The sequence below is a fragment of the Hippopotamus amphibius genome, chromosome 15, assembly GCF_030028045.1.
Source record: "Hippopotamus amphibius kiboko isolate mHipAmp2 chromosome 15, mHipAmp2.hap2, whole genome shotgun sequence".
Taxonomy (NCBI): domain Eukaryota; kingdom Metazoa; phylum Chordata; class Mammalia; order Artiodactyla; family Hippopotamidae; genus Hippopotamus; species Hippopotamus amphibius.
In genome coordinates this window covers 26,874,140-27,017,526 of record NC_080200.1, presented here as the reverse complement: position 1 = coordinate 27,017,526, position 143,387 = coordinate 26,874,140, and the positions used below count along the sequence as shown (strand labels likewise).

At 43.7% G+C, this 143,387-nt stretch overlaps 2 protein-coding genes across 19 annotated transcripts; one reads left to right on the top strand and one right to left on the bottom strand.

Annotated features, from left to right (window-relative positions):
* Positions 1-31,849: 31,849 nt before the first annotated feature.
* On the bottom strand, positions 31,850-39,191 carry JMJD4 (jumonji domain containing 4). 7 transcript variants are annotated; one of them, XM_057708580.1, is made up of 7 exons: positions 39,075-39,191; positions 38,450-38,963; positions 38,030-38,222; positions 35,487-35,612; positions 34,870-35,137; positions 34,138-34,284; positions 31,850-33,706 (listed from the first exon to the last, which is right to left on the bottom strand). In XM_057708580.1, exons 2-7 carry the CDS (start codon positions 38,712-38,714, stop codon positions 33,404-33,406), a joined length of 1,302 nt encoding a protein of 433 aa, XP_057564563.1. In that variant the 5' UTR covers positions 38,715-38,963; positions 39,075-39,191; the 3' UTR covers positions 31,850-33,403. The 7 variants fall into 7 exon arrangements, with proteins under 7 accessions (XP_057564563.1, XP_057564566.1, XP_057564565.1 ...); XM_057708583.1 differs by having other exon boundaries at positions 34,924-35,137; XM_057708582.1 differs by having other exon boundaries at positions 34,870-35,101.
* Positions 39,192-39,210: 19 nt separating this feature from the next.
* Positions 39,211-141,437, top strand: SNAP47 (synaptosome associated protein 47). Of its 12 annotated transcripts, none has more exons than XR_009049152.1 (6): positions 39,217-39,346; positions 50,632-51,176; positions 88,393-88,883; positions 97,246-97,370; positions 119,895-120,017; positions 121,803-121,940. XR_009049152.1 is itself a non-coding variant. In XM_057708593.1 (5 exons), the coding sequence occupies exons 2-5, from the start codon at positions 50,677-50,679 to the stop codon at positions 121,947-121,949; spliced, it is 1,263 nt and encodes a 420-aa protein (XP_057564576.1). In that variant the 5' UTR covers positions 39,211-39,346; positions 50,632-50,676; the 3' UTR covers positions 121,950-125,635. The 12 variants fall into 12 exon arrangements, 6 of the variants coding, with proteins under 6 accessions (XP_057564576.1, XP_057564570.1, XP_057564572.1 ...); XR_009049153.1 differs by lacking the exon at positions 121,803-121,940 and adding an exon at positions 119,232-119,629 and having other exon boundaries at positions 119,895-120,015; XR_009049154.1 differs by lacking the exons at positions 119,895-120,017; positions 121,803-121,940 and adding exons at positions 119,232-119,629; positions 119,770-119,885.
* The last annotated feature ends 1,950 nt before the right edge of the window (positions 141,438-143,387 follow it).

The following is a 143,387-nucleotide window of genomic DNA, read 5'->3' as shown; positions in this document are numbered from 1 at the left end:
GAGAAAACATATTTTTCTTACAGAGTGGTAAGATTAAGGTTTATACAGATTGTACTTTCATGGTTTGGAATATGTTCATAGGATTTGGAGTAGCTAGGGCCACGTTTGAGACACCTGAAAACCAACATTGTGAAATGTGGCATTGAAAGTAGCAAGACACTCTGAGATCATAGGCAGAATAAGAGTGAAATCCTTGCCAACCTCATGCCAAGGCATGCTTAACCTGTAGTAAGAGTATTTGTTTTACAAGATAGATGCAAAAACTTTTAGGGCACAATGCTTTTTCAGGATATAGAACATACACCAAGTGAGTGGAGTGGGTAGTGATTTATTTCACAGCTGTGTATCACTACTGTTTCCAAGCTACTGTGAGTCTTTCCACAAAACAGTTTACTACCCAAGAATGTAATCAATGGCCTTTTCAAGCTACAAATCAAGAAGAATCTCCCAAGCAACCAGAAGCCTTTTGGATCAGGCTACCAGCAGAGTTTTCCCAACAGTGTTCTTTCCATCAAGGAGAGCTCTACCTTGTATGTGACAGAGACAGGTGTATTCCCAGAACTTGTAAATCTAGCAACTGTAATTGCTAAGGGAGGCGCTCTCAATCACGTGTGGAATGCCATTGGAAGGGCAAGCGTTTCAGGCAGCATACTTATACATGATTCTAACAGAAGGAATGTAGCCAGTTGTTCCGTACCATAAGAAAGAAATTTTACGTGCTCTGCTCTTTCACTGAGCTGAAGATATATGTGAATTGTAATGTGGAAATTATATTGTTTAGGAGATCTGTAATACTGGTCTTTGGAGAGGGATTTTGAAGCTGTTGTCAGGTCTGTGTGTAAAAGCCAGTCGGTGTGAAGGCTTATCCCAAATTTTAAAAAGACTGTTTTCCACAGAGATAATAATGTAGGTGAATTACAGAGTGGAAGGATGAATGTTTATACAGGTTGTTACCCAGCATTTGGAGTAGCCAGGTAATGTTTGAGAGACCTACATCGCAACCTTTTGAAAAGTGGCTTCTGGTGGTCCCAGGCAGAATGAGAGTGAAATCCTTGCAGACTTCATGCCTAGGCTGGTTTCACCTGTAGTAAAAGCATTTGTTTTCACAAGATAGAGGCAAGAATTTTTAGGGACAGTGGTCTTTTGGTGTATGGAAGGTAACCCAAGTGACTGAAGAAGGTAGTGTTTTATTTCACAGAGTTACAATGAATGTTTTTTACAGACTATTTTGAGTCTTCCTCAAAACAGGTTTACTACCTGAGAATACAAGCAATGGCGTCCTCAACCTGCATCCAGTGAAGAGTTTACCATAGTAACTGTAATAATTTTTTTCGAGATGTACTTTAAAGCTGTGCTGAGCTCTGAGTGTAAAATGAGTAAGTGTCCAGTAGGGAAAGTCCTGTTTCTCACAGAGATAATATATGTATCATACAGCGTAGAAGGAGCTGCTAGAGGCTCCGTGTTCAGAGGCAAAATGAGAGTGAAATTCTTCCAGACTTCATATAAGGGCTTGTTTCCTCCACAGTAAAAGTATGTATTTTTCACAAGTTGGATGAAAGAATTTTTAAGCACAGTGTTCCTTCATTGTTTGTAACTGACCCCAAATGACTGAAGCAGGTAGTGTTTTATTTCATGGATAAGAACGTAGTGTGTTCTTTTATTGAGTGGAAGTTATATTTGTTTATGACACATGAAGTATATTGTTAAGAGATCTGTAATACGTCTCTTTGGAGAGCTACTTTAAAGCTGCTCTTAGCTCTCTGTGTAAACCCCAATAGGTGTGAAATCCTTTCACACTGTGGAATTGGCCAGATTTCCATAAGAAAATGTGCTTGTCATACACATATGATGACTAAGTTTTATACAGATTTCCCTTTCAGTGTATGGAATTTTTACCCATGATTTGGAGTAGCTAGTTTCAGAGACTGACAAACCAACTTTCTATGTAGTTGCATGGAGACCTGAGAGAAGTTCTGTGTTCAGAGGCAAAATGAGAGTGAAATTCTTGCGGACTACCTGCCGAGGCTTCTTTCTCCCTTCAAAAATGCTATGTGATTTTCACAAGATGGACTCAGGAATTTTTGGCACACTGTTCTTATACTGTATGGAACTTATTGCAAGTGACTGAAGACAGTGGTGATTTAATTCTCAGGCCACTTTTAGTCTTTCCTCAAAAAAGGTTACTAACTGAGAATATAATCATCAGCCTTGTCAACCCACATACAATGAAGAGTCTCCCATCACAACCAGAACCCCACTTTGTACCAGGCTACCCTACCCGTACAAAGTTTCTCCAACAGTGTTGTTTCCATGAAGGAAAATTATACCTTGTATGTGATATAGGCAGAGATGTGTTCCCTGAACTTGTGAAATAGCAACTGTAATTGCTAAGTGAGGCTGAGTTCAACTAAGTCAATGCAATTGGAAGGTCAGGCCTTTCAGATGGCATAAACATGATTCTCACAGAAGGGATGTAGCCAATTGTTTCTACCTTAAGAACAAACTTCTATGCACTGCATTCTTGGAGTAGAAGATGTATTTGAACTGTGATGCATGAATTACATTGTTTAAGATATATAATATAGGTCTTTCAAGGGGTAATTTAAAGCTGCACTCAGCTCTGTGTGTTTATGCCAATAGTTGTGAAGGCCTTTCCCATGTAAGGAAAAGGACTGTTTCCCATAGAGAAGATATATGTTTCCTACAGTGCAGAAGGATGAAGTTTTATACAGATTGATCTTTCAGTGTATGGAACATGTACCCAGAATTTGGAGTGAAATGTTTGAGAGACCTCAAACCACTCCTATGAAAAGTGGCATCAAAAACTGAGAGAAGCTCAGGGTTCAGAGGTGAAATGAGAGTGAAGACCTTGCAGACTGCATGCCAAAGCTTGTTTCCCTCATTGTAAAAATGTGTTTTTCATAAGAGAGATGAAAGAACTTTTAGGCACAGTGTTGTTTCAGTGTTTGCACCTTACCCCAAATGACTGAAGCTGGTAGTGTTTTATTTCACAGCTGTCTTTCACACTACAGTTTTACAGGCTACTTTGAGTCTTTCCTCACAACAGGTTACTGAGAATGTAATCAAGGGCCTTGTTAACCCAAATACAATGAAGAGTGTCCCACAACCAGAAGCATTTTGTACCAGGCTACCAATACAAAGTTTCTCCAACAGTGTTCCTTCTGTAAAGGAAAGTTATAACTTGTATTTGATAGAGGCCGAGAAGTGTTCCCTAAACTTGTAAATCTAGCAATTGTAATTGCTAAGTGAGGTTGAGCTCAACTAAGTGTGCTCAATGAGATTGGAAGGTAAAGCCTTTCTTCAGAAGGCATAGTTAAACATGATTCTCACAGAGGGATTGTAGCCAACCGTTTTTTTACCATAAGAAGAAATTCTATGCACTCCATTCTTTCATTGAGTGGAGTATACATGTGAATTGTCACACATGAAGTATATTGTTTAAGAGAGCTGTAATACTGGTCTTTGGAGAGGCACATAAAGCTGTGGCAACTGGCGTGAAGGTCTTTCACACTGTGGAACAGGCCTGAATTCTATATAGAAAATATACGTATCATACAGAATAGAAGGACAAAGTTTTATACAGATTGTTCTCTCAGTGTTTAGAACTTGTTCCCAGGATTTGGAGTAGCTAGTTAAATGTTTGAGAGACCTGTAAACCAACCCTTTGAAAACTGACATCAAAAGCTGTGAGATGCTACATGTTAAGAGGTCAAATGAGAGTGAGACTATATGCCAAGGCCTGTTTCCCCCATAGTGAAAGTATGTGTTTTTCACAAGATAGAGGAAAGAACTCTTAGGCCCAGTGTTCTTTCAGTGTTAGAAACTGACCCCAAGTGACTGAAGCAGGTAGTGTCTTATTTCACAGCAGTCTAACACTGTTGTTTTACAGGCAATTTGAGCCTTTTCTCAAAACAGGTTACTGGACTTCCTAGGTGGTGCAGTGGTTAAGAATCCGCCTGCCAATGCTGGGGAAACGGGTTCCATCCATGCTCCAGGAAGATCCCACATGCCGTGGAGCAACTAAGCCCATGCTCTACAACTACTGAGCCTGCGCTTTAGAGCCCATGAGCCACAACTATTGAACATGTGTGCCACAACTACTGAAGCCCATGTGCCTAGAACCTGTGCTCTGCAACAAGAGAAGCCACAGCAATGAGGAGCCCGCACACCACAACGAAGAATAGCCCCTGCTCACTGCAACTAGAGAAAGCCCATGTGCAGCAATGAAGACCCAACACAGCCATTAAATAAATAAATAAATAAATAAAATAAAACGAAAAAAACAGGTTACTAACTGAGAATAGAATCAACAGCCTTGTCAACATGTATATAGTGAAGAGCCTCGCATCACAATCAGAAGAACTTTATTCCTAGCTACTGGTACAGAATTTCTCCAACAGTGTTCTTTTCACGAAGGAACGTTATGCCTTGTATGCGATAGAGGCAGAAATGTGTTTCCTAAACTTGTAAATCTATCTAACTTTATTTGCTAAATCCTGTTGACCTCAACTAAGTGTGCTCTATGTGATTGGAAGGAAAAGGCTTTCAGAAGGTAGAATTAAAAGTGATTCTCACTGAAGGAATGTAGCTAATTGTTTCTTACCTAGCATTCTTTTATTGAGTGGAGGATGTTTTTGAAGTGTGACACATAAATTATATTGTTTAAGAGATCTATAATACTGCTCTTTCGAGATGTACTGTAAAGTTTTGCTCAGCTCTAGGTGTATACGCCAATAGGTGTAATAACCTACAGTGGAAGAGAATGTAAAAAAGGAATGTGTGTGTGTTTTTGTGTGTGTGTGTGTGTGTGTGTGTATAACTGAATCCCTTTCTGTATACCTGAAACTAACATGATATTGTAAATCAACTATATATCAATAAATATTAAGATAATAATAAAAATAAAAGGTTTAAAAGAGAGTCAATACTTGTCCTTCTCAAACTATTAAAAAATTGAAAAGGAAGGAACATTTCCAAACTCATTCTATGAGGCCAGCATTGCCCTGATATCAAAACCAAAAACACTTCAAAAAAAGAAAATTACAGGTGAAACATAAATACAGAAATCCTCAACAAAAGATTAATGAACTGAATTCAACAATACTTTAAAAGGATCATACATCATGATTAAGTGGGATTTATTTCAGGGATGCAAGGAAGGTGCAATATCCTCAGATCAATCAATGTGATACACCATATTAACACTCTGAAGGATAAAAACCATATCATCATCTGAATAGAAGCAGAAAAAAAGCTTTTTGATAACATTCAACATTCATTTATGGTAAAATCTATCAACAAAATGGGTACAGAGGGAACATAATAAGTGCCATTTATGACAAACCCAAGGCTAACATTATACTCAATAGTGAAAATCTGAAATCTTTTCTTGTAATGTCAGGAACAAGACAAGGATGTCCACTCTTGCCACTCCTATTTTTTAAAATTAATTAATTAATTAATTTATTGGCTGCATTGGGTCTTCATTGCTGCACATGGGCTTTCTCTAGTTGCGGCAAGTGGGGGCTACTCTTTGTTGTAGTGTGCAGGCTCCTCGTTGCTGTGGCTTCTCTTGTTGTGGAGCACAGGCTCTAGGTGCGTGGGCTTCAGTAGTTGTGGCACACATGCTCAATAGTTGTGGCTCATGGGCTCTAAAGCGCAGGCTCAATAGTTGTGGTGCATGGGCTTAGTTGCTCCATGGCATGTGGGATCTTCCTGGAGCAGGGATCGAACTCATGTCCCTTGCACTGGTAGGCGGATTCTTAACCACTGCACCACCAGGGAATTCCCTTGCACTCCTATTTAACATAGTACTGGGAGACCTAGCCACAGCAATTAGACAAGAAAAAGAAATAAAAGGCATCCAAATTGGAAGGGAAGAACTAAAACTGTCACTGTTTGCAAATGCATAGGAAAAGAATAAAATGCATAGGAATAAATTTAACCAAGGAGGTGGAAGAACTGTTCTCTGAAAACTGTAAGACACTGAAGAAAACTGAAGATGATACAAATAAATGCGAAGATATCCATGCTCATGGATTGGAAGAAATAACATTATGAAAATGTCCATACTATCCAAAGCAATCTACAGATTTAATGCATTTCCTATCAAAATATCCATGACAGGACTTCCCAGGTGGTGCAGTGGTTAAGAATCTGCCTGCCAATGCAGGGGCCATGGGTATGATCCCTGCTTCAGGAATATACCACACGCCACAGAGCAACTAAGACTGTGTGCCACAACTACTGAAGCTCACATGCCTAAAGCCCATGTTCCACAACTAGAGAAGCCATCAGAATGAAGAGCCCACTCACCACAATGAGGAGTAGCCCCCAGTCGCCGCAACTAGAGAAAGCCTGTGTGCAGCAATGAGGACCCAATGCAGCCAATAAATAAATAAGTAAGTTGATTTAAAAAATCCATGACATTTTCCTCAGAACTAGAGAAAACAATCTGAAAATTTGTACATAAATACAAAAGACACCAGATAGCCAAAGAGATCTTGAGAAAAAAATAACAATGCTCCCTGGCTTCAAACTATACTACAAAGCTAAGTAATCAAAACAGTATGGTATTGGCACAAAAAAACCAGAAACACAGATAATGAATCAAAATAGAGAATCTGGAAATAAACCCATGCATATACAGTCAATTAATCTATGACAAAGGAGGCAAATATATACAATGGCAAAAAGACAGCCTCTTCAATAAATGGTGTTGGGAAAATTGGACAGCTTTCTCACACCACACACAAAAATAAACCCAAAATGAACTGAAGATGTCAATGTATGACCTGAAACTAGAAGGAAAAAACATAGGCAATAACCTCTTCAACATTGGTCTTAGCAATATTTTTTGGATGTGTCTCCTCAGGCTAGGACAACAGAAGTTAAAAAACAAGTGGGACCAAATATAACTAAAAAGGTTTTATGCAGTGAAGAAAACCATCAACCATATGAAAAATCAACCTACTGAATGGGAGAAGATATATGCAAATGATATGTCAGGTAAGGAATTAACATCCAAAATATATAAAGAACTCATACAACTCAATATAAAAAATATCTGATTAAAAAACGGGAAGGCCAGGAAGGAGGGAGGGGGACCGAGAAGCTGTGCCAGGCAAGCCAGAGGGGTGCTTCGTGCTCCCATGCCCTCCTTCTGGGAGTGAGGATGCAGACTCTGAAACTGGAACTGCTGGGCTGAGGTGGAGGCAGGGGAGTTGCAATGCATGTGGCTCACCCTACTGGATAGATGACGGCATGGACACCCCACAAGCCAGCTATTTCAGGCTCTTCCACTGCTGCATTGGCAACAGCTTCTCCTGGGAGCTGACCTGCAGGGGCAGCTTCAAGGACATCTCCATGCTGCCCTTGGGTGCCTTCAAAGCCTTCTCCTTCTTCATTGTCCTCTCCATGATGCTCATCATCACCTGCATCATTTGCTTTACCTTCTTCTTCTGCAACATGGCTATGGTGTACAAGATCTGTGCCTGGATGCAGCTCACCTTTGATGCATCGGGAATATACCACAAGATGCAATAATTTCCGCAGAGAACCAGCTGAACACCAGCAAATGACCTTGGACACCAGAAAGGACTGCAAAGATCCTGACATAACTGGGTAGGACAGAGGGAGAAAAAAAAGGACAAAGAGGTGGAGAAGAAAGGAAAGGGATGGGTCTAACACTCTGGTGCGGGGGGATCTGAAACAGAGGGGAGATTGCCGACTTCAGGGAAACATCCCTTATCTGATGGGGAAACCCTGTCTCCAATGGGGAATTTCTCTGAGTCAGAAGGGAGGCATTTGGGACTGTTCAAAGAGGGGGAAGCAGCTGAGCTGTGGCAGATGGGAAAGAGTGAAAAATGGAGGGTCTGCACCACGGCTCAGCATGTCCAGACTGAGACATCAGTTCACAGCTGAACAGGGGGTCTGAGAGCTGGAACGTGGGAACCAGAGAACTGGTTCTGGGTGAGAAACATTATTGGCAGTGAGGAGATGGACTGAGAGGACAGGAGGGGAGAAATTCGCAGTGGAGAGTGCCCTCCATGGAAAGCTGGGCAGCCATGGCGGCGGCTCAATACTGCTGACTCACAAGCAAGGGTGAGGAGCCATGGGTGTAGCTTCTCTCTTGGTGCCTGTGATAGACAAAGGAAAGAACCCTCTGGGCCTGGCTAATGCACTCAGGGATAACAAGGACTCCCGGACAGGGCTGGCCTAGTGTGCCTTCAGCTGAGAGCCAAAAGTCCGCAGAGTGGCCCAGCTCTGGAGACATTCTGTTTACACCTGAGCCACCAGCATCCCTCTGCAACAGGAACCACCATGGCTGACTGAGCCACCATGATCCAGGCAGGGCGCTCTGGTGGAGTCATAGCAGTGGGGAGGAACTGCAGTTGAAGTCGCTCACTAGGCCTAAGCCAACTGAATCACCATGTCCCAGGCAGGGCACCACTGCTCACTCACCCCCAGGGGAAGGAGCCACTATTGTACCCACTCTCTCCCCACACACTGGCGCTTACAGATGAACAATAAAGGAAACTCTGCTGGTGGCAGAGTAACACAAAAACCCAAGGTGGGGGTGGAGTCAAGATGGTGGAATGGGAAGATGTGGAGATCACATCTCCCCACAAATAGAACAGTTGGCGGAGGCCGGCAGGGTTCCTGAGGCAGACCGCAGGAACCCCGGAGCAATGAGGTAGGGCCTGGGGGAAGTCAGGGAGCAGGGAAGGGGAAGCTGGACAGGACCAGCATCCCTGGGGGGTGGCTGGGTAAGGGGGTAGGTTCCCGCCTGGAGGGACCATTAGGGGGTGGGGAGATCTGGGAAACCGCAACTGGGTTTCTCCCACCCAGGAGTCCTGGAGGCCTGCTGAGCTCCCTGGCTTGGGGGCCTGCTGGGCTCCCCAGCAGGGTCCTCTACCCTCCAGGGCCCCCTCCAAGCTGTCTGGGTCCTGGGGGTGTGGGAAGGAGGGAGGAGGGGTGAGGAGGTGGAGAGGTGGACAGGAGGGGGTGGGGGCTTTGAGATTGGGGGACGGGGAGGTGAGAGGGTGTTTCGCCTGCCCTCATGGCCAGGGAGCCCAACTGGGCTCCCGGGCCTGGTCCTTCACTCTCTGGGCCCCCTCCAGCTGCTTTGGACCTAGGAGAGTCAGGGGCTGGGAGATCTGGGGAAGTGCCGCAGGTGTTACCCTAGCCCAGTTGGTCCTGGGAAGCCTGTTGGGTGTCAGAGGTCTGGTCTCCTGTCTTTCAGTGCCCCCTGCAGCTGTGAGGGTCCTAGGGGAATAGGAGAGAGGGGGTGAGAAAGAAGAGAACCCTAGGGGGAGGGACCCTCTGAGAGTGGAGGACTAGGGGAGATGTCTAGCATTTCTCCCACCAAATCAGGCCCAGGGAGCCCACTGGGTACTTTGACCCACTGGGTACTTTGCTCCAAGGACCAGAGGCATTCCTGGGCCCCTCTGCCTCATTGGGCTTAAGCCCCATTCTCAATAGATGCAGAAAAAGCTTTTGACAAAATTCAACATCCATTTATGATAAAAGCTCTCCAGAAAATGGGCATAGAAGGAAATTACCTCAACATAATAAAAGCCATATATGAGAAACCAAAAGCCAACATCGTTCTAAATGTTGAAAAACTGAAAGCATTCCCTCTAAGGACAGGAAGAAGATAGGGGTATCCACTCTCACCATTATTATTCAACACAGTTTTGGAAGTTTTAGCCACAGCAAACAGAGAAGAAAATGAAATTAAAGGAATCCAAATTGGAAAAGAAGTAAAATTGTCACTCTGCAGATGACATGATATTATACATAGAAAACCCTAAAGACTCTACCAGAAAACTGCTAGCACTAATTGATGAATTTAGTAAAGTAGCAGGATACAAAATTAATGCACAGAAATCTCTTGCATTCCTATACACTAACAATGAAAGAACAGAAAGAGAAATTAAGGAAACACTCCCATTTACCATTGCAACAAAAAGAATAAAATACCTAGGAATAAACCTGTCTAGGGAGGCAAAAGGCCTGTATGCAGAAAACTATAAGACACTGTTGAAAGAAATCAAAGACGAAACAAACAGATGGAGAGACATACCATGTTCTTGGATTGGAAGAATCAACATTGTGAAAATGACTATCCTACCCAAAGCAATTTACAGATTCAACGCAATCCCTATCAAATTACCAATGGCAATTTTCACAGAACTAGAACAAGAAATCTTACGATTTGTGTGGAAACACAAAAGACCCCGAATAGCCAAAGCAATCTTGAGAAGGAAAGACAGAGTTGGTGGAATTAGGCTTCCTGACTTCAAACTATGCTACAAGGCCACAGTGATCAAGACAGTATGGCACTGGTGCAAAAATAGAAAGGAAGATCAATGGAACAGAATAGAGAACTCAGAGGTAAACCCAAGCATATATGGGCACCTTATCTTTGACAAAGGATGCAAGAATATACAATGGACAAAAGACAGCCTCTTCCATAAGTGGTGCTGGGAAAATTGGACAGCAACATGTAAAAGAATGAAATTAGAACACTTTCTAACACCATACACAATAAACTCAAAATGGATTAAAGACCAAAATGTAAGGCCAGACACTATAAATCTCCTAGAGGAAAACATAAGCAGAACACTCTATGACATCCATCAAAGCAAGATCCTTTTTGACCCACCTCCTAGAATCATGGAAATAAAATCGAGAATAAACAAATGGGACCTAATGAAACTTAAAAGCTTTTGCACAGTGAAAGGAACCATAAACAAGACAAGAAGACAACCCTCAGAATGGGAGAAAATACTTGCCAACAAAGCAACGGACAAAGGATTAATCTCCAAAATATACAAGCATCTCATGCAGCTTAACACCAAAAAAGCAAATAACCCTATCCACAAATGGCCGGAAGACCTAAATAGACATTTGTCCAAAGAAGACATACAGATGGCCAACAAACACATGAAAAGATGCTCAACATCACTAATCATTAGAGACATGCAAGTCAAAGCCACAATGAAGTATCATCTCACACTGGTCAGAATGGCCATCATCAACAAATCTAGAAACAATAAATGTTGGAAGGAGCATGGAGAAAGGGAACTCTCCTGCACAGTTGGTGGGAATGTAAGTTGGTACAGCCACTATGGAAAACAGTTTGGAGGTTCCTTAAAAAACAAAAATAGAACTACCATATGAGCCAGTAATCCCACTCCTGGGCATATACCCAGAGAAAACCATAAACCAAAAAGACACATGTACCATAATGTTCATTGCAGCACTATTTCCAATAGCCAGGACATGGGAGCAACCTAAATGCCCATCAACAGATGAATATATAAAGAAGATGTGGTACATATATACAATGGAATATTACTCAGCCATAAAAAGGAATGAAATGGAACTATATGTAATGAGGTGGATGGACCTAGAGTCTGTCATACAGAGTGAAGTAAGCCAGAAAGAGAAAAACAAATACTGTATGCTAACTCATATATACAGAATCTACAAAAAAAAAAAATGGTACTGATGGACCCAGTGACAGGGCAAGAATAAGGATGAAGATTCAGAAAATAGACTGGAGGACACGGGGTTGGTGGGCGGGGGGTGATGGGGAAGCTGGGACGATGTGAGAGAGTAGCAGAGACATATATACACTACCAAATGTAAAATAGATAGCTAATGGGAAGTTGCTGTATAACAAAGGGAGATCAACAAGATGATCAGTGATGCCTTAGAGGGCCAGGACAGGGAGAGTGGGAGGGAGTCTCAGGAGGGAGGGAATATGGAGATATATGTATAAATACAGCTGATTCACTTTGGTGTAACTCAAAAGCTGGTACAAGAGTGTAAAGCAATTATATTCCAATAAAGAGCTTAAAAAAGAAAAACAAAAAAATGGGAAGATGACCTGAATAGGCATATTTTCAAAGAAGACATACAGATGACCAACAGGCACATGAAAAGATGATCAACATTTTACTGAATGTCGTTTGGTTCTGCTCACCCAACATGCAGCAAAGCCACTCTACTGACACTGAGTTTTGGTGATGGAAGGTATGGCTTTAGTTGTTAGGTGCCAAGCAAGAGTTCAGGTCTTTTAGCATGAGCTGCCCATTCTCCTTGCTTGGTTCCCTGCAATAAATGCTTTACTTTTCTTAACCACAACCCAGTGTCATAAGATTGACTTTGTTGTGTACCAGGCAAGTGGACCCAAGTCTGTGTTCAGTAACAAACATCACTACTCATTAGGGACATGCAAATCAAAACACTGAGATAGCACCTCATACCTGGTAGAATGGCTATTGTCAAAATGACTAGAAATAACAAGTGTTGAAGTGGATGTGGAGAAAAGACACCGTAGTATACTGTGATGGGAGTGTAAATTGGTACAGCACCATGGAAAACTTTATGGCTGTTCCTCAAAAAATTAAAAATAGAACTACCATACAATCTAGCAATTACCCTCCTGGGTATTTATTTGAAGAAAATGAAAACACTAATTCAAAAAGATATATGCATCCCAATGTTTATAACAGTACAGTAGTCAAGATGTGGAAGCAATCTAAATGTTTCATCTATAGATAAATGGATAAAGAAAATGTGGTATGTATACCCAATGGAATATTACCCAGCCTTAAAAAAGAATGAAATCTTGCCATTTGTGACAATATGGATGAATCTGGAGGGCATAATGCTTAGTGAAATGAATAAAAATACTGTATATTTTCACTTATATGTGGGATTTTAAAAAACCAAAGCAAATGAACAAACATAACAAAAGAGAAAATTACTCAGATGCAGATAACAAACTACTGGTTGCCAGAGAGGAGAGAGGTAGGGGAAGAGGTAAAATAGGTGAAAGGAATTAAGAGGTACAAACTGCAAGTTATAAAATAAGTCAGCGGGATGTAATATACAGCACAGGGAATATAGTCAATATTTTATAATAACTTTGAGTGTTTCATAATCTATAAAAATATTGAATGTTTTACACCTGAAACTAATATAGTATTTTAAGTGAACTACACTTCAGTTTTAAAAAATTGAGTGAAATGGTAAGACATTTGTAATAAAGATGTTTCTAACAACCTGCTTGCAAGATGCATTCAGTAGAGTATTCTTTCAGTGAATGCAAATGATTCCTGTTCACTAAGGCCTGTAGTGACATGATTGAATCTTGTAATAAAGGTGTTTCTAACAAGCTACTTTGCATTATGCATTTAGTACAGAGTTCTTTCAGTGAAAGAAAGTGAACCCCACTCTATAATGATTGTAAAGGATTGTTTCAAAAATTGAAATAAAGATTTTTCTATAGACGTATTTGCAGGTGTGTTAACCATAGTACTCTTTCAGTGTATGCAAATGAAATCTTTTCTTTAATTCATGTACTATAGTGTTACCAAGACTTGTCACAAATAGTTTCTAACAAGTTAATTGCAAGATGTGATCGATACAGTGTTCTTTCCATGATTGGGAGTGACAGTCATTCTGTAATGCATATACTGAACTGTTTATAATACTTGCGGTAAAGATGGTTATAACTGGCCACCTGCAAGCTGCACCACAAGCACAATGTTTTTTTCAGTGCATGGAGGTGATACTCATTCTATAATGCATGCAGTGATTGTTTAAGAGACATAGAAAAGTGTTCCTTAAAAGGCACTTGCAAGCTATGTTCAGCACAGTATTCTTTCACTGAATAAATTTATATTCTTCCATAATGCATGTAGTGTAAATAAAGAGTTTCTAACAAGCTGCTTGCAAGATGCATTTGGTATGGTGCTATTTCAGTGAGGGAAAGTGATACCTAAAAAGCCTAAACTATGATCAGCTAATCCATGACAAAGGAGGCAAGGATATACATTGGAGAAAAGACAGCCTCTTCAATAAGAAGTGCTGGGAAAACCGGACAGCTACATATAAAAGAATGAAATTAGAACACTCCCTAACACCATACACAAAAATAAGCTCAAAATGGATTAAAGAGTTAAATGTAAGGCCAGACACTATAAAACTCTCAGAGGAAAACTTAGGAAGAACACTCTTTGACTTAAATCACAGCAAGATCTTTTTTGACCACCTCGTAGAGTAATGGAAATAAAGACAAAAATAAATAAGTGGGACCTAATGAAACTTAAAAGCTTTTGCATAGCAAAGGAAATTGTAAGCAAGATGAAAAGACAACCCTCAGAATGGGAGAAAATATTTGCAAATGAATCAACAGACAAAGGATTAATCTCCAAAATATATAAACAGTTCATGCAGCTCAGTGTCAAAAAAACAACCCAATCAAAAAATGGGCAGAAGACCCAAATAGGCATTTCTCCAAAGAAGACATACAGATGGTCAACAAACACATGCTGTTCAACATCATTAATTACTAGAGAAATGCAAATCAAAACTACAATGACATATCACCTCACATCCATTGGAATGGACATCATCAGAAAATCTACAGGGGTGTGGAGTAAAGGGAACCCTCTCGCACTGTTGGTGGGAATGTAAATTGATACAGTCACTATGGAGAATGGTATGGATGTTCCTTTGAAAACTAAAAATAGACTTACCATATGACCCAGCAATTCCACTACTGGGCATATATGCAGTGAAAACCATAATTCAAAAAGACACATGCACCCCAATGTTCACTGCAGCACTATTTACAATAACCAGGACATGGAAGCAACTTAAATGTCCATCAACAGATGAATGGATAAAGAAGATGTGGTACACATATACAATGGAATATTACTTGGCCATAAAAAGGAATGAGTAAAAGGCATTTCTAACAGCAAGATATGTTCAGCAGTGTTCTTCAGTGAATGAAATTGATACCCCATCTGTAATGCATGTTGTAATATGTATAAGAGACTTGTAAGAAATTATTTTCTAAAATGCCACTTACAAGCTGAATTCTGCACCTTGTTCTATCAGTGAATAAGACTGATAACCATTCTGGATGGACCTAGAGTTCTGTCATACAGAGCTAATTAAGCCAGAAAGAGAAAAACAAATACTGTATGCTAACTCATATATATGAAATCTATAAAAATGGTACTGATGAACTCAGTGACAGGGCAAGAATAAAGATGCAGATGTAGAGAATGGACTTGAGGACGCAGTGGGGGGGGGGGCACGGAGAGGAAGCTGGGACGGACGAAGTGAGAGAGTAGCATTGATATATATCACTACCAAATGTAAAATAGATAGCTAGTGGGAAGCTGCTCTATAACACAGGGAGATCAACTTGATGATGGATGATGACTTAGAGGGCTGCGAGAGGGAGGGTGGGAGGGAGTCATGGGAGGGAGGGGATATGGGGCTATATATATAAATACAGCTGATTCACTTTGCTGTACAGCAAAAACTGGCACAACAGTGTAAAGCAATTATATTCCAATAAAGAGCTTAAAAAAAAAAAGACTGATAACCATTCTGTAATAAATGCAGTAAAGGTTTTTAAGAGATTTGCCTCAGGCATAGGCTGTTTGGTTAACCAGCTCTTTGTCCTGGGCACTTGGACTTGTCCTCAGCATTGGACTGCTAGGTAAACCAGTTGTCCATCTGAAGCTTCCTGATCACCAAATTATTTGCCTTTAGTACTAGCCTGCTTGGTTGGCCAGCTGTTCTTCCAGGGCATACCGAAGTTGAACGTGGGCTCCAGGCTGCTAGATGAACAGTAGTTCTTCCCAAGTATTCCAGACTTAGAGTTGACCAGCTGTCTGTCCCTGGTGTCATGGACTTGGCCTCAGATGCTATGCTTTTGAGTTGACCAACTGTCCATCCAAGCCTTGGCCTCAGTTGTAGGGCCACCAGTTCAACCAGACGTCCATCTTGGGCATCCCTGACCTGGCCTCAGTTGCCAGGCTGCCATGTTGACCAGCGTTCCATTTGGTATGTCCTGGATTTGGCCTTAGAGAGTGCTACTGGATTGACCAACTGTCTATCCCTAGCATCCTGGACTTGATCCTTGGAACCAGGTTGTTGAGTAGACCACTTGTCCATCTTGGGCATCCTGGACTTGACCTCCAGTGTTGGGCTGCAAGGTCAACCACCCTTCTCAGGGTGTCCTGGACTTGGCCTCCAGATTCAGGCTAATGAGTTGACCAGCTGTTTATCTGAGGCATCATAAGCTTGGCCTCAGAAGCCAGGAAGTCAGGCCAACCAGCTATCCATCTTCGGTGTCCTGGAATTGGCCTCCTGTGTCAAGCTCCAATGTCAAATACCTATCTTTCCCAGACCTCCCAGGCATCCAACACTTGGTCTTGAGTTCTGCACTTTTGGACCAACCAGCTGTCCATCCTGGAATCCTGGACTTGATCTTAGGTGCATGTTTCCAGGTTGACCAGCTGTCCTTCTGGTGCATCCTAGACTTGGCCTCATGCACTAGGCTGCTGGATTGACCACCTGTCCATCTTGGATGTTCCAAGCTTGGTTTCAAGTGTTGGACTTCTAAGTCAACCAGTTGTCCATCCCAAGTGTCCTGGTCTTGGCCATGGGAGCCGGGTTTGCAGGTCAACCAACTCTTTGTCTGATGTGTTCTAATTTGGCCTCATGCACTGGATTTCTGGGTTAATGAGCCATCCTTCATCTCTGTCCCAGAATTGGCCTTCCTTAATGCCAAGCTGCTGGGTTGACCAGCTATCCATCCTGTTTCCTGGTCTTTGCCTCAGGAACCATGCTTCTGGGTTAACCAGTTGTTTGTCCCAGGTGTCAAAATCCTGACTTCAGGCATCATGCTTTCAAGTCAATCAGCTTTTTGTTCAGGGATCCCACATCTGGTCTCAATGCTGGGATGCTGGGTTGACCTACTGTCAATCTTAAGTGTCCTGGGCATCCCAGACTTGGCCTCAGGTGCCAGGATACTGGTACAACCTTTGGACACCAAGCTGTTGGGTAGTTCAGCTTTTATCAGGCATCCTGGACTTGCTCTCAGGTGCCAGGTCTGAGGTTGCCCAGCTTGGGCATTCCATAGTTGACCTCACCACCAGGCTACCAGGTAAACCAGCTGTCTGTCCCAGGCTTTCTGGCTGTCTTGGACTTGGTCTATAGTGCCAGGCAGCTAAGCTATCCAGTTCCGTGTCTCAGGAATTCCTGGCCTGGCCTTTGGTGACAAGCTTCGGTTGACCAGCTATTTGTTTCATGCATCTTGGGCATCCCAAACTTTGCCTCAAGCACCAGGTTGCCAGGCCAATGAGCTGTCCATTCTGGTGGTCCCAGGCTTGGCGTCCACTTTCAGGCTGCTAGGATGGACAGCTGTCCATCCTGGGCATACAGGAAAACTCTGAGTGGGCCTCAGATGCCGGGGTGCCAGCATGACCAGCTATCTTTCCTGGGCCTCCCGGACTTGGCCTCTGGCATTGAGCTACTGGGTCAACAAGTAGACAATCCCGGGTATCCTGAATGTCCCAGACTTGGCACCAGGTCAGGCTGCTGGGTTGACCAGCTGTCCTTTCAGGATGTCCTGGATTGTTTGAGAGTCCCAGACTTGGCCTTGAAAGTTGACATGTCAGGTTGACCATCTGTGCATCCCATAGCATTCCAGACTTGGCCTGACACTGGTCTGCCAAGTTGACCAGCTGCCCATAGGGCATCACAGAATTGGACTCCTTCATTGAGCTGCCAAGTTGACTAATAGTCTGAGGTGCCCTGGACTAGGCCTCTGGTGCTGTTCTATGGAGCTGACCAATGGCGATTTCTGTGCCATAGGGAACTTGGTCTCAGACACCCAGCTACCAGATCAACCAGTTGTTTGTCCCAAGCATCACACATATGGTTTGCATTGTTGGGCTGCTGGGTCAGCCAGGCAGCTATTTGGGATGTGCCAGACATGGCCTCAGATGTTGAGTTGCCATGTCCACCTTGGGCATACTAGATTTGGCTTCAGGTGCTGGTGTGCAGAGTTGACCTGCTGTCCATCCTGGGTGTCCTCAGCATCCTGAACTTGGCCACAAGTCCAGGGCTGCTGAGACAACCAGCTATCCATTTGAAGTATCCCAGACTTGTCCCCCAGTATTAGGCTGCCAGGTTGACAAGCTGTCCTTCCTGGGCACCCTACTGTCCTGGATTTGGTTGGGTTCAGGTGCCAACTGCAGAGTCAAGCAGATGTCCATTCCTGGCAGTTTTGACGGGCTTCTGGCATCAGGTGATTGCATAGACCAACTGTCCATATCAGGTGCCCTAGTTGTCCTGGATTTAGTCTCATGGGATGCCAGGTCCACCAGTTGTCAGTCCAAGATGTCCCAGACTTGACCTCCAGAAGTGTTGCTAGTTCAACCAGCTGTCCATCCTTGGTGTCCCTGTTATCCAGGACATGGCTTCCAATGTCAGGCTATCAGGATACCAGCTGTCCATCCCAGGGTGTTACAGACTTTGCCTTGGTCATCAAGATGCCAGTTCCAACAATTGTGCATCCCATGGTATCTTGAACTTGGCCTCAGGCATGAGCTGCCTGGTTAATGAGGTTTTTATCTCAGGCTTTGTGGAACTGGCATATGGCATTGGGCTTTTAGGTTGACCAGCTGTCCATCCTGGGCATCCTGAAATTGGCCATGAGGATAGTGTTGCTGCCTCTACCAGCTGTCTGTACTTGACATCCCAGGTGCCTTGGACTTGTTCTCAGGTGCAAAGCTTCTGGATCCACCAGCTTGTCTATACTGGTGGCCTGGTATTGGCCTCCAGCATTTGGCTGCCTCTTCATCTGAGGGGTCTCAAAGTTGGACTTCAGCTCCAGGCTACCTGGTCAACCAGCAGTGTGTTTCATGTATCCCAAATTTGACCTCTAGCTTTGGGCTGTGTGGCTGACCTGCTATAAACCCCAAGGGTTCCAGACTTGCCTGAGGGTGCCAGTCTGAACTGCTATCCATCCTAGGCATTCTGGACTGGACCTCTTGCATAAGGCTGCAAGGTTGATCATCTATCCATTCCAGGCATCCGAAGAGTCCTGGAATTGGCTTTTAACTTCAAGCTGCCAGGTTGAACAGCTGTTCATCTTCGAACATCTCAGACATTGGTTGACAGCTGTGTATCCTGTGGCATCTTGGACTTGGCTTCAGCTGCTGAGCTGTTGGGTTGACCAGCTTTTGACCCTGATATCTTGAATTTACCCTTCAGCATCTGGCAGCTAGGTTGAATACCTGTCTATCCCAAGATTCCTAAGTTTCCTGGACTTGGCCTCCAGGGTTAGGCTGTCATGTCAACCAGGTGTTGTTTGAAGGATCCCATACTTGATCTCAGGCACCAATCTGCAGGATTGACCAACTGTCCATCCCTTGAGTGCTAGGTGTCCTGGATTTGGCTTAAGCACCAAGTTCCTTGGTTGACCAACTGACTATCCAGGGCATCTCAGACTTGCCTTCAGGCATTGGGCTTCCTAGTTGACCAGCTCTCTGTTCCAGGAGTCCTGAACATCCTGAATATGGCCACTAGTGCTGCAGCTGCAAAGTCAACAATCTGTCTGTTCCAGGCATCCTGGGTGTCCTGGATTTGGTCCCAGATGCTGGGCTGTGCTTCCTGGGCATCCCCAACTTGGTCTTTTCCTTTAAGCTGCTGGGTCAACCATCTGCCCCATTGTGCCCTAGGCATCCCAGACTTTGCCTTTAGTGCCAGACTGCCAGGTCAACCAGATGTCCAATCTGGGCAGCCCTAAATGGCCTCAAATGTTGGGCTGCCATGTCAACCTACTTTCTTATGGGGTATCCTGGTCATGGCCTCCAGTGTTGGGTTACCAGTTAGACCAGTTGTTCACACTGGGTATTGTGAGTGTTCCAACATTGGTCTTGGCTGCCAGGCTGCTTGGTCAACAAGCTGTCTGTCCTTTCTGATCCAAAAGTGGCCTCAGGCACTGATGTGTTGAATTGATCAGCTGTCTATCCCAGGCTTCTTGGGTTTCCTGAACTTGAACTCGGATGCCAGGATGTTGGGTTGACAAGCTTCTGTTCCAAGCACACCAGACTTGATCTCATCTACTGGGATGCCGGGTTGACAAGCTCTCTGTTTTTGGTGTCCCAGACTTGGCTTTCAGCATCAGGCTGCCAGCTTGGCTGTCTATCCCATGCATCCTTGGGCCTCACAAGTTAACCAGCTGTGCCACCCATAGTGCCCTAAATTTGGCCTCCAGTTTTGGGTTGCTTGTTCAACCAGCTGTGCGTCCTATAGCATCTCTGACTTGGCTTCAGGCATCAGGCTTCCAGGTTGACCAGCTGTCCATCCCAGGATTCCTAGACTCATCCGTTGAAGCTGGGCTTCTGAGTCAACCAGATGTTAGTCTGTGGTGTCCCAATTGTCCAAGACTTTGCCTCAGTTGCTGGGATTCCAGGTTGGCCACTTATCTGTCTTGGTATGTCATGAACTTGGCCTTGTCCACCAGGTTTGGGGGTTTACCAGATGTTAATCTGTGGCATCGCAGACTTGGCTTTGGGTGGCAGAGTGTTGACTAGCTATCTCTCCAGAACATCTAAGAATTGGCTACCAGCATTAAGCTACTGAATCCATCAACTGTCCATCTCAAGCATTTCAGTCTTTTTGTATTTGTTCTCCAGTGTCAGATTGCTGTGTCAACTAACTGTGTCCTAGGCATTCTGGTTGTCTCTGACTTGGCCATGAACACTGGGCTGTCTGGTCAAACAGCTATCTGTCCAGGACATCCTGGACTTGGTCTGTCATTGGGCTGCCAGGTCAACCAACTGTCCATTTGGGGGTTCCTGAACTTAGCCTTTGGCATCAGTTTACCAGGTCAACCAACTGTCTGTCCCCAGATGACTTGGCACTGGGCTGTCAGGTTGACCAACTGTCCCTCTAGGGACCCTAGACTTGACCTCCAGCATTGGTCTGCCAGGTCATCCACCTGTCTGACCCAGGGTATCATGGACTTGGCCTCATAACCAGGCTTCTGGGTCTACCAGCTGTTAATTTGTGGCATCCCAGACATGGCCTTGGGCAATGGCCTGCTGGGTCAAACAGATGTCTATCCAGGGTGGCCCAGTCTTCATCTTGGGTGCTAGGCTGCTGGGGTGAACAGCTGTTCATCTCGGGCATCCTTGACTTGGCCTTTAGCATCAAACTTGTGGGTTGAAAGTCTGTCCACCTCAGGTGTTCCCTGCATCACTGACTGACCTCAAACACTGAGCTGCCAAGTCAACCTGCTGTCCATTTGTGAGGTCCTAGCTTTGGCTTAGGGTGCTGACCTACTAGGTTGACTAACTGTCCATTATGGAAGTCCCATATTTGATCTCCATGTTTGAATTGCTGAGTCAACCAACTATTAGTCCAAGGTTTTCTGGACTAGGCCTCAGGCACTGAGCTTCTGGGTTGACCAGCTGTCTGTCTGGGGTGGCTAGGAGTTGGCTTTGGTTGCTAGACTGCCTGATCAAGCAGCTGTCCATCTCAGGTATCCCAGATGTCCCAAATTTGGTCTTAGGCTCCAGGTTGCAGAGTCAACCAGCTGCCCTTTGCAGACATCCCAGATTTTGCCTTGAGAGCTGCATTGCCAGGGTGACCAAATGTTCATCCCAGAAGAGCAAGACTTCACCTCAGGGGTGTTTGCCAAATCAACCAGCTGTTCATTTCGGGCATCCCAAACTTGACCCCTGGCATGAGGTTGTTAATGAAGATGTCCATCCTGGGCACCTCAGACTGGGCTGCCAAGTGGATATTCATTCTGTGTGCTCTGAAATTGGCCCTGGCACCAGGCTACTGAATGGTCCAGTTATTCATCCCTGGTGTCCTGAGTGTTCTGACTTGGCCTTGAGTTCCAAACTTCTAGATCAACAAAGTGTCCATTTCAGACTTCCCAGATTGGTCTCTGGTGGTGCAAGGCTGGCAGGTCCACCAGCTCTTTGACCTGGGCATCCCAAACTTGGCCTCAGGTGCTGGTCTGCCAGGTAACTAGCTATCCTGTTTAGGCATCCTGGATTTGGCCTTAAGTGTCAAGTTTCTGGATCAATCACTTGTCAAACCCAGGCATCTCATGTATCCCAGATTTGGCCTTGGGTGCTAGACTGTCAAGTAAACCAGCTGACAATCCTAGGAATCCTAGACTTGGCATAAGGCACTGGGCTGCTGGGTTGACCAGTGGTTTGTCCTGGGCATCCCCTATTTTGCATCAGGTGATAAGCATCCAGATGAACCAGCTGCCAGGCACCCTGAACTTGTCTTAGGTAACAGGCTGCTGACTGACTCAAACAGCTGTCTGTCCCAGACATTCCAGATATCTTGAACTTGGCCTCAGGCATGGGGCTGCCCAGTCAACCAGATATGCATCCTGGTCATTCAAAACTTTCCTTGGATGCCTGACTATTGGGTAGGCCATCTCCTGTCCCAGGAGTCATGAATTGGCCTAAGGCACTGAGACACTAGATAGACCAGCTATTCATTCTGATCTTGGACTTGTCCTCAGGCACTGGGCACTGGGTTAGCCAGTTGCCTTTTCTTAGCATCCCTGTTTTGGCATTCACACCAGACTGGTGGGCAACAGTCATCCTGAAATTGGCCTCATATGACAGTTTGCTGGTTCAACCAGCTGCTCATCCAGGGGATCCCAAAACTGACCTCAGGTGCCAGGTTGCCAGGTTGAATACCTGACCATTTGGGCATCCTGAATTTGGCCTTAGGCACCAGGATACTGGGTTGCCTAGCCATCAGTCTTGGGCATGCCAAGTTAGAGCACTGACCACCAGTAGAGTGAACTGTACCCACTATACTCAACAGAGCAATGGCAGCAGGGATGGCGCACCCAGGGTAATTCTGGGTAACCCCCTGCCTCTCACCAAACATGTATCTCTTATTATTAGAATCCATATCCACAAAACTGTGAGCTGCTCAAACATGGGGAGGGGGCTCTGAATCCTTCCATTTACTCACTCAGCTATTGTGCCCTGAACACTCTTGCTCTGTGCAGAGTCCACATAAGGCCCTGGGTGCCATTCTCCCGGGTGGTCCCTGCCCTCCAGGAGCTCACATTCTGGAGGGCAGATCAGCAAAAACAAGAAAACAAATGCATGTGAAAGAAAAGAGCAAGTGCTGTAGTGAAAATAAAGCAGGAGGGAGGGAAGGAAGGATGAGGGCAAGGGATGGAGGGAGGAGGGAGAGACTGAGAGAGAGAGAAGGAACACAGGAGAGCGAACAAGATGGAAACTACAGACATCTTGTAACTGGATGTGGAAGTGACATCCCACCACGTTTGCAGTATTTGCAGTTAGTTAGAAGCAAGTTGTCAGGTCCAGTCCCTACTCAGGACGAGGCCATGTTTGTCTAGGGAGAGAGGAGAGGGGGTCAGAGGGGGTCTTTCCCAAAGGAGAGGTCATGTGACCTGAGAGTTGGGACTGGAGGTTGGTCAGCTGCACTTGGGGAGTGCTCGCCCAGGTCCCACCCTCATGACTGCTCTCACCTGAAGGTGGCTGGGCCTAGCACAACAAGTTTGGTGGTCTCAGAGGCTGGGGCTGCAAAGGTGGGGGCACAGTTCATACTTCTGTCCCAATTGCCTGGAAGGTGGTATTTAGGTGATTCTCCTCTCAAAATCCTTGCTTCCTGTTGCACCTGCTGGAAGCTGACAGGATCTGTGGGGGACTCAAGGGATCCCAACCCCTGAATGAAACAGGGGGCAGGGAGTGGGCTCTGAAAGAGGGCAGACCATTCCAGCTGAGCTGGTGGCCTTTGTGGAGGCAAGTTGGGAGTCAGGTCCTGATTCAGCACGTAGATAGTAACCCTCCAGGCCCCACCTTGGGCTCTCCTCTAGGGTAATTTTCTAGGCTGGGGAGGGATATGTGAGGCGGGGAAGGGGAAGTGAACATCTGTTTCAGTTTCCTCCTTCAGGAGGAGGGCTTTCTCCTCCTCAATGGAAGGGCTGGACCTCCCAGTATGGACTGTTTGGGGTAAGGAGTATATGGGTGCTGCTTCAGAGATCTTTGTTTGGGGGTTTCTCTGACTCTGCTGCCCTTCTGCCTTCCCCTAGTGTCTTTTCCTCAATCCTGGGCAACAGTCTGGACTGGTGGACTTCCGGAGGATTTCTGTCAGTTTCCATACTTTTCTTTCCAAGATGCTGATGGGCTATGCACAGCTCAACATGCATGGTTTGGACCTGGAACACCACTCAGTTGGAGCCCTGGAGGCCACTGAGGCAGAGCCAGAGGGCCAGGGGTACTGGGAGTGGCTGCTGTCATGATGGATTGGGCTGGACCACACAGACAGGAACAGAAAGTAGCCTTAGCCCATTCATCTGGTGGCCTTCAGTCTGGTAACTCTTCCTGGGATGTGAGTCTTTGGCTTGGGCTTCTCTTAAAGGCAATGGGGTGTTTTGTGTCTTTGGAATGTCACATAGAACAGTAGTCATATTGGTGAACAGCACCAGGGCAGCTCTAATATGGCTCTAGAGCTAGTGTCAGTTGCATGGCCAGCAGTAGCACCAACTCAAGTACCATCACCAGAGGTAAATCCCCCCTCTGGATCTAGCTCCAGTGCCACTTCCAGATTTAGACAGTATCTATTCCAAAGTTACAGCCAACTCTAGCAGCAGCTCCACAGGTAGAACCAGCTCCAGCACAAATTTTGCCACCAATTCTAGAACTAGAGCTAGCTCCAGCACCAGTTCTGGGTTTGCATCGGCATCAGCTCTAGCACCAGCTTTAGAGTTAGAGGCAATCCCAGAGCTATCTAGCTCCAGAGTTACAGCCATCTCTGGAGCTGGCACCAGCACTAGCTCTAGCACAAGCTCAGTACAAATTCTAAAGCTAAAGCCAGCTTCAGCACCAGCTCCAGTGCTAAAGCCAGCTCCATAAAAAGAGCCAAAGGCAGCTCCAATAACAACTTCAATGCCAGATTTGAATCCAGCCCCAGAACCAGCTCTAGCACCAGTTCTAGCACTAACACTGGATCTAGAACCATCACCCTTGCTAGAGCTAGAGGGAGGCCAAGCTAGAGAGTTAGAGCCAGTGCCAGGTCCAGAACTATCAACAGAACCAATTTCAACATCAGCTCTTGTATCCTCTCCTGTGTTAGAGCTAGCTCTGGCACCACTTCCAGTGCTAGTTCCAGAGGCAAGACCAACACCATACCCTGAGATACGGCCACTTCCATCATCAGCTCTGGCACTAACTCCAGAGATAGAGACCAGTATATCTTCAACTCCTACATCAGCTCCAGTGATCACTCTAGTGCCAGCTTTAGATCTAGAATCATCTCCAAAAGTGATTCCAGAAATAGAATCAGCACCAAATTCTGAGTAACAACCAGTTCCAGCACCAACTCTAGCACTAACTCAAGAGCTAGAGCCCACACCAGTGCCAACTTTGCACCAGCTCCAGAACTAGAGTTGGCTCTGCCATGAGCTACAGAGTTAGAGCCAGTGTCAGTTCCAGAACTGGAACCAGCTTGAGCACCAACGCTAGCACAAGCACCAGAGCTAGGATTAGCTCCAGCACCACCTCTACAAACAACTCTGGAGCTAGAGGCAGCTCTATCACTAATTCCCATGCCAGCTTTAGTGCTAGCTTTGGAGCTAGTACAAGTTCCACCACCAGCTCTAGCACCAGCTCCAGAACTAGAGCTACTGCAAGCTATACCTCTGGAGCCAATTCAATGGGCAGAGTTATAGTGAACTCTAGAGCTAAAGTCATCTCAGATTCCTGTACCAGTTCCATAGCCAGAGCTCCATCATCAGATCTAGCAGGAACTCCAGAGCTCCAGCTAGCTTCAGCACCAGCCACAGCTAGAACCTGCTTCAGCACCTTCTTCTGAGCTAGAACTAACTTCAGCACCAGTTCTTGCATCAGATCCAGAGGTAGAGCCAGATCCGCTTCAGCTCCAGTTCTAGGATCAGAGTCAGTGCATTATCTGAGCTAGAGTTAGTGCTAGCATCTCTAGCACCAGCTGTATAACTACAGTTTATACCACCACCAGCTCCAGAGCTAAAAGTAGTTCCATCACCACCTCTAGCACCAACAATGATAAGCCAGTTTCAGCAACAGTTCTATTACCAACTACAAAGATAGAGGCACCTCTATCATCAACCTCTGTGCCAGCTCTACAGCTAGAACCAGCTCCAAAACTAATTTCGGAGTTAGAGTCAGTATCAGGTCCAAAGCTAGAGTCAGTGCCAGGTTTAGAGAAGAGCCAACACTAGCACCAACTCCACAGCTAAAACCAGTACAGGGGCAGTTTTAGCTCCAGTATCAGTTAGAAATAGCTCAAGCACCACCAACCACCAACAATCACTACCACCAACTCCAGAGAGAGAGGCACCAATTGCCATGCCAGCTCTGGTATCAGTTCTAGCGCCAGCTCCAATGCCAGGTCCACACGCAGAGAAAAGCTCTAGCATCAGCCCTAGAGCTAGAACTAGCTCACCTCCAGTGCCAGCTTTTGAGCTACAGCCAGTGCCAGCTTCATAAGCAGAGCCTTCCTTCCTCTCATTTTTATTTTGGTAGCTTTTTAAAAATATACTTCATGGTTACATGTATTTTGTTACAAAATATAAAATTTATCTTTTAAAACATTTTAAATTGTTCAATCCAGTGGCATTAAGTACATTCACAATGTTGTACAACCATTAGTACTATCTAGTCTCAGAACATTTCATCACTCCAAACAAAAACCCTATACCTATTAAGTAGTCACCATTCATTCCTCCATTTCCCCTAGGCCCTAGCAACCAATAATCTCCTTTCTGTCTCTATAGTTTTACCTATTCTGGAATTTTTTTCATATAAGTGGAATTATACAGTGTGTGGCCTCTGTGTTTGAGCTCTTTCACTGAGAATGTTTTCAAGGTTCATGTGCACTATAGCATGTATCAATACCTCACTGCTTTTTATAGCTGAGTAATATTCCATTGTATGTATATACATTTAAAATATCCATTCATGTCTTCAATTCTTTTGGTTATGCGTAGAATTGCTTGGTCAAATTGCAAGTCTATGTTTAACTTTCTGAGGAACTGTCAGACTTCTTCATAGAGGCTGCACCATTGTACCTCTTTCCCCACTCCAGCAATGTATGAGGCTTCCAACCTCACAGTTATTTTTTTAAAGTTGTAGTCATCTTGGTAGGTATGAGATCATATCTCATTGTGATTTTGACTTGCATTTCCCTGATATCTAATGAAGTTGATCATCTTTTCATGTGTTTATTGGCCATTTGTGTCTCTTTGAGGAGAAAGGTTTATTCAGGTCCTTTGCCCATTTTTAAAATTGGGTTGTTTGTGTTTTTTGTTGTTGAGCTGTAAGAGCTTTTAATGTATTCTGGAGATAAGACCCTTATCAGATTTACTGTTTGCAAATATTTTTCTGCCATTCTTTGGGTTGTCTTTTCACTTCTTGAGGGTATTGATGCAGTCCAATTTTGATGAAGTCCGATTTGTTTTACATTTTGTTGTTAGTGCTTTTGTTGTCATGTTTAAGAAACCATGGCTAAATCCAAGGACATAAAGATTGGCCTCTATGTTTTTTGTTTTTTCTTTCCCCTAAGAGTTTTGGAATTTTAGCTCTTGGATCCATTTTTTTAAAAGAACTTTTATTGAGATACAGTTAACATACAATAAACTGCATATATTTAGAGTGTACAATTTGGTAAGCTCTTGGATCCATTTTGAGTCAATTTTTGCATGTGGTGTGAGATAAGGTTCCAACTCCACTCTTTTGCATGTGGATTTCCAGTTTTCCCAACACTATTTGTAGGAAGACTGTTTTAGTGCCTTTGTTGAAAAATTCATTGGCCACACATGTATGGGTTTAATGCTTAAATAATTTATATTCCATTGATCCTGCAGCTTGACTTAATTTGTTTGCTAGCTCTAACAGCTGTGTGTATGTATGAATTCTCTAGGATTTTCTACATATAAACTTTTGTCATCTGTAGGTAGTTTTACCTCCTACTTTCCAATTTGGATGCTTTTTGCTTTGTTTGCCTAATTGCTCTGGCCAGAACTTCCAATGAAGTGAATGTTGAATAGAAGTGGTAAAGGTGGATGTCTTTGTCTTGTTTCTGATCTTAGGAAGAAAGTTTCAGTCTTTCAAAACTGAACATGATGCTAGTTGTGGGGTTTTATACATGTCCTTGATCAAGCTGAGGATGTTTCCTTTTATTTCTACTTATTGACTTCTCCTATTCTGAAAGGGTGTTGGCTTTTCTCAAATGCTTTTTCTGCATCAGTTGAGATGATCATGTGGATTTTTTCTCCTTTCATTCTACTAATGTGGTGTATAGATTGCATTTCATATAGTGAGCAGTACTTCAGCCCCTGGGATAAATCCCACTTGACCATGATGCATAATCTTATAATATACTGCTGGATTCTGTTTGCTAGTATTTATCAAAGATTTTTGCATCTATATTCATGGGGGATATTGGTCTCTAGTTTTCTTGTGAGGTCTTTGTCTAGCTTTGGTATTAGGTTTATGTTGCCCTCACAGAAATTATGTGTTCCGTCCTCTTTTACTCGTTGGAAGAGTTTAAGAACTGCTGTTAGTTTTCCTTTAAATGTTTGATAGGAGTCACCTATTTTGTAATTTGTTTGCTTATAGAATTTTCCCATTTCATCTACAGTATGCTATTTGTAAGTGTATAATTGTTCAGTCTCTTATAAACGCTTTTATTTCCGTGGGGTTGGTACTGTTGTCTAAACTTTGTTTCCGACTTTAGTTACTTGAATCTTCTCTACTTTTTTGTTAGACAATCTAGCTAAAGGTTTGCCTATTTATTCAGAGAAACAACTTTTAGTTTGTTGATTTTCTCTATTGCTATGTTGTTTTTTTTAAAAAGAACTTTTATTGAGATACAGTTAAAAGACAATATGTTGTTGTCTATTATATTTATCTCTGCTCTAATATTTATTTTTTAGGTTTACTTTGCTCTTTTTCTGGTTCACAAAAGGCATCTTCTGAGTCCTGGCAATAGCCAGCCTCAGGATCACCCTCTCCAGGGTGAGCTAAAAACTTACAGACTGGAATAGCCCAGGCCAGCCAGGCACTGTGCTCCCAACCTGACAAGCCCAGGCCACCTCCAGACCTGTTTCACCACGGAACCTCTCTTCTGACTGGGCATGATGCCTAACAGTTGACAGGCTGACCTGGACTCCCGTGGACCTTCTGACTATCTTAGGTGCCTTCTGCTTTCTGGGAACCAGAAGGCTAGTTAACTTTAGCTAAGCAGCACTGCCAATGGGCACAGTGCTCTGCCTGCTGCCAGATATCGCCCTCTGTACACTTCTCCCACCCTTCACGGGTACCAGTCATTGCCATCTGTGCCCATAGACATCTCAGAGCATGCACTCACTGGGTCTGACAATGGCAGTTCTCTCCTCACGTCTGACAGCACCTGCACATGACCTTCCCAGGGGTCCTGGCCCTGCCTCCCACCACTTTCTCAGACTAGATGGAATCTCAGAGATTCCATCATCCAGACTAACTAAGAGTGAGAGTCTAACCAACACCCTTCCCCCAGCAGAGATCCCACTTCACATACCTTGCTCATCACCAGGTGAGGGGCAGCAGAGTACCACTGATGGTCTGGTGCCACTGCAAATGCCAGGCACCAAGAACTATATGAGACCACAAGAGATGGGGTCAGTGGGAAGGGAAGATTTCAGAGGAGGTGAGAGGGTGATCGATTTTTTTGTATAAAAAGGTAAAAAAAGAAACAGTTTAATATTGTTGTAAATAGCAAAAGCTGCATTGGAATATTATATTAAAATCCCATTTCTACTATAGCCTGGGAGTTTGGTTTTGTTCTTTCATTTCTTGTGTTTAAAAAGAGATAGACACTCTCACTCTTCATTCAATGTCTTGCAGGGCCATCAGTTTATTGTATGTGGGAGAAGTGAGAAGGGCCAGCTACCCTTCTCTGAAGGACGTGCCCAAGTCCATCTTTCACAGAGACATTTGTTTCAGTATCATTAAACTGGACAAGGAGCTGAGAAAGCCCCTCAGAACTCAGGGGATTTGGAGGTTGAAGGTACTTTCACAGGCATAGCAATAACCATTGAAATTTGGGAATCTTTAAAAGTAACTCTTGCTAGGACCATTTCCTGCCCCAGGACAATGGCTGCTTTTCTACACTATAGAGAGAGAGCTTTCCGCTTCCCTTGCTGAGGTATTTTTTGACCACCAATTGGGAACTTGTAGATTAAACTCTGGAATTCTATAAGCCCTAAGTGGGGAAAATGGTAAGGAGAAAGCCAGAGGAAGATTATTAGCAAACAGACTGAGGGCAGGCAGATTTTTCATCACCCCTCCCTGCCAAGGTCAGCACTTTACCTAAATATGAATTCTTTTCTGAACTCAGAATTCCTTTTCCTGCTTATTTCTTATCCAGGGGAAAGATTTGTGATGCAGAGTTTAGGCCTATAGCTGGATGTCATTCTATAAGCATCCCTGCCGCCTGTGTACAAGGATTTCCAGCATCCCTGCAATGCCCTGAATAATTGTTTTAACCCAGAAATGCTCTAGATGGCCCCCAGTCCCCATCAGGTACACCAGGGTCACTCTTCTCTGGCTGGGGCCTGATAAATGTACTTTGGTTATGTCAAGGGGACATAAACCTTTCACGTGGGAAGGGCTAAAAGATGCAGCCTGATAGGCAGAGGAGGAGGTGTACCACCAGGACCAACAACCCATGGGCAGCACAGACACAGCTCTACCAATTAAACACTAGAGTCCTTCCAATTTCGGTGGGAAGCACACACTGCCCTGCACTCACCTAAGTGCCCTCCTGGGGTTCCTCCCAGGACTGGAAGCTAAAGGGCTAATGCCAGGCACGGGAGGAAGCCCCTTGGACCCTACACAGCCTTCAGCCTGCACCCTGTCACCTATTTTCAATAACATCCTCTGAATATACAGCCTACAAAGGCAAGAGACAGATGAAATGTGGGGCAATTCCGAGTTACCCTTTCCTCCCTGTTGGCTCTGTCACTCAGACACATAGCAGGGCTCACCTCTGCCAGGCCCTAAGGTATCTGTGCAACTGACTGTTGAACGCAAGTGGGAGTGCAAGAAGCAGACAGGGAATAAAGCAAAATGGAGCAAATGATTGTTGAACTACTCATAGTGATTGTAAAGGAGTTGATTATTGATGTCTTAGTGGGATTTGCATGGCAGAATTAATGTGCAAGGAAAGTGATAAATTGACAGAAATGTGCAGAGTAGTTGTTCTGCAGTGAGTGCACAAGCACTGACTGTTAAATGGCTGTATAGGAGGGGAAGCTGGAAGAATAGTGAAGAGTAGTTGATAACCTGGCCCCAGTGTGTTCAGAGGGACTCTTGCAGTGTGTGTAACAAGACTGTTGAATAACACACAGTGGGTGTGTGAGGATAGAAAACGTGATGGCGAGCACGGGAGGAGCAACTGTTGAATGCTGCAGGAGTGTGCTAGAGTGAAAGTGGGATGCACACGCGTGCTTGTTGAACTGCACGTAGCGAGTGTGTAAACAGTGACTGAATGGCAAACAGGTGTGCAGAGTGTGAAGTCAACTGGAAATGACAATCACCGGCTTTTGGATTACACAGTGAGTGTGCAAGGAGATAGTGGTGACTGTCAGAGCGGGCATGTAAGAAGTGGGCACTGGATGAAGCAGAGTGATCAGTGCATATGCAGGCAGTGATTACAATGGTCCACTTCACGTGCCAGTGTGGTCAGGTCACAGTGCACAGTTTGGCTAAATGCCAGTGTCTGCAGATGTAGAGAACAAACATATAGACACCAAGTGGGGAAGTGGGGAGGGTTGGGGGGAGGGAATGAATTGGGAGATTGGGATACCAAACTGTACACTCTAAATATATGCTGTTTATTGTCTGTTAACTGTATCTCAATAAAAGTTCTTAAAAAATAAAAATAAATTTTTTTAAAAAGTAAAAAAAAAAAAAAAAAAAAAAAAAAAAGCCAGTGTCTGGATGTTGCTGTGAAGGCATTTTTAAAATGTGATAACATTTAACTCAACAGACGTTAAGCAGATTACCCTCCACAATGTGGGTGGGCCTCATCGAATCAGTTGAAGATCTTAAGAACAAAGATCAAAGGTTTCCCAAAGAAGCACTTGCCTCTAGACTGCAGCACAGAAACCCTGCCCGAGTTTCCAGCCTTCAGACTTGAGACTGCAATGTCAACTCGTCCCTGGGTCTCTGGCCTGCCCTGCAGACCTCATACTCACCAGCCCTTAACACCTCTCTTACTATCAATACATATATTCTGTTGGTGCCATTTCTCTGGAGAATCCTGAAACTGTGACTACTGGGTGTAATATAGATGTGCAAGAAGAGGAAGCTGGATGGTGCAGACAAGTGTGAAGAGTCTTCAATGACAACACTGTGGACAGGGCAGAATGAGTGCACAGAGTGTCTGAATCAGTTTGCAAAGTGACTTTAGATGGTGAATAGTGGGCATTCAATGAGTTGAAGTTGGATGGTGTGGTACAGGTGTGTGAGGTGTGGAAGAGGCCCAGGGTCCAGCTGGCATTTTGGGCCCCACCTGGCCTGCAGGGAGACCTTGGGCAAGGCCCTCTCCCTCACTGGGTACGCAGCTGCTAGGGTGGGCTTAGAGTCTCTGAAGGAGAAAGGTGGTGCTGTAGCAAGCAGGAGGGGAATAAACTCACTGGTGCTTTGCCTTGCCCTACTGCCAGCAGGGCCCAAGTGGCACCTGAATGATGTACTTATGACACCTGGGGGGCCTGCATGAAGGACAGCACATGAGGCCTGGAGCCCTGACCAACAGGTATCTCTGGCTCAGGATCCTGCTGGGGAGGAGGGGGCACAGGCCAGTGGAGGGAAGGAGTGCTCCATTTAAACAGTGGTTCTAGGATGGGATAGACACAGGCCTTGGGTCTTGGGGCTGCCTTGGGCTCCAGTGTCTCCACCCTACACTGAGGGTCTTGCTCTAGTGGGAGATGTGGGGACTCATGCAGGGATGTGGTGCTAGGGCAGAGGGGGCCCTGCCTGACAGGCCAGCTGCCCTGCACTGCTGAGGATGGGAGGCCTGTCAGCTGGGGTGCTGGCTTTTGCTGAGGGAAGGCTGGGGGTGGGGAGAAGAAAACCTAGCCACATGCCACCACCACTCCTGAGTCCCTCCTTGCCATGGGTCGAAATGACCAACACCTCCCTCTGCACCCCCTCACCAGATCCAGTTCCTAATCCTGGCTGGGCTTCATGAGGACAAGGAGCCTGGATGCTCTCAACAGGCATCAGGGCCCCAGGGATACCAAGAGCCAGCCAGGACATATCAGACCCCTAAAAGCAGGCATCTTGCCTGGGACGCCAAGGTGACAGTTCAACAGGGAGGTGACATGTCCCAGGCCACACAGGAGGACAGAGCTTTATTTCCAGAAGGGACCCTGGAGCAGGATGACTGCCTTCTACACTCGTGCCTCTGGAGTTGCCCAAGGATGCGTTGCACCCGATCTTCACAGCATGCACTAAAGGGATGTGGTGGCGGCCACAGCCTCCTCCAGCTTCTGCAGGAGCTCCTCTGGCCGCGGTGAAAATGCACTGGTGTCCACTCTCTGGAAGTCAGGGTGGGCCACCACGGACTCCAGCACCTCAGCTATGCGGCCAACATCAAAAGCGGCCTGCTGGGGGCCCAGCCCGGTGTCCTTGCCGCCCTCCACCTTGCCAGGGCCCATCCCCTTGGCCAGGAGGAGAAGCCTCCTTTCAGCAATGATCTTGAGGAAGTGATAAAATTCCTTGAAATTAATCCCGGAGCAGGACCTCATGATGACCTGGGCCAGAAAGGAATAGCCAGTGAGCTGCTGCTCACTCCCAGCTCTGGGCAAGTTCTGCAGACCCTGCAGCCTAGGCGACAAACGCCCCTGGTCCAGTTCTTGGGGATGGAGATACCTGGGAGACAGTCAGTGATCAAATGGGTCTGAGTCCTGCAGCCTGGAAGCCCCAGACCCTCACTCACATAGGTAGGTCTTGTTGCCACCAGGTCAAGACTACATTCTGACCTGAGAGAACACATCCTCCCTTAAGACTGCAGCCTGTCCTGGGGGCTTTTCCACACCCTCCCTCCACTGAGGCCCTGGCCCAGGTGAGCACACTCTTGTCCCTGACGGTGGTCCGGGCCCAGGTGAGCCCCCTACCAAGCCCCCCACTGTAGCCTTGGTGAGCCTCACCCTGTGCCCCCTCCTGCTCAGACCAGTTGTCCCACCTGGCAGTGATGGTGCCAGTCAGGCATGGTGTCCCTCCACTCAATGACCTCCTGCTGCACGGCGCAGAGCTCCTGCTGCAGGAAGTGCCACATGTTGGCCAGGTTACAGCCGTTGACCCAGTTGTGGTTGATGGAGATGGTGTCCTCCTGGAAGGGTCAGGGTGCAGGTGTCCCCCTGAGCCCACAGGGGGCACTGTCCCCTCCCCCTGTCCTGAGGTCCTTTCAGCCTTCCTCAGCTGGGAAGAGCTCCCCGAGGCTGGGACCATCTGAATCCACGGTTAACTAAGAGTGGGGCTCCCCAAGGGCTGGGACAACCCCATGCTGGGTGGACCCCTTCCCACTGTTGTCCAGGGAAGCAACGTGGCAGGGAGGGAAAGAGGCTGGGGGCCCTAGCAGTGCTGCGTGCAGGAACCAACCACATGCAGCACCAGCCTTGCCCACGGTCTGCCCCATCCCACACCCAGGCTCTCCCGAGGGACAGCCTGCCCACTCAGTGGGATCAGGCGGGATGGGCTCGCCCTCCCTCTGCAGGAACGCATTTAAGAAGGTGCTGAGGGTGAGGAGAGCCACTGGGCAGGCCAAAGGGCACAGCTGAATGGGGGTAAGAGTCAGCCCAATGCACCCCTGTGGCCTGTTTCCCTGACCCGTCTGGGCCATAGTACATGGGGTGGGGTGGGGTGGGGTGGGGTGGGGTGGGGTGGGGAGGGCCCACCCGGGGAGGGCCCACCCTACCAGGTTGTGGACTTGGTGGTGCCACCCACTGGGCACAAACACCATCTCGCCTGCCTCCTGTGTGACCTCCAGTGGTGGGCTACAGCGATCTTGCATGGCGTGAAGGCGGCTATCCAGGAGTGTGGGGGAAGTCACGTCGTAGGGCAGGCTACCGTGGCAATCCCGGAGGGCTTCTTCTTGTCCCGGTGGGAAGAAGAACCACTTTTTCCTCCCGCAGATGTTGACGGACCAGCTGAAGGAGCGGAAAATGTCGGCATGGAACGGTGACCTGTGCAAGAGCTCCTGTTGGTGCCGTGCGGCTTGGATGTGGCCTTTGCTTCTTCTGAACAGGCTGGCCTGGCTCAGAGGCTTCAGTGGTACCCAGCTCTCACACCTGACCTGTGAGCCAGGTGGGAGAGCCACACCTCCCCCACCCCCGAACATCACATAGGCGGTGCATGAGCTCTTTCCACAGAGCAAAGTGGGTAAGTGGGCTTAGAAGTGCCAGACCTGGCAGCCGACTCCATGACCTGGCTAACAGGAAACTCTGAGAGCCGACGCACCAGCAGGAAGGTTCAGGAGGGTGACCAGGGACAGGGGTGTAGGATGGTGGGGAGTGGGAGCAGACAGGCAGTTACCAGGTGCCGGTGGGCCCCATGTAAATGAAGCGGTAGTCATCCACATCTAGGGCATCCCAGTACTCGTTGAGCCAGTCAGACGAGAAGTATACGGGTAAGGTGAACACGCCCTCTGCCGAGGAGTCCCTTTAGAAAGTGGCATGAAGCTGCAGCAGAAGTTGCTATGAGCCAACCTCCCGGCACCCAGGTCCTAAGCGCATGAAATATCATGAGAGTTTTGCAATTAAGTGAATGACCCCAACCTGCCTTCCAGAGTCAGCATCAACTGCCAGGAGTGGGGCCACCTCAGACCACCCAGCCATAGTCCGGCCACCAGGTGACCACAGCCCCAAGTGACCCTAGCTGATCCCTGCCCAACCGACTGAACCAGAGTTGTAAGCAGATGAAATGGCTTTGGGGGTGTTGTGACACAGCCTAGACAACTTGTACAGGCGGTGACCTAGGTGTTCCAGGCCCCTCCCACACCCGCTCCAGGATTTCAGCCTCTGGCTGAGCTGGGGTTCTAAATGCACCCTCTGCATCATGCTGGTTTCCCAAATTTGGGGGCCTCCTACTTTTTCACCCACACCAGTGACCTTGACTCTGCAGAGCAGATTGAAAGCCACAGGCCCAGGCACGAGGGACACCCCAGGTACACCGAGGTCCTTTTCACCTCATCTCTCAACCCCTCATTCCCCTGGGCCCATCCCCACAACCCAGCCAATGGGTTCCCAAACAGAGGAGCATTCTGAACCTGCCTGAGGGAGAGTTGCAGCTCTACAACAACACCGTCACACAATACACTCGGTCAGAGGCCATGATGGGGAGGGCCTTAGTAGTACCAAACCACCAGTAGCTCCCCCAAACACCATGCAGGTGCCTCTGCTGCCATGCCTTTGTATACTGACACACGCCTGTTTGTTCTTCAAAACCCTGCTCAGGACAGGGGTGGGGGGGGGAAGGGGAGGCTGGGACACAGTGAAATAGGAGCACTGACTATATATACTACCAAGTGTAAAATAGCTAGTGGGAAGCTGCTGTACAGCACAGGGAGATCAGCTCCATGCCTTGTGATGACCTAGAGGGGTGGATAGGGAGGGTGGGAGGGAGGCTCAAGAAGGAGGGGATATACGGATATACGTATAAATACAGCTGATTCACCTTGCTGTACAGTAGAAACCAGCACAACATTGTAAAGCAATTATACTCCAATAAAGATGTATTTAAAAAAAACTCACAAAAAACCCTGCTCAGATATCACTTCCCCTGTAGCTACCCTTGCCTGCCTGATCCAGGCCTTCCTCTGCTCTTTTTATTTTTGGGTTGCCAAGGAAAATGCAAGACACTCTGTCAAGACTGAATTTCAAATACACAGTGAATAAGTTTCCAGGATAAGTATGCCCCTTGTAATACCTGGGACATACTTATACTCAAAAGCTACTCGTTGCTTATCTGAAGCACAAAATCACAGTGCATGTGAGTCTGAGTCTGAGTCCATCTGTGCTGCTGGAATATGAGTCCTTGAAGTCTAGGACTAGAGTCTGGTCGCATCTTAGCCCCTGTCTGCTGGGCCAGCTCTCTCTGGCAAGCAAGAAGCTGTGTGGCAGGTGGTACCAAGGGCAAGCTTTGAGTAGGATGCTGGTGCCCTTCACATACTCTTGGATTGCTCTTGGGAATCACAAGGGCCTGAAATTTTTTTTTTTTTTTTGAGTCTTAGTTCCTGCATCAGCAAAAAAAGAATTTGATTGTTCACTCATTCATTAAACGAGCACCTCCTCTGTGCCAGGGTCTGGTGCCAGATGGTGGGGGTCTGACTAGGACCCCCTCTCTGCTTGTGAAGAGCACACCCCTGGCAGGGGAAATGGCTACAAAACCTGAGGACCACCTCAGAGAGTGGGACCACCTCAGAGAGTGGGAACACCAGCAGAAGGGGTGGGGCTGCCCACAAGAGCAAGATATTTCTCAGAGTAGCATCCTCTGAGCTCCCCAGGTGGAAGAAGTGTGTGATGGGTGGGGACAGACCTCGGAAGGCCTCCTTAAACAGTTGGCAGTGCTTGTTAGCAATGGAGATTTTAAATGGGCAGGACACAGTTCTGCTGGAAAGCTCATTTGGACTTTAGTGAGCCTAGCAGAAGGGTGCAGGACTTGCGGTGGGGCAGCGAGTCTGGAGACTGGCAGCAGCCAAGGTGGGTGATAACAGGCCTGACTTGGAGAAGCAGTAGAGGGGAAGCTGGTCCCACGGGCGTCTGAAAGGTCAGGCAAAGGCTGGGTGCTGCCAGTTAGATGGTGGTGAAGCTGACAAGGATGATTCTGGACAAATGTGACAAAGAAGAGGTGGGTAACCGTAGCCCATCTACGCCTCTGCCAGGCTCACATTCCTCACAGCTGCCAAGCCTGTGCAGGCACGGTGAGATGGCCACGACTGGAGAGAATGACACTTCTAACCAGGCTGAAGAAAGCGGGTTAGATTCCTAACTGGGGAAAAGAAGAGTTCCTCTGTGTGCAGCCAGAGTTCATTCAGAACTGAAAAGCAATGCTGTGGCCAGTACTCCTGGCCCCTTTACCTGCACAGATGCCAGTCTTTGAGATAGAGACAGCCCCGTGAAGAGGAGTAGTTTCCCTGAATGTACTCTTTCCAGTAGCTGATGTAGTCTCTGAGGGGCATGTGCTCTTTGGGGTTGGAGTTGTATTCCCGGACCCCGCAGTTTGCAACCGGTACAACCACGTCTCCTGAAAAGAAAGCGTCAGGCACAAGACCTTCCTGAAAGTCCTCCAGCCTGTGCATCCTTCCTGACCCTGTCCGCCCTCCAACTCATTGGTACACCGTCTCCAAGTGAGTTCTTCTGGGGAGTCATTCACGCCCTGCCTCCCTCAAGCCCTGCGCGGCTCTCCTCCTGCGCACCCTCACAGCCTGACCTAAGCGTCTAGCCCTGTGTTTGCACTCCATGCTGTTCCTGCCCGGGGCCCTCGCGCTCAGTCCTTACCATAGTTCTGAAGCAGATAATCGAAGTTGGGCTTCCCGTCGGGTGTCACCCACAGCTTCCTGCTGCCCCAGCCCTCGGTGAAGGCGCTGGAGAAAACACAGGGTATGTTGGGGAGCAGGTAGCCCTTGAAGAAGTCTGCGTAGGAAAAGCAGTCCGGCTTCTCAATGAAGTCCACGCAGTCCAGTTTCGGGCAGACCCCGCTGGGGAGACGCCCCTCGAGGCCTCGGAAGTGGCTCTCGGCGAACAGGCGCGTCTCCCTGTCCATCCCGAGCTAGGTTCGGCGCCCGCGGGGTGCGCGGGGTGGGAGTCTGCCCGGGGAATCTATAGCGGTGCTGAAGCAGGGCGGGGCTGGGGGAGGGGGTCGGAGGAGCTGCCGGGGACAAGGGGGCCTGCGGAGCGGGCAGAGGGGCTGCTGGGGACGGTGGAGGCAGCGGCGAGGTCTCCCGGCGGCGAAGCGGCGCAACGCGGAGGTCCAGAAACCGGCTGCCGAATTCCCACTCTTCAGCTCTTTAAACTGGGAGGTAAAAAAGGAAGTATTTGCTGAAACTACTTCCGGAGTACACGCTCTGAGCACCCGCGGTTTACAGCCCCGCCCCGGCCAGAGAGAAACCTGCGAGATACAGACACTCATAGCCCGTGGTCGTCCCGGAGCAGTGGAGCGGAACCAAGAGCCGGCGGTCTGAGTTCCTGCCGGAGCCTGAAATGCGGCGAGCCAGGCCTTAGGCGCATGCTGATTGCGTGCTGCGGCCCCTCTCCCGGCGCAGGCACAGGCGCAGGCGCAGGCGCAGGAGCGGCCCACAGCGCCTTCGACCCAGCTCCCGGTACCCCCGGCTTCAGAGATTATCGAACGGTGCGGGTCCCGAGTCTCGTTGTCTTCACGCCTCCGCCGCGACTCAGGTAAGCGGTATCTCCAGTCTGCAGCTGGGTCTCTGCCCTTCCGGCCCAGTTCCTCCTAACGCTACTGCCGAGGTGAGGATCCCTCCACTTTTCAGTGCTCCAAGGACTGCGAAAGGTGCTGGGGTGGGGGCTGGGCTAATAAAGAGGCACAAGGGCCAAGGCGGGGGGGTGGGTGGGTCCTGAGGGATGCTGGGGAACTGGAAGGGATGGAGAGGCCCTGGAGAGGATGCTGGGGATTAGGGGGATGGTGGAGGCTTAGCGGGTATGTTGGGGACGTGGAAGAAATGCTGTAACTTGACGGTGATGGTGGGACCTGGTGGGGATGCAGGGAGACTTGGGGGGATGCTGAGGGCCCAAGGCGATGCTGGACACCTGGAGGGAATGCTGTGGACCAGGAGAGGATGGTGGGACCTGGAGAGGATGGGGGGGACTTGGAGGCATGCTGGGGAATAGGGCAATGGTGGGGGCCTGGAGGGGATGCTGTGGACCAGGAGAGGATGGTGGAACCTGGAGGGGATGGGGGGGACTTGGAGGCATGCTGGGGGACTAGGGCAATGGTGGGGACCTGGAGGGGATGCTGGGGGAATAAGGAGGGTCTGAAGTGAAGTAGTGGGGGGTCAAGGATGGGGATACTAGGCTGTGCACACCAGCAGACCTGAAGTGGGGGACATCAGAGGGGGAACTTGGGTGGGGGTGACACATGTCTCAGCCTGTTGGAGAAATAGATGTCCTTCCGACATAAACCTACCCACATCAACATGGAAAGGAAGAAAATAGTTTCATTACTGTATGAGCAGATTACATGCATGTGAGGCATCTGCAAGAGAGTACAGAGCTGGGCAGAACTTCATGCATTTCACACAAGGAAGCAGAAGAAAGAACTGTTAAGACCTCTCACATCTCCTTGAGGGAAGACTAGATGTACCTGTGTTGTCTGCGCCTGATGAGAGACTCCTGCCTCAGTTCTGGAGGTCCGTGTTTACCACTCTGAGTCAGCAGGTGGTGACTGTGCCCTGTAAAATCTGAATGCTGAGTTTCATTCCTGACCAAAGGAAACATTGAAAGGGTGGGGAAGGGGCAACTGCTTCCCCTTTATTAAACAGTGAAGGTGTAATCTTGTTTATTTATCCTTATAGGTGGCATAAGGGAGATTCTGGGGATATTGGGGCTCTGAGCTTTGGAGAGGGGCTTGAGGGGGGACTGTTTTTAAGGGGTATGAAGCTTATGCAGGAGAACAGTGAGGACCAGAAGTGGGGAAAAGCAGAATAGGGGAGGACTAGGAAGAAAGTGAGTTAGGGAGTCTGAAGTCCAGGTAGAGGAGGGATCTAAAGTGGGAGCTGAGAACATGGGCAAGATGGGACAGGTGGTGGAGAGTTTGTGGCAAGCAGAGCAGTGTGAAGGGTTGTGTGATTCTCTGAATGCTGTGCTCCCTTCCCACTGTGTCTCATTGTACCTCATGTGGTCAAGCTGTGGAATTGTTAATTGGGCCAGTGTTGGACAGAGAGTTAGAATGCACTGGGAAGTTAAAATGGAGAAAAAGAAGTCACCCTTAATTTCATCCAGAGATGAGCTTTTTTTGTTGTTTCTTGGTATAGAGTTATCCTTCCAGGCATACACTCATTCATGCATTTTTTTTCTCTATGTTCCTCCCTGTACACACACACTTAGACACACACACTCATTCAGACACACAAACACAGACAGTCTCTCTTTCTGTTTTATATGTATGTAAGTTTAAATATGTAAGCTTTTGCTGCTTTTAACTTTTTTGAAAAGATTAACAGTTGTCAATTTCTTGCCGCATATTGAGCGGGTGCTCCTTAATTATTCAATTTTAGTTGTGTTGAGTGAAGATCTTGGAAGACAAATAGAAAAAGTGTGGGAAGCAGAATATTCATAATAGTCTAACGATTTAGGACATATGGCTCAAAGTTCGCCTCATAGGGGAAACATGAACCATTTCATGTTTCCCAGACATGGCCTGGGAAGAATCCCAGGATTCCAGCTTATGAGACTAAGTTTCATAAGAAAGGGGATGCTTTAGGGCAGCAGATCCACATGCTCCCCAGGATTGTTGGGGCCAGTGAACCAGTAACTCAGGGTAGGGGAGAAGGGCTTCTTTCTTGAGCATTTGCCCTGGGCCAGGCATTTTGTCCTGTATGACCCCTAGTTCACACGATGACTCTCTGGTGTTGGCAGTATTACCACCACTGTACACGTGAGGCTCCAACATAACTAGTGAGAACAGGATTGGGACCGGAACACAAGTCTGTGTCCCTCGAAGGCCCCTAGACAGCAGCCCTGGCATCACCTGGGAACTGGTAGGAAATGCACATTCCTGGGCCCCACTCAGACCTGAATCAGAATCTGGGAGCAGAGCACTGCTCTAATAAGCCTTGTCACATCCCAGTGACACACCTCATAGAGGGCCAGAAAGAAAAATGGCAGGAGGGGAGTTTTAAAAGTTAGCATTTTGTAGGAAATGCAGTGGGAATAATATAAAATCCTAGTTCTCTGCTCTGAGAGGTTAGAAAGATGGTGTGTACCATGTGAATAGGCTATGTTATTGCAATGAAACACCCCCAAACCTCCCAGGTTGAAAGTGGGAGCCTCTGAGGAGCAGGAGGTGAAGGTAATGGAAAAGACTGGCCGCTGGTGCCTGGAGACACTGCTCTCACTGTTCTGATTCTAAGCCTTCTTGTGGTCAGGAGTTATTGGAAGGTGTGTAAAATGTTGGTTGGTCTGTTACTTTGGAAATTAACTAAAAATAGGATGTTTACTTGATACTGAGTCTACTCCAGGGCACAGGTCTGATGAAAGTACTAAAAGAGATCCATTATACTAATTGCAGTGTGTTAATAAGTTCAGTCCCTGTGACCACTCATTTCTTCCCCGGGAGCATCACCATGCGGATTAGTCTCAGACACTCTTGAGGTACCTTGCCATGACCTCCCCTCCCTAGTTCAGCTCTGTCCACAGGGTCAGCAGCCATGATGTGTTTTCACTGGGAGATGTGGGTTCCAGGCTACAGCAGGCAAGGCCCAAATAAGGACTCCAGTAACTTAGCATAGAGTGGAGACCTAGTTCAGCATATAGAAGGAAAAAAACTGTCCACAGTGGACACAGTTGATGTTTTCACATCATGTGATTTGTGGTTCACTCAACACATATTTAATGGGTTCCTGTGATGCGCCAGCATTGAGCACAGGGCACCCTCCTTGCAATGTTTGCCTTCTCCAGTGTTTTGACTGAGTTGGTCAACATGTAAGCACATTCACAGGCTCTTTGGAATTATGGTGAGTGCTGTGGTTGGTGAAGGAGTGAGGGTACCACTGGAGCAGAGACCTGGAGAGTGAGCTAGAGTTGGCCATTCAGAGCCTCAGGAGCAGCAGATGGGGAGCCCTGAGACAGAAGCAGAGCAGCGAAGAGAGTGGGTGCAGACTGGGCTGTGAGGCTTTAGTTAGTAAAGCCTGTAAGACGTGGGTGGTGACTTTGGATTTTACTCGAAGTACATGGGGAAGGGTTTCAACAGAAGAATGACCTTTTCTAATTTTGTTTTATGACTGTCACATTGGCTACTGGATAGAGAATGGGTGGTGGGGGCAGAGTGAGCCAAAGAGGCCAGTTGGGAAGTTGTCCAGGAGAATAATGACAATACTGTGTAGTGGTGTGGCTGTGGGGATGAGGGGTGCAAAGGGCAGATGTGAAATACAGCTGCCAAGACTTGCTGATGGATTGAGAGGGATGAGGAAGAAGGGATCCAGGAGAACTCACCTGGCAGTGCCTTCACTGAAATGCAGGAGCAGATGGAAGGGCTTGCTGAGTTGGAAATGCCTGTCAGATGGTCAGGTGGAGATGCCCAGGCAATACTCAGGTCTCAGAGAGTCTGGGCTGGAGAGGAAGGTTTGGCAGGCCACAGCCGCAAGGTGATATTTAATGCCATAAAACTGTGTTAACTCACTTAGGAAGAGAGTATTGATAAGAGGACCAAGGTTGTGACCTGGTCATTCCAGCATACAGTAGTCAGGTGGAAGAGGAAGAACCAGCAGAGGAGACTGAAAGCAGGCCCCAAGGGGTGGGAGACCACAGGAGCATGGTATCCAGGAAACCAAGACATGATGTCTCTCAGGAGATGGGCAGGTGTGTTGGGCAGAGGTTGGAATAGATGTAGGCATTGGACTTGGCCACCTGAAGGCCTAGACAGAGAAGTGTCAGTGAGTGGTGGGGACAGGAGCCTGTCTGGAGGGGGAGATTCCTGGCTGGTGGCTGGGAGGCAAGCACAGGGAGGCATTTAGAGTCTCTTGGAGGAGCAGTAAGTGGAGAGGACTGTGGGGATGTGGGGAGGGTGTTTGTTTTAAGATGGTCTTAGAGCGTATGTGTAAACTGATGAGATGATCTAGGACAGGTTGGTAAACTATGGCCCATAGGCCAAGTCTGGCTGCCACCTCTTTCATAAATGAAGTTTTTTTTTTTTTTTTTTAAATAAATTTATTTATTTATTTTATTGGCTGTGTTGGGTCTTTTTTGCTGTGCGTGGGCTTTCTTTTTAGTTATGGTGAGTGGGGGTTCCTCTTCGTTGTGGTGTGCGGGCTCCTCATTGCCTTGGCTTCTCTTGTTGTGGAGCACGGGCTCTAGGCATGTGGGCTTCAGTAGTTGCAGCACATGGGCTCAGTAGTTGTGGTTCATGGGCTCTAAAGCACAGGCTCAATAGTTGTGGCGCATGGGCTTAGCTGCTCTGTGGCATGTGGGATCTTCCTGGAGCAGGGATCGAACCCGTGTCCCCTGCATTGGCAGGCGGATTCTTAACCACTGCGCCACCTAGGAAGCCCCATACATGAAGTTTTATTGGAACAGCCACACCCCTTTGTTTCTGTATTGTCTCTGGATGCTTCTACTCTACAACAGCAGAATAGTTTAACAGAGACCATGTGCTCATAAAGCCTAAAATATTTACTACCTGGCCCTTAGGGGGAGTAAAGCATGCCCTCTCCTAGGGCATGGTGGGACAGAGAAGTTGTTGCTGGAGAGGGAGGAGGTTGGGATCAAGAGGACTAGAACCTGGTCTTTGAGGGAACAGGGACACTGCTTCCCAAAACCTTTCCTCTGCATGGAGACCAGAGGAAAGGCAGGGCACCCAGGGACAGGTGTGGTACCTGCGTCCTCAGCTGAGGGAAAGAGGGTATGGGTGGGGTCATTCTAATGCACATGGGAATGTTGTTCTCACTTTGGCCCTTCTACTTAATCCCCATTTATTTTGGTCTGCTGGGAAAGCTGCTATAGAAACCTGTGGTAGGAAAAGTTGTGGCCACAGGTTTCTCGTTTTGCTTTTTCCTTGGTATTTGTCAAGCCTGAGTACTTTCCTCGTATTTCTTGTGTACAGTACGATAATGAGAAGTGTTTTCATTCTTAAATTTTCTTTCCTCTTACTTTTCACTCTTTTTGAATTTTAGAATAATTTAGAGCTAATATTGTCCTTGGGTCTTTTAGCAATTTTAATGGTTAAACAGAGGCCCAGAAGATGAAATAACTTTTCCTCAGTCATAAAATTTGTGGCAGAGCTGGAGTTGGAACTACAGCATGGTTCCTTGGATGCTGCAATGCCAGACTCAGTAATTCTTTAGGGAATTTGTGCATAATCTCACCCAGTGCTCAAGGAATACCTCCCAGAGTACATGCTCAGGAATGACAGGTCGGGTCAGGCAATTGTTAATATAAATTCAATTTTCATGCTAAATCAAACTCTTGAAGTGTGGGGAATAGTAGTGAACAAGATATGCCCCCTCCTCGACCCTCTTGGGGGCTGTTGATGGCAGGCAGGGGGTTGCCAGGTGGCAGGAGACTCTTTTCAGCCAGGAGGACCAGAGTCCAGCCGGTTTCAGGGGCTGACCAGAGCTGTGAGCACGTTGCAGTGACTGAGGCCGCAGGCACCTTGCCCCTGATGTTTGTCTTGGACTTGGAAACACTGAAAACCATGGTTGATGGGGTTAGTCGTCCCCTGATTCTGAGAGTGAAAACCTTTTCTATTCTTCACATCCGAATGATGGCCGAGTGGCCTCATGGCAGGACAGTGCTAGCAGGTTGTGCAGGGGGCTCGCCAGGGCCCTCAGCTCATGGGGGACTGTAGGTATGTCAGTCATAATAGGGTGAAGGTCTGCATGTCCCTTGCTTCTCTGTCCTGTGAGAAGCCCCAGTCAGGCGATACTCTGTAGTCTGTTTTATGTCTGTTTCAGTGCTCGGGTGAGCGTTCTTCTCACTGGGAAGAAAGGTCTGATGAAGACACTTTGGCTTTATAGTTCCTTTTGTCCAGTGTGAACCGTTGTTAAAGAGGAAGGGCACCCTCCCAGCTGCTCTGCGCCACCCAGTGAGCTTCCACACAGTTCCACTGTGTGCCGAGGGGACCTGTGTAGAGAGCTAAGCGATAAAGCCCCTGAAGAAGATGACACCAGTCTTCTGTACAGAAGGTCAGAAGTTTTAAACAGCTGAGGAGATCTTCGTTAGCTTTCCAGTGACAGAGGAGCATGGGTTTCCTGGATCCTTTACAGAGCCCTGCTGAGTTGGGAGTGTGAGGTTGTTTGTTTGCTCAGTGTGTTTTTAGTGTTGAGATTCCTCTTGGTCTGGCATGCATCATCGTGTTGCCTGAGAAAGTGGATTCTTGGGTTCATGTCTCCTTGGGGAAGGTTCTGACCCCATAAGCCTCAGGGCTCCTCTGTGACCCAGGATGGTCATGGCGACCGAAGCACAAGAAGGTGGCACCAGACCTGAGAGTGGAAAGTCTCTGCTGTTTCCTGCTCCCAACCTGCTACATTTTTCAAGTAGGAGGCTTGTCTTCCTTATAGTCTTAATCTGCAGCAGTCTCTTCTAGAATGTTCTTTACCACTTCCTGTTTTTGCAATTCAGTGCAGTATCTGCAGTCTTATTGTTGCTTTTCTTTAACTGTTTGTGTTCTGTCTCCTTACCTCTGTACCCCTCTGGTCCCTGCACTGTATTGTATCTCCTTGAATATGTAGATCCCAAGGCTATTACTTTCTCAGCATTGACACTCAGCGAAAACACGTGAAGATGCTATTACTCCTGAAAGAGTATTAGCCAAGCTATCAGTAGACGTTTAGAGCTTCTGCCATGATAGAGCTGTGCTCATTCATCTGTTGAATGAAGTGAGTTGGAGATGATCTCTGCAGTCCCTCCAGCCTGACAGCTTTATATTTATTACTTCCAAGTGCCATGTCTTATTTTATAGTGATGACAGAATTCTCATACTTAATGTGGCAGCTTTCTCTTAGGCTTGTCCTAATTTCAGGTGTTAGCAGTTAGCAGAGCTGGTATGCTAGGCTGATTTGTAGTACTGCGTAACAGGGGTTGACTGGCATGTGTGTATATCTGAGAAGTTTGGGCCAGCCCTTGCTATTGTGATTAAGAGAAGTTCTAGAACATACTTGGGAAGTACTTCCATCTGATTAACATAGGAGTTAAATTTATTTCTCTTATAATGGAATCTAGGTGTTTTGGCACCTTAATTTTGTGTATACTAGGCACATTCTTCTTTCTTTTCTTCTCTTTCACTGTCATGTTTGTTTTTGTGGCCAGATGCTGTCTATAGCCAGCTCTGATCAGATGGTGAAAACTAGTGAGACCAAATGACATTCTGGATATGGTGATGTTTTAGCAGTCATTTAAGAAATGAAATCAAGAGTAGACTCTTCACATTCCTAATAGATGAGCTGAGTTAGTTCTGTAGATACTTTGTAGTATTCATAATAATTGAAATAACACCTATAGCGTATATTAGGTGCCAAGTACTCTTCTAAGCACCTTTCACATATCAGTTCAGTTAAGCCTTACAGCTGCAGTGTGCAGTAGGTACAATTATTATCCCCATTTACAGATCAGGAAGTGGAGGCAGAGGGGCTGAATAGCTAGGGGTCACACACAGATGAATGGGAACACCTGCCATTATCTGTATGAAAGGTTTGTGGTGCAGTCTTCCAGCTGTGCTGCTACCTAAGGCAATGATTTCAGATTTTTTAAAATTGTAATACCTAGTTGAAATTTAGGTTTGGTTTATCTTTCATGTGTACATTTATTATTAATTTTTATAAAATTTCATATTATTAGTAAATGTTTAGTAAATCCTTCATTGGAATATTAATGCAGAAAAATGAACAAATCATAACAACAGAAAATGCACAAATCTTGAATTATCACAAAATTAACACACCCAGGGCAAGAAATAGGACATTACCAGCACCACAGAGTTAAGGCCTCCCCTCTCCCCAGTTGTAATCACCATTCTGACTTTTGTTTCTGAACTCTTCATGTACTTTTTTTTTTTAAGTTGGTTTGGTTTTTATTTATGGAAAGCTGTTTTATTTCTTTTTTTTAATTAATTAATTGGCTGTGTTGGGTCTTCATTGCTGTGTGCGGGCTTCCTCTAGTTGTGGTGAGCAGGGGCTACTCTTCGTTGTGGTGTGCGGGCTTCTCATTGGCTTCTCTTGTTGCAGAGCACGGGCTCTAGGTGTGCGGGCTTCAGTAGTTGTGGCATGTGGGCTCTGTGGTTGTGGCTTGCAGGCTCTAGAGCGCAGGCTCAGTAGTTGTGGTGCACAGGCTTAGTTGCTCCGTGGTGTGTGGGATCTTCCTGGACCAGGAGTCGAACCCGTGTCCCCTGCATTGGCAGGTGGATTCTTAACCACTGTGCCAGCAGGGAAGCCCCTCGTGTACTTATTTTTAAAATGAATTAAAGTTTGGGGAAAGTTTTAATTCCCTTAAGTCACATAGAAGTATCCCAGGGTGTTATGAATTGATAGAGCTGATTCATGGAGTTTGCTTCTTAAATATTTGGTTTAATAGAGATTCTGGTATGAAGAACCCATACCCAAAGTACAGTGATCTTTGTGGTGCACCTCACTGTAGGGAATCCTGAGGGGTCTGAGGCTTTATTGAGGGTTAAAGAGTGAATCCGCTGTAGTTTGTAGATGTGGCAGAAGACAGGAGGCCCTTGGTCAGAGAGAAAGGGCCTGTTATGCATGGCACAGCAGGACTCGTGTGTGCATCTGTTCCTCTCGCCCCCCAGGTTCTGAGAGCCCAGGTGGACGCTGCGCATACTCTGGGTTTGTGTCACAGCTTATGAGGGGACTGCTAGCAAACCTGCCTAACACTTGCCTCCAAGGGGATACTAACCTCTTATCCTGGTCAGGAAACAGATCATCTCTTAACCAGGAGGGAGACTCTTGTCCGCAAAGATAGTCTGGGACAGTTTTTGTGACGTAAAATTTTATGTCAGTTTTTTGACATAAAATGTGGAGAAACACTGTGAAGAATTGCCTCTCAGTAATGTCCATACCTTTTATGGACAGTATTTAACTAAGCAGTAGGATGAGGCCAGCCTGAACATTGACTTCAGCTGCCTTGAGGGCCACAGCTGGACAGATACCATAAACCGAGGGTCTCTTCCATTCATTCAGTCACAAGTATTTCCTGAGTTAGGATTATGAATAACTTATGGTCATTGTGCTTTGAGAACTTGCAGTCAAATAACAAGTGGTCATCCTACCATTGAACAGGTACAGTAAGTGTGCATACGTCCCATACAGCCTCACAGAGGAGAGAGAGGGTGGGAGAAGCCAAGGGCTGGGTGGGTCCTCCCTTACTCTGGAAAGAAGATTGCAGTGGCAGTGGGGGGTGTTTTGGAGTACCAAAGGCAGGAGACCAATTAGACTGCCGCTATAGTCCAATTAAGACTTCCTAACATTCCTTACCATGCCTACAACTCTTTGAGCTTTGGGGTTTTGTTTGCAGTAACTCACTTCATATTTGATGATACATTGCCTAATCTCAAATCCCTTTGTTTCTCTGTAATTAGGAATCTCAATTCAATCCAGATTCTTCAGGTACAGGTACTGCCTCTTTTGCTGTCCAGGCTTGTGTTGCTTGATGTGGTGTCTAGTACTGTAATTACATTGAAGAGTCTGAGTTTAGAATATAACTCAGTGCGGAAGTTTGTAGAATTCCAGTGGACTCTAAGCTCCATGAGCCAAGGACTATGTCATTGTTGTTTGTTTTGTACTTGCAGCCCAGCATGGCATGGTGGGGGCTTAAAACTTGTTAACCAAATGCAGAGAATCCCTGTACCCATTCTGTGAAAGTCCACTTTTCAATATTTTTAGAGATAATATTATTTCTTCTCCTATTTTTATAAGTGAAATCATGTCATAATTAAACTTGTGTGCGTGCGCGCAAGAGAGAAGGAGGAAAGCAGGGCAGGAAGAAGGGAAGGAAGGAAGGAAAGAAGGAAGGGAAAGGAAGGAAGAAATGCCATATTACAGGTGGACCTCTTATGGGAAGAGCATTGGATTAGGCATTACCAGGCCTAGTTCTAGCCATGCTAATGTCATGAACTTGTGGTTTGACCTTGTACAAAGTCCTCATACTTTCTTGACCTTATGTTCTTTATCTATACAGTGAGAGGGTTGAACTAAGTGTTCTACAAGGGTTATTTCAAATCTGTCACTCATGACTTTTTAAAATGCATTGATAGGGAATTCCCTGGCAGTCCAGTGGTTAGGACTCCACACTCACTGCTGAGGGCCTGGGTTCAGTCCCTGGTTGGGGAACTAAGATCCCACAAGCCGTGCGGGGCATCCAAAAGAAGAAAAAAAAATTGCATTGCTAAATGCAAATGGTAGATATGAATAATATACCTTTGTTATGTATAACTATATAAAACTATATGTAAAATATGTACATATAATTATATGATTATGTAGAACTCTATACAATTAGTTGGGATTACAAGAATGGAAAAGTTTGTAGGATTATTTTCTCTATGAAACTAAGTAAATTTATAAAAATTTCAAAAGGAGAACATTAGTTTAGAAACTTGTAGAGTGTGTAGTTGATAGAGGTCATCACAGCTGAAATGGTGTTCTTGTCAAGAATCCTTGGGTGGTCATTTCCAGTGATTTTCTTCCTTTGGTCACATCCAGCTGTGGACCCTGGTCCTAATGGGGTTGCTCTGGTGGGTGCAGAACCCCTGGGGACCTTGATGCTTTGGGTCAAGCACAAGTCTGGCCCCAGTCCTTACCTCTCTACTAAGTAGGGCAAGGTCTTCATCCTGCCTATCACACGTGGTGTGAGAGTCCTTGCTAGGCGAGGACTTGGCATGTGCTGGAGTCTCCAGTGTGCGCAGAATCCAGACCATCCCCTTGCTGTTGGTGTCCTAGTGTTTCTAGTCCAAGTGTGATGTCCTGTTTTAGCCTCAACCACCCACTAATTTGTCTCCTCTTCTTCAGAGGCAGAGTGACCTTGGCCGTGGTACAAATCGACCTAGGAACCAGATGAGCAGAGACATCTGCGTCAACACCTGGCCATGCTCCTATTATTTAGAACTTGAAAAGCGATGGGTCCCTGGACAACTTTCATTAACTTCTCTCTCACTAAAATTTATGACTGATAAAACTAGAGAAATTCTTGTCAGCTTTCCCCTTTCTAGTATAACTGAGATCAAGAAAGAGGCTTCTAACTTTATCTTCAGTTCTCTTACCATCCTGGAAAAGGACCACAACAAGCACTGGTTCAGTTCCTTGCAGCCTAGTCGCAATGTCGTTTTCAGCATCATCGAGCATTTTTGGAGAGAGTTGCTGTTGTCCCAGTCAGGAGCTGCTGTTGAGGCATCATCCTCCCCCATGACCAAGGGGAAGGAGCTGACTGGTCTGATGGCCTGTGCCCAGAAGCGTCTGGAAGGCACAGCCAAAGTCCTCCACCATCAGGGCGAGCAGCTTGACAGTATCTCAAGAGGCCTGGAAAAGATGGAATCTGACCTGGATGTGGCTGACAGGTAAACACACACTGTAATCCTAACCTGACCTTTGAATGGCTGTGGTGTGGTATCTTTTTCTGTCGTGCTGTATTTATCACACATTCAGCCTTCTGAAAACACAAGCTGTGCCCCTGTTGTGGACAGTTGCCCTGCTGTGGGCATATAGATAATGAGGGCACAGGATGTGTCAAGTCCAGTTTTAAGTGTTTAGTGAGGATTACCTCAATTAGTCACCAGGCTGGCCAGGAAGAGCCTGTTGTTGTTCATTTTACCTATGAGGAAACTGAGGCTGAGAGGCCAGGTCATTTGTTCAAGGTCATGTACACTAAGTTTGTTAGTGTAGTTTATCTTTTTTTCCATAGCTGTATAGCAGCAAGGTTCGAGCTAAGTGTCTTGGCTTCAGAAGCTGCCATCTTAGCCACTGCACCAGCCACTCTCAAACCTTCAGTCTTGGGGACCATCCCACCCCATCTTAAAAGTTGAGGACCCAAAGAGCTTTTGTTTATGTGGGTTATGTATACCATATTTTTTTTAAACTAAGAAATTAAATAATCATTCATTTAAAAAGCACAGTGGTAAACCCATGACCTAGTAACATAAATAACATTTCTTTTTTTGACTGATATCTTGTTCATTTAGTTTTTTTTTTTTTAAGAACTTTTATGGAGATAGTTAACAGACAATAAACTGCATATATTTAGAGTGTACAATTTGGTATCCCAATCTCCCAGTTCATTCTCCCCCAACCCTCCCCGCTTTCCCCACTTGGTGTCCATATGTTTGTCCTCTACATCTGTGTCTCTATTTCTGCCTTGCAAACGGGTTGATTTGTACCATTTTTCTATAGTCCACATATATGTGTTAATATATGATATTTGTTTTTCTCTTTCTGACTCACTTCACTCTGTGTGAGTCTCTAGGTCTATCCATGTCTCTACAAATGTCCCAGTTTCATTGCTTTTTACAGCTGAGTAATATTCCATTGTATATATATACCACATCTTTTTTAATGAAAAATAACTTTTATAAAGCAAAACATTAGTGAGAAGAGCGGCACTATTTGAGATTTTTGTACCTCTCTTTAAAATAGAGCTTAGTAGAAAACAGCTGGATTCTCATGCCTGCTTCTGCAGTCAGTCTGCAGTGATATCACAAGTCACATGGTCCCTGGAAACTCCACTCTGCGCTTGTGAGAGAATGAGAGTAAAAAGCCAAATATCGTTGTGGGGTTGTGTGAGGTAATTGTGACCTCCCAGACTCCTTTGGAGGGTTTCAAAGACCACACTTTGAGAAGCGCTGCTCTGACTATAAGACGTAAAGTATGCCAGGGATCTTAGAGTCTGGTAGGAATAACCTCTCCCCCATGTCTGGAATGGTTGCTTGAGCGCTTTGGTGAGGTGGCCGCCTCTCAGTGACGGGCCCTGAGTGTGGCCCTGGCTCTCAGACCAGGGCTGCACGGCTGCTGTTTGTGAGACCCTTGCCTCCGAGTAACCCCACCCTGCAGTCACCACCTGCTGTTGTTTCTAAGCACTATGTGGTAAAGGGCATTGTGCTAGAGCTACAGGGAACAGGGCCCTGCATCTTATTCTTAAGAGGGGTGCTGATGGTGGATGAGATGTAAGATCACCAGACTTTTGTGAGTTTTCCTCATGGGAACATGGCTGGACATTTTTCTACCCTTCCTTGCAGTTTGGGGGTTATGTGACTGAGTTGTGGCAGAAGTGATGTAGGTTACTTGCAGGCCTAGTCTCTAAAAGTCCTCCTACCCAGTCTCCAGTACTGCCTTCTCCTTTACCTGCTGGAGTCCTCCAGGGCTCGAAGGCCCTAGGACAGAAACATTAGTTAGATGGGGTTTAGGACCCCAAATGACTTCCCAGAGCAGAACCCTAACCCCAGCCCTCAGTTGGACTACAGTGTGAAGAAGAAATAATCTTCTATTGGGGCTAGGCCCTTAAGATTTGGGGAGTTGTTTGTTATAGAGTCAGCCCTCGCAGACTAATGCAACAGTCCTGTAGGAAATTGAGGCACCTATTAAATATCTTCAATACATAACAGAACGTAGACACCAGAGATTTCTTTCTTTATTTTTATTTTTTTGTTAGTAAAAATTCATCTTCATAATTTTAATAGCTATTATTCCTTTCTATGGAAATACAGTAAATTATTTAACCAATTCCCAATTATGACACCAGAGATTTAGAAGAATGTTCATCTGCACTGGGCATCCAAGAAATGCACACTAAAATAATAGAAATCTAGGTTTTCATGATCAAATTAGTGACAATTAAAAGTAAGGATACACAATACCAACTGAGGATAGTGAATAAGCATTTTCATACACTACTTATTAGGAAAGACAATTGGTATAATCCTTTTGGAGAACAGTTGCGGTTTGTAAATCTTTAGACAAACGACAAAGTGATACCTACTCATATACCAACAAAGGATTAATAACCAGCTAGCTAAAGGCAAAATGAGAAAAAGACGATTCAACAGAAAAGCTAGTAAAGGCCGTTGATTGGAGTTTAGGCTAATAAGCTACTGTAACAGAGATCCAAAAATATTGTGGTTGAAATAAGCTAGAAGTTTATTTCCCTCCATATAATGGGTGTGTTACTCCAGCACATTTTCCAAGTGACTTGAAAGCTGTTGGTTTTGAGTAGGGCCTAGAGCAAGAGAAGGCTCTGAAGCAGGTCCAGAGTCCACAGAGTTGCTCTGCCACTTGGGCCACATGACCCAGTGGTGTATGATGTGTCCATGGTAGATAGGGGTGCTCTTTGGAGCCTTTTGCAGACCTCTGTAGGGAATCATAGAGCACCTTAGGATTTTTGAGCAAAGCCCTGCTATCCTCTGCAGATAACTACTTTCCTTTTGAGAAACAGCTCTTGGTCTGCTACTGGGCCTTAGTAGAGACTGAACACTTAACCACAGGCCATCAAGCTACTATATGAGCTCTGCTGCCCATCTGGAAGTGGGTGTTATCTGACCTACCAAGCCACGACGTTGGGCATACTTAGCCACACTCCATCATCAAATGGAAGTGGGATACAAAAGATTGGGCTCAAGTAGGCCCTGAGGCACAGGTTAAGATGCATGAGGAACTGGCCCAAATGCCACTGTCCCCCACTCCTGCTATACTGCCTTCTCTCTCCCAACCTGCATCTACGATGCATTCCCTACTGGGGAGTGCCCTATAATCAGTTGACTGAGGAGGAAACACTGGAGTCTGGTTCACAGAGGATTTGGGGAAAAACGTAGGCACTACCCCGAAATGGACAGTGGTGGCATGACTGCTCCTGTCTGGGACATGCTGAAGGACAATGGTGAAGGGATGTCTTCCCAGTGGGCAGAACTGCAAGCAGTGCACCTGGTTGTTCATTTGTGTTGGGAAACAATCTTGTGCATTCAGTCTTTTTACCCCTACTTGGCTTCTTAAGAATGGGCCTTGGGGCTGGAACACTTTATTACCAAGAGATAAAAAGCGCACACAGCTTATGCCAGGCTTATTACCTGGTGGGGGAATAACTTTCCCTGTTACTATCTCCACCAGTGTGCTTTTGTTCTGCTTAAGCCTGTACATCAGTGGCCCTCAAGCACATGCCCAGTTTTCAGTTTTTCAGACTCCATGGGTGTGCATGGCCCAGTTGCCCTCCATTGGCCTCTGGAGGAACCTATGCCCATTATTGGAGCTGATCTTGCTCTGTCTCTTCTCTATGTGAGTAAAACTCAGTAAGGCATTGCTCCATCCAGTGCCTTACTGCGTTGTGTTTCGTGGTGACTCCAATACCAGGGTGCTGTGGGGAGAAGTGTTTGCAGTTCTCCTTTAGGATTGGTGGCTGATGAGCAGTACTCTGGTCAGCAATATGCTTGGAAGGAGGAATGCCAGAGGCAGAATTTTTTATTGATTGGCTGTGGCCTCGTGGTTTGGCTGGAGTTTCCAGGGCTGGAAGAAACATGATTGGAAACTTCATAACGAAGAGGTCCAGGGTAGGATTATATGGATCGATCTCTCCGAATGGGCAAAGAGGTGAAGATGTGTCCCATGTGAATGCTCACCAGCATCTCCTCAGCAGAAGAGAATTATAATAACCAAATGGATAGGAAGACCCATTCTCTGGGTACCAGTCAGCCTATTTCCCCAGGCCATCCCGTTATTGCCCAATGGGCCCATGAATGAAGTGGCCATGGTGACAGGGATGGAGGTTACGCTTGGACTCAGCAACATGAACTTCCACTCACTGAGGCCAGCTTGGCTGTTGCCACTGCTTTGTGTCCAGTGTGATAGCAGCAGAGATCCCAGCACCAAGTCTCTAATGTGGCACCATTCTCCAGGGCGTTCAGCCAGCTGCTTGTTGGCTGGTTGAGTACAGTGGACTACTTCTTATTGTGAATTCTTTGTATTTGGCAAGTCACTCTTGCTGCTTTCAAACTTTTGTTTTTGTCTTTGAGTTTCAGCAATTTGATTATAATGTGCCTCTTTTTTATCCTCCTGGGAGTTTGTTGAGCTTCTTGGATGTGTCCATTCATGTCTTTCATCAGATTTGGGAAGTTTTCAGTCAGTGTTTCTTCAAATATATTTTCTGCCTCTTTCTCTTTTGTCCATCTGGAATTCTTACAGTACATGTGTTGATCTGCTTGATAGTGTCCCATAGGTCCTTCAGGTTCTGTTCATTTTTCTTCCGTTTTCCTTCTGCTCCTCAGACTGAATAATTTCAAATGTGTGACCTTCAAATTTGCTGATCCTTTATTCTCCCTGCTCAGATCTGCTGTTGACTCCCTCTAGTGAGTTTTTTGTTTCAGTTATTATACTTTCCAGCTCTAGAATTTGTTTGGTTTCTTTTCATAATTTCTGTCTTTTTATTGAGATTGTTGTTTTGTTCAGACATTATTTTTCTGATTTATTTCTTTGTCCATAATTTCCTTTAGCTCATTGAACATATTTAATACAGTTGGTATAATATCTTTGACTAATAATTCAAATGTCAGGGCTTCCTCGAAGATGATTTCTGTCAAGGTTTCTTTATTTTCTGTGAATGGGCCATATTTTCCTCTTTCTTTGTGTGTTCTGTAATTTCCTCTTTAGAACTACACATTCTGAAGATTATGTTTTGGTAACTCTGTCATGGGCTGAATGTATGTGTCCCTGAAATTCATGTGTTAAGTCCAAACCCCCAGTGTGATGATGTTAGGAGGTGGGGCCTTTGGAAGGTAATTCAGTTTAGATGAGGTAATGAGGGTGGAGCCCCCATGATGGGATTAGTGTCCTTATAGAAGAGGAAGAGGCTGGAGAGAAAGTGACAGTCTGCAAGCCAGGGAGACAGCTCTCACCAAAAACCAAATCTGTTGACACCCTAATCTTGGACTTTTTAGCTTCCAGAACTGTAAGAAATAAATGTTTGTTGCGTAAGCTGCCAGTCTGTGGCAGCCCAAGCTGACTGATAACACTCTGGAAATCTAATTCTCCTATGCCTCAGGGGTTACTAGTTTTTGCTTATTGAGGTTGGAACTGACCTTTTGTGACTTTTCCAAATTATTTTTGCAAAGCGTGTATTCCTTTTTAAGTGTGGTCACTGAAGTTCCCAAGAAGGAAAAAGTAAATGGGTCTTGTTTCTTTAAATTCCCTCCTGGCTGGGAAGCCACTTCAGCTCATGGTGGTAGAAAACTCTGTGCCAGCCTCTCAGCAGTCAGAAGCCCCAATCAGGGACTTCCCTGGTGGTGCAGTGGTTAAGACTCCACACTCCCAGTGCAGGGGGCCCGGGTTTGATCCCTGCTCAGGGAACTAGATCCCACATGCATGATGCAACTGAGTTTGCATTTGCATGCCACAACTAAGGAGCCCACATGCCACAACTAAGGCACCCACATGCCACAACTAAGACCAAGTGCAGCCAAAAACAAAAAACAAAAAAAAAGCCCTAATTAGAACTCACAACCCCAATTTTTGGAGGAAATGCCTTTATTGCCCACTCTGGCTCCAACAGGCCATACCAGGAATACTTGCTCCTGTCCCACAGCTGCCAGCTATGGATTCATGGGATGGGGGGTGGTAGCTGCTACTGCTTGAAAGAAGTGGATTGAAATTTACTGGTCTTTCCATCAAACTCCCCTGGATACTGCAAATGTTCTTGACCCAGAGTTCCAAAATAGTTGCTTCAGACAGTTCTGCCAGTGCATTCGTTTCGCTGAAGGGACAGATTCCTGCAGTTTCCTATTCCACCATCTTCCCTGCTCTCACTGACTGTATGGCTTTTATGAATAGATGTTGCCCTTCCTGTACCATTTCATTCTGGGGCAAATTTCGTAGATGTTTGCTATTTTTCTGTATTTAGCGGTTTTCAAGGTAATAACTGTTCTTTATCATCCTCAAAAGATATTCAATTATTATTTTTAATATCCTTTTGAATTCCTGGGTTTAAATTTGAGTTTCAATCCATTGCAATTAGTATCTTATTGAACTTTAAATTATTCCATCTTTGAGCATATTGTGACATTTTTAATCCAATAATTTAGCAAGGATTAATGTCTAGGATAGTAAACCTTATATTATATCATGGGTCCCTGAACAGCTCCTGTGACCATTTATTATACTTTAAATATAACTATGTTGGGTGAATGGTCTGCAGAGAAATTCCAGGTAAAGCCCACATTACAGAGCAGAAGCAAGGGGTGGCACAGAAGGTCAGTCACTGGAGAAAGTCTTGTCAGTGAGGCTGACCTCTAGAGGCTTAGTTACAGCTGCCTCTTGGGAGGGAGTTAAGAGCCCTGGTTCCCTAATGCTTATTCAACAGCCATGCCATTCTTTAATCAGATCTTTACCACTTCCTCACATTCTGTGGTAAAATTAGGACTACATAGCTAATTTTTAGAAAACAAAATTTATTTACATATATTAAAATATGTATATTAAAATTCTGGATTATACGCTTCCTACTTTTTGATATTATATATGTCAACCAAGAAAGGAGGCACAGCTAAAATAAATGGTAATGGTGTCTTAGAACCATTACCTCAGTTGTTTGTCAAGAATTGTGATTGGAAGATATAATTACAGTTTACGTTTCATTGGGTTTCTAAGCACTTTGCATAGGTTACTAGGAGATCTACTGTTAGAGTGTCCAGATTTTATCTTAGAAATGTGGACGCAGCAGTCTTGTGGTCAGCCATCTGCCTTTGCCCAGCTCAAGAGTAAAATTTAGTTCCTGCTGTATCAGCATAAGGTGGAATTCAAATCCAAAATGGAGTCTGTTCTGTTCAGTTAAGCACACAGGTTCACACACGTCTCTCTAAATGAAACGAAGACATGTTAGTAACCCAGATTTGATCGCAGTTTGCTGGAATCTGTGTGGTGAAATAATTGGTCTGATTCTGTTTTCGTTAGTCTGTGAGTAAGTAGTATTGTTTCAGTCTTTATATGCTGAAAAATGTCTTTATTTTCCGGACGCTCTGAATGATGATTTGGATTTTCCCAATTGAGCCAAATTTAGGTCAACATTTTGAAGGTGTTTTTCCGTTTTCCTCTTTGCATGTGTTATTGCTAAAGAGAATTTATTTTTCCTTTGTGGCTAATGGTTTTTTCTCCTTTTTCTAGATGTTCTGATGTTTTACTCCAATGTGTCTGTGTGGAATTTTTAGAACAGCTTTCTAATTTACATACCACAAAATTCACTCATTTTATGTGAACAATTCAGTGATTTTTAGTAAATTTACAGAGTTGGACAAACATCACTGTCGTTCAATTTTAGGACATTTCCGTCACCCATGAAAGTTGCCTCAAGCCCATTTGCTGTCACTCTGTTCTCACTCTGTATTGTATCGATTTGTCTTTTCTGGAGAGTTAATGTATGCCCGGCTTCTTTCACCTGGCATTACTATTTTTGAGATTCATTCCTGTTGTAGGATGTACTTTATTACTTTATGTTTCTGAGTAGTACTCTATTCTGTGAATCTATCACATTTTGTTTACCCACTGACCAGTTTTTTTGTTTTTTTTTGGGGGGGGTGGGGGCACGTGGCTTGTGGGATCTCAATTCCCCCACCAGGGATTGAACCTGGACCACGGCAGTGAAAGCACTGAATGCTAACCACTAGACCACCAGGGAACACCCTACCCGTCGACCAGTTTTGACTTTGTTGTTATTTTGAATAATGCTGCCGTGGGCACTCTAATACAAGTGTTTGTATAGATACGTATTTCCATTTCCCCTGGAAGGGAAGTTGCTGGGTCTCTGTTTAACATTTTGAGAAACTGAGAAATCGTTTACCAAAATAACTGCACCATTTTACATTCCTGCCAGTAATTTACAAGTGTTCCATTTTCTCCACTGCTTTACCAGTACTTGTTATTGCCTATTTTTTTTTTAGTGGATATGAACTGGTACCTCATTGTGGTATTCATTTTCATTTGCTAATGGTAATGAGCATCTTTGCATGGCTTTTTGTTCAAATGTACATATTGTTTTCACATCCTGTGACCATTTTTGTGTTTTTATTATTATTGTTATTATTATTATTATTATAGAGGTGTAAGAGTTCTTTATATATTCTGGATACAAGTGCCTTTATCAGATTAATGATTTACAAATATTTTCCCCCATTCTGTGCATTGTCATTTCATTTTCTTGATTGTGTTCTTTGAAGTATGAAAATTTTCAATTTTGATGAAGTCTAATGTCTTTTTGAATTTTTTAAATTTATTTTTAAAATTTTTAATTTTTTATAAACTTTTAAATTTATTTTATTTATTTTATTTTTGGCTGTACTGGGTCTTCATTGCTGTGCATGAGCTTTCTCTAGTTCTGGTGAGTGGGGGGCTACTCTTCATTGTGGTGAGAGGGCTTCTCATTGTGGTGGCTTCTCTTGTTGCAAAGCAAAGGCTCTAGGCATGCGGGCTTCAGTAGTTGTGGCACATGGGCTCAATAATTGTGGCTCACAGGCTCTAGAGTGCAGGCTGAGTAGTTGTGGCGCACAGGCTTAGTTGCTCCATGTCATGTGGGATCTTCCAAGCCAGGACTCGAACCCATGTCCCCTGCATTGGCAGGTGGATTCTTAACCACTGAGCCACCAGGGAAGCCTCCTGTAACTTTTTAAAAATTATTGCTTCCCTTTTGGTGTCATATCAGAGACTCTCTTGACTAATTCAAGGTTCCAAATATTTACTCTTGTGCTTTCTTCCAAGAGTTTTTATAGTTTTAGCTCTTACATTTAGGTCTGTGATTCGTTTTGAGTTCATTTTTGCAAATGGTGTGAGGAATGGATTTTTTTCACATGTTTATATACAGTTGTATCAGCAACATTTATTGAAAAAACTTGTTTCCCCATTAAATTGTCTTGTCACCCTTGTTGAAAATCAGTTGCCCATAAATGTCAAGGTTTGTTTCTGAACTCTGAATTCTATTTCATCGATTCATATCTGTAACCTTATGCCAGTACCACACCATCTTTATTTCTATAGCTTTGTAGTAAGTTTTGCAATCAAGTAATAGGAGTCCATCAACTTTGTTCTTCTTTTGCAAAGATTGTTGGGCTATTCTGCGTCCTTTGCATTTTCATGTGAATTTTAACATCATCTAGCCAATTTCTGCACAAAAGCCAGCTGAGATTTTGATAGAAATTGGGTTGTATCAGTCATTTTGGGGGAGTTTTGCCATCTTAACAATGTAGTAACTGATGTGATATAAAATTATATAAGCCTCCCTATTTTATTTTTCATGTTGTTTGTTCCCTCTGTTGTTCATTTCTGTTTTTTCCCTGCCTTCCTGTCGGTTACTTGAATATTATTTTAGAATCCCACTGTGATTATATGTTTTGAATGTACATACCTCCTTATATAGATTCTTCATTGGTCACTCTAAGTATTACATTATGCATACATAATTGTTGATATTTTACCAGTTTGAATGCTATGTACTGGGTTGGCCAAAGAGTTCATTTGGTTCATTCGTTTGGTTCGTTCATTTTGGCTACTAGATGGCTCTGGTAGCTCTTAGTTGTCTTTAACTTTGTTCAAAACAATTTTGTTAGGTTCTATTGTGACAGCTGTCACATCAGCATGCATTTAAAAAAAAACTTACCAAAATTGATGAAGTTTTGTGTAGCCATTTTAATATTGAAGATGGAAGAAAAACAACATTTTTGGCATGTTATGCTTTATTATTTCAGGAAAGGTAAAAATACAACTGAAATGCCAAAAAAAAATGTGTGCAGCATATGGAGAAGGTGTTGTGACCGACTGAATGTGTCAGAAGTGGCTTGTGGAGTTTTGTGCTGGAGATTTCTCACTGGACGATGCTCCACGGTTGGGTAGACCAGTTGAAGTTGATAGTGATCAAATAGAGACATTAAAACAATCGACGTTGTACTATGCGGGAGATAACCAACATACTCAAAATATCCCAGTCAAATGTTGAAAATCATTTGCACCAGCTAGGTTATGTTAATTGCTTTGATGTTTAGGTTCCACATAAGTCAAGTGAAGAAAACTCCTTGACTGTATTTTCACATGCGATTCTCTACTTAAACGTAATGAAAACGTTCTGTTCTTAAAACAAATTGTGACGAGTAATGAAATGTGGAATGGAAGAGATTGTGGGGTAGAATGAACCACCACCAACCACACCAAAGGCCAGTTTTCATCCAAAGAAGGTGATGTTGTCTATATGGTGGGACTGGAAGGGAGTCCTCTATTATGAGCTCTTTCTGGAAAACAAAATGATTAATTCCAAGTACTGCCCTCAATTAGACCAACTGAAAACAGCACTTGGCGAAAAGCATCCAGAATTGGTCAACAGAAAATGCATAATCTTCCATCAGGATAACACAAGACCACATGTTTCTTTGATGACCAGCCAAAAACTGTTACAGCTTGACTGTTCTGATTCATCTGCTGTATTCACCAGACATTGCACCTTTGGATTTCCATTTATTTTGACTTTTACAAAATTATCTTAATGGAACAAATTTCAATTCCCTGGAAGACTGTAAAAGACACCTGGAACAGTTCTTTGCTCAAGCAGATAAAAAGTTTTGGGAAGATGAAATTATAAAGTTGCCTGAAAAATGGCAGAAGTTAGTGGGACAAAATGGTGAATATGTAGTTCAATTAAAGTTTTTGGTGAAAATGAAAAATGTTTTTTATTTTTACTTAAAAACCGAAGAAACTTTTGGGCCAACCTGGTAGAAACCTTACCTATCTTTATGTCTCTTTACCCCACCCGATTCTTTTTTCTTTTCCTTTTCTCTCTTTCTTTCTTTCCTTTTCTTTCTTTCCTTCTTTCTTTCTTTCTCTCTCTCTCTTTCTTTCTTTCTTTCTTTCTTTCTTTCTTTCTTTCTTTCTTTCTTTCTTTCTTTCTTTCTCTCTTTCCTTCCTTCCTTCCTTCCTTTCCTTTCTTTTTCTTTCTTTCTTTCTTTCTTTTTCTTTCTTTCTTCCTTCCTTCCTTCCTTCCTTCCTTCCTTCCTTCCTTCCTTCCTTCCTTCCTTCCTTTCTTTCTTTCTTTCTTTCTTTCTTTCTTTCTTTCTTTCTTTCTTCCTCCTTCCTTCCTTCCTTCCTTTCTTCTTTCTTTCCTTCCTTCCTTCCTTCCTTCCTTCCTTTCTTTCTCTCTCTCTCTCTCTCCCCCCCCCTTCTTTCTTTCTTTCTTTCTTTTGGCTTGTTCCTGATTTTACGAACTTTTATTGAGATAGAATTGACATACAATAAACTGCATATATTTAAAGTGTACAATTTGATATTTTTTTCTTGTTAGTAATATATATATGGTAATCCTAATCTCCCAGTTTATCCCACCTCAAGCCCCACCCCACTTTTCCCCCTTAGTGTCCATATGTTTGTTCTCTACATCTGTGTCTCTATTTCTGCCTTGCAAACCCGTTGATCTGTACCATTTTTCTAGATTCCACATATATGCATTAATATATGATATTTGTTTTTCTCTTTTGGACTAAATTAACTCTGTATGACAGTCTCTAGGTCCATCCATGTCTCTCAAATATCCCAATGTCGTTCTCTTTTATTGCTGAGTAATAGTCCATTGCAATATATTTATCCATTCATCTGTTGATGGACATTTAGGTTGCTTCCATGACCTGGCTGTTGTAAATAATGGTGCAGCGAACATTTTGGTACATGTGTCTTTTTGGATTACGGTTTTCTCAGGATATATGCCCAGAAGTGGAAATTGCTGGGTCATATGGTAGTTCTATTTTTAGTTTTTTAAGGAACCTCCATACTATTTTCCATAGTGGCTGTACCAATTTGCTTTCCCACCAACAGTGCAGGGGGGTTTCCTTTTCTCCACACCCTCTCCAGCATGTATTGTTTCTAGATTTTTTGATGATGGCCATTCTGACTGGTGTGAGGTGATACCTCATTGTGGCTTTGACTTGCATGTCTCTAATGATTAGTGATGTTGAGCATCTTTTCATGTGTTTGTTAGCCATCTGCATGTGTTCTTTGGAGCAATGTCTATTTAGGTCTTCCACCCGTTTGTGGATTGGGTTATTTGTTTTTTTGGTATTCAGCTGCATGAGCTGCTTGTATATTTTGGAGATTAATCCTTTGTCCATTGCTTCACTGGTAAGTATTTTCTCCCATTCTGAGGGTTGTCTTCTTGTCTTATGGTTTTTTTTTGCTGTGCAAAAGCTTTCAAGTTTCATTAGGTCCCATTTGTTTATTTTTGTTTTTATTTCCATTACTCTACCCTACTTGATCCATATATATTACATGTTAAAATAGCATAGTCATCTTAATTTCATACATACTTTGAGAACACATCAATGTTATACTTTTTATTTCAAGCATCATACATATTTTAGTAAGCTCAAGAGAAAAGTGCAAGTCTATTTTATTTCCCTCTATTTTTACTTTTCCATTTTTCCACTCTCTGTCCTGATATTCCAGGATTCCTGGCTTTATCAGTTCTCTTGATTCAACAACTTCTTTGAAGCTTTTTTTTTCTTTTTTAAAGGCAGACCCACTGGCAACAAATTCTCTGTCATTTCCCTTCCTCTGAGAATAACTTGATTTCTTCGTTATTCCTGAAGGACAGTTTTACTGGATATAGAATTTTGAATGGACAATTCTTCTCTTTCAGCACTGGAAAAAGGTTATCCCACTTCCTTCTACCTCCATAGTTTCTGATGAAAAATCCACCGTCATTTGAATTGTTTTTCTTCTAATAGGTGAGGTTTCCTGTCTCTTGTTGCTGTCAAGGTTTTTCCCTTGTCTATTTAATGTAACTTTATGTTAATATCTTTGGTTTTATCCTGTTGGGGCCTGTTCATTTATTTGAATCTAAAGGTTTATGTATTTTTGCCAAATTTGGGAAATTGTCAGCCATTATTTCTTCAGACACTTTTTCAGCCCTGTATTCTTTTCTTCTCCTTCTGGAATGCCAATGATATAAATGTTAGATCTTTTATTTTAATCACTCAGACACTTGGGTAGGCTCTGGGGTTTTTTGTTTGTTTGTTTGTTTTTGACATTTTTCTCTCTGTCCTTCAGAGTGGGTAATTTCTATTCTTTGATCTGTAATTTTACTGATTCTTTTTTTTTTATCATACTATGCTGCAGTTTACCTCATGTGGACTTTTTTTTATATGAGTTATTGTACTTCTCAGTTCATGTGGTACTGCTTTCTCTTTTCTGAGTCTTCATGTTTTTTCATTTGTTTCTAGCATGTTCGTAATTGCTTGTTGAGGCATTTTTATGATGGCTCCTTTAAAATCCTTGTCAAGGTATTCTATCAATTTTATCTTGGTTTTTGGCATCTGTTGCTTGTATTTTTATTCAAGTTTATTTTTTTCTGGTTCTTGCTATGGTGAGTGAATTTTCTTTGCATCCTGGACATTTTGGGTATTATCTTATGGGACTCTGGACATTGTCTTCTATTTCAGCAGATTTTTCTTTGACACAGTGCCCCTGGGAGTAAGAAGCTAATTCTTCTTACTGCCATGTGGGGATAAGAGTCCAGATTCTCCACTTGGCCCTAGTTTATGGCTCAGGATGGAAAAAGACACTTGTAGTTACTGACTGGGAGTGGAATTTCAGACTTCCCTGTAGGCATCTGCTAATACCACCCTAATTGCGAGAATGAAGGCTGTCTTGTTACCATTCCCTTCTGGCCCCTACTGACCTATAAGATTTCCCTCATTACTGCTGGCTCCTCACGTGGCCTTCTCTGACGTTACTCCAGTAAGGAAGACGTTTCCCTCAATGCAGCTAGGTGAGGGTCCATTTCTAGGCTTCTCATGTGGTGTTTGCTGATGAGGTTGGGAGTGGGCTGCACTTCTTTCTGTGGAGTTTGGCTGGAGTAGAACTGTTATTGACTAAAAGTTCTCTGTCTTGGCAGCATCCCCTTTTCTATAGGGTGAGGAGAGCAGGCTTTCTTCTATTATTTTTTTGTCTGCTTATCCAGGTTTCTGGCTTCTTCAGAACTCAGTTCAGAATATAGTAAATAAAAAGAGAACTCACTTCCTCAAAGTTCCCCAAGTCCTGAGGGACCTAGTCAACCTGACTTTTTCTCTCCACTGTCCATAATCTTATGTGTGTTTCATATATAATATCCAGGGTTTTAAGCTGTACTTAGTGGAGAGAACAGGGAGAAGTGTATCTATTCTATCTTGTCCTCGAATTGGAAGGCCTGCAATTGATCTTGTCTTGTATCCAGCCAACTTTCTGAATTTGTTTATTAGTCCTAGTGGCTTCTTTGTGGATCTGTAGGATTTTCTACCTGCAGAATCTATGTCTTCTGTGAATAAAGATTGTTTTACTTTTTTTGCTTCTAATTTTGATGCCTTTTATTCCTGTTTCTTACCTAATTGAACTATCTAGAATTTGTAATACAGTGTTGAATGGAAGTAGTGAGTGCAGACATCCTTTACTTGTTACCATTGTTAGAGGAGAAAGCATTCAGTCTTTCACTATCAAGTTTGGTGTTACCTGTAGGTTTTTAATATCAAATTGAGGAAGTTCCCTTCTATTTCTGGTTCATTTAGTGTTTTTATTAAGAATAAATATTGGGTTTTATGAAATGCATTTTCACCATCTGTTGAGATGGTCATGTGGTTTTTGTCCTTGATTCTGTTAATACAGTGTAGTACATTAATTGATTTTCAGGTACTAAATATTTCAGATATTTTCATTCTTGAGATAAGTCCCACTTGGTCATGGTATATAGTCCTTTTGGTTTTGGTTTGGTAACTTTGTTGGGGATTTTGTGTCTGTAGTCATGAGGTTTATTGGTCTGTAGTTCTTTTTCTTGTGATGTGTTTGTCTAACTTTGGTTTGGGTAATACTGTCACTCATCTGTACTTTTTGGAGAAATTTGTGAAGGATTGGTATTATTTCTTCTTTAAATGTTAATGGAATTTACCAGTGACACAAGCTGGGCCTGAGCTCTTTGTGTGTGTGGAATATTTTTAATTACCAATTCATTTCTTTATTTGAATAGGTGTATTTTCCTCTTGATTCAGCTTAGTAGTTTGTGTTGTTCTAGGAATTTTTAAATTTTATCTAAATTGTCTAATGTTTTAGCATAAAGTTGCTTGTGGCTTTCTTTATAATCTTTTTCATTTATGTAAGGTCAGCATTAATGTTCTGCTTTCATTCCCGATTTTAGCAATTTTTTTTTTAGTTTGATTGATTGATTGATTTTGGCCATGCCAGGTCTTAGTTGCAGCATGTGGGATCTTTTAGTTGTGGCATGTGGCCTCTTAGTTGTGGCAAGTGAACTTTTAGTTGCAGCATGCATGTGGGATCTAATTCTGCAACCAGGGATCGAACCCAGGCCCCCTGCATTGGGAACGCGGAGTCTTAACCCACTGGACCACCAGGGAAGTCCCGATTTTAGTTATTTGTGTGTTCTTTTTTCTTGGTCAGTCCAGCTGAAAAGTTTGTCAATTTTGTAGATATTTTCAAATAATTCACTTTTGGTTTCAATGATTTTTCTTTTATATTTCTCTTTTCCATTTCATTGATTTCCTCCCCTCTTTAATTTGCTCCTCTATTTTCTTGTTTCTTAATGTGAAAGCTTATGTTTTTGATTTCAGATCTTCTTTTGTAGTACAGGCACTTATGATTATAAATTTCCCTCTAATTACTGCTTTAGCTGCATCCCATAAGTTTTGGTATGCAGTATTTTTATTTTTATGTAGCTCAGACCATTTTCTAATTGTCCTCAGGATTCTTTCTTTCTTTAACCTATTGGTTATTTGGAAGTGGGTTATTTAATTTCTAAATATTTGTGGTCTTTTGAAATTCCCTTCTGTTGATTTCTGTTTCATTCCATCATGGTCAGGGAACAAAGATACTTTGCATTATTTAAATATTTTAAAATTTATTGAGACCTGTTTTATGACTTAGCAAGGAGCTGGCAAATGACATCCCATGGGCTAAATTCATCGCTCCTCTTATTTTTACAAATGAAGTTTTATTGGGACACAGCCATGCCCATTCATTTGTGGTTGTTTTCATGCTCTAATGGAAGAGTTGAATATTTGCCACAGAGACAGTTGGACCTCAAAGCCTAAAATATTTACTGTTTGGCCCTTTGCATAAAAAGTTTTCTGGCCCATGGTCTAGCATAGCGTCTATGTGGGAGAATGTTCCATTTATACTTGAGAAGAATGTACATCTGAGTGTTGTCAGATGAAGTGTTATTTAGATTAGATGGACTTGGTCGATAATGTAAAAGTGTTCCATATCTTTGATAGTTTTTTTGGTCCATTTTGAGAGTAGGGTATTGAAGTCTACAACTATTATTTGTTGAATTGTCTATTTCTCCTTCAATTCTGTAAATTTTTTATCATGTATTTTGGGACTCTGTTGTTAGGTGTGTATATGTTTATAATTATTGTTTCTTCATAATGAAAACCATTTTATCATTATAAAATGAATCTCTTCATCTGTATTAATTAAATATTTTTAAAGTATTTTTTTAATATCAATAGTAGAATCCTGTACCTCCCTTATGATCACTGTTTGCGTGGTATATCTTTTCTCTTTTTACTTCCAGTCTTTATCTTTGAATCTAAAATGTGTCAGTTATACACAACATTTAGTCTTATTTTTTTTTTAAATCCAGAGTAACAACTTCTGCCTTTTGATTACAGTCTTACTCATTTACATTTATTCTTATTATTGGTATCATTGGATTTACTTCTGTGACTTTGCTATGTGTTTTCTATATATCTATAGCTCTTTTTTTTGTCAATTATGTATCTATTTTATTTTATTGTTTTTATGTTGTGATTCTGTTTTTTTTTTAAGCTCTTTATTGGAATATAATTGCTTTACACTCTTGTACCAGCTTTAGAGGTACACCAAAGTGAATCAGCTGTATTTATACATATATCTCCATATCCCCTCCCTACCGTGACTCCCCCCCCCCCCCCCCCCCCGCTCTCCCTGTCCTGGCCCTCTAAGGCATCACCCATCATCCAGTTGATCGCCCTTTGTTATACAACAGCTTCCAACTAGCTATCTATTGTACAGTTGGTAGTGTAAATATGTCTATGCTACTTTCTCACATTGTCTCAGCTTCCCCTTCACCCCCTGCCCCCCCAACCCCGTGTCCTCCAGTCCATTCTCTGCATCTGCATCCTTATTCTTGCCCTGTCACTGGGTTCATCAGTACTATTTTTCTTTTTTTTTAGATTCCGTATACACGAGTTAGCATACAGTATTTGTTTTCCTCTTTCTGGCTTACTTTGTTCTGTATGACAGACTGTGGGTCTATCCACCTCATTGCATATAGCTCAGTTTCATTCCTTCTTATGGCTGAGTAATATTCCATTGTATGTATGTGCCACATCTTCTTTATGCATTCATCTGTTGATGGACATTTAGGTTGCTTCCATGACCTGGCTGTTATAAATAGTGTTGCAATGAACATTATGGTACATGTTTCTTTTAGGATTATGGTTTTCTCTGGGTATATGCCCAGGAGTAGGATTGCTGGATCATATGGTACTTCCATTTTTAGTTTTTGAAGGAACCTCCAAACTGTTTTCTGTAGTGGCTGTACCAACTTACATTCCCATCAGCAGTGCAGGAGAGCTCCCTTTTCTCCACACCCTCTCCAACATTGGTTGTTTCCAGATGTTTTGATGATGGCCATTCTCACTGATGTGAGGTGATACCTCATTGTGGCTTTGACTTGCATTTCTCTAATGATTAGTGATGTTGAGCATCTTTTCGTGTGTTTGTTGGCCATCTGCATGTGTTCTTTGGAGAAATGTCTATTTAGGTCTTCCGGCCATTTGTGGGTTGGGTTATTTGCTTTTTTGGTATTCAGCTGCATGAGCTGCTTGTATATTTTGGAGATTAATCCTTTGTCCATTGCTTCGTTGGTAAGTATTTTCTCCCATTCTGAGGGTTGTCTTCCTGTCTTGTTTATGGTTTCTTTTGCAGTGCAAAAGCTTTTAAGTTTCATTAGGTCCCATTTGTTTATTCTTGATTTTATTTCCATGATTCTAGGAGGTGGGTCAAAAAGGATCTTGCTTTGATGAATATCATAGTGTTCTGCCTGTGTTTTCCTCTAGGAGGTTTATACTGTCTGGCCTTACATTTAGGTCTTTAATCGATTTGGAGTTTATTTTTGTGTATGGTGTTAGGAAATGTTCTAATTTCATTCTTTTACATGTTGCTGTCCAATTTTCCCAGCACCACTTATTGAAGAGGCTGTCTTTTTTCCATTATATATTCTTGCCTCCTTTGTCAAAGATCAGGTGCCCACATGTGCTTGGGTTTACCTCTGAGTTCTCTGTTCTGTTCCATTGATCTTCCTTTCTATTTTTGTGCCAGTACCATACTGTCTTGATCACTGTGGCCTTGTAGTATAGTTTGAAGTCAGGAAGCCTAATTCCACCAACTCTGTCTTTCCTTCTCAAGATTGCTTTGGCTATTTGGGGTCTTTTAATCACATACAAATCATAAGATTTCTTGTTCTAGTTCTATGAAAATTGCCATTGGTAATTTGATAGGGATTGCATTGAATCTGTAAATTGCTTTGAGTAGGATAGTCATTTTCACAATGTTGATTCTCCCAATCCAAGAACATGCTTTGTCTCTCCGTCTGTTTCGTCTTTGATTTCTTTCATCAGTGTCTTATAGTTTTCTGCATACAGGTCTTTTGCCTCCTTAGGCAGGTTTATTCCTAGGTATTTTATTCTTTTGGTTGCAGTGGTAAATGGGAGAGTTTCCTTAATTTCTCTTTCTGCTTTTTCGTTGTTTGTATATAGGAATGCAAGAGATTTCTGCGCATTAATTTTGTATCCTGCTACTTTACTAAATTCATCGATTAGTGCTAGCAGTTTTCTGGTAGAGTCTTTAGGGTTTTCTATATATAACATCATGTCATCTGCAAAGAGTGACAATTTTACTTCTTCTTTTCCAATTTGGTTTCCTTAAATTTCATTTTCTTCTCTAATTGCTGTGGCTAAAACTTCCAAAACTATGTTGAATAATAACGGTGAGAGTGGGCACCCTTGTCTTGTTCCTGTTCTTAGGGGGAACTCTTTCAGTTTTTCACCATTTAGAATGATGCTCCCTTTTGGTTTCTCATATATGGCTTTTATTATGTTGAGGTAATTTCCTTCTGTGCCCATTTTCTGGAGAGTTTTTATCATAAATGGATGTTGAATTTGTCAAAAGCTTTTTCCACATCTATTGAGATGATCATATAGTTTTTATCCTTCAATTTGTTGATATGATGTATCACATTGATTTGTGTATATTGAAGAATCCTTGCATCCCAGGGATAAACCCCACTTGATCATGGTATATGATCTTTTTAATGTGCTGTTGGATTCTGTTAGCTAGTATTTTGTTGAGGATTTTTGCATCTATATTCATCAGTGATATTGGCCTGTAATTTTCTTTTTTTGTGACATCTTTGCCTGGTTTTGGTATCAGGGTGATGGTGGCCTCGTAAAATGAGTTTGGGAGTGTTCCGCCTTCTGCAATATTTTGGAAGAGTTTGAGAAGAATAGGTGTTAGCTCTTCTTGAAATGTTTGATAGAATTCGCCTGTGAATCCATCTGGCCCTGGGCTTTTGATTGTTGGGAGATTTTTAATCACAGTCTCAATTTCCGTACTTGTGATTGGTCTGTTCATGTTTCCTATTTCTTCCTTGTTCAGTCTTGGAAGATTGTACGTTTCTCAGAATTTCTCCATTTCTTCCAGGTTATCCAATTTATTGGCATATAGTTGCTTGTAGCAGTCTCTCATGATCTTTTGTATTTCTGCAGTGTCCATTGTTCCTTCTCCTTTTTCATTCCTCATTCTGTGGATTGATGTCTTTTCCCTTTTTTTTAAAGAACTTTTATTGAGATACAGTTAACAGACAATAAACAGCATATATTTAAAGTGTCCAATTTGGTATCTGAATCTCCAAGTTCATTCCCCCCCAGCCCTCCCCGCTTTCCTCACTTGGTGTCCATGTGTTTGTTCTCTACACCTGTGTCTCTATTTCTGCCTTGCATTTCCTCTTTCATAGTTGTTAGCGTTTGCCTTATGTATTGAGGTGTTCCTATATTGGGTTCATATATATTTATAATTGTTATCTTCTCTTCTTGGATTGATCCCTTGATCTTTATGTAACGTCCTTTCTTGTCTCTTATAACATTTTTTATTTTAAACTCTATTTTATCTGATGTGAGTATTGCTACTCCAGCTTTCTTTTGATTTTCATTTGCATAGAATATCTTTTTCCATCCCCTCATTTTCAGTCTGTATGTGTGCCTAGGTCTGAAGTGGGTCTCTTTGAGACAGCATATATATGGGTCTTGTTTTTGTATCCATTCAGCCAGTCTGTGTCTTCTGGTTGGTGCATTTAGTCCATTTACATTCAAGGTAATTATCGATATGTATGTTCCTATTACCATTTTCTTAATTGCTTTGTTTTTGTTTTTGTAGGTCCTTCTCTTCTCTTGTGTTTCCCACTTAGAGAAGTTCCTTTAGCATTTGTTGTAGGACTCGTTTGGTGGTGCTGAATCCCCTTAGCTGTCGCTTGTCTGTAAAGCTTTTGATTTCTCCGTCGAATCTGAATGAGATCTTTGCTGGGTAGAGTATTCTTGGTTGTAGGTTCTTCCCTTTCATCACTTGAAATATATCATGCCACTGCCTTCTGGCTTGCAGAGTTTCTGCTGAGAAATCAGCTCTTACCCTTATGGGAGTTCCCTTGTATGTTATTTGTCGTTTTTCCCTTGTTGCTTTTAATAACATTTCTCTGTCTTTAATTCTTGTCAGCTTGACTACTGTATGTCTTGGTATGTTTCTCCTTGAATTTATCCTGCCTGGGAGTCTCTGTGCTTCCTGGACTTGGGTAGCTATTTCCTTTCCCATGTTAGGGAAGTTTTCAACTATAATCTCTTCCAGTATTTTCTCAGGTCCTTTCTCTCTCTCGTCTCCTTCTGGGACCCCTATAATGCGAATGTTGGTGCATTTAACATTGTCCCAGAGGTCTCTTAAGCTGTCTTCAGTTCATTTCATTCTTCTTTCTTTATTCTTTTCTGGATCAGTGATTATCACCATTCTGTCTTCCAGGTCACTTATTCGCCCTTCTGCCTCCGTTAATCTGCTATTGGTTCCTTCTAGTGTATTTTTCATTTCAGTTATTGTGTTGCATATCTCTGTTTGTTTGCTCTTTAATTCTTCTAGGTCTTTGGTAAACTTTTCGATCTTTGCATCCAGTCTTTTTTCAAAGTCCTGGATCATCTTCACCATCATTATTCTGAATTCTTTTTCTGGAAGGGTGCCTATCTCCTCTTCATTTAGTTGTTTTTCTGGGGCTTTATCCTGTCCCTTCATCTGGTACGAAGTCCTCTGCTTTTTTATTTTGTCTATCTTTCTGTGGCTGTGGTTTTCAGTTCTGCAAGACGAAATACTGCTGATACTGCTTGATACTGCTGTCTGCCCTCTTGTGGAGGAAGCTCTTCTCCCTTTTTTTCCTGATGAGTCTGGCTAATGGTTTATCAATTTTGTTTATCTTCTCAAAGAAGCAGCTTTTAGTTTCATTGATCTTTGCTATTGTTTCCTTCATTTCTTTTTCATTTCTAATCTGATCTTTATGATTTCTTTCCTTCTGTGCACTTTGAGGTTTCTTTGTTCTTCTTTCTCTAATTGTTTTAGGTGTAGGGTTAGGTTGTTTATTTGATATTTTTCTTGTTTCTTGAGGTAGGACTGTATTGCTATAAACTTCCTTCTTAGAACTGCTTTTGCTGCATCCCATAGGATTTGGGTTGTGTTTTCGTTGTCATTTGTTTCTAGATATTTTTTGATTTCCTCTTTGATATCTTTAATGATTTCTTGGTTGTTTAATAGCGTATTGTTTAGCCTCCATGTGTCTGTATTTTTAATAGTTTTTTCCTACAATTCATATCTAGTCTCATGCCATTGTGGTCCAAGAAGCTGCTTGATAAGATTTCAGTTTTCTTGAATTTACCAAGGCTTGATTTGTGACCCAAGATGTGATCTATCCAGGAAAGTGTTTCGTGTGCACTTGAGAAGAAAGTGTATTCTGTAGTTTTTGGATGGAAAGTCCTGTAAATATCAGTTAAATTGAGATGGTCTAATGTGTCATTTAAAGCTTGTGTGTCCTTATTTATTTTCTGTTTGGGTGATCTGTCCAATGATATAAGTGGGGTTTTAAAGTCTCCTACTATTATTGTGTTACTGTCGATTTCCCCTTTTATGGCTGTTAGCATTTGCCTTATGTATTGAGGTGCTCCTATGTTGGGTGCATAGATATTTACAATTGTTATATGTTCTTCTTGGATGGATCCCTTGATCATTGTGGAGTGTCCTTCTTTGTCTCTTGTAATAGTCTTTACTTTAAAGTCTAATTTGTCTGATATGAGTATTGCTATTCCAGCTCTCTTTTGACTTCCATTTGCATGTAATCTCTTTTTCCATCCCTTTACTTTCAGTCTATATGTGTCCCTTTGTCTGAAGTGGGTTTCTTGTAGGCAGCATATAGAAAGGTCTTGTTTCTGTATCCATTCAGCCAGTCTGTGTCTTTTGGTTGGAGCATTTAATCCATTTACATTTAAGGTGATTATTGACATGTGTGTTCCTATTACCATTTTCTGAATTGTTTTGGGTTTGTATTTGTGGGTGTTTTCCTCCTCTTGTGTTTCCTACTTAGAAAAGTTCCTTTAGCAATTGTTGCAAGGCTGATTTGGTGGTGCTGAGTTCTCTTAACTTTTGTTTGTTTGTAAAGTTTTTGATTTCTCTGTCAAATCTGAATGAGTTTCTTGCTGGGTAGAGTGTTCTTGGCTGTAGTTTTTTCTCTTTCAGGACTTTCAGTATATCTTGCCATTCCCTTCTGGCCTGCCGAGTTTCTGCAGAAAGATCAGCTGTTATCCTTATGGGTTTTCCTTTATATGTTACTTGTTGCTTTTTTCTTGCTGCTTTTAATGTTGTCCTTTGTGTTTAATTTTCGTAGTTTTATTAATACGTGCCTTGGAATATTTCTCCTTGGGTTTATTCTGTATGGGACTCTCTGCACTCCTTGGACTTGGTTAATTATTTCCTTTCCCATGTTGGGGAAGTTTTCCACTATAACCTCTTCAAATATTTTCTCAGACCCTTTCTTTTTTCCTTCTTCTTCTGGGATGCCTATGGTTCGAATGTTGGTGTGCTTAATGTTGTCACCAAGGTCTCTGAGACTGTCTTCCATTCTTTTTATTCTTTTTTCTCTTTTCTGCTCTGTGGCAGTTATTTCCCCCACTGTATCTTCCAACTCACTTATTTGTTCTTCTGCCTCAGTTATTCTGTGGTTTATACCATCTAGAGTGTTTTTAATTTCAAGTATTTTGTTGTCCATTACTGTTTGTTTGCTCTTTAGTTCTTCTGAGTCCTTGTTAACTGTTTCTTGTATTTTCTCTATTTTGTTATTGAGATTTTGTATCATCTTTACTATCATTACTCTGAATTCTTTTCCAGGCAATTTTCCTGTGTCCTCTTCATTTATTTGGTCTTGTGGGTTTTTTCCTGCTCCTTTGCCTGCATGTTGTTTCTCTGTTTTCTCATTTTGTCTAATTTATAGGATTTGCTGTCTCCTTTCCCTATGCTGCCTCGTAGTAATTTCTCTTGTGTTTGCCCGCTGCCCCCTGTTTTGGGGTTTGTCCAGTGTCTTGAGTAGGCTTCCAGGTGGGGGGGTCTGGTGTCTGCGTTCTGGTGTGTGGCTCTGTGTCTTTTCTCTCTGATGAGCAGGGCTGTGTCAGGTGGTGTGTTTTAGGGTATCTATGAGGTTAATATGGCTTTAGGTAGTCTGTGTGCTGATGGGTGGGTTTGTGTTTCTGTCTTGTTTGTAGTTTGGTGTGAGGTGTCCAGCACTGGCAGTTGCAGACAGTCAGACGATGCCAGATCTTAGACTGTGATACAGGGCTCCATGAGAGTTCTCTGCAGTTAATCTTCCCTGTGTCTGAGGACTCCCTAGTAGTCTAGCATCCTGGATTCAGTGCTCCCTCCCCAAACCCTCCTACTTGACTTCTGATGGAGCAGTCTAGACTTCAGAGGTTGCTTGTCCCAGCAATACAGGGGTTTAAAGAAGACTGTCCAAGCCTGAGACTAATGGCAGCGTGTTGAGTCAAAAAATACTAAATGAAGGAAACACATACATGTATAAGACACACAAATACTGTATCCCATAGAACGTAAGTCACTCAAAAGACCTGACGGAAGAACCCCAGTATACAGACAGTCAAAGAGAAAATCAACAGAAATTCCAAATCAAAAAGAAAAACAAAACAAAACAAAAAACACCACACACACACAAACACAAATCCAGGGAGATTTTGAAAGCTAGGATTAAATATAATAAAGAGCAAGAGAGTACCAACAGACAGATTGAAGATTCTCACAACGAAATCAGACGGTTATACTTAGAACTAATATAAAGACAGAACCTAATAATGAAAACCAAAGCAGTGTGTCATCTGGAGAATAAAGCAAGGAAACAGAGCAGACCGATAATATTGCTTGTAAGTATTTTAAGATAAAATTAACTAAAAAAGGATAGAAGACAGGGCAACAGAAGAGTGTAGTGTGACTGGAAATATGAATAGAAATGTATGAAAAGGAGGTAGAGATACAGTCAGTACTACAAAAAACTGAGCTAGAAATAGAAATATATAAAAAGGCTAAAAATAAAAATAGTATAAAAAATAGAATAAAAAATATGTTATAAAACATGTAAATCCCTTAGGACTAAGATCGTAAGTAATTAAAAAAAAAAAGCTAGAGCTGAGCGCAGAATGGACCAGATCGATAGAATTTATAGTAATATTTCTGTTTCCTTGGGGTCTCAGCTGTAAGTGCCCTTCTGCCTGCCTTGGACTTTTTGTATTACTCTGCGACCAGTAGAACTTCCTTTATTGTTGTCTGTAAGTGCCAGTGTGTGGGGAGGAAGAGGGTACAATAGTGGCTCCTTCCCCTGAGAATGAGTGAGCAGTAGCACCCTGCCTGGGTCGCAGCAGCTCAGGCGGTGCCTGTTGCAGAGGGACACTGGTGGCTCAGGCCAAGAGAGTGACTACAACATGGCTCCTCCCCCGTCCTATGACTGTGACTCCCTTGGGATGCCCTGCCTGGGTCATGGTGGCTCAGTCGGCTGTGGCGGTGCCTGTTGCAGAGGGACACCAGCTGCTCAGGTGTAAACAGAATGTCTCCAGAGCTCGGCCACTCTGTGGACTTTTGGCTCTCGGCTGCAGACACTCTCTGCCAGCCCTGCCTGGGGGCTTTTGTTATCCCTGAGTGTGTTAGCCCGGCCCAGAGGGATCCTTCCTTTGTCCGTCACAGGCACTGAGAGAGAAGCTACACCCACAGCTCCTCTCCCCTGCTTGTGAGTCAGCAGTATTGAGCTGCTGCCATGGCAGCCCAGCTTTCCATAGTAGGCACTCTCTGCTGCGGATTTCTTCCCTCCTATCCTCTCAGTCTGTCTCCTCACTACCTGCATTTCTCACCCTGGACCAGTCCTCCAGTTCCCACATTCCAGCTCCCAGACCCCCTGTTCTGCTGTGAACCAAAGTCTCAGCCCAGACATGCTGAGCCGTGGTGCGGACCCTCCATGTGTTTCTTACTCTTTCCCATCTGCCACAGCTCAGCTGCTTCACCCTCTTTGAAGAGTCCCAAATGCCTCCCTTCTGACCCAGGGAAATTCCCCATTGGAGACGGGGTTTCCCTGTCAGATAAGGGACGTTTCCCCGAATTCGGCAATCTCCCCTCTGTTTCAGATCCCCCCGCCCCAGGGTGTGGGACCCATCCCTTTCCTTTCTTCTTCTCCTCTTTCTCCTTTTTTCCCCCCACCTCTGTCCTACCCAGTTATGTCAGGATCTTTGCAGTCCTTTCTGGTGTCCGAAGTTGTCTGCTGGTGTTCAGCTTGTTCTCTGTGGGAATTATTGCATCTTTTGATGTATTCCTGATGCAGCTGTGGAGAGGGATGCATTCTACGTACTTCTACTTTGCTGCCATCTTTCCCCCTCTATGTCTATAGCTCTTTTTCTTCCTGTTTCTCAATTACTACCTCTGTGTGTGCATTAGATTTTTTTTCTAGTGTACTATTTAAAATTATCTCATTAGTATTTTAAAAATTATTTTCTTAATTGTTATATTAGATATTACAATATGCATCTTATGATCTATTTCAGATAAATAACAATTTAATGTACTCCATTGTAGCTTCATTCTCTCCCCACTGTTGTGCCAGTCATATATATTACATCTACTTATATTTTAAACCAAATAAAACAGTACTATAATTATTACTTTGTACAGTCTTGTATTTTTTAAAGAAATAAAAAGAAAGAAAAATATAGAATATTTTATTCTAATCCAAATACTACTTTCAATACACATTTCTACCAGTGGACTTGAGTTACCATCTACTGTGACATTCCTAATCCCCTTTTATGCCATCATTTGTCATATACATCTTTCTATGTTATAAGCCTCGGTATAATTTAAAATCACTATTTTATGTAATTATCTTTTAAATCAGGAAAAGTAAACAAAATATTTATATTCTGTAATTATACCTGCATGATTCCATTACCAGTGCTTTTTGTTTCTTTGTGTGGATTTGAGTCTTTTGGGAGTGTCATTTCCTTTTAGTCCAAAGAACATCCTTTAGTCTTTTTTTTCAGGAGGCAAGCCTGCTAGCACTGAATTCTCTCAGCATTTATGTGTTTGGTAATGTCTTTATTTTCCCTTACTTTTTTTTTTTTTAAATAAATTTATTAATTTGTTGGCTGCATTGGGTCTTTGTTGCTGCACACGGGCTTTCTCTAGTTGCTGCGAGCGGGGGCTACTCTTCATTGTGGTGCGCAGGCTCCTCATTGTAGTGGCTTCTCTTGTTGCGAAGCACGGGCTCTAGGCATGTGGGCTTCAATAGTTGTGGCATACGGGCTCAATAGTTGTGGCTCACGGGCTCTAGAGCACAGGCTCAATAGTTGTGGTGCACGGGCTTAGTTGCTCTGAGGCATGTGGGATCTTCCCAGAGCAGGGATCGAACCTGTGTCCCCTGCATTGGCAGGTGGATTCTTAACCACTGCGCCACCTAGGAAGTCCTTCCCTTGCTTTTTGAAAGATAGTTTTGCTAGTGTAGAATTCTCTACTGACAGTTTTATTCCTCTCAGAACTTGGCTTATGCCATCCCACTACCTTCTGGTGCTCATTGTTTCTGATAGAGGTCAGCCATTAATATTATTATGATTCCTTTATTCATGATTAATCATTTTTCTTTTGCTTCTTGCACAATTTTCTCTCTGTCTTTGGCTTTCAGTGGTTTGACTAGGATGTATCTTACTATCGTTTTAATTTGAGAAATTCCATTCGGTTCTTTTCTATATTTCTTTCTCTCTTTTGATAGTCTCTGGTGAATCATTGTCACCATACTCTACTTTTTTTTTAACATGGTTTTCTTCAACTGTTGAACATTTATTATTACTTTTTTGACATCTTTATATTTTAAGTTCAGTATATAAATGCTCTCAGAAATGGATTCTCTTGACTTTTCTTCCTACTCCTGTGTATGACTCACATTTTTCTGTTTCCTTGCATATCTCATACTTTGTTGTTAGAAAACTTGGCCTTTTAAATAATACATTGTTGCAGCTCTGAATTCTGATCTCCCTCCTTGCCACAGGATGGTGGTGTTGGTGGTTGTTTTTATTTGTTTATTCATTTTAATAACTTGCGTGAATTAATTCTGTGGAGTGTGTTTTCACTGTTATATGCAGCTTTTTTTTAAAAAAAAATTAAGAATGTTTAATTTTTAAGCTTGGCTTCATTCCTGGTGGTTGTCCCTTGCATCAACATAGCTCAGTGGTCAGTCATTGATTAGTCAGAGGTTATGTTTAAGTGCCTTGTGCTGATAAGGTTCTACCCTTTGCCATTGGATCTCTGTGTAGACTTGGGGATTGCTTTCAAAATTCAGATACTTTGAAAGTCTGCCCGTTCTTTTTTTAGTTTGTTTCTGATCTTAGAGAGAAGATTTTGACTTTTTCAACATCAGGCATACTGTAACATGTAAGTTTTTTTTAGATGTTCTTTATCATATTGAGGAATTTCCTTCTATTTGTAGCTTGCTGGGGTTTTAACATGAATGAGTACTGAATTTCATCAGAATCTTTTTTTTCATCTTTTGTGATGATCATACAGGTTTTCTTGTGTTTTTCTACCAATGAAATAAATTGGGTTGATTAATTTTCAAATGTTAAACCAACTTTAGTTTCCTGGGATTAACATCACTTAATCATGATATAATATTCTTTTTTATATATTATTTGATTTATTATTCTTTTCATGGAACTCTATATCTATGTTACTGAAGGATGTTATTATGTACTTGTTTCCTTGTAATAGGAGTTATTCTGGTCTTATGAACTAAATGTGCAAAACATTCACTCTTGCTGTATTCTTTGAAAGAGTTGGCATACAGTTGTTATTATTTCTTCTTTATATATTTGGCAGAATTCATCAGTGAAGCAACCTGGACCATATTTTTCTCTATGGCAAGATTTTAAATTACAGATTCAATATCCTTGTGAGGCTATTCTTATTATTAAAGTGTTGCCTCAGTTTTGAATTTTTGGGTTTTTCAAGTGTTTTGTCTATTTCATATAAGTTGTCCAATTTATGGGTATAGAGTTGAGTATAAAATTCCCCATAAGCCTTTCAAAGGCTAAATAATCTGTGGTGATGCCCCCTTTTTTATTCCTGATATTGGTAATTTGCATTTTTTTAACTTTTTTCTTTATTATTTCTTGCTAGGTGTTTAATTTTTAAAATTACTTCAGAGAGTCAACTTCTGGCTCTGTTAATATTTTGTATCTTTTCTGTTTTCCATTCATTGATTTCTACTTTTCCTTTCTTCTACTTTGGGTATAATTTGTAACTTTTTGAGGTAGAGGTTTAGATCACTGATATTAAACCTTCCTAAGAAGTTTTCAAATATATGCATTGAGAGAGATGAATTTCCCTCTCATGACTGCTCTGTTTGCATCCTGCTATTTTTTTGTATATCATGTTTTTAGTTTCATTCACTTTAGATAGTTTCTAATTTCCTTTATTTTAGAATTGTGTTTCCTTTCCAAATATTTGAGGATTTTTTAGTTAAAACTTTATTATTGATTTCTAGTTTCATTTCTTTGAGGACAAAGGACATGCTCTATATAATTTCAATACTTGAAATTTATTGAGACTTGTTATGCTCTTTTTTTTCTTCCAGTTTTATTGAGATATAATTTACCTACAGTACTGTGTAAGTTTGAGGTCCAGCATAATGATTTGATTTACATACTTCATGAAATGATTATCACAGTAAGTTTAGTGAACATCCATCATCTCTGATAGATACAAAATAAAACAGAAAAAAATTTTTTCCTCTTGGGATAAGAACTTTTAGCATTTACTCACATCAGCTTTTCATGTGTAACATACATCAGTGTTAACTATATTAATTATGTTGTTTACATTATATCCATAGTTCTTAATCTTATAATTGGAAGTTTGTACCTTTTGACTACCTTCATCCAATTTCCCCTCCCCCCAATCTCCACCTCTAGTAACCACAAAAATTGATCTCTTTTTTATTAGCTTGTTTGTTTTTTGAAGTGTAATTTACCTACAGCACTATATTAGTTCCAGGTGCACAAAATAAGTGTTTTGAAATTTCTATACATTACAAAATAATCGCCATGATAAGTCTAGTTACCATCTGTCACCATTCAAAAATATTACATTATTATTGACTATGTTCCCCATGCTGTATTTTGTCCCTTTGATTCATTTATTTTGTGCCTGAAACTTTGAACCTCTTAATCTCCCTCACTTATTTTACTCATCTCCCTCTCCCCTCTCTCTTCTGGCAACTACCTGCTTGTTCTCTGTATCCATGACTCTGTTTCTGATTTGTTATGTGTGTTCATTTGTTTTGTTTTAGGTTCCACATATAAGTGAAATCATACAGTATTTGTCTTTCTCCATCTGACTTATTTCACCTTGTATGGTACCTTCCAGGTCCATCTGTGTTGTTGCAAATGGCAAGATTTCATTCTTTTTTTATGGTTTCTGTTGTGTGTGTATATGTATGTATGTATATAACATCTTCTTTATGCATTCATTTGTCAGTGGGCACTTGACATTGCTTCTATAGTTTGGCTGTTGTGATTAATGCTTCATTGAACATAGAGGTGCATATATCTTTTTGAATTAGTGTTTTTGTTTTCCTTAGAAAAATACCCAGGAGTTGAACTGCTGAATCGTATGGTAGTTCTATTTTTAATTTTTTGAGGGATGTCTGTAGTGTTTTCCATAGTGGCACCAATTTACATTCCCACCAGCAGTGCGCCGAAGTTCCCCTTTATTTATTTCCTTGTCAACATTTGTTGTTTGTTGTCTTTTTGATAACAGCCAACTGACAGATATGAAGTGATATTATGATTTTGATTTGCATTTCCCTGGTAATTAGTGATATTGAGCATCTTTTCATGTGTATGTTGGCCATCTGTATGTCTTCTTCAAAAAAATGCCTATTCGAGTCCTCTGCCCATTTTTTAATTGGGTTGTTTGGTTTTTTTGACGTTGAGTTGTATGAGGTCTTTGTATTTTAGATATTAACCCCGTACAGGTGTATTGTTTGCAAGTGTCTTATTTTTGCTTTTGTTTCCCTTGCCTGAGGAGATATACCCCAAAAAATATTGCTAAGACTGATGTCAAAGGATGTACTGCCTATGTTTTTCTATAGGAGTTTTGTGGTTTCAGGTCTTATATTTAACTCTTTAATCCATTTTGAGTCTGTTTTTGTTTATGGTGTGAGAAAATAGTCCAGTTTGATTCTTTTGCATGTAGCTGTCCAGTTTTCCCAACACTATTTATTATTGAAGAGGCTATCTTCTTCCAGTTGTATATTCTTGCCTTCTTTATTGTAGATTAATGGACCATATAAATGTGACTTCATTTCTAGGCTGTCTGTTCTGTTTCATTGATCTATGTGTCTGTTTTTGTGCCAGTACCTTACTTCTTTTTTTTTTTTTAATCAGTGAAGCATCTTTTTTTTTTTTTTTTAATTTTATTTTATTTTTTTTGGGGGGGGTACATCAGGTTCAATCATCTGTTTTTATACACATATCCCCGTATTGAAGCATCTTTTTAATAAATTTATTTATTTATTTATTTATTGGCTTCATTGGGTCTTTGTTGCTGCACACAGGCTTTCTCTAGTTGCAGCGAGTGGGGGCTACTCTTCATTGTGGTGCACAGGCTCCTCATTGTGGTGGCTTCTCTTACTGCAGAGCATGGGCTCTAGGTGTGAGGGCTTCAATAGTTGTGGCACAAGGGCTCAATAGTTGTGGCTTGCAGGCTCTAGAGTGCAGGCTCAATAGTTGTGGCACACAGGCTTAGTTGCTCCACAGCACGTGGGATCTTCCCAGACCAGGGATTGAACCCATGTCCCCTGCATTGGCAGGCAGATTCTTAACCACTGAGCCACCTAGGAAGTCCCTGTGCCAGTACTTTACTTTTTTGATTACTGTAGCTTTTTAGTATAGTTTGAAATTAGAGCATGATACCTCCCACTTTGTTATTCTTTCTCAGGATTGCTTTGGCTATTCGGGGTCTTTTTAGTTTCCATACAAATTTTAGGATTATTTTTTCTAGTTCTGTGAAAAATGCCATTGGTATTTTGATAGGAATTGCCTTGAATTTGTAGATTGCCTTGGATAGTATGGTCATTTTAATAATATTAATTCTCCAAATCCATGAGCATGGTATCTTTCCATGTTTGTGTTACTTTGATTTCTTTCATCAGTGTCTTATAGTTTTACATAAATAGGTCTTTTACTGCTTTAGATCTATTCCTAGGTATTTCATTCTTTTTGATGCAATTGTTAATGGAATTTTTAAAAAATTTCTCTGATAGTTTGTTATTAGTGTATAGAAATGCAACAAATTTCTGCATATTAATCTTGTATCCTGCAATTTTATTGAATTCATTGATGAGTTCTAGTAGTTTTTTGGTGGCATCTTTAGGATTTTCTATATATAGTATCATGACATTTACAAACAGTGACAGTTTTAATTCTTCCTTTCCAATCTGGATTCCTTTCATTTCTTTTTCTTGTCTAATTCCTATGACTAGGACTTCCAATACTATGTTGTATAAAAGTGGCAAGAGTGGGCATCCTTGTCTTATTCCTGATCTTAAACAAAATGCTTGCAGCTTTTCACTGTTGAGTGTGATGTTGGCTGTAGGTTTGTCATATGTGGTGTTTATTAAGTTGAGGTATGTTCCCTCTAGACCCACTGTTGAACGTTTTTATCACAAATGGATGATAAATTTCATCAGAAGCTTTTTCTGCATCAAGATGATTGTATAATTTTTATTCTGCTGTTTGTTAATGTGGTGTATCACATTGATTGATATACAGGTATTGAACCACTCTTGCATCCCTGGGATAAATCCCACCTGATTGTGGTATGTGGTGCTTTTAATGTATTGTTGAATTTGCTTTGCAGATATTTTCTGGAGGATTTTTGCTTCTGTGTTCATCAGTGATATTCACCTGTAATTTTCTTTTTTCGTAGTGTCTGTCTGATTTGGTATCAAAGTGATGCTGGCCTTGTAGAATGAGTTGGGAAGCATTCTTTCCTGTTTAATTTTTTGGAATACTTTGAGAAGGATAGGCAATAGCTCCTCTTTAAATGTTCTGTGGAATTCACCTGTGAAGCCATCTGGTCCTGGACTTTCATTTGTTGGGAGTTTTAAAATTAATAATTATAATTAGTCTGTTTCTGTTTTGTATTTCTTCCTGATTCAGTCTTGGATGATTGTACATCACTCGGAATTTATCCATTTCTTCTAGATTGTCCATTTTATTGGCATGTAATTGTTTGTAGTAATTTCTTACGTTCCTTTGTATTTCTGTGGTCTCATTTATAACTTCTTTTTCTTTCTGATTTTATTTACTTGGGTCCTCTCTCTTTTTTTCTTTGCTGAGTCTGACTAAAGATTTATCTTTTCAAAGAACCAGCTCTAAGTTTCATTGATCTTCTCTATTTTTTTTTTTTTAGTCTCTATTTCATTAATTTCCACTCTGATCTTTAAGACTTCTTTCCTTCTAACTTTGGATTTTGTTTGTTTTTCATTTTCTACTTCTTTCAGGTGTAAGGTTAGGTTGTTTATTTGAGATTTTTCTTGTTCCTGAGGTGGGCTTATAGCACTGTAAATTTTCTTCTCAGCACTGCATTTGCTGTGCCTTACAGATTTTGGATTGTAAGTTTCCATTTTCTTTTATCTCCAAGTATTTTTTTATTTTCTTTTTAATTTCTTCTGTGATCCCATTGGGTTTTACTAGCATATTGTTTAGCCTCCATGCATTTGTGGTTTTTTGCAGTTTTTTTATAGTTGTTTCTTGTCTCATAGTATTGTGGTATGAGACTAGAATTATCTTAAACTGTCCTCATTGTTTAAAATTTCTCTTTCTTTTTTCTGTTCAGCTTGGGTGATTTCAACTACTCTGTCTTCCAGATTGCCTCTCTGTTCCTCTGTATCATCTAGTGTATTTTTTAGTTTCAGTTACTGTATTCTTTAGCTCTGTTTGATTCTTCTTTATATTTTCTACACCTTCTTAAACTTCTCAGTATGGCCATTCATTCTTCCCCTGAATTTGTTGAGCTTCTTTATGATCATTACCTTGAATTCTTTACTGGGTAGGTTGCTTATCCCCACTTCACTTAGTTCTTCTCCTGGGATTTTATCTTTTCCTTCATTTGGAACATACTCCTTTGTTGCCTCCTTTTGTTTGCCTTATTTTCTGTGTTTATTTCTATGAATTAGGTAGGTTGGCTACATTTCTGATCTTGGAGAAGTAAGCTTGTGTAGGAGACATCCTATGGTGCCCAGCATCACCAGAGTTTCATGATCTAGGGATGCCCCCTATGTCATTTGAGTGGGTCTTTCTCTTGTGTCAGGGCCAACTGCTGTGGGTGTGCTGGTAGTCAGGGCTGTCCCTGGCCCAGTTGGCTGCCAGGCCTTGCTTCATGCAGAAGCTGTTGGCCACTGGTGAGCAAGGCTAGGGCCAAGAGTAGCTGACTGAGTGGGGTTTCCTGAGGTTTGTCTCATCCTGCTGGGGGGTGGTACCTGATCCTGGTGCAGTTGACTTTGGAGCCTTAGGCGCCTGCTGTCCACAGGTGCTGGCAAGTCCTGGTACTGATGCCAGCTTGCTAGTATGCAGAGTAAGGGCCTTGAAGCTGCTGGGGCTGGTGCCAGCCTGCATGTGAGCAGAGCTGGGTCCCAGTATGGTTGGCTGTAGGGCCTGGGGTCCCAGAGCTGGTTCTTGTCCATTGGTGGGTGGTGCCAGGCCCTTGAGTGACTGGCTATAGGACCATGGGTCAAGGACTGGTAGTCAGGGTCATTTCCTCATGTAAATGGCTGCTCATTGTAGGAGATCCTAGGACTGTTGCCAACCTGCTGGCGGGTGGGCCCATGTCCTGGTGCAGATAGTCTGGACTCCAGAATGGCACTTGCCAGCACCAGTGTCCTCGCGGTAGAACCTAAATGGCTCCCATAAATGGCTGCCACCAGCAGCTTTGTCCCCAGGGGGAGTTCTGGTGGCCTCCTGCCTCTCTGGCAGGCTTCTCTAAGTTCAACAAGTGGGGTTGACCTAGGTTCGTTTCAGATTACTCACTCTGTGCTGGGTCTCAGAGGATGTGAGATTTTGCTTGTGTCTTTTAAGAGCAGAGTTTCTGTTTCCTACAGCCCTCTAGCTCTCTCTTACTCAAGTCCCACTGGCTTTCAAAGTCAGATGTTATGGGGGCTTATCTTCTGGTGTGATACTGGGCTGGGCAGCCCAGTGTGGGGCTTGGACCCCTCACTCCTTGGGGAGAACCTCTACAATTGTGATTGTCCTCCCTTTTGTATGTCACCTTCCTGGGTATGTGGGTCTTATCTATACTGCATCTCCACCCCTCCTACCCATCTCATTGTGGTTCCTTCTTGATGTCTTTAGTTGTGGAAAATCTTTTCTTTTTGTCTGCAAGTCTTTTTCATTGATAGTTGCTCTGTAAGTAGTTGTAATTTTGGTGTACCTGTGGGAGGAGGTGAGCTCCAGGTGTTCCTTTCCTGCTATCTTGACTACTGTTATATATATTCTCTTTGTTGTTATTGTTTATGTTCTGACTATACTTAGAAGCGTGCATTCAGCATTTGGATAATGTTTCTATAAATATCCATCAGGTTTGAGATGGTTGAATAGTGTTCAAAATTTCTGTATTCTTACTAATTAATTTTGTCTTCTTGCTGTATTAGTTGTGGAGAGAATTTTGTTAAAATCTACAACTTCTCGAGGATGGAAGATGCCTTAGAGGACTGGGGTGGGGAGGGTGGGGGGGACTTGGTGGGGGGGAGTCAAGGAAAGGAGGGAATAAGGGGATATGTGTATAAAGACAGATGATTGAACTTGGTGTACCCCCCAAAAAATAAATAAATAAATAAAATTTAAAAATTAAATTAAAAAAAATCTACAACTTCGAGTATGATTGTCTATTTCTTCTTTTAGCTTTATCAACTTTTGCTTAATGAATTTTGAAGGTCTGTTATTATCTAATAACATATTTACTATCATTAAGTCTTTCTTTGGATTGACCCTTTTTTTTTTTTTTACTATGCATTGTCCCTCTTTTTTTCCCAGTAACATATCTTTTTACTTTATATTTCCAATCCCTTTACTTTCAGTATATCTGTATCTTTCTATTTCACATTCATTCTTGTCAACAAGATATAACTGTGCCTTGTTATAGACTGACCATCTTCCTTTTAAAGGCTGACAATCTGCCTTTTAATTAGAAAATTTAGTCCACTTATGTTTAGTATGATTACTAGTATGGTTGTGATAATTCCATCATCTTGTTATTTGTTTTCTGTTTATTCCATTTGATCTTTGTTCCTTTGCTTTTCCTTTCCTGCTTCCACTGTTTTCCTCTCTTATTGGCTTTTTAGATATATCTCTTAATGTTATTAGTGGTTAATTTAGAGTTGTATTGTCGGGCTTCCTAGGTGGTGCAGTGGTTGAGAATCCGCCTGCCAATGCAGGGTACACGGGTTCGATCCCTGCTCCAGGAAGATCCCACCAAGAAGTCAAATGCGCATGCAATTTGAGAGGAACTAAATGACATGATAAAGTACCTGTAAAAATCAAACCTTGCATACACACATATATATGCACAAGGCAGAGTTAGAGTTGTGTTGTCTAATATGGTAGCCACATGAAACGTAGTGGTGTCCACAAGCCACATTAAAAGTAAGTTTAAACTTCACTTCATCATTGCATTAGCTACGTTTCAGGTGCCCAGTAGCCACATGTCCCATTACTGGTTTAGGCAGTATAGTTTACTGCAAAAAGTTCTATTAGACATTTCTCTAGAGATTATGATCAGGATTTATTTTGGTCAAAATTAGCCAGGTCAAGTGTGAAAAGAGCAATATTTTATTCAGAAGATGTGTGTTTTTGTTGGGTGTCTACTTCTGGTTAGTTTTCTTTCTGTAGGCAAATGTCCCACTGCTCTTAGCCTCAGTTTTCTTTTCTAAAACATGGGGATAATAATTCCTGCTTTTTCTGCTTCATCAGGTGCTTGCAGAAAAGAAAACTATAAAATAGTAACATTCTTTATAAAAGTCAAAGCAATTTTCAAAAAAAAAAATTAACAGCTGATTGACTACTTTCTGTGTTTTGTTTGCTTTTTTAGGTTGCTGACAGAACTGGAGTCTCCTTCTTGGTGGCCCTTTAGCTCCAAGCTTTGGAAGATGCCATCGAAAACAGAGCCCAAGGGGGACGTCTCAATGGCTAGTTCCACAGCTTTTGGAAAAGAAGGGATAGTGATCAAAATTCCTGCTATTATTTCCCAAAGAACAGAATCTCATGTTAAACCAGGAAGGTTCACCGTCCTTGTTTCTAGGTTGGAAATCCACAGCTCAGATTCTTTGCTCATGCACAGGTTTGAAAGAGAAGATGTAGATGACATCAAGGTTCACACACCTTATGAAATTAGCATCCGTCAGCGATTCATTGGGAAGCCAGATATAGCTTATCGTTTGATATCTGCCAAGATGCCAGAGGTTATCCCCGTTTTGGAAGTGCAGTTCAGCAAGAAGATTGAATTTTTAGAAGATGCCTTGATGCTCAGAAGCACTAGAGCCTCTTCCCTAGCAGAGACGGACTACTCAGTCTGGCATGCAGGTGAGTGATCATCAAAACAGTCTGTACACAAGACGTCTAAAGTCACAGCTCAACACACCCATGGTATGTGCTTACCATGATGCATCACATAGAGCAACTGCTGGTTTCAGCTTACTAGTGACTGCCCATTTGTTTGTAAATAAAAATAATTTCAGACAATTTTCCTTAGTACTTGCCGTCTGAATCTCAAATCACTAAGGTTTATCCTATACTTCAGAGCTGTGGGTTTCCAAATAGGTCAGAAATGGTTTTGGTGACCTTTTCAGAACCAAGAAAAGCTCCAAGTTAGATGTTTTCACCTCTTCCCTGTGTTTGATTTAAGAACCAACACTTTAGGGTCTTAACTAGGATCATCTCCACCTGCTCTGGTGTGTCTCCAGTCCATCCACCCTGACCCAGCATCACTCTTGGTTTTCTTGGCACTTAATCGAGGTCTTCCCAGCCTGCCCTCTAGATGTGCATTTGGATATCAGAATTTTTGAAAACTACAAAGCATAGTTTTTGTGTGTTTTTTTAGCATCCACAAAGTATTCTGAAACCCTCACTTTTCTTGGCAGCGTGGCTGCAGTACCCTCTTGCAGGTCTCTGTGGGGTATGGAGGGTATAGCTGAGTTTGGCCCTGAGGTCGAGTATGGGTTGCAGGACATCTGGATATGTTCCCAGGTCCCAGCCTCCCTGCTAGCATAGAATAACTTGGTGTTATCTGACTTCTCAGTTTTGCCATTGTGATGGATGTCAAGTGATATCTTTTTTTTTTAAAGTGTACAATTTGATATTTTTTTCTTATTAGTAATGTATATATGGCAATCCCAATCTCCCAATTCACCCCCCCCCCCGACTTTCCCCACGTGGTGTCCATATGTTTGTTCTCTACATCTGTGTTTCTATTTCTGCCTTGCAAACTAGTTGATTTGTACCATTTTTCTAGATTCTGCATATATGTGTTAATATACGATATTTGTTTTTCTGACTCACTTCACTCTGTATGACAGTCTCTAGGTCCATCCATGTCTCTACAAATGTCCCAATTTCGTTCCTTTTTACAGCTGAGTAATATTCCATCGTATATATGTACCACATCTTCTCTATTCATTCATCTGTTGATGGACATTTAGGTTGCTTCCATGTCCTGGCTATTGTAAATAGTGCTGCAGTGAACATTGGGGTGCATGTGTCTTTTTGAATTATGGTGTTCCCTGGGTATATGCCCAGCAGTGGGATTGCTGGGTCATGTGGTAACTCTGTATTTAGTTTTTCAAGGAACCTCCATAGTGTTCTCCATAGTGGCTGTATCAATTTACATTCCCACCAGCAGTGCAAGAGCGTTCCCTTTTCTCCACACCCTCTCCAGCATTTACTGTTTGTAGATTTCCTGATGATGCCCACTCTAACCCGTGTGAGGAGATACCTCATTGTAGTTTTGATTTGCATGTCTCTAATAATTAGTGATGTTGATCCGCTTCTCATGTGCCTCTTGGCCATCCGTATGTCTTCCTTGGAGAAATGCCTATTTAGGTCTTCTGCCCATTTTTTGATTGGGTTGTTTTTTGATATTGAGCAGCATGAACTGTTCATATATTTTGGAGATTACTCCTTTGTTGATTCATTTGCAAATATTTTCTCCCATTCTGAGGGTTGTCTTTTCATCTTGCTTACAGTTTTCTTTGCTGTGCAGAAGCTTTTACGTTTCATTAGGTCCCAGCAAGTGATATCTTGATGGTATTTTTATTTTTATTTTTTGATTGATTGTGAGATGAAGCATCTGATGCCTTTTAGTTGATTTTTGGTCCCACAGATTTTGCTCTGTGGGTTGCTTGTTCTGATTTTTTTTTTTTCTCTCTCTCTGATTTGCAGGCATTCATTATTCATTCTAGATATTCATCCCTTATTGACTTTAGAAACTACCTATACTTCTCCCAAACTGTCAGCCTCCATTACAGAAATCTTTAATTTTGCTGTGGTCAGAGCCACCATTTTCCCCCTTAAGTTTATTTTTGAGCCCTGCTTAAGAAATCCCAAAGTCATAAAATATTCTGATATTTTCTAATACTAGCATTATAGGTGACCTAACTTCTATGTTATAGTGATTTTTCTAATAAGTAATAGTCATTTCTTATTAACTTTGATTGCTAGAGTTTGTTTAAAGTAAGAGATATGTTTGTTACTATTCCAGTTCCTTTTCTTTTTTCCTCTTAAGTGATTGATTTCAATTCCAATATGTAATGTTTCCCTAATGCATGAATATTTTGATGTTATTCAAGTTTCAAAAAGAAATATACTTGATAATAGATCTGGTCCCATAAGTATCAAAATGTTGGACATGTTAATGTAAAAACTTAATTTAGAAACTTACTTTCTTGGCATTTCCAGATGTTTCTTTGGCCCCTTGCTCAAGACAGGACTCAGAAGTTGGCCCATAAAAGGGCCAAGAAGGGTAGACCTGTACCAGCCAACGTAAGATCCTGACCTCAAGAAAGGCCATTTGCAAGCTCAGCCTGGGCAGCCGCTCTACCCCAAATCTCTGAGTCCCTCTCACTGCTGTTTTCCTCTGGGAGGAGCCTCAGCAGTGAGAGGAAGGAGGCGGCCCTGGCTGATGGGACCACATGCGGAGCACCGTGGGCTGTTGGTTCTGATGGTGCTGTTGGAGAATCCCTCTGTGCCAGGCATGGTGCCAGGTACCCATAGTCGTGAAGACAATCCTTCTTCTTATGGAGCTGTACCACATTCATGGGTTTTGTGTTAGGCATGGTGGTTTCAGAGACAGAACACCGCATAGAGTGTTACAAATGAGATGGCAGATATAAGCATGTCACGTGTGTCACAGAAAGTCACACTGTACAAGTGAGGGGAGTGCAAGCTTGCTGGGCCTTGCTGTCATGGAGGGTGGACCCCAAGGAAGATGGGATGGTAAGCTCTGACTCCAAGCATACAGGTGGCAGATGGGGCTAGAGAGGAGCAGGGAGTGAGTGCCAGGGCCTCCGCAGCCATGATCAGACCGTAGGAAGCTGAGTGAGTGCAAATTCTGTAGGGCTGCCCATCAGGAAGGGGAAAATGGACCTCTTGTGCACAAGCCGAGGCTGCTGACCAGAGGCTGAACATCTTTCTCCTTAGGGAAGCTGCAGATATACCTTCAAGGTTTTCAGCTGATTGAACCAGGCCCACCAGATTGTCTAGGACAGGCTCCCTTCCCTAAAGTCCACTGATTGAGAGCCTTCACCACATGTACAGACCCCTTCCCAGCAACACCTAGATTAGGGTTGGATTGAATAACTGGGGACTATGGCCTCACCCGCCATGGTAACGGATTGTATGTGTATGGAAGGGGTGGAGCCACATCCATAATGAGATATGGGTTTTCATCTCAGTGCTAACTTTAGCCTCTGGGTAGAGTCCCTACAGTGTGTCTGAGTCTGGACTGAATATGAAGTGCCATCCTCCCCTGATGAAGCCGCCCTGCGTAGGCGAGGCAGGTGTACCTTACAGCCTTGGATTTGGAGAGGAGCAGGTGACAAGGAGTTATGTTTGGAAGAAGCCAGCATGCTGAGTTCAGTAAGCAAGATGGTATCTGATTTGCTTGGAAGTTCACAGTAGTCCTGTACAAGCCCAACAGTGAGAACTTACTTCTCATTGTTACCTCTCTTGTTGTTTTACTGTTCTACATTGGAAACCACAGAAACAGTGGAGGTGGAAACCATGATTTTGACATCTCAGAAACATTTCTCTCCTCAATGAGCTGTTTTGGTAAATTGTGTGGCCAGAAGGTGGCGGTCTAGTAACAGGGGACCGGTGTTTGTTAGGAACCAGTGTCTAGAAGAACTTTCCAGAGACCAGAAAGGTTGAGGGCCTGGGGTGGCCAGGCCAGGACTGGGGGAGGAAGAGAGTCTCCTGGGCTTCAAGGGCTGGAAATGATGCAGGTGGCTAGATTCCACCTTAAAGAAGAGCAGTTTCAAATTGCTGTTTTCTTCTGCATAGTATCTTTAAAATAATCTTTTAAATTTTAGAATAGTTTCAGACTTGAAAAATAGTTGTGAGGATAGTACAGAGAGTTCCCATGTCTCCCACAGCCAGTTTTCCCTATTCTTGTCATCTTACATTAGTATCGTTCATTGTCACAACTTATGAGCCTATGTTGATACATCTTTATTCACTAACGTCCATATTTTATCCAGATTTCCTTATGTTTTACTGTTCCAGGATCCCACATGATATTTCGCAGTCTCATCTTGGACTCTTCTTGACTGTTACAGTTTCAGAGACTCTCCTTGTTTTGATGATCTTGACGGTCTTGAGTAGTAGTCAGCCTTTTGTAGACTGTCCCTTAGTAGGACTTTGTCTCATGGTGTCTCATGATCCACGGGGGTGATGGGTTTTGGGAGAAAGACCACAGAGCTTTCATCATATAAGAGCAAGGTCTGTACATAGCATTTTTAACGTTTTTTGGTACTGATTTTTGTTTTTGCTGTTTGCGAACTATCTTCTGAGAGGGGCCTTCTCTGACCACCCAGTTTAAGAGGACTAGTTTCCCATTCACTGACCCTATAGAAATCTTGCCCAGCACTTGCCCTCTGGTGCTGGTATGCTCTGGTTTGCTGTCCAGCTTCCCACACTGGGACATGTGCTCCAGAATCAGACCCAAGCCTGTCTTTTCTCACCTCATCCCCAGCACCCGGGACAGGCCCAGGTAATCAGAAGGCACATGCATCTCTGTGTAATGATAAATAAACTTCTGAGGCATTGAAGTCTCTGCACAGGGTCATTAATGTAAGACCATCTTTTAAGCAGTGCAGTTCTGACCCTGGGACACAGCACAATGCTGACCATCAGCAGACTCCATGTGGTCACCAGGATATGGGTATCAGGCTGACCACCAACACACCCCTCCATGTGGTCACTAGGACGCAAGCACTGCACTGACTTCAGACAGGCCCCATGTGGTTATTAGGACACAGTGACCCCTTGGCTGTCGACAGACCCCTAGAGAGCTGTTTGGCCCTCACTCATTTGATCCCTTCCAAGGACCCATTGTTCCAAGCTGTACACCATATAATTTTGTAAATTTGTAAAATAAGTTTTTAAAGTTGTAATCAATTGAGACTATCTCTTTCCATTTGTGCTTTCTCTCTGTTACACTCCCTGTTATATTGGGGACATGGGGCATTTTGTGTTTCTTTTTTTTTCTTTTTTTTTTCAATATTTGTGTTTGCTATTCTGATTTTATTTTTGTTTTCTTTATTTTATAAATTTTATTTTTTATTAATTCATTTATTTTTTAGCTGTGTTGGGTCTTCGTGCCGTGCACAGGCTTTCTCTAGCTGCAGCGAGCGGGGGCTACTTTTCATTGCGGTGCATGGGCTTCTCAGTGCGGTGGCTTCTCTTGTTGCAGAGCACGGGCCCTAGGCATGCAGGCTTCAGAAGCTGCAGCATATGGGCTCAGTAGTTGTGGTTCGCAGGCTCTAGAGTACAGGCTCAGCAGTTATGGTGCACGGGCTTAGTTTCTCTGTGGCATGTGGGATCTTCCCAAACCAGAGATTGAACCTGTGTCCCCTTCATTGGCAGGTGGATTCTTAACCACTGTGCCACCAGGGAAGTCCCATTGTGTTTTTTTCTGAAAGGGCTTCCCACCCGTTATGTAAGCTGCTGGATCCATCCCTGGGCAGAGTAGGCATTTTCCTGTGTCATCGATGGGGTGTTTGGGGCCCAGGGACAGGGAGAAAGATTTGCTCGTGGCTGGACAGGCTTGGAGTGGTTTCTCTGCTCCCAGGTCAGGCCCTGGTGGTGTTTGCTCTGAACTTGTAGTGAGATCAGGAGTCTGTGTCTGATGCACAAAGGAGACTGGCCTCCCAGTACTGCCCCTGCCAGCCCAGTGCTCGCTCAGGGTTCCCCTTAATGCTTCCTTGTTCTTGGAAAGTGGAATCATCTGTAAGTTCCTAAGTAGCTTGAACAGTTTGTGCTTATTTTGTTTAACTGAGATAACTAATAACTTTTGAGACAAAAACAGTATTATACTGAACTAAATGTTTTCAGAAGATATTTCAAAGCGTTGAAGTAACTGAGTCAGCAGTCCAGTTCTCAACACGGAGCTCTGGGGGTGGCCGTCACCAGATGTGACAGTGCAGGAGCACAGTACTGGGCACAGGTGTGAAGTAGACCTGGGTCTTGCTCTCAGAGAAGCCAGCTGGGGAGATCCCAGTTTGAAAAGATGCTGGAAAAGATAAATAGCAGTGCAGTGCCAAGCAGGTTACTGTCAAAGGTGTGTAAACTGAATGGTACCAGGACAGATGAAGGAAGATTGCTGCTAATGGAAGGGCTGAGTGGAGAAAATGTCTCCAAACTTGGGCTAGAGGACATCTGTCTGCATGACATATGCAGAGGGGGTGCTGGGGGGCAGGGACAGCATGCTGGGGTCAGGGTGCCAGGATGGCTAGAACAGGAGTCTGCAGGATCAGGAACAGACTAGGAAGGAGGGTACAGGCTGAGTGAGGAGTTTGCTTTCACCCATTAGGCCAGAGAACCACTGTTAACATAGACAAGTGATGTGCACTTTGCCATCACGTCACTGATGACATTTTAACGTCATGTATGTTAGTTGGTCTTTCCTTTAGGCTAATAATAACTAGTAGAACACGTCCTCTGTTGTCCAGTTTAGCTCTGATGGTGTTTTATTGCTAACTGTTCTAGAAAACTGCTTTTCATTATGTAACATCTTAGTGACATTTACATCATGTAAGACCAACCAACAGTGAGCTGTATGCTATGGAAAGTTCTGTGCTAATTAATAAGCCCTTACAATGTTAGAGAAGTGGCACTTTGGAGGTTCTAGAACACAGATTGTGAAGGCCCATCTGAGTGTATGGTGTGTACTAAGGTTTTTGTCTTGTGAAACTTCTTCGGACTTCCAAGGTGCATGTGAGGGTGTAGCAGGTCTGTGTAGGATGCACTTCTCACAGTGGTGCACAGTTAAAGGACAAGAAGACTCACATAGGGCCTCCTTCCCAGCGGAGGTGGGCCTGAGGAGGGCTTAGGCCTGCAGTGTGGAGTCCCTGGGTCTTGCCTCTGTGCAGGTTTTGCGTCACATCAACTGGTTCCTGAACTCACTCCATCCGGGCAAGACCTTTTCCTCTCTAGGATCCCAAGAAACATACTTTCTTGTCATGTCTTGATTGCTCAGCTAGGTAATCTCAGGGAGTATTAAATTTGTAAGAAAATTTTTAAGGAATAAGAATAAGGGCATGTTTGTGTACCTGTTGGAAGGTGGCTGGTCTCTCCCTTGGGAGGAGGGGCTTGTGCAATTGGTGTGTCCTGGAGTCACCAGCTGGGTTCCTGCTCTTCAGGCCCAGCAAGAGCTTTACTCCAAGACGGGCTTCCTTTGCTAACAATGCATTTATCAGCTGCTCCAGGCTGCTCTGATGAAAGGCAGCTCTGCTCACCGCCACTAGGATCCTAGGAAGGAAGTGGGGGTCCTGCTTTTGCCCTCCTATTCTGCTGAAGCAGAAAAAGCTGTTCAAAGGAGTTGGTGCTGGTATCCAGACTACTGCTTCTCAGCCCAGTATGCTTTCAGCGTTCCAGTATCCATAAATAAACATGGCTATATTGACATATCTGAGGTGGTCCGTATTATGGAGAAGAGCAGGCGACAGACTCTATGCTGTTATCAGGGCCTTACGGTGCCAGGGTTGCAGTTGGAGGCAGCTCTTTAAACAAAGGATTAACACTGTTTCTCGCCAAGCTGCCCTTCTGCTTCTTAGCGAGATTACCCAGGCGTAGATGTGTAAGTGGAAACACCCCTGAGCAATGCCTTGCCACGTGGGGCACTCTGGGCCCCCGCCCCCCGCCCCCAGCACAGCTCCACACTCAACTTTGCTTGACCCGACCAGCTGGCCATTTCATGTGCTCTCTAGAGTTTTGTGGGGGTAATCGGATGGTACTGCAGTTCATAGTAGTATATTTCATGTACATTTCACCAGGGTTCAACAAGTATTATGTTTCATGCTCCAAATCTGTAGTCTTCAAAACAAACCAAATAGCTCCTGAATTTAGAACTAGATCCCAAGTATTTACAGTGTTGCACACTCTGATCAGCATGGGGTAAGGGAGCAGCCCTGGACTGGGATAGAAGGCAAGGCTCAGGCAGGTCCCACATGTCCCACATTCAGTCAGCTCAGCAGAGGCTCGGAGAGGTGCACTCAGCACACTCACCGTTTCCGCAGGCACAGAGGCTCTGAACCAGTAGATGCCTGTGAAAACACTTAGTCAACCCAGAGAGCTCTGATGGCCTCAAACACCACTTTTTGTAAAGTCCTGAGTGCCTTTGCATTGTTCACACCTTCTAGAAGATGCCACTCTGTTTGACTTTCCATTTCAGCATCTGGGCCGGTGGACCGTGCCGTGCACTGTGAACCCTCCTCAGGGAGCCAGGAAGGCAGGCCATTTCAGCTGCAGACAAGCGAGCCGTTACTCTCCGAGGCGGACACCCAGGAACTGAGACAGGTAACGTGCATTCACAGTGTCATGTCCTGCCCTGCAGGCAGCTTTATTCTCTTTCTTAACTAAAAAAAACCTTCCACTGGTTTATGCTTGCCTGTCACCTGCACGGAAATGCTGGGATAGCCACCTGATTTGCTTAGCTCCCTGTGACTTGAGAACGGAGAGGAAGGGCAGTGCCCATTCTGAGCCCTTGCATGTCATGGCATGGAGACACACATAGCATTTCTGTGCACACGCAGTGCTCTTGGCAGCGCCATAGTCTCTGGCATACATGTAGGCTGTGTGCGCACAATGCGTGTGTACATGTGTGCAGCACCTGTATGTGTGTGTGCACCACTTGAGCATGTACATTCGAGGCGCTTGCTCTCAGGTGCTTAACACTGGTTCTTGAGGAGCTTGAGACCTTTTGTCCAGGAAATTGAAATTTAAACAGTATTTGATAGAAATGCTTTCAAGGTATCTTCCTATGTTAATGCTGGACAACACAGTGGCCTTTTCTTTTTCCCTTTTTAATAATTATGTAGCAGATACCTAGACATTGTATCATTTCATTCATAAATATTTCAGTATGTAGCTTTAAAAGATAAGAACTGTTTTAAAAAGTCAGCACAATCCCATACTCACCTTAGAAAAGTAAGGAGTAGGTTCTTAGGTATCACCAGGCATCAAGCCAGTGCTCAGGTTTCCCCAGTTACCTCATGTAGGAAACTGTGTTGCATCTCTGTTCTGATCAGGATCCTCATGAGGGCCATGTGTTGCATTTAGTGAAGTGCATTTAATGCATAGCTTCCCTCTGTCATCTTGTCTTTTTCCTTGGCAGTTTATTTGATGAAAAAACTAAATTGTTTGTCAAGATTTTACAGCTTGCATCTTCCTGACTTGGTTCCGCCCCCACCCCCCTCCCCCAGCAGGTGGTGAGCTGCCTGCTCTCTGCCCTGGTACTCCTGTAGGTCGGTTTGTAGCTCTAGAGGCTCCGTCAGGCTCCATTTCGGAGAGACTGTTTCATTGGTGGCACCCCACACTTTCATCAAGGCATACAAGAGACTGTATGTCTTTTAAACCTGTTTTTAATAATTTTATTCTATGTGTCATCATAAGCACAGCTCCTTTAAGCTCGGTGTTTTCTTTTTTGGGAAAAAAAGTGTTCATCTTCTGCTATGAGTTATTTTAAATATACGTTTGTCACTTTTTCCTTCTGATCTAGCTTAATCACTTTTAATAATGACACACAGACATGCTGCTTTCTCGCTGTAACTAACAATTTCTGCAGGTTACTACTAATCACTTCTTTTGATAGGCTTATTGACTCCAGAACACTACAGATCTTGTCTACCTTGGGGCTGGAGAAATCCTTGTACTATACAGACAAACTAACCTGTTCTCATGAAAGTGGGTAAGAGTGCACGTAGGCCTCAGGCTGGTAGGATCTGGGACCCTCCTCTTCCACCCGCCCACGAAGGTGTCTGTGGCTGAGATGAGCTCTTCTGTGTCTCACAGTTGTGTTGAGGCTGAAGCAAGAACACGGCTTTTTCATGGGAAATGTAGAAATTTTATCTCTTAATTCTAGTGGTGGCCATTTGTTTGAGAGGGCCCTTCTAATTTCACATAACCAATCTCTACTACCATGTACAATGTGCCCTTCCCCTAAAAGCTGTGATAGAATGGGAGAGGTCAGGATGAATGCACCAACAGCTATGAGTAGAATAAGATTCCTCAGTGGCCACTGATGTCACCACTCTTCCCCATGAAAGTGTGTGTCTCTGTGGTTGGTCCTGACTGTCATCAATAAGCCTTGGTGAGCCCTGTCTCCATCCATGCTGGGAACAGGAGATGCCATGGTCATGAATCAGGATGCTGGCTTCAGGGCAGAGGACGTGGTGATCCCTGAGCAGTTAGTCTGGGAGTACCCACAGGAGGGGCAGGGCTTTGCGCTGGTCAGCTGCCTCTCATTTTCCTTCCCTGAAGGGAGAACATAGTTTCATAAGAGATTGTCTTTTTGAGGTAAGACACATGTTTCATGTTTAGAGAAGAATTCTGAGCTGTGTAGTTGAGGCTTAAGCATAGGTAAGAATGAGTTAAATTTCTGGGGAAAACAAAAATGCAAGAAAATCTCCCTCCATTCATCTGTGGTTTCTGTTGCAGATGCTATTAAAGTCATTACGTGGAAATGGGTTTTGGGGACTTAAACTGCCATTGGGGTGCTAGAGAGAAGATCTGCCGTGATTTCCTCAGGGAGCAGCCGTGCTCAGGGCAGTGTGCCAGCTCCCTCTGTGCTGGGCCCCTGGAGCAGGCCCGTGGGCTGCAGTCAGGCCCCATCTGCTGCGTAGCTGTGGCTGTCCACCATCCGCTGTGGGAGGGCACGTGGTGGAGGAGGCTGGGAGAGGAATCAGAGTCCCTCGGATAGGTTTGGCAGAGTCCCTCAAATCATTTCCAATGTCTGATGTGCTAACCTTTCCTGCCTCAGAACTCCTGCTCTTTCGTGACTAAGTCTGTGGCTACCATATATTTGATACGACATTTGGAAGTGATAAAACGAAAAGCGGCGTGACTCTGCCCTGAGGACATTGCAATTTTACATGAAGTTTCTTCTTAACTTCTTAATCTTCACTTCTCTGTCTTGTCCTATATTTGATGTTTTTTCATCCTGCCTTCCTCTTTCACCAAGAAGGAATCAGAATGAAAAGCTGACCCAGGTCTGGTCTCATGGTTTATTAGGCTCTGCAACAGCCCTGGCACCGGGAACAGCAGTGAAGGAAGACTTGCACCGGATGCTCTCATCATTTCCCATAAAGAGGGCTGCACAGAGTGTGGATTCATGGCGGGTTTTTAGCTCCTAGTTTTGAACTTTCTGTTTGATTATATTCGGGCATTTAGTCTGTCTACAGTATGTGGTATCTTAATAAACAATAAATGCAAAACACAAAAATTAAAAACTGGGGTGATTCAGTTCAGTCAGAAAGTTCATTTACTGGAAAACTTAGCTAATCAGCTGGCATGAGGAGAAGAGTTTATTGAAAAGGCAGCCCTGCGGATGCCTGCGTTAGAGAGATGAGTGAGGCCCAGTGCTTTTGTCTCTGTGTTGCTTAGCAGAGCCAAGTTCCACATGTATCTGCACTGGCAATTCACTGGATCTTTCCTGAAATAATTCTAGGCCAGAAATGATGCTGTGGTTCTCTATTTGCTGTGAAACACTCTTAAGAAATTAATGTCCTTCTTATTTATATATATAAATGTATATATATGTAAATTCTGAATTTATGTATAAATTCTGAATCAGTGAATTATGTAGCCCTGGCTTCAGTGTTGGAGAAGACAGCAGATGTGGGTTTTCTTGGATAATTGTCAGAACAGAGTCACGAGATAATAAGCGAAGGGTGGTGTCCACGGTGCTTCGCGTCAGTTGTGGCAGTGGACTAGACTGCACTTCAGGAATGCAGGTTCCAGAACTGATACTTTTTAGGAACGACAGGGGATGGTGAAACTGGTAGACCCTCAAAAGTAGAAAGGCAAGGGCAATGCATGCCATCTATAGGACCGCTGGCCAGTGCTGGGAGGGCACGCAGACACCTTTGTTGGAGTGGGCTCTGTGGAAGGGCCTGGGGACAGACAGCTGGACATGTCCTCACATATCAGTACCTTCATGCCAGGCAAGGGAGTCTGGATTTTGTCCTGTAAGCAGTTTGGACTCATTGAAAGTTTTTTGAGCAAGGAGTGATGAGATAATTTCAGATTTTTACCCATTCTCCTCAGGTTCTCTTATTGTCCTCTGCTGCTTTCTGAATCTCTTTCAGACTGTATCATTTCATTCATTAGTTATGGGGCAAAGTTAGATGGTTAGTGTTTTTATTTATGGCTTTGATACCAGCCTGGGTATTAGCAATGAGCTAGGCTATTTATTTAAATATTTGTTACTCTAATTGTGAATTATTATTAAATGTTTCTGACATCATATCCTATGCCATTTCTAAATGTTAAATCATAAGAAGAGCCTTGATAACCAGGAAAAGGTGCCTAGTAACTTTTGACGTCCACACACAGTGGACATTTCAATAAGAGGTCTTATGTCCTTGGATGAGCCCTGGCCTAGGAACCTGGCATCCTGGTGCTGGTCTCAGCCCTGCCTGTTGGCTCTGTAGTCCTGGGAAGGCTGGCTGTCTCCCCTGGCCTCAGTCTCCACCTCTGAAAAGCAAGGGCACTGACTTGTAGGGTATTCTAGTACCTGCCGTCTAATGTAGAATGTACTGCAATGAAATGAAAGCTGAGTTACAGAAAAATGTCACGCCTCACTTTTAAATATTCGTTCATGGTTTTCCTGTCTCTTCTCTTGGTTAACTAGGTCACTGGTAACCATGAGCACTGCTTTGACAGACAGGGGACAGACACGTGGTGCTCCCACCCCTAGCCCAGCCCTGCCTGCTGTGGTTCCATGTGCCTCCCACTGCTGCCCTCTGTAATTGCCTGGGACAACCAGCTCTTCTCCACAGCAGCTCAGAACTCCCATTATGTTGGATGTGGTCACCACTCTAGCAGAGGCCCATATGTTGTCTGTGGCAGTGGTTGTTCAGAGTGGGAGGGCCTGTCAAAGCATGTGGCTGTGTGTCCTCTGCAGTTGACAGAGAAGGCTCATATGGGCACACTGAATCTCCCTAACATAGAGGCCGTGGTATAAACCTGAGCTGCAAGGAGTGGGTGTCTGCCCTTCGGGTCCAGATACCCATGAAGATGAATCTTGAGGATGTATTCTGTCCCTTCCACTGCCCCTGGGAACTGTGGAAAGGGAGGAAGCTGTCAGATAAAAAACTCTAAGATATTGTGCCAAGGACAGGATTCCAGCATCTCAGTGAACAACTTCTAGGGCAGCTGCTTGGCTGTGCAGAAGGTGGAATGCCAGGGGGCAAGAAACAGATGCTCAGGCATTTCAGCCGGGGGGAAGGAATGACTTGTTCCCCCTTTGGAACATTTTCCTGTGTTCTTGGTTAGCTTTTAAATGAACCTCAAGTCTTAAAATCAGGTGTTTGATTATATTGTTATTGAATGCCTGACTGTGGAAGGTTATATATATTATAAACATGTTTTTCATTGTGGTAAAGTATATAGAGTAAAATCTTGCCATTTTAACTGTTGTAAGTCTAAAATTTAATAGCATTGATTACATTCAAAATGTTGTGCAACCATCACCACTATCTGTTTTATTTCCAAAGTTCTTTTATCACCTCAGCGGAAACTCTGTTACTGTGAAGCAGTAACTCCACATTTCGCCTCCCTGCAGACCCTGGTAACCTCTAATCTCTCTGTCTCTATGAATTGGCCTATTCTAGGAACCTCCTGTAAGTGTAATCCTTTTGCGGCTGGCTTTTTTCACTTAGCGTAATGTTTTCAAGGCTGATCCATCTTGTAGCATGAATCGGTACTTATTTTCTTTTTTATAGGTTAATATTCTATTGTATGGAAAAAACATATTTTGTTTATCCATTCATCACTGATGGACACTTGGATTATTTCCACCTTTTGGCTGTTGTGAATGCTGTTACCAAGGACATTTATGCACGAGTATCTGAGTCCCTGCTTTAAGCTCTTTTGGACATATACCTAAGAGTGAAATTACTGTTATAGAATAATTCTGTGTTTAGCTTTTTGATGAGCTGCCAAATTATCTCCTTAGCAGCTATACCATTTTACATTCTCACCAGCAGTGTATGAGGATTCCAGTTTTTCCACATCCCTGCCAACACTTATTTTCTTTTTTGAAAATTTAAAAATTATTCTAACCATCAAATAGAATAGATAAGGAGGTAAGGGTTGGAGTTAAGGGTCCAGCTTCACTCTTTTGCATGTGGCTATCCAGTTGTCCTAGCACCACTTGCTGAACAGACTGTTCTTTCTCCATTGAATAGACTTGGCACCCTTGTCAAAAATCTGTTGATTTGAGGACTCTCTGTTCTATTCCATTAGTCTGTATATGTCTATGCTTATGCCAGTACTAAGCTGTTTTTATTACTATAATTTTGGTTTCTATTATTACAACTAAGGTTTAAAACTGGGAAGTGTGAGTTCAGTTTCATTCTTCTTTTTCAACTTGTTTTGACTGTTTAGGGCCCCTTGCAATTCTATATGAATTTGAGGGTTAGCTTTTCCATTTCCGGGGAGGGTGCTGTTGGAAATTTGAGAAGGATTACTTTGAATCTGTATATCACTTTGAGGAGTATTGCCCTCTTGCCAATATTGTCTTTTTTCAGTCCAGGAACACAAGGTGTCTTTTATTTATTTAGGTAATCATGATTTATAATTTTTAGTCTTTTATCTCCATGGTTAAATTTATTCCTAGGTATTTTATTCTTTTGGGTGCTATTATAAATGAGATTATTTTCTTAATTTCTTTTTCTGATTCTTCATTGCTGCTGTATAGAAACACAACTGATTTTTGTGTGTTGATCTTGTATCCTGTAACTTTGCTAAATTTGTTAATTAGTTCTTCTAGCTTTCTTGTGGATTCTTTGGGATATTCTATATATAGGATCAAGCCATATGAAAATAGAGATAGTTTTACTTCTTCTTTTCCAGTTTGGATGCCTTTTATTTCTTTTTCTTGCCTACTTGCTCTGTCTAGGATTTCCAGTGCCTAGCAGTACTGTGTAGCAGTGGTGAAAGTAGGCATTCTTGTCTTTTCCTGATCTTAGGAGGAGGGCTTTCAGTCTTTCCGCATTGAGTATCCTATTAGTTGAATTTTTCATAAGTGCCTCTTTTCTTAAGTATTTTAAATTTTTACTTTATTACAGGCTTTTCTGTTTCTAATCATTACATATGTTTTCAACATTTCATTTATCTGCTCCATTGTATTCCATTTATATTTCATTATGATTCCCATCTGTCTATCATATCTTCAAGTCATGTCTACTAGTTTCTTTTTTTTTAATTTTATTTTATATTGGAGCATAGTTAACAATGTTGTGTTAGTCTCAGGTGTATAGCAAAGTGATTCAATTATACATATACATGTATCTACTCTTTTTCAAATTCATTTCCCATTTAGCTTCTTACAGAATATTGAGCAGAGTTCCCTGTGCTATACAGTGGGTCCTTGTTGGTTATCTACTGTACATGTTGGTTATCTATTGTACATTTGAAGCCCAAACTCCCAGTCTATCCCGCCCCCCCCACCCCCCCAGTAACCATGAGTTCATTCTTTAAGTCTGTGAGTCTGTTTCTAAGTCTTTAAGTCTGTAAGTGTGTTTCTGTTTTGTAAATAAGTTCATTTGTATCATTTTGGGAGGGGGTTTGCATATAAGTGATATCATATGATATTTCTCTTTTTCTGTCTGACTTACTTCATTTAGTATGATAATCTCCAGGTTCATCTGTGTTTCTGCAAATGGCATTATTTCATTCTTTTCAATGGCTGAGTAATATTTCATTGTATATATGTACCCCATCTTTATCCCTCTGTTGATGGACATTTAGGTTGCTTCCATGTCCAGGCTATTGTAATGCTGCAGTGAACATTAGGGTGCATGTGTCTTTTCGAATTATGGTTTTCTCTGGATATATGCTCAGGGGTGTGATTGCTGGATCATATGGTAGTTCTATTTTTAGTTTTTTAAGGAACCTCCATACTGTTCTCCATAATGGCTGTACCAATTTACATTCCCACCAACAGTGTAGGAGGGTTCCCGTTGCTCCATACCCTCTCTAGCATTTATTGTTCATAGATTTATTTTTTTAGCTCTTTTTTGGAATATAATTGCTTTACACTGTTGTGCCAGTTTCTGCTGTACAACAAAGTGAATCAGCTGTATTTATACATATGTCCCCATGTCCCCTCCTTCCTGCAACTCCTTCCCACCCTCCTTATCCCAGCCTTCTACTTCATTACCAATCATTGAGTTGATCTCCCTATGTTATGTTGCAGCTTTCCACTAGCTATCTGTTTTACATTTGGTAGTGCATATATGTCAGTGCTACTCTTTCACTTCGTCCCAGCTTCCCCTTTGTCCCCTCCCCCCACCCTGGTGTCAAGTCCATTCTCTATATCTGCATCTTTAGTCTTGCCCTGCCACTGAGTTCATCAGTACCATTTTTTTAGATTCCATATATATGTATTAGCATATGATATTTGTTTTTCTCTTTCTGGCTTACTTCACTCTGTATGACAGACTCTAGGTCCATCCACCTCACTGCAAATAACCCAGTTTCATTCCTTTTAATGGTTGAATAATATTCCACCGAATATATGTGCCACATCTTCTTTATCAATTCATCTCTTGATGGGCCTTTAGATTGCTTCCAAGATTTTTTGATGATGGCCATTCTAACCGGTGTGAGATACCTCATTGTAGTTTTGATTTGCATTTCTCTAATAATTAGTGATGTTGAGCATCTTTTCATGTCCTTTTTTTGCCATCTGTATGTCTTCTTTGGAAAAATGTCTATCTAGGTCTTCTGTCCATTTTTTGATTGGGTTGTTTGTTTTTTTGATATTGAGCTGCATGAACTGTTTGTAAATTTTGCAGACTAATCCCTTGTTGGTCACATTATTTGCAAATATTTTCTCCCATTCTGTGGCTTTTTTCATTTTGTCTATGGTTTCCTTTGTTTGTGCAAAAACTTTTGAGTTTAACTAGGTCTCATTTGTTTATTTTTTCTTTTATTTTCATTATTCTAGGAGACAGCTTGAAAGAGATATTGCTGCAATTTATTTCAAAGAGTGTTCTGCCTGTGTTTTCCAAGTTTATTTTTGTGTATGGTGTTAAAAGAATATTCTAATTTCATTTTTCTTCACGTAGCTGACCAGTTTTCCTAGCACCAGTTATTGAAGAGATTGTCTTTCCTTCATTGTATAGTCTTATTTCCTTTGTTGTAGATTAATTGACTATAGGTGCGTGGGTTCATTTCTGAGCTTTCTATCCTGTTCCATTTCTGTTTTTGTGCCAGCACCATACTATTTTGATGACTGTTGCTTTGTAGTATAGTCTGAAGTCAGGGAGCTTGGTTCCTGCAGCTCCATTTTTTCTTTCTCAGGATAGCTTTGGCTATTCATGGTCTTTTGTGTCTCCATACAAATTTTAAGATTTTTTGTGTTCTAGTTCTGTGAAAAATGCCATTGGTAATTTGACAGGGATTACATTGAATCTGCAGGTTGCCTGGGGTAGTGTAGTCATTTTGACAATATTGATTCTTCCAATCGAAGAACATGGTGTATCTTTCTGTCTATTTGTATCATCTTCAGTTTCTCTCATCAGCATCATATAATTTTCAGAGTACAGGTATTTTGTCTCAGATAGGTTTATTCCTAGGTATTTTATTCTTTTTGATGCAATGGCAAATGGGATTGTTTCCTTAATTTATCTTTCTGATCTTTTGTTGTTAGTATATAGGAATGCAAAAGATTTCTGTGTATTAATTTTGTATCCTGAAACTTTACCAAATTTATTGATGAGCTCTAGTAGTTTTCTGGTAGCTCTTTAGGATTTGATATGTATAGTGTCATGTCATCTGCAAACAGTGACAGTTTTGCTCTTCTTTTCTAATTTGGATTCCTTTTGTTTGTTTTTCTTCTCTGATTGCTGTGTCTGGGACTTCCAAAACTACATTGAATAAAAGTGGCGAGAGTGGACGTCTTTTGTCTTGTTCCTGATCTTAGAGGAAATGCTTTCAGCTTTTCACTGTTGTGTATGATGGGTGTGGGTTTGTCATATATGAGCTTTATTATGTTAAGGTATGTTCTCTCTGTGCCTACTTTATGGAGAGTTTTTATCATGAATAGGTGTTGAATTTTGTCAGAAGCTTTTTCTGCATCTATTAAGATGATCATATGGTTTTTATTCTTCAGTTTGTTGATGTGGTTTATCACATTGATTGATTTGCTGTAGTGAAAAATCCTTGCATTCCTGGGATAAATCCCACTTGACCATGGTGTATGATCCTTTTAATGTGCTGTTGGATTCAGTTTGCTAGTATTTTGTTGAGGATTTTTAGGTCTATGTTCATTAGTGATATTGGCCTGTAATTTTCCTTTTTTGTGGTATCTTTGTCTGCTTTTGGTATCAGGGTAATGATGGCCTCATAGAATTAGTTTGGGAGTATTCCTTCCTCTACAGTTTTTTGGAATGGTTTCAGAAGGATAGATTAGGTGCCTTTTATCATGTTGAATAAGTTCTCTTCTAATCCTAGTTTTCTGAGTTTTTTTTTTTGAATAGTTCTTTTTTTTTTTTTTTTTGGGGGGGGGGGTACACCAAGTTCAATCATCTGTTTTTATACACATATCCCCGTATTCCCTCCCTTCCTTGACTCCCCCCTCCTCGAGTCCCCCCCGCCCTCCCCGCCCCAGTCCTCTAAGGCATCTTCCATCCTCGAGTTGGACTCCCTTTGTTATACAACAACTTCCCACTGACTATCTATTTTGCAGTTGGTAGTATATCTGTGTCTGTGCTACTCTCTCGCTTCGTCTCAGTTTCCCCTTCACCCCCCGCCCCCTCCCATACCTCGAGTTCTCCAGTCCATTCTCTGCATCTGCGTCCTTGTTCTTGTCACTGAGTTCATCAGTACCATTTTTAGATTCCGTATATGTGAGTTAGCATACAATATTTGTCCTTCTCTTTCTGACTTACTTCACTCTGTATGACAGATTATAATTCTATCCACCTCATTACATATAGCTCCATCTCATCCCTTTTTATAGCTGAGTAATATTCCATTGTGTATATATGCCACATCTTCTGTATCCATTCATTTGTTGATGGGCATTTAGGTTGCTTCCATGTCCTGGCTATTGTAAAGAGTGCTGCAATAAACATTATGGTACAAGTTTCTTTTGGGATTATGGTTTTCTTTGGGTATATGCTCAGGAGTGGGATTACTGGATCATATGGTAGTTCTATTTGTAGTTTTTTAAGGAACCTCCAAATTGTTTTCCATAGTGGCTGTACCAACTTACAGTCCCACCAACAGTGCAGGAGAGTTCCCTTTTCTCCACACCCTCTCCAACATTTGTTGTTTCCAGACTTTGTGATGATGGCCATTCTGATTGGTGTGAGGTGATACCTCATTGTGGCTTTGACTTGCATTTCTCTGATGATTAGTGATGTTGAGCATCTTTTCATGTGTTTGTTGGCCATCTGAATGTCTTCTTTGGAGAAATGTCTATTTAGGTCTTCTGCCCATTTGTGGATTGGTTTATTTGCTTTTTTGGTATGAAGCTTCATGAGCTGCTTGTATATTTTGGAGGTTAATCCTTTGTCTGTTGTTTCATAGGCAATTATTTTTTCCCATTCTGAGGATTGCCTTTTAGTCTTGTTTATGGTTTCTTTCGCTGTGCAAAATCTTTTAAGTTTCATGAGGTCCCATTTGTTTATTCTTGATTTTATTTCCATGATTCTAGGAGGTGGGTCAAAAAGGATGTTGCTTTGATGGATGTCAAAGAGTGTTCTGCCTATGTTTTCCTCTAGGAGTTTTATAGTGTCTGGCCTTACATGTAGGTCTTTAATCCATTTGGAGTTTATTTTTGTGTATGGTGTTAGGAAGTGTTCTAATTTCATTCTTTTACATGTTGCTGTCCAATTTTCCCAGCAGCACTTCTTGAAGAGGCTGTCTTTTTTCCATTGTATATTCTTGCCTCCTTTGTCAAAGATAAGGTGCCCATATGTGTTTGGGCTTACCTCTGAGTTCTCTATTCTATTCCATTGATCTTCCTTTCTGTTTTTGTGCCAGTACCATACTGTCTTGATCACTATGGCCTTGTAGTATAGTTTGAAGTCAGGAAGCCTGATTCCACCAACTCCATTTTTCCTTCTCAAGATTGCTTTGGCTATTCGGGGTCTTTTGCGTTTCCATACAAATCGTAAGATTTCTTGCTCTAGTTCTGTGAGAAATGCCATTGGTAATTTGATCGGGATTGCATTGAATCTGTAAATTGCTTTGTGTAGTACAGTCATTTTCACGATGTTGATTCTTCCAATCCAGGAACATGGTATGTCCCTCCATCTGTTTGTGTCGTCTTTGATTTCTTTCATCAATGTCTTAAAGTTTTCTGCATACAGATCTTTTGCCTCCTTAGGCAGGTTTATTCTAGGTATTTTATTCTTTTTGTTGCAATGGTGAATGGGAGAGTTTCCTTAATTTCTCTTTCTGTTCTTTCATTGTTAGTGTATAGGAATGCAAGAGATTTCTGTGCATTAATTTTGTATCCTGCTACTTTACTAAACTCATCAATGAGTGCTAGCAGTTTTCTGGTAGTCTTTAGGGTTTTCTATATATAATATCATGTCATCTGCAAAGAGTGACAATTTTACTTCTTCTTTTCCAATTTGGATTCCTTTTATTTCTTTTTCTTCTCTGATTGCTGTGGCTAAAACTTCCAAAACTACGTTGAATAATAGTGGTGAGAGTGGACACCCTTGTCTTGTTCCTGTTCTTAGAGGGAATTCTTCCAGTTTTTCCCCATTGAGAATGATGTTGGCTTTTGGTTTTTCATATATGGCTTTTATTATGTTGAGGTAATTTCCTTGTATGCCCATTTTCTGGAGAGCTTTTATCATAAATGGATGTTGAATTTTGTCAAAAGCTTTTTCTGCATCTATTGAGATGATCATATGGTTTTTATCCTTCAATTTGTTGATATGATGTATCATGTTAATTGATTTGCGTATATTGAAAAATCCTTGCATCCCAGGGATAAACCCCACTTGATCATGGTGTATGATTTTTTTAATGTGCTGTTGCAGTCTGTTAGCTAGTATTTTGTTGAGGATTTTTGCATCTATATTCATCAGTGATATTGGTCTGTAGTTTTCTTTTTTTGTGACATCTTTGCCTGGTTTTGGTATCAGGGTGATGGTAGCCTCGTAGAATGAGTTTGGGAGTGTTCCACCTTCTGCAGTATTTTGGAAGAGTTTGAGAAGGATAGGTGTTAGCTCTTCTCGAAATGTTTGATAGAATTCGCCCGTGAACCCATCTGGTCCTGGGCTTTTGTTTGTTGTGAGATTTTTAATCACTGCCTCAATTTCCGTACTTGTGATTGGTCTGTTCATGGTTTCTATTTCTTCCTGGTTCAGTCTTGGAAGATTGTATTTTTCTAAGAATGTATCCATTTCCTGGTTATCCAATTGATTGGCATATAGTTGCTTGTAGTAGTCTCTCATGATGTTTTGTATTTCTGAGGTGTCCATAGTTACTTCTCCTTTTTCATTTCTAATTCTGTTGATTTACATCTTCTCCCTTTTTTTCTTGATGAGTCTGGCTAATGGTTTATCAATTTTGTTAATCTTCTCAAAGAACCAGCTTTTAGTTTCATTTATTTTTGCTATGGTTTCCTTCCTTTCTTTTTCGTTTATTTCTGCTCTGATCTTTATGATTTCTTTCCTTCTGCTCACTTTGGGGTTTCTTTGTTCTTCTTTCTCTAGTTGTTTTAGGTGTAAGGTTAGGTTGTTTATTCGGTAATTTTCTTGTTCCTTAAGGTAGGACTGTATTGCTATAAACTTCCCTCTTAGAACTGCTTTTGCTGCGTCCCATAGGTTTTAGGTTGTTGTGTTTTCATTGTCATTTGTTTCTAGATATTTTTTGATTTCCTCTTTGATTTCTTTAGTGATTCCTTGGTCGTTTAAGAGTGAATTGTTTAGCCTCCATGTGTTTGTATTTTTTGCGGTTTTTTTCCTGTAATTGATATCTAGTCTCATGGTGTTGTGGTCTGAGAAGATGCTTGATATGATTTCAATTTTCTTGAATTTGCTGAGGTTTGATTTGTGACCCAAGATGTGATCTATCCTGGAAAATGTTCCGTGTGCACTTGAGAAGAAAGTGTAGTCTGTCGTTTTTGGATGGAATGTCCTATAAATATCAATTAAGTCGAGATGGTCTAATGTGTCATTTAAAGCTTGTGTGTCTTTATTTTCTGTTTGGATGATCTGTCCATTGATGTAAGTGGGGTGTTCAAGTCTCCCACTATTATTGTGTTCCTGTCGATGTCCCCTTTTATAGCTGTTAGCATTTGCCTTATGTATTGAGGTGCTCCTATGTTGGGAGCATAGATATTTACCATTGTGATATGTTCTTCTTGAATGGATCCCTTGATCATTATGTAGTGTCCTTCCTTGTCTCTTGTAATAGTCTTTACTTTCAAGTCTAATTTGTCTGATATGAGTATTGCTACTCCAGCTTTCTTTTGACTTCCATTTGCATGGAATATCTTTTTCCATCCCTTTACTTTCAGTCTATATGTATCCCTTGGTCTGAAGTGGGTTTCTTGTAGGCAGCATATAGAAGGGTCTTGTTTTTGTATCCATTCAGCTAATCTGTGTCTTTTGGTTGGAGCATTTAATCCATTTACATTTAAGGTGATTATTGACATGTGTGTTCCAATTACCATTTTCTGAATTGTTTTGGGTTTGTATTTGTAGGTGTTTTCCTTTTCTTGTGTTTCCTACTTAGAGAAGTTCCTTTAGCACTTGTTGTAAGGCTGGTTTGGTGGTGCTGAATTCTCTTAACTTTTGCTTGTCTGGAAAGCTTTTGATTTCTCCCTCAAATCTGAATGAGATTCTTGCTGGGTAGAGTATTCTTGGCTGTAGGTTTCTCTCTTTCAGGACTTTCAGTATATCCTGCCACTCCCTTCTGGCCTGCAGAGTTTCTGTAGAAAGGTCAGCTGTTATCCTTATGGGTTTTCCCTTATATGTTATTTGTTGCTTTTCTCTTGCTGCTTTTAATATTTTTTCTTTGTGTTTAATTGTCATTAGTTTGATTAATATGTGTCTTGGTGTATTTTTCCTTGGGTTTATTCTGTATGGGACTCTCTGTGCTTCTTGGACTTGGTTAATTATTTCCTTTCCCATATTGGGGAAGTTTTCCACTATAACCTCTTCAAATATTTCCTCAGACCCTTTCTTGTTTTCTTCTTCTTCTGGGATGCCTATAATTCGAATGTTGGTACACTTAATGTTATCACTGAGGTCTCTGAGACTATCTTCTATTCTTTTTATTCTTTTTTCTTTTTCCTGCTCTGTGGCGTTTATTTCCCCCATTCTATCTTCCAACTCACTTATTCGTTCTTCTGCCTCAGTCATTCTGCTGGTTATAGCATCTAGAGTATTTTTAATTTCAGTTATTTTGTTATCCATTGCTGTTTGTTTTTCTGAGTTCTTATGAACTGTTTCTTGTACTTTCTCTATTTTGTTATTGAGATTTTGTATCATTTTTACTATCATTACTCTAAATTCTTTTTCAGGCATTTTTCCTGTTTCCTCCTCATTTATTTGGTCTTGTGGGTTTTTTTCCTGCTCCTTTGCCTGCATGGTGTTTCTTTGTTTCCTCATGGTTGTCCAAACTTTTGGGGTTGCTTGTCCTGGCGATAGAGGTGTTTATAGAAGACGGTCCAAGCCTCAGACTAATGTCCAAGTATTGGATTAAACAAATATTAAGTCTAGGAAACACATACATGTATAAGACACACAATTACTTAACCCATTAGGATATAAGGCTCTAAAAAGACCTGACAGAACCCCAGTGTGCTATCAGATATTCAAAGAGAAACCCAACAGAAATTGACAACTGAAACAGAACAAATCAGAGACAAAAGCAAAAGCGAACAAACAAAGAAATAACACCTTACACATAGAAACATTAATCCAGGGAGATATTGTAAGCTAGGATCAAATATAGAAAAGAGCCAGAGTACCACCAGAGAGAATGGAGATTCTCAGAATGTAATTAGACAACTGTACTAAGAACTAAGGTAAAGACAAAAGCCTGATATTAAATACCAAGGCAGTGCATCATCTGGAGAATAGAGCAAGGAGTCTGAGCAGACCGATAGTGTTGCTTATAAGTATGTTAAGATAAAATAAACTTAAAAAGGCTGGAAGAAAGGGGAACAGAAGAGCGTAATGTGGTTGAAAATATGCAAATAACAAGAAAGGAATAGAAATGTATAAAAGATAGGGATGAAAGGAAAGTATGAGAGATATATTGTCCATACTACCAAAAACTTAGCTAGATATAGAAGTATATAAAAAGCCAAAAAAAAAAAAAAAGAATAAAAAATATCATTAAAAAATTATGTTAGGACTTCCTAGGTGGCGCAGTGGTAGAGAATCCGCCTGCCAATGCAGGGGACACGGGTTCGAGCCCTGGTCTGGGAAGATTCCACATGCCATGGAGCAACTAAGCCCGTGCACCACAACTATGAAGAAAAAAAATAAATAATCCTCTTAAAAAAAAAAAAAATTATGTTATAAAACTTGTAGATCCCTTAGGGCTAAGATCGTATTTAATAAAGGAAAAAAAAAAAAAAGAGAGAGAGAGAGAGAGAAAAAAAAAAAAAGAATCCAGAACTGATCCCAGAATGGACCAGTTCAATAGGTATTGATACTACTATTTCTGTTTCCTTAGTGTCTCAGCTGTAAGTGTCCTTCTCCTTGCCTTAGGTTTTTTTGCATTATTCTGTGACCAGCAGAGGTTCCTTTATTGTTTGTCTGTAAGCGTCGGTGTGTGGGGAGGGAGAGGGTACAATAGTGGCTCCTTCTCCTGGGAGTGAGTGAGCAGTGGCGCACTGTTGTTTCAGTCGGGCTTGGAGGTGCCTGTTGCAGAGGAACGCCGGTGGCTCAGGTGTAAACAGAAAGTCTTAGAGTTGGGCCTCTCTCGGGTTTTTTTTGTTGTTGTTGCTGTTGTTGTTGTTGTTTTTTCTCTTGGCAGCCTCCCTGCTGCTGGTGTTGCAAGGGGTTTTAATCTAGCCCCGCCCAAGTGCCTGAGGGTGCTTGTTATCCCTGAGTGCCTTAGGTGGCCCATGGGCATCTCTCCACTGCCTGTTGCAGAGGCGTGGAAAGAGAGAGAGAGGCTATGCGCGCGGCTCCTCCCCCCCGCCCGTGAGCCTGCAGCCTCCAGCCGCCATCATGGCCGGGCGGCTCTCAGGGGCAGGCACTCCTCTCCGCGGACCTCCTCCCTCCTGTCCTCTCGGTCCGTCACCCTACCGGCAACAATGTTTCTCACCCTGAACCAGCTCTCCGGTTCCCACGCTCCCGCTCCCCGACCCTCCGTTCAGCCGCGGATCGATCTCTCGCTCCGGGAACGCTGAGCTGCGCTGGGGACCCTCCGTATGTTTCTCACTCCCTTCCGTCTGCCACAGCTCCGCCGCTTCACCCTCTTTGAGCCTTTGTAGATGCCTCCCTACCAGCTATGTCGGGCTCCCCGCGGTCCTTTCTGGTGTCCGAGGCCGTCTGCTGGTGTTCAGCTGGTTCTCTGTGGGAATTACTGCATCCTTCCGTGCATTCCCAATGCATCTGTGGACCACGTTGAGGTTTTTCGTTTTCTGAGTTTTTATCATGAAAAGATGTTGGTTTTTTTCATTGCCATTTCTCCATCAATTGAGTTGATTATGTGTGTTTTTTTTCTCTTTGTTCTAATAAAGCAGTATATTAATTGCTTTTCTAAGGCTGAACCACCCTTATATTCTGAGACAAATCCTACTTGGATTCAATTTGCTAGTATTTTAGTATGTTGTGGTTTTGTTTTCATTTATCTCAAAGGATTTATTAATTTCTCTCTCTGACCCACTGGTTGTTTAAGAGTGTGTTGTTTGATTTCTACATACTTGTGAATTTTTTGTCCAGATTTCCAGTTTCATTTCACTGTGAAGGTACTTTTTATTACTTCAATCTTAAGTTTGAGGCTTATTTTGAGGCCTACCATGTGGTCTGTGCTAGAGGATGTTCCTTGTGCACTTGAGATGAATGTGGGTTCTGCTGATTCGGGTGGAATATTCCATGTGCGTCTGTTGGGTGCAGTTAGTCTATAGTGTTGTTCAAGTCTTCTGTTTCCTTATTGATCTTCTCTCTGGATGCCTTATCCACTACCATCATCTTTTTATTAACTTTTAAAAATAGTTAACAGATATTAGGTGGTTTTTGGTTCAGGCTGGGAAGTTGGTTTCGTGCAGTTTTTAAATGTGAAATTGGACTGAATGCATGAACACAGTGTTTGGGAGGCTGTGTGGCCTTGGGCAGCATGTGTCTGTCCATCCCATCTGTAGCATAGGGCTGGGGACTGACTGTTGGAAACATGGCTTCTGGTGACCGGTAAGTGCCTTTGCCACGCTAGCCATGTGGCCTTCAGCACGCTTCACATTTCCCCGAAAAAGTGCCTCTGTCACTTTTTACAGAACAGGTCCTGCCTCGAGGCTTGCGTGGGTTTGAAGTGAGGATGAGGCCTGTACTACATGGAGCAGAATTCTGGCACGTACCAAGCTCTAAACAAATGTATCAGTGGGGCCCCAACTGTCTGTGACCCAGTCAGCTCTGAAGAGTCTCACACTTAATGTAGTTTCTGTTTGCTTCATATTCTGAGAATGTCCCTGCTGAGGTATGTACCTCTGCATGTAAGATGAACCTTCAGTTTATTGAGCATCTCACTTGGTAGCTATTCCCCTGCTCTCTTAAAAACGTGGTTCTCGTCATGGGAAGCTCTGTTTATGGTCTGATAGCAGCTTGGTTCCCAGGACCCCTCTCTAGTCCTGGGAGGTGCTTGCCCTGCCCAGACCTTGCGTTAGGGGGGCCATCTTTGCTGTGGGCCATGGGGGCTGTTTGTAACTGGAGGTCAGTCAGCAGCTTTGAGTGAGGGCTAACAGATCCCCGAAAACTCAGCCCTCAGAGTCTTGCCATACAGACACAGCCCTGGGCATGAGGCAGGTTTGTGCTCAACCCCTCCACCCTCTGCACTGAGAGCGGGCATGAGGAGGGGAGCTCCATGGTGGGGGAGCTCCTTAAAAGAGAACCCTGTGCTGCCCCTGTTCATCCACAGATCATCCTCAGGGCCTCAGGGTGTGAAGCAGAGAGGACAGGGTGGGACACAGGGGTGGTCTGTGAGTGCTGAATGCGACAGATTGTAGCCTAGAATATTCTTTACAGCCTCCAGAGCTTTGGCTGAGAGGGAGCCAAGTTTTCCCTCTTTACCTTCTCCACAGCATGTTAATAGCCCCAACTGGTAGAACTGCAGACAGCTTGATTTATCCCAGCTCTATTCTTAAATGGTTGCTAGTTTCTCACTGCAAGAAAATTCAGTTTTTCAGTGGATCAGTTTAATAACAAGATCAAGGCAAATAGTCTAATATTAAACTCACTTTAGGTGTTTAATATTAATATACTAATACTCTAAATCCTGGAGTTTTATCATGAGGTAGAGCAAAACATTTTCTTTTTTCAGGCTATACGTTGAGGCAACAACTGGCATAGTATAGACGCTTTAGACACGTGAAGGCCCGTACTTCCATGTGCCATGTCCTTACCCAGTGAAAGCGTAAGCCTAGACACTTCAGGATCCCCGTGGAGACACAGCTTACAGCAGAGCTTGGGGCCCCTGATGCCCAGACTTTCACACCTTGAGAGCTGGGGTGAGGCATGTATAGTTAAACACATCGGTTTTGGTAAGTGAACCCCCTCTACTGGATGAGCTGTTTTTCCATCATTTATTTATTTATTTATTTATTTATTTATTTTTTTATGTTTAAATTTTTCTTTTATTTATTTATTTATTTATTTATTTTTTTCGGGGGTACACCAGGTTCAATCATCTGTTTTTATACACATATCCCCATATTCCCTCCCTTCCTTGGCTCCCCCCCTCGAGTCCCCCCCACCCCACCCTCCATCATTTATTTTCTGTTTTTATGGAATGGTTGGAAGGCTAAAATGTCTCCGTATCTGCTCTTGTATCAGCCCAGTGTCTGTACCACTGTTCCGAGGTCTGTGGCATTGTGGAGATGAAGGTCACTGTAGCATGTGGCCAAAGCAGAAGGTCTTCCTCTTCCAGGGAGGACAGTAACTTCTCCCCTGTCCTGGGGACCTTGTGGTGCCTCCCACTTCCTGCCTGAGTCATCTCGGTTGCCCCCCTTCCTGGTTTCTGACGCTGGTGAGTGAGCCCAGCATCCTGCCTGTGGGAAACCAAGCCTCCTGTTCTGGCTTTGTTGAGTGCCTGTGACCCCTGAGCTGAAGAGCGCTGAGTGTTTCTGTGGTTTTTTTTTCAAGATGCTGCTCCCGGAGATATTGGCATGTACGTTTTTATGTCTTAACTTGTGGTTATGTGCACTATATAGTTCTTTGGAGTTTATGAAAGTTAGTTTCTTCTAAAACTCAATACACCATTAATCAGATAATTTCTGTGTAGGTACACGTGTGGCTGGAAAGATGGCTCTCTGCTGGGTTTATTTATTAGTGGAGCGGAGACTTGGGGAAGAGTCCATTTTGACCCTGGCCTTTGACTCAGAGCCCAGCAAAGGCTCATCTGAGAGGCCAGTTGATATTCCAGAGGCTGGCAACATCATACATTGATGACTAGACAGCTTGTCATCCTGGGCCACAGAAGTAACAACTGTTTTTAAGGTTTGGCCAGACTTCATATTCTCCATTCTTTCCATCCCATGTTATATGGAATGCACACGATGCCATTTAATTACTTCAATCCCTTTCTTAAAGGAAAAAGACACTGGACCAATATTCCAGAGGTACTAGTAGTTTGAAGGTTTACTCGGTAATTTCCTTTGCAGACTTAGTAGCTGTAAAGATCTCGCTTATGTTTTTGCGGTATTAATTAATTTCAAGTGCAGTTTTGGCAGACCAACTAAGGGTCTCAACAGGCTGCATAGAATGAGTGCTATTTTTAAGACCATCATCTCAGTGAAACTTCTCCAAATGAAATTCAACAGGAACCAGCCTTTATTTGGACTGTACACTCAGTAAAATGCTCAATTTTTGTAGGCATGTCAGCTGTTGTTGCTCACAAAATAAGTTGTATCTTTTATTACTGTGCTTATTAAGCACAGACTGAGGAATGTAGGTGTTCTTGCTTCTGCTAGTTTCATTTTGGGAAAGAGGCAGTTGATTCATCCTCTAGAGAAAGTTGGCCATGGAAAGGTAGGACACACAAGGTCAATCACACAAAGTGCCCCTTTGTGGGAGTGCTGTCAGGTGGAGGAAGATGCCCAGTGGAAGTGTAGGACACACAGGATCCGTCACACAAAGTGGCCCTTGGTGGAAGTGCTATCATGTGGCACTGAACTACCTGGCACAGTAGCCACTGGCTACATGTGGCTGCTGAGCACTTAAAAAGCAGTTGGTCCAAGTTCACACTAGCTTGTTAGGACTTCATATAAAAACAGAATGTAAAATATCTCATTAATAATCGTTTATAATTGTTTATGTTAACTTCATGTTGAAATGATAATGTTTTGGGTTGGTTGGTTTAAATAAAATATATTAAGTTAATTACACTGTTTACTTTTCATTAGAAAATTTGAAATTACAAGTATGACTCTCCCCTACCTGGACATCTTTCCATAGTCGCTCAGGGCTCTAAGAGCTGGCACAGATTCTGTGGTGTGTGAATGGACTGCCTATCCCTGATGAGAGGCATTTTTTAAGCGTCTTATGCAGTCTCTTTCAGTGTCTCAGTGATGTGACTTCTGAGTCATGGCCATGGCATCTGTTGTCCATGCAGTGGTCATGTCAGGGCCGCACTGGGAGCTGGACCCTGGGAGCTTGAGCAAGTCGCCAGCCCTTCTCGGCCTCATCTGTGAGGCAGAGTTAGATTGAGGGTTAACAGAGAATAGTTAGGGCACGTTGCAGGGGTTCCATAACTCCTGTCCTTATTTAGGATAACTGGGGGATGAAAAAACAGAAAACAAAACTGTGTGTATGTATACTTTAATCCCCAGGTTTACTTTTCTCTGAGAGTGTATGGATGTTGGGATGAGAAAGCGAGATGAAAAGGCCACACGATATTATCATCAGTGCTTGTCTGATAGGCACTAATTTGGATTTGGATCTTGGAGGACTTTTATTTTCCCTCTAAGTTCTGTGTCCTGGTTTTCTATGTGCACTGTTGTTATCGGAACAGAACAAGACAGTTGACTAACTGGACTGAAGGGAACACGTGGCTGCCTTGCTGAAAGCCCATCTCCTGCCATCAGGGCACGTGCAAACAGTGATTATGTACGGTTCGGAACCTGGTGGTCCTGAAAGACAGTTCAATTGAAAATAAACTTGACCACATTTTGATGTGCTTGACAAGGATGTAGAGGTTGCAAAGAGAGCCATGGGGTCTGTGTGGCCTGATCACTCAACATAGGAGAGAGACCTCCTCAAGGGTGTCACATTGGATGCAGGTGTGTGACAAAGGGGACATTTTGTGTAAGTTCCTGGTGAAACGGTCTCATGATCACACTGAAATGGAGGTAATGAGGAAGGAATAGTTGACCAGAGAGAACAGCGTGGAAGGACCTGCCTAACATAGTGGTGAGTGGTGACTTTTTTATTATGCTGTCTGGGCCTCAGCCATATGAGATCATAGAAATGAGAGATGGAAAAGACCTCCTGTATTAGGTCATCCAGCCCATCCCCTCCAGAGCTGACTGACCCCACAGTATACTTTCCAGAACTCCGTCCAGTTTTTCAAGTGACTCAACTGATGGAGTTTCCACCAGCTCCCAGAGGGTGCAGAAAGGTGGTGTCTGAGACTGCTAACTTGGATCAGGATTTTTTCTTCTTTCTCATGACGAAGATCCCAGTGATGATGCTTTGTTTGAAGAGAGAGGGAGGGATAAATCCTGCCTCTGTATAACTTGCGTACAACTGCGGATGACCTCAGCTCGCCTCATCTCCATGTCCCCTCCAGAAAGCGGGGGTGAGTTACTGGGCTGCTTCAGTCTGAGCATTCTAAGACTTGGCGGCGGCACCTTACACAGCACTTTATAGTTTTCACAGCTTGTTCACATTTGTGATCTCATTTGAGCCTCACCATTCTTAGGGAAGGAGTTGATCTTATTATCCTCCTGGCCACCTTCCTGCCTTTATTCTGTTTCTTGTTAATCAGACGAAGCAATTCTCCAAGGCAGTGGGTGGTGGGCCAGGTGGTCAGGCATTCCTTTCGATTCTAAGCACAGAGCTGCTGTCATTTGACCTCACAGGTACTATCATGCCTTCTGAGACACCGCACAGGTACAGTTTACTCTCCTTGAGGTGTGGCCTCCTTTCCCAGACAGTAGCACCACTAAGGATTGTCCCATGCCACCCATGGAACCTAGAGCTTTCTTGCCTGTCCCACCTGGTGGGACCTCTGGGGGTAGGGGTTGGATTTCAGTGTGGAGTAAGGTCTGTTATCAGTAGATTGCACTTGGGGTCCTCTGAGGACCCAGGCTGTTCACCACTGACATCCATCCCTATGTGATTAAGACATTGGAATGGATCTGTAGACAGGCTGATCTACTGGGAGTTAGTAAACAGGGCCCCAAGGGCTCATCTTAATAATTCAGATTCTGCAGTTCCTTTTTCTTGACATAACCAATGATCTGAAACTTTCCCTAAAAGTGGAGAGGCATTAACATTTATTGCAAGTAGTTGGTCATTAACATTTCTCTTAAAATCATTTCTTTTTGTTGTCAACTTGAGGATACTAAATTTTTAAACCCAGGTTCTGTAAGTATGTAATTATATTTCACAATGCAACTAGTCTCAATAGAATTGTAATACAATGCTGCTCTTAGCTAGTTTATGAAACTATATGAAGTATGACATGAGTCTCAGAAATGGGGCAAGGGGCTGCCATCCAGCCTGGTCAGCTCCCTTGGTCTAGCCGTGCTGGAGCAGCCCTCCACGCTGTGGGCGCCATCCTCCCCTGTGGCATCACTGTGTGTTTATGGCATTTCTGTGTGTCCTCCACGTGTCTGCACCCACAGATGTCTTCGCCCTTCCACAGAACCGCAGGGCCTGCGCTCCCAGGGCCGTCTCCCAGCGTTTCTCAGTAGGCCCACCGGGTTATGTTGTATAACTGCTTCATCACCTTGGGTTATTTGTGCTGTGTTTTGTTCTGCCTTTTGTATTTGTATGTGAAATATTTCAAACATATAGACAAAAAAGGGTTTTGCCTTTCTTTTTAAATTTTGTTTTTCCAGCTTCAGTCTGCACTTAGACACTTGGATGCAGAAAGGTAATGAAAACAATGATTGGGTGAGAGCTGGAACTCAGATCTGAGTTGTAGGCCCCAGATCCCTGGTTCTGCCCTGTGCTGCTACTGTTTGCAGGAATTCCACATAGATGTGGTAACATTCCCAGCAAGGCTGTCAGCATCGGTGAAATAGCACACCATGGGTTAGAAATAGCAGTACGCCAGAGGTGCATCTCCTGGGGCTGTGTGGCCAGTCTCCTTGCTTATGGCCTGGAGCAGGGCCAGAGAGCAAATAAGTCGTCTCCAAACAGCTCTACCTCGCTGAAGGTCAGTGCCAGAAAGTGGCAGAGTGGAGACCCAAACCCAGGGTTGGAGCTGTGGGCTCTGGCTCTGTGCTCAGTGTTCATCAACCCCATCAACGTACAGGTTTCCTTAAGTATTGTAAAAATAATGGAAAGCAGTATTGTCTATTTTGGGGAGAATAAGAAAAGGCAGCCCCTGCTATTATTTGTGCTTCTCTTGCAGATCCTAAGGAAGCTAAAAGGTCTTGCGTTGGATACTGAAACGGAGCTGGAGAGACAGGATGAGGCCTTGGATGGCATCACTGCAGCTGTGGACCGGACAACCTTAATCATTGACAAGCATAACCGACGAATGAAAAAACTGACCTAGAAGGCCAAGAAAGCATAGCGGTAACTGCTTTTGATGAGAATCACTTCTCTGAGTACGTTGTTCTCAACTCCTGCATGCTTCCTTTGAGATGAAGACCCTAGGAAGTCATTCCAAGCACCCTGCCCCAGGAGGTGCACAGCTGCCTCAGGATGAAGGGCTGCTGTGAAAGCTGGGAGCAGCTTAGCTTAAGGTGATTGTGGCTGAAGGTGCAGCTACAGGAGAGGAGTTCTGCCTGCAAGTACAGTGAGCTGCTTCCCCCCAGGGCCCTCTTGGGCTGCTTGGGGAGTCAGGAGCACACACGCCTTCCAACACAGGCTGAGCCCTGTTGAGGCGGCCATGACAGCAAGGTGGCTCTTTGTTCTGAGGCTACACCCTGAACTTGGGCCACTTTGCATGGCCACAGTCCCAGGGCTGCAGTGGCACAACAGTTTTCATCCTTTCTCCATTCTTGATAAGCATGGATGATGTAAGTGTCTATGAAATTAATCTACTTATTTCTAGCCCTCTGCTTGTCTGAACACTGTGGGCATATCCTGTGTCAGCAAAATGTCTTCTCCAGGATCACATTCAGGCCTGAGCCTGTCTCTCCTACATGGGCAGCTCAGCACAGACCCCACAACCTTCATTTTGTTCCATTTTTCTCTGGTGGACAGGTCAATTTCTTTTTGGTTGTATTGTAATTTCTAGCCAAAGCTAAGAGTCTAGTACATGTTGATGTCATCCTGTAAACACCTGAAATATTCTTTCACTGTTCAGTTTTTAGTCAAACATGAAAATAGTGCATAATGAACCTATTTTAAAAAGTGTTAACTTTGTTTTTCTGTCCTTTTTCTATCCAGAAACAAAAGAGAAATGCTAGTTTTAGAATATTTTTTTGAAGCTATGCATTGATGCTGCTTTTTGCTTGGTTTGGGGTGTCTTAATGTGTCCCTGGGAGAGCCTGTCATGGAAAGATGAGGGGAAGGTAGAGAAGTGGGTGACCTCCTCCCATTCTCACCACACGCCACCTCCAGACTGCTTTGAAACAGCATCCCAAAGAACCTTGCACAGAGAGGCGCATTTAGACCTTGTAGAGATGTTACTTTGAAGTGCCTTTCCTGTAGTCCTCCTGGGATGGCGCTCGCAAGCCCTTTGCTGCCCTCCTGCACCACTCCACTTGCATTCTAAGTCCTAGATGGTTTTAAGAATTAATTCACAGATGTAGTGTTAGTGTTCTGGGGCTGCTCTAACAAAGTACCACAAACAGGAGGCTTACAACAATAGGAATGCACTTCTGGAGGCCAGAAGTCCAGGATCGAGGTGTGGACAGGCTGTGCTCCTTCTGGAGACTCTAAAAGAGGATCATTCCTGCCACTTCTAGTTGCTGGTACCTCCAGGTATCCCTGGGCTTGTGGCCACATCACCCTAAACTCTGCCTCCATTGTCATATGGCCATCTTCCCTTGTTTCTGTGTCTCAGATCTCCCTCTCCTTTCTCTTATAAGGATCCATCTCAACCAAGGTCTTCTCATCTTGAGATCCTTACCTTGATGATATCTACAAAGACCCCGTTTCCAGATAAGGTCACATTCTGAGGTTCCCAGTGAGCATGAATTTTGGGTCACCTAGGGATGCCCAGCCTTGTGGCAGCTGACCCATTCCAAAAAGACATGGAAAGTAGCACTTCTAGAAAGTAACATTCATAAAGGTCTCTTAATTCTTTTCTTTTTTTCAATTTGGTAAATTATATTCCTAGTCTCTGTTTGTCTTGGTTTGTATTTACTAAGCTCCAAAATGAGACGTGGGCCTGTTCTTTCAAGGTTTCTCTAATGCAGGCATGTGAGCTGTTGCTCTCGACCTTTCCTGGCACATCAAGTGATGGAGCTCTCAGAGCTCATGCCCATTCCAGAGGGTCTGAACCCCATGCAGCCCCTTCTCCTTGTGCTTGATGCCGGGAAGGTTGGGGAGGGTGCAGCGGATGTGAAGGCGTGTCAACAAGGACGGTTATAGAGAGCTCGTGCCTAGAGACAGCGGCATCACGTTCCCATGGAACCTGGAGGAATGCTGGAGGAAAGGCAGCTCATGCCCTGGGCATGGGGCACCTGCAGGTGGGTGGGCTGTGCCAGATGCTGTAGCTTCTCACAGCAGCCCTGAGAGTGGGTTCCCCTGAGGTAGAGTACGTGGTTCTCACCAGGGCCACATGCTGGGCTCGTGCCAAGGACTCAGAAAATACGCACACAGATGCACACATGCGTGCACTGACCCCAGGCTCCTCAGTCAGTCTCTGAGGGTGTACACATTACCCAGATGTTTCTAATGAGCAGGAGGGGAAGATCCACAGGCCAGATGACTTACTGCCATCAGACCTGCTCTCTCTCCATCTAGCTCTGGGGGGCCCTGAAAGGAAAACGAGTCTGTCCCACTCATGGTGCTGCTCTGATTCCAGGTGGGCACTGCTCTGGAGTTCCCAGCTCAGCCTCCTGCTTGTCCTGAAAGCAGATGCCACCCAGCACTCATGTGGCATCAGGGCCACACACACCTCGGCTGCTAACAGCCTCTGGAAAGCCGGGGGCCAGGCCCTGAGCGCTCCTAGACCATCACCTGGGGATGCATAAACCCCAGACACTGGCCATGAATGTGTGTGGCACAGAAGACATTGTACTGTTAGAGGCTTATTCTGCAGGCCTTTTCTCTTCCATGAATAGTTAAATTGACAGAGACTATGGTCTGTTTATGTGGAGACTTAAGAGTGTAAAAAAAAAAAGCTATCAAGGGACATTTTATGCAATGTTTTTTACACCTTGGCCCCAGAGTTCACTTTTTTAACCATAACCCCTTCCAGTAGCAGAAAGTCCATGTGCCAAGCTGTTAGTCACCGAGGCTGGAACAAAATTGCCAAGAACCCTGTATAACCAAGCACTAACTCCCACAACATGCCGATCCCCACCCCAGGCGCACTAATTCCACCTCCCACTGCTCCCTCAACTTATGGTGCCTCCACATTTTAGACATGGGAAGGACATGAGGGGAAACAGATCTTGTGGTGCTCCTAGAGGCAGTACCAGGGGAAGGAGAGGAGCAGGTAGGCTGGTGATCTCTCCTGCCATCCTCAGGCAGCCCAGGTAGTAAGTACCATGACGGCTAGAACCAAGTGGATCCCATCAAGTGAGTAGACCCTCCGGAAAGTGGCAGGAAGGGCACCCTGAGCCTGTTATCATCACCATCACTGGTGTTTGGATCAGGACCTATTGTGTCTCTTGTTTTTTTCCTTTCCCCATGTGGAGTTTGTCCTCTGACGCTGACACTGGGTTTGTGTGCGGGGTCGAGCTCACCCATGTGAGTACCAAAATCTATTTGCCTTTTAACCTGCGACTGAGGGAATGGATTATGTTAGTTTGTTGTCACCCCATAAGGTGTTTGCACTTCCTAAAACAGTGCTTTGAGCTCAGTTTTACACTTAATAAAGGTGGGCAGAATAAAAGACCCACATCTAATGCAACTGTGATACCAATTTTGAGCTGAAATGAAACTGCTTTGACATTTCATCAAAAATGGCTGATTCTTTTTTTTGTTTAGGGCAGAGGTCAGCAGACTTTTTCTGTAAAAGGCCATGTAGAAAATACTTCATCTTTCAAGCCATATGGTGTCTGTTGGGAACAAATGGCCATGCTATGTTCCAATAAAACTACCTGTGAGATTAGAATTTCATATATTTTCTGTGTCCTGAAATGTTATTCTTGTTTGATTTTCTTCTTTCAGCCATTTGAAAATTCAGGCCATGGGAGAACAGACTGCAGGGCTTTGTACTCACCTGCCCAGGTGGATGTGTTCCTTTTGAGTTTTCACATAAAGTTGTCCAGCAGTGTCTGTCCTAGAGGGCAACTTACTTCCCTCCTCAGCCCCAAACTCAAGCATGGCCTGAGCCCTTCACATGGCACTGCTCCTGGTATTCAAAGCTGATTCTAGGGTTGCAGCTGGGAGGGTTCTGGGTATTTTTGCCATTAAAGATAAAAAGAGCATAATGAAAAAGACAAAAATGACATAATGAAACATGAAAAATTAATGACAAAATATTTTAAAGATTGTGGAAAAATGAAAATATTAAAAATATTTGAATACAATTAAAATGTGTATAGATTCATGGTTATGGTTGTATTTGGGTATCACTTAGAGAAAGTGATGATACTTCCTTTCTCAAAATTGAGCATTAAGGGTTCAGGATCTAATGTCCGTTGTAAGTTCTTTATGATATTAAAAAATCTGTTAAGTCTCTTCAGGTTTTTCTGAAAGTGAAGCAGACGAAGGATGCTATTTCTTGCCAGTATATTTATTGTGTGTAACTGGTAGTACATATCTGGACTACATTAAATATTCCATCACATGTCCAGTCCTTATATTTAACCAAATCATCTAAGCCGGATTCTGTGCCAGATACCAAAATTCTGGCTACATCATGTACTCTGCTATCAAATAGCAAAAATTTTTCACCATTTTCAAAAAACTTATGATCATCAGGAATCACATAACCATTTATTTTTGGGGGGGAGGGGGTGGATAGGAAGTCCTTGATTCTTTCTTTTTCCTCCGACTTCTCATATTGCATGATAAGTTTGGTAAAGAAAGCATTAGAGAACAAGCTGCTGTATCTAATTTAGCTAAAGAATTGATAGTTAATGCTCTCAAAGACTGTTGTGAATTAGGTATTTTATCTTTTATGGCAAAATTGCCTTATAGCCAATTAGTTGTGTGACAAAGCTGCTTGTGGCAAAGATACAGCAAAAATATCAGTCACAGGCTGGGAGACCCCTACCACCTTGTTTTCTGACTGTGCTCAGCTATTCAGAGCTTCACAGCCTGCGCTGATGGCACAAAGTCAGTCCTATTCCTTTCAAAGGCAGAAATGGGAACAGTACAGAGAGGGGAGCAAGATGGGAAATGACAGGTACTGGTTTCCACAGGTGATCTTCTCTGGAGGCCCCAAATCAGCATACACACAAATTTTAGGAGAGAGGAAAAAACAAAAGTCAACCCTTGAGATGTTTTCAAATAACACAGGAAACTCAACTATATGCAGTCAGTTGGGGTGGGGGCTTTGGTTTTGGGTTTGATGAAATGTCCTCTTGGAGGCAGTTTGTACTGATTGGGGCATCAACCCTGGCATGAGACCATGCTACAAGCAGGTGCCTCCAAGGCCCCAAGCCCTCTCTCCCCTCACTGCTCCCAGTATAATTATTCGCTATGAGTTTGAATAAAACTTGAAACACTTGCAAATTGTAATCCGTTTTCACATTTGCAACTGCTTTGCACAACCACATAATATCTCAAGCTTTTGGCACCCATCTGGAAAGTTATAACAGCAGTGGGTTTTGCCCAGGAGGTAATTTTCCCTGATTCATTTTGAAAGTGAAAAGCCACAGGGTTGGTCCTTCGGCTAGTCTGGAGGCAAGGGTGTCCTGCTTCCCAGAAGGACTGCTCAGTCTCATCCCTCAACTTCCTCAGTGAGAAGCAGACTGGCAGGGGCAGAATGGGGAACTCATTGATTCAAAGACAGCGGGAGCTGCTCGCCAACCCAGCAGAGCCATTCAGGGGCCACGTGCAGTGTCCAGGTGAGGAGACCAGGGCTGCAAGGGTGGGGAGCTGTGAGCAATACCATGGTCAAGGCTGTGTTCTGTGGGCCTGACTCACATCCTGGGCTCTTGCTAGTTAGGCAACCATGTCCAGGCCATCCCATCGTGAGTGGCTACTGTCCTAGGGTGCACTGGTTCCACACTAACTGTCCAGCCTGTTCTCCCACCAGGTCTGAAGCAGCACTTGTTCCTCAGGGCCCTCTGGATTTTACTGTCATCTCCCGTCACAACCTCTGCCCCTTTGTCTCACCCTGGGGAGGGAAGTGTGAGCTAGGGAATAGGCAACTCACTTCCCCTATCTGTCCTTTCTGGAGGTTTGGAGGGATAGCGAGGTCTAGGGCATATTCCCTAGAATGAGTAAAGGGCAAGGTGCAGAAACCCAGCTGTACATGAAGGAGGGTCAGGACCTCGCAGGCATCCCAGGATGTGCAGACAGCCTGAGGCTGCTGCCCCTGCCTCTTCCTCCACACTCTTAGGCTGCTCCTACCCACCAGCAGTGGCTGTTCTGTTCCCACACCTGACCCGTGGAGCTGGTGCTAAGAAATTAATGAGGCTGGCCTCTGTTCAGAGGCTTGGGGCAGATGCCTTAGCAAGGGGTGGGAGGTGGGGTGCAGCCATTGGGCTCCCACACCATGGAAGGTGAGGACAAGCAGAGAATGCACAGCCTCGTGAAGTCCCTTGGACGTAATTGTTTGGACCTTGTGCTGCATTCTCCAATTGAAGTGACACTCTAGAGGGCAGTTAGTTTCCTAATGTGATGGCAGCATTGAGATGCACCGCATGGGAATGAAGAGGATGGGGGTGGGTCAGAGGTCAAGGCCAGGGATCCCATTCCCAAGTGCCCAGCAAGCGGTTCATCTGTGAATCAAACACTCAAGTCTGCTCATGTGTGCTGGCCTTGCTCTGAGTGCTCACAGAAGCTCTTCAGAGGGGAGCTCTATTTAACTTTCCTTATGGGCAAGGAAACAAACACCTGACACCTACCCAGGGTCGGCATTCAAGCTTCTGGGGGCTTCCAAGATCCTGACTGCCCAACAGGAGCGAACCCGCAGGAAGGACAGTGTGGGGAAAAGGGAAAGTGTCCCAGGTCACGGGGTGCAGTCTAGACGAGCCAGGGTTACGTACAAATCCAAACACACACATTTATGCCCCATCTCATAGAAAATGTGGTTTCTTTTTGGAAGCAGTAGCTGCCTGCTAAACTTACAGACCACCGTTCTTCCCAGTTGGCTTGTTCATGTAGGACATTACCTCGGTAATAGCTGGGGAGGTGGAGAGATGCCCTCTGGGACACTCACTGTCCTGATGCCTCCAGCTTAACCCCAGATCAGGCGGTGCCTGAACCTGGAGCCTCATTTGCTCTGTGAGCTTGCTGGAGTGTGTGGGTCATGAGAAAAGACATCATTGCATCTTGTTCAAGCCCACTCTGACCTCTGGGTCCTATGAAGTAAGCACTCTGCCCTCTTGGCATCATAAGCTAGCCTGAGGCTGCTCACAGCTCCACCCACTCCTGCTTGCTCAGCTCTCCCTTGTCACACTGCCCAGCACAGGAACATCATCGTGGGTGGGGTCTCCCTGTTACTCTGCCCTCACAGTCCACAGATCTTAGCATGGGTGGGGTATCCCCATCACCCAGCCCTTCACTCTTACCAGACCTCACAGCATGGAGTAGCGTCTCCCCATCACCTGGCCTGGCTGCAAACTGTACAACAGAGCAGATGAAGGTGTATGATCCTCCTGGGGCTGCTGTAACAAAATACCACAAACTGAGTGGCTTGAAACAACAGAATTTAAGCTCTCACAATTCTGGAGGTCAGAATTCGGAAATCAAGGTGTCAGCAGGGCCCTGCTCTCCTCAGAGGCTCTAGGGGAGAATTCTTCCCAAAGCCACATCTTCTGAGGCCACATCTCTCCATTTCCACTGCATCTTCTCATCACTTCATCCTCTTCTGTGTGTCTGTCTCAAAATTCCTACTCTCTCTTTCTTATAAGGACACTTGTCACTGGATTTAGTATCCGCCAGATAATCCAGCATGATCTGCTCATCTCAAGATTCTTAACCTAACTGTATATGTAGAAACACTTTTTTCCAAGTAGGTCATATTTATAGTCCTAAACTTAGGACTTGGACAAATCTTTTGAAGTCAGCAATTCAGCCTATTATAGTCTGCCCTCTTTTCCTCCTAAATTCACATTCATCCCATATATAAAATATATTCATTCCATCCTAACATCTCCAAAAGTCTCAACCGATTACATAACAGCTCTTCATCCAAAATCTCATCATCTGAATCATCTAAATTCCAGTATTGGTCAGACTCTTGGTATGGTCCATCCTGGGGACCAGAATTCCTTTCCATCTCTGACCTGTGAAACCAGAAAACAAATTATCTGCTTCCAAAATACAGTGGGGGAACAGGCATATGATAAATGATAGACTGTTCCTATTCCAAAAGGTGGTGGGGGGTGGGGGGTGGGGGGTGGGGGTGGAATGGAAGTTAGGAAGGGTCATAGAGTTCCTGTTTCCTCTCTGGCATGTGATGAGCTGGGAAGTCACTACTCCATCCTAACACAAGTTAAAAGCTGAACAAACTGAAAGTCAGCAGCCCTTCTTAGATCCATTAAAGAAGTGATTTCACAGGGCAAACTTCCTAACTCATTCTGTGAGGCCAGCATTTCCTTAATACAAAACCAGACGAAGACATTATAAGAAAAGAAAACTCATGACCATAGATGCAAAAATCTCATGACCATAGATGCAAAAATCCTCATAGATGCAAAAATCCTCAACAAAATATTGGTAAACCAAATCAACAATGTATAAAATGGTTATACACAGTGACCAAATGGGATTTACCACATGTTTGCTAGGCTGGTTCAACATTCAAAAATCAATGAATGTAATCCATCACATCAACAGTCTAAACAAGAAAAATCAAATGATTATATCGATAGATGTAGAAAAAGCATAAGATAAAATCCAGTGCTCATTCATGATAAAAGCTTTCAGCAAACTAGGAACAGAGGGGAACTTTCTCAACTTCATAAGGACAGCTACAAAAAAATCTATAGCAAATATCATACTTAATGGTGAGAAACTAGAAGTTTTCCTGCTAAGATCAGAAACAAGGCAAGGGTGTTCCTTCTCACCATTCCTTTTCAAGATTGTACTGAATGCTAAAGCAATAAGACAAGAAAAGGAAATAAAAAGTGTACTGATTGGGAAGGAAAAAATAAAAATGTTTTTGCTTGCAGAGAATATGATTGTGTAGAAAACCTGACAGAACTGACAAAAAAAAAAAACTGCTGGAACTAATAAACAATTATAGCAAAATTGCAGGATACAATGTTAATTGTATACAACATTAATAACTTTCCTATATGCCACTGATGAACATGTGGAATTTGAAATTAAAAACAATGTCATTTACATTAGTACCCCCCCATATGAAATACTTAGGTAGACAATGTCATTTATATTAGCACCCTTCCCCCCAAATGAAATACTTAGGTAGAAAGCTGAAATATGTACAAGAACTTTAGGAGAAAAACAGCAAAATACTAATGAAATCAAAGAAGAGCTAAATAGAGATTCTATGTTTATGGATAGGAAGACAATATTGTCAAGATATCAGTATTTCCTAATCTGATCGATAAATTCAATGCAATTCCAATCAAAATTCCAGTAAGTCATTCATGGATATCAAGAAATTGATTCTAAAGTTTATCTGGAGAGGCAAAAGACACAGAATAAGTGACTCAATATTAAATGAGGACAGTCAGAGGACTGACATAACCTGAAATCAAGACTACTGTATTGCTATGGCAATCAAGACAGTGTGGTATTGGTGAAAAAAATAGACAAATCAATGAAACAGAATGGAAAGCCCAGAAGTAAACGCACATGAATATAGTCAATGGAACTTTGACAAAAGAACAAAAGCAATACAATGGAACAAACAGTCTTGTCAACAAATGCTGCTGAAACAACTAGGCATCCACGTGCCAAAAATAAAGTGTAAATCTAGACACAGACCTTACATCCTTCACAAAAGTTAACTCAAAATGGATCATAGGCCTAAATGTAAAACATGAAACTACCTAGAAGATAACATAGGAGAAAACCTAGATGACCTTGGGTATAGTGTTACCTTTTAGATACAACACCAAAGTCATGATCCATGAAAGAAAGAATCGATAAGTTGGACTTCATTAAAATTTAAATTTTCTGCTCTGTGAAAGATACTGTCAAGAGGATGAGAAAATATTTGCAAAAGACATACCTGATGAGGACTGTTATCCAAAGGACTGAATGAACAAATAAACTGGTACATCTCGACAATGGCATGTTATTCAGCACTAAAAAGAAATGAGCTAGCAAGTCATGAAAAGACATGGAAGAACCTTAAATGTGTATTACTACATGACAGGAAATCTGAGAAGGCTACATACTATATGATTCCAACTATATGATGTTCTGGAAAAGGCAAGACCGTGGAGACAGTAAGAAGGCCAATGGTTTCCAGGGATTGGGGGGAGAAAGGGTTGGATAGGCAGAGCACGACAGATTTCTTGGGCAGTGAAACTACTTTGTATGATACTGCTATAATAATGGTTCTATTTGTCAAAACCCATGTATTTGTCAAAACTCCAAGAGTGAACCGTAACGTACGCTATGGACTTTGGGTGATAATGATGTGTCAGTGTAGGCTTATCGATTATAACATATGCGCCCACCTGTTGTGGGATTTTGGTAGTGGGAGACACTGTGTGTATATGGGGACAGGGAATACCTTGCCTATACCTTGCACTCAATTTTGCTGTGAACCTAAAACGAAGAAAGAAAGACTACTTTAAAAAAATTTTTTTAAATATTGAAAAATAAAGAAGGAAGGAATGGAGGGAGGGAGGGAGGTAGAGGAAGGAAAGAAAGCAGCCTCTGGTCCCAAGCAATACTAAAACCCAGCAAGGCAAATTCAGTTCAGTTTTCAGACCTGAGAATAATCCTCTGTGATTCAAGGCTTTGCCCTCTGGGCCCGACACTCAGCTCTTGAAGTCATTCTTCCTTTTTCTTGAAGGATAGAACGTGTCACCAGCTCAGTAGCTCTATCAGCCTGTTTCTGCCTATAGAATTTCAGGAGTCCAACAAGCCCTTCTTCACTCCATCCCTTTCAGTCTGAGCAGGCAGTGTTTCTGCTGGTTAACATTCTCAAAGAAGGTGTGGGTCTCCTGTGTTTGCCATGGGGATCTGCACCATAGGCAAGAAGATCCTCCCTAGATTTGCCTGGGTAACCCCATCTCTGTTCCTGGCTTCTGCTGAGATGGTCTAGTGCATCCACGAGTCACACCCTTAATCTCTTCAGCCACACTGTTGGCTTTCTCACCCGTGCACCATGAATCTCCTAATTTTCACCTCTTTTGCTATCTGAGCAGGCTGAGAATTTCCCAGATCATCAGGTGCTCATCATTTCTGTTTAACAGTTCCTTTTTCAATTTATCTCTTCCCTCTCAAATGTTACTATAAACAGCAAGGAGGTACCAGGCTACCCCTTGAAAACTTGGCTTAGAAGTCTCCTCATGTTCATTTACAAGTTCTGCTTTCCACCCAACAGTAGAACACAGTTCAGCTGAGTTCTCTGCCACTTTATAATAATTTTCCTCCAGTTTCCAATAACATGTTACTCATTTCCTTCTGAGCACTCACTGGCAGAGTTTTTCACATCCATATTTCTACCAATAGTCTACTAAAGGCAGTTCAGGCTTTTTCGATCATGTGTCTCAAAACTTTTCAAGGCATTACCTAACTCTAAAGCCACTTCCATATTTTTAGGTATCTGTTACAGTGGCACCCCACTCCCAGGTAATAGAATCTGTATTTGTTTCCCGGGGCTGCCATAACGAAATACTACAAACTGGGTGGCTTGAAACAACAGAAATCTACTCTCACAGTTTTGGAGGCTGGAATTCTGAAATCAGGGTGTTGGCCGGGCTGTGTCCTCATCTGGCCGGGCTGTGTCCTCATCTGGGGCTCTTCCAAGCTCATCCAGGTTGTTGGCAGAATTCAGCTCCTTGCAACGGTGAGACTGAGGTCCTCATTTCCTTTCTGGCTGTCAGCTGGGCAGCTCTGAGCCCGTAGAGGTCACCCATGTTCCTTGCCCCGTGGCCCCCTGCATCTTCACACTAACAGCAGAGCCAAATCCTTCTCATGCTGTGAACCTGGGGACTCTCCCTCTGCAACCAGCTGGAGAAAACTACTTTTAAAGGAAGTCATGTGATTAGGCCAGGCCCACCTGGATATCTTCCTATCTGAAGGTCCAGTGATCTGGGACCTTGATTCTATCTGCAAAATCCCTCTGCAGCAGCACCTTATTAGTGTTTGATCAGATAACTGGGAGAGGCCGTGTGTACACCAGGGCAGGAATTTTGAGGATATCTTAGAATCTGCCCCTCACTCTTTCCAGCATCAAAGAAAGCTGTGGTCTAGTCCTCACTCCTCACCCACAGGAAGTAGACACATTGACCCACAGTGCTGGCTCTCCTTGCTGTCAGTAGGACTTTAGTAAGTTACTTCCCACCTCTGAAGATTCATTTCTGCATCTGTAACCTGTGGATTCTAAAGATCCACTGTCACAACCAGGCAGAGCCCCTGGCCCAGGCCATTACTGCCTCTCTGCTTCTTTATGAGATGCCCCCACCCCTGATGGCTGTGAGATGTCCTCAAAGTGGCTTCAGGAACTAGGAGACATGAAGAAAGGGCTTTGAGAAGCCAGTGCGGTTCCAGGAGGCCTTTAGTGCTGAGGCCCTGGGAGAAGTCCCCTTCCTCCCCTTCACACGTTTGAGGAGCTGGAAGGAGCGTGATGAAGCCCGTCATGAGGGCTGCAGCTGTGGGGAGGAAAGCCCTCCCCCTCTCCGCCTGGCGGGTGAGGCGACCAGGGGCCTTTGTCATCTCAAAAGGAGCCTCTTGCTGTGGTTCCAGCAGTCTATTTTCAGGGTGACAGCCAGATCAGAACCTGCAGCGGGCCAGGGAGGTACAGCCGGGGACTTACAATGAAAATGGCCAGCTGAACACCAGCCCTATCCGCGGAAATGTTCCTGTTTTTTCCACGTGTTCGGCATGTTTTTAGTTTAATGGTTTCTGTTGTGGTGCACAGTGTTGACAGCAGTAAAGTCAGGACAGACAGGAGGTAACTGTGGGCCCAGCATCCCCATAGAGTGAGTAGGGCGCTGCCCAGTTGCCAGTGACCAGGGGAGCGAGTAAGGGTCTGAGAGGGAACATCATGGTTTGCTGCTGTTTGTGGACACAGGTCACTCCATCAGCAGGGCAGTGCAAAGGGAGGAGACAGCAAGGAGAGATGGAGACCTGGGGGGTGAGGCCTCCACGGGGCTCACTCTGCTCCATGGGAGTCCCTCAGCTCTCTGCGTGCTGTGGACAGGCGAGACTGGCAGGTTAATGCTGGCCAAGTGTTTCTGATGGGGAGCCGGCCCTGCCTGATTGGAGAGCAAGCCCAGAGCACTACCCTCTGGGGCTTGAATCTTGTCTGCTTGAAAGCAGGATCCCCTGAGATAAGTTCCTCCCGCCAGCATTTCAGCGCAGTAGACAGCAAGCATTTCTGACAGTCATCGAGCACAGGCAGTGAGCTCCCATCACTGGAGGTGTTCCAAGAACCAGGGTACTCTCAAACACTGACTGTGCTAAGGATAGCCTCACTTTTTTTGGAGAAATCATGTAATGTCATGTAATGCTGTGGTTCCAAAACCTGCCTTCCTACCTGCTTGTTACAAGTGGGTCCCTAACTCAAACTGCGCACGTTTGGGCCTAAGACAGGTGTGGCCCACCTGGCCAGCCCCGAGGCCATCACTTGTTCAACAAACACCCCTCGGCTTCTGGGAGGGAAGAGAGGCCGTCCCTGCCTTGGAAGGGCTCAGCATCCGTGGAGAGAGGGGCTGAGGCCCGAAGTGGGGCAGAGATGCTCTGATGGCACCCAGGGCGCTAGGAGACTCCCTCTGATTGAAACAGAATGGAGAGCACAAGCCAGGGCGTCTGAGGTTCTGTGTGACAAGGACTCAGTGCTGTAGGCAGAACTTGTGGTGAATCGACTGACTGCAAGGAGCAAAGCTAACCTGTCCAGTGCCTGGGAACCTTTCTGGAAGTTGCCATGGAGTGAGTCTCTGGGAGACAGAGTTGGAGATTCTCAAGGTGTCGGACCCTCAGGGCTACAGGCTTCTCTCTCCTCTTCGTACCAAGGCTGCAGGAACCCCATAGGGAGGGACCTGCATGTAGGAGGGTGCTTGGCAGAGGAAGGAAGGACAAGGCCCCCGTCTGTGTTCTCTGGTTCTGGACCCCACTGCCCCTGGGGAGATAGGGCAGGTGGCTTCAGCATGTTGGCATTCAGGGTGAGCCCCAAGCAGGCCCAGAGATGATACTGGAGCCCCCATTAGGGTTGAGGTGCATCAGCTATACCCACATGCGGCTGGGTTCCTCCACCCTTCCAGTGGGGACTGCCAGGGGTCAAGTGGGGATCATTTGTACCTGTAAGGGCATACCTGGCACCAAACCCCATTTAGGGTCATGGCTGCATGAAGTCCACTTGGATGACATTGGAGAGGGCTCCTGAGGGGTGTGCTGCTGGGAGAAGTTACTTTTTTAAAAAAATAAATAAATTTATGTATTTTTATTTATTGGCTGCATTGGGTCTTTGTTGCTGTGCGCGGGCTTTCTGTAATTGTGGAGAGCGGGGGCTATTCTTGCTGTGCACAGGCTTCTCATTGCGGTGGCTTCTCTTGTTGCAGAGCACAGGCTCTAGGCGTGCAGGCTTCAGTAGTTGTGGAGCATGGGCTCGTTAGTTGTGGCTCGTGGGCACTAGAGTGCAGGCTCAGTAGTTGTGGCGCACAGGCTTAGTTGCTCCACAGCATGTGGGATCTTCCCAGACTAGGGCTTGAACCCGCGTGCCCTGCATTGGCAGGTGGATTCTTAACCACTGTGCTACCAGGGAAGCCCAGAAGTTACTTTCTATTGCCCTAAACCTTAAGCCTCCTGCTTGGGTGTATCCCTGAGCAGGGGAGTGGTGAACATGGAGAGTGGGAGTGAGGAGGCAGAAAGCAAAAGGTCTGGCTGGGTCCTGGGGAGAGGGAGGGGTAGACGTTCCTAAGGCCCCTTCCTGTAAAGAAGAAGGCCCCATGGCTTGGGACAAGCACAGTCCTGCAGGAGGATGTCAGGGGTCCCTGTGGAAGGACTCCACACTTGGTCCTCGCCTCTGACCAGTCTCTGATTTTAGAAAGAGGGCCGGACATTTTGTGAATTTGCACCACTGGAGTTGCTGTGCGTTTGGCATGACTAAATTGCCCACTCTCACCAAAAGCAGATGTTTATCTCCAGATGCCATCCCAGTGAGCACATGGCCTGAATAAATAAATAAATTACTCTGCAATTTCAGAAGAAAGCATGCCTGTCAGCGTTGGCTTTCAGTAATTTTCAAGGGAGAAAGTTCCAAAACAAAAATCTGCTTAGATTTGGAAATGATACCTCCTTCAAAGCTTAATTCTTTCCTTATGTTCAGAGTCTGATAAAAATGAGATACAGAGTGAGGCCTATTTTAATACAGTCCTGCTATCTGTATAGTGCTAAAGGATAAAATTCTTTGCAGGAAGTATTTTGCTCATTCATTTGTTGAGCACTGGTCTCTGAGTGTGGGCGTGCCTGGACGCCACCCTCTGGACCCCTGGTGTGAGCGTGAGCTTATAGCCTCAGCGAGACAGAAGTGGGCTGGGCAGTGGTCAGAAAGCAGAGGGTTTGGACATGGGCATCCAAGTGGAGGGGACGGGCGATGCAGGGGCCAGGTGTGGCTGGTGCAGAGCTCAGGTGGCATCCTCCAGCAGCTGGAATCTGGAGTGTGTGGAAGGTGGGAAGGGGTGGATTCTGAGCTGCCTTTCTTTATGAGGGAGCTCTCTGGTGAGCCTCAGGGTGGGGGGAACAAAGGACCTACACCCTCTGGGCACCAAGCCTAGGAAGGGACACAGGGTGAAACCCCAACGGGTGTTCTGGAAACGATGACCGAGGTGACACAGTGGTACCTGCACACACTGGAGCCTTCCAGGCAAGTATGTCTGCATATAGGCCACCCGCAGCTTGGGCAGACATCAGCTGACCATGGTGGCTCCCGGCTCCTTGCTTAGGGTCTCACCTTTTCTTTTTTTTTTTTTAACTTTAAAAAGAAATTTATATTGGCGTATAGCCGATTAACAATGTGATAGTTTCAGGTGCACAGCAAAGCAACTCAGCCATACATATACACGTATGCATCCTCCCCGAAACTCCCCTCCCATGCAGGCTGCCACATAACATGGAGCAGAGTTCTATGTGCTGCACAGTAGGTCCTTGGGGTCCCACCTGACCAGACCCATGGCCTCCTCAGTTCCTGACCTCCAGCTCCTCAGGCCTCACCAGGATTTGCACAGGATACTGACCAGGAGCCCTGTCCAGGGCCGGCCTCCCTCCCTCCCGATTCCAGAGCCGGGTTTGGTTAGGGGATGCCCGCCTGGGGCTGTTCAAGGGCGCAGTGGGAGCAGCCTTGTGAGGTGGAAGAGGGAGGGCCAGCCTGGCTCCAGGGCAGAGGAGCCAGTGGGAGAGAATGTTCTGACCTGTAGCTCACCAGGCTCCCTCGGGGCTGTTGCTGTCCGTGTTCCTGAGCCTAGGGGAACACGCATCACAAGACAAGTGGTGTGTATATGTGAGTGTGTGTGTGTGTGTTGCGTGTGCGGTCAGGTGTGTGTGATGGAGGGTGCGTGGGTGGATCTGGAGGGGTGTGTGTGCTTGGGTATGTGTGTGGGTTTGGGTGTGTATGAGGGTGTATGTGCACGGGTGTGTGCATATGTGAGTGTGTGCGTGGGTGTGTCATTGTGTGCATGTGGTTTTAGGATATGTGTGAGTGTGTGCATGTGAATGTGTGTGTGAGTCTGTACATAGGTTTAGGCGTGGGATGTGTGTGCATGTGAAGAGGTTGGGGTGTGAGTATGTGTACACGGGTGTGTGAGAGGGTCTGGCTGGGTTGGGAGCCTGGCCCGGGGGGGCCCTGTGCCAGGACAAGGAGTTCTGCCTCCTGATAGCCGAGGTCAGCCATGTCCCGTTCTGTCGTCAGACAGTGCCTCTCCAAGAAGCTGTGCAGCCCTGGGCAGGGGTGGGTCTGAGGCTGTCTGTTCCAAACCTTCCCTCTACCACCCACAGTACGTTAGTTGCAACATCTGAAGTAGGACATGTGAGCATTCTCAGCCAGGGCAGTTGAGGGGATGGTGCTCGTTTGGGTGGCGTGCCCAAGGTGCTGAGCAGCTGCTACTCCCAGCTGCACACTGGTGTGTCTTAGGGAGATGGAAACATGTGTCTGGGGCAGAAGTGCTGCCATCTCAGAGAGACATGAGTTTGGCCTCCACGTGTGTGGTCGCCCCTTGCTCCTTGCCCACTCCACGTCCAGCTTATGGTGCATGTGCTCTGTGTGGGCTCCGGCTTCCCATCCAGGTGTGTGGCCCTTCTGTCTGATGTTGAAGCCTCTCTTTTGGCGACAGCCAGGTTGTACTGGCTCTAGTCATCATCGTTCTCTTTTTCATCCTCTGTGCACTCCCGGTGCAACAGTTAAGTAGTACCACCTCAGCACAGAGCACAACAGTGGATCCTTGGACGGCATCACTCCATCCGAGTGGCCCACCAGCGTGAGCCACAGGTCACAGCACCCAGTAACTGTGGAAGACCAGCACTCTCTGCCCTATCTGCTAGACACTAAACAGTGCTGCTTTCACCCGGTTTTGGGGGCCACCATATGAAATTTTTACTCTTCTCCCAGTCTTCTGCTTCAGTCACAGACCCTGGACCTTTCACACCCAAGAGAGGAGCTTCCCAGGATGTGGACCTTTGGCATAAAAACTAGGACGGCACTTCCCCATCCTGGGACCTGAGGAACCCTCGTGGATACAGGGTCCACATGGTGCCCCTGGAGAGGCACAGCGGTAAAGAAATTCATTAGCCAGAGTGGCTTCACAGCTCTCAAACCTCCCACCTGTGTTTCTCCAGTAAGCAAGGCACCCACATCCTTTGTGGGGGCATACTACACTAGTTTCCTGTGCTCTTCCAACTCCACCCCAGCTGCTTCCTCCGTCCATGGGAGAGGGACACGTGCTCATCAGAGTGCTGCAGGGGCTAGCTGGGGAGGGCACGGGTGCACAGCCATGGGGCTCCCTTCGGCCCACCTGCTCTGGCTTTGAGAGGCCCTTGGCCCCACCTGATCCCAGGGGTCCTGTTCTCAATGTACCACCCAGGGAAATTTGGGGCAAGCTCTGGACTCTGGGAAGGCTGAGGAAATCGGGTGAGACAGAATTTCTCCTGGAAGGACAGGAGTTATGGCACCCCAAGTTCTCTGCAGGCCAGCAGGAGTCCATCTTCCCCAGTATCACCCCAGCCTCCTGCCCCCCAGGGCGGGGTGCCACTCCTGACTGGCCAGGCTTTGGCTCCTGGCCAGCCGAAAGCCAAGGATGGGAGACGGGTAGGTGCGGTGAGGCAGCTACGCCAGCTCACCTAGGCCTGGGCTCCGGACAGGGATGGTGACTCCCACAGGTGGGCCCACACCCAGCGCCTCCCTCCAAGGGGCAGCGGGACCCTCACAGCTTCACCTCTCAGACCCCATCCTCCCTGAGTGCCGTCAGTTCCTCCCCAGGTGCTGTTGGTCCCACTCCCCACTGCGGTGTATGCTGTGCCTTGTCCCAGCCAAAGGAAGGCTTTGGGCCAACTTTCCACTGAGGAAAGGGAGGCTGCTGTCTGTCCATCCTCCCTTCCTAAGCCTGACTCCTCTTCTCCTTGAGGGACGGACACTGCACAGAGCTGAAGGAGAGGCAGCCGAGGAGGGTTTAGGAGGAAGAGAGGCTCTTGGTTTAATCCGCAACCCCTGACAAAGGAAAGGGAGGTTGAGGCTGTGGAGGAGGAGAGTGAACTACCCCCTAGGCTGCCCAGGGCCCCGCTGTGGCGAGAGCCGAAAGCAGTCTTACCCTGAGAAGGAGCACAGGGTAGACAGTCTCTGCGTCCACCCTCTGGGCAGAACCATCCTGCAGGTCAGGCGTTTCTCCCCACCTCCAGTCCTGTATTTTCAGGTCTTCACTGAAAGAGGCCAAATAAGTTTCAAAACGTTTAAGGAAATAAAAATTAAAAAGGAGAAAGAGTCACAAAGACAGAATCTGCAGATAATGAGGGTCCATGATAATTAATGAATGTACCCATCAGCTAATGAATAATTTGTGTTTACTTTCTCTCAGAGAGGATCATGCTGGCTTAAAATAAAAACACGTATATGGAACACTTGAAACTGGAAAAAAGCTTAGGAAACTCTGTCTCGTGGAGGAGGAAACAAACCAGGAAACTGGGTGGAGTCACCTCAGGAGGCAAGGCCAAGGCCAGATGGGCATGTAAATACCTACTTTTGTCATATCTCTGGATGCATGTGGGCGAGCTGAAGAGTTCACAGCAGACGTCGGTTTTTTCCACACACCACCTTCCACGCAGAGCGTTCAGGGGTCCTTCTTTAAGGTTCTAACTGCATGCTGCAGTCCTGGAACTCTCCTGGTTCTTCTGGAACCCACAAACATTGGAACTAAATGTCTGCACAGGTTAGGGACGGCTCCAGGGTCCTTGCAAGTGTTGGGTGCGTCTTGTTGACTTGTCTTATTTATAATTAAAAATGCAAGCAGCTGTGTGGAGTTTGTAAGGCAAATTTTCCTTCCCTGGAGCTTCTGGATCAGTGTCTTGATATTGCAAGGCAAACTTAAAAACAAAACATTACATCTACTGCAAAAACCAACAAAATAAATTGTAGCTGAGACTGATCGTAAAACAGCCTCTTCCTTGATTACCTTTGTAAAAGTCACAGTTTAAACATATAGTAGTAAGTGTATCTTTAGACTGATTTGAAGGCAAGCTTTACATCCATGATCTCCTCTCTGGGACTGTTCTTCATTTGCAATGTTTATCTTATTTGTGGCTTGACCATTAAACACTATTTCCTATGATAATAGCTGGTCCTGAAGAACCATCTGCAGTAGTAACTGTGCAGACAAGTTCTCACCAGGTGCCCTGTAGGGTGGGGAGCCTCGGCGCCTCCCCTCCAGAAGTGATGTTTGCTTTTTACTACACCTGGGGGTGATATTCTCAAAACTATGTTAGTGAATATTTTTGGAGAGGAAAGAAGAGGGGAAATTTATGTTGGAAAAATAGTTATCTTCCCTAGTTACTTTTTTAATCTACATAAGGAAAAGGAGGTTATTTTCAGGCAAAATTCTGACTTGCAGACAGAGCTAGAGTGTTTGAGTCTGGAAGCCCATGCTCCAAGGGCCCTCAGGAGAACTTTCTGGCCGCGCATGCCCTGGGGAGCCATGCGCATCATGGGCCACTGGCCCGTTTTGTGTCTTCCTGTGATGTCAGGTACATTTGTAATGTTGTGCAGTGTTTCTATATATTCAAGGTTTTGTCACGTAAACTTCCTTCCCATGGAACTGGGACTAGAAGGAGGAGGCTGTGTCTCAATCACCTTTGGTGGCCACTCCATGGAAGTAAGCCTTCTATCACGGGCTCCCGGAGCATGTCCTAACCCACTGAAACAAATGTGGGAGAGTCGCTCTGGGGCTTCATTCCCTGTCAACTCAGATGTAATCACACATTTATTTATTCACATGTACATGTGTGTGCACACGCAGAGGCTTACACACACACATACAGACACACTCAGGCATACGATGCTCATTAGAACACACAGACATGAGGAGACATGAGGAGTCCCACACAGACACATGCAGGCACGTGCAGACAGTCACACGCTCAGCATGTACTCAATGCATCTTGTTCCAAAGGTTTTTAGAGCAGCTTCTAAAGGATGCATAATATATCTCAGAGGAAAATAGATTAGTTACAAGAAATAAAATTTGGGAAAAGGATAGTGACATCAGATGGAGGTAGGAATAAAAGCGAACAGAAAGCATAAGGATGCCAGTGCAGTGACCGCCACCACTCCTACTTCGCTCACCATGTGCCTGAGCTGAGGCAGAGGTGATTATCCTGCATGTCACCGGTGAGAAGCTGCACGTCCAGCCCCCTCTCCTGGCACCGTTTGGCGGTGTCACCATGGGAAGCACAGAACCCGCCATCAGGACTCTGAGCTACATGTGTGACCAGCCCCAGGCAACACCTGGCAGGTGCCGGTGCCTCTTGATGACGGAACAGGATTCCCTCCCGAGGCCTCCGTGGGTGTGCTCTGCTCCCATGGCCTGTGCCTGGCGTCTCTCATGCCCCGGATGTGGCGTTGGCATTTGCAGAGGCCACTCCTGCATCATTGCGGGCTGTTCTCTTGGGCCCAGATACGGTTTGGAGATCAGAGAGGATATGTTAAGCGGGGGGAGAGCTCGTGTTTGGACATTCCCCTGTGTCACCATCTCTGTCACCATCATCTTTTTCTTCAGAGGAATGATGAGCAGCCAAGAGGCCTGTCCCAGCCGTGCGGCCACGTGGTCCCAGGGATCCCCTTCCCTCTCCAGGCCTTTCCACTTGGCCATCTGGTCAGTGAGGGCCTGCTGCTTCTTGGGCCCTTTCAGTGAGCTTGCTTTTCTGGTCCGACCAGCGTCTGCACTCACATGGTGGGAATAGAAACCACAGGTGGGACCTCAGACCAGAACAGGTGCGAATTCTCAACTGATAGATGCCACCCGGCAGCCTGGAGAAGCTAGAGTGGAAGAGAAGCCAAAGCTCAGGTAAAACCGCACCAGTGAACGCGATCCTCATGGGGCAGGTGCGTGATCAGGACCCTGCCAGA

What these genes read in the sequence shown, in the direction of transcription:
- SNAP47 (XM_057708593.1), top strand. Translation starts at nt 50,677, where the DNA reads ATGAGCAGAGACATCTGCGTCAACACCTGGCCATGCTCCTATTATTTA. An exon ending in CTACTCAGTCTGGCATGCAG is followed by an intron (nt 88,884 to 97,245) that starts GTGAGTGATCAT and finishes TTTCCATTTCAG; the next exon opens with CATCTGGGCCGGTGGACCGT. An exon ending in ACACCCAGGAACTGAGACAG is followed by an intron (nt 97,371 to 121,802) that starts GTAACGTGCATT and finishes CTTCTCTTGCAG; the next exon opens with ATCCTAAGGAAGCTAAAAGG.
- JMJD4 (XM_057708580.1), bottom strand. Translation starts at nt 38,714, where the DNA reads ATGGACAGGGAGACGCGCCTGTTCGCCGAGAGCCACTTCCGAGGCCTC. An exon ending in ATGGGGCCCACCGGCACCTG is followed by an intron (nt 35,138 to 35,486) that starts GTAACTGCCTGT and finishes GCTCTTGCACAG; the next exon opens with GTCACCGTTCCATGCCGACA. An exon ending in ACTGGCACCATCACTGCCAG is followed by an intron (nt 33,707 to 34,137) that starts GTGGGACAACTG and finishes TTTCTGGCCCAG; the next exon opens with GTCATCATGAGGTCCTGCTC.